Raw genomic sequence first — 144,179 nt, forward strand, 5'->3', positions numbered from 1 at the left:
GGGAGCTAGCCCCCATGTTAGGGAAGTGTCAGCTATCTGTGACTGTGGGGGGGAGAACTGTGGGGTGTCTGGCGTGGGTAGCAGCGGTGCAGGACCCCTGTATCCTGGGAATGGACTTTTTGAAAAACTGTGGGGCTCAGTTGGACTTAGCGTCGGGCACTTTGAGGCTGTCGGGGGGGCCCACAGTGGGAATGTCGCCTTCGGGAGAGCCAGCAGGGGGCAGGGCTGTCCCTCCGTCCTCCTCCAAGATTGCAGAAACTCCACCGGTCATCCCGGCTGCTCCCTTGGTCGTTGTGCCATTCCAGCAGCTGTCTCCGGCGGCGACGGCCTTCACTCCCCATCATGGTGCAAGCACAGGCAGCTCAGTAGCCCAAAACACACTGGCTCCTTCACCCCATCAGCCCGACGGGGGGAAGGAGGAAGCTATCGACGCCGTCGAGGCTGTGTGGCTGAAGAACTGTCAGGGTCTGGATGAGAGACAACAGAGACAGTTAAAGCAGCTGCTTTTGGACTTTAAAGATAGCTTCGCTTGGGGGGAAGATGAGGTAGGACAAACGCGCCTAGTTCAGCAAGAAATAGACACTGGGGACGCCCAACCCATTAAAATTCGGCCCCGTCGTATTCCCCTTGCCAGGAGGGAAGCAGCAGACACAGCTATTGTTGACATGTTGCGGGCTGATTTCATTGAGCCATCAGATAGCCCATGGTCCGCGCCGGTCGTCATGGTGCCTAAGAAAGGGGGTAAACTTAGGTTTTGTGTTGACTACAGGGGCCTAAATTCTGTCACCACTAAAGACTCTTATCCCCTACCGAGGGTTGATGAGTCGATAGACCACGTGAGAGGGTCCACATGGTTCTCCTCCCTTGATCTGCGCAGTGGCTACTGACAGGTGCCCCTCTCGCCAGGGGCACGTGAAAAAACGGCCTTCTCCACAGATAGGGGCCATTGGCAGTTCAAGGTGCTGTGCTTCGGGCTCTGTAATGCTCCTGCCACCTTTGACAGAGTGCTGGCGGGGGTTCCGAGAGACGAGTGTGTTGTGTACCTAGACGACATATTGGTGCACGGCACATCGTTCGAGGGGGCACTGGGGGCACTTAGGCGAGTGTTGGAGAGGATCTCGGGGGCGGGGCTAAAATTACATCCGGGAAAGTGCCATTTCATGCAAAGGGAGGTGGCGTTCCTGGGGCATCAACTGGGTGGTGAGGGCATCAGCACGATGCCAGACAAAGTAGAGGCTGTGAGGGGGTGGCCAGTTCCAGGGGGAAAAAAAGAGGTTAAGAGCTTCCTGGGGCTGGCATCCTACTATCGTATGTTTGTGAAGGGGTTTGCGGGGGTAGCGGCTCCTTTGAACGACCTTCTCAAGGAGGACACTGTTTTTCAGTGGACCGAAGAGCACCAGCGGGCGTTTGAGGCTCTCAAACGTGCCCTGATGGAGGCCCCTGTCCTGGCCTCACCAGACCCGAACCGTCCGTTCATCCTGGACACCGACGCTAGCAATGAGGGTTTGGGGGCTGTGCTGGCTCAGCGTGGTCCTGATGGGGAACACGTAGTAGCTTATTACAGCAGGACTTTTGATAAGGCTGAAAAACGCTACTGTGTGACAAGGAGAGAGCTTTTGGCTGTCGTGGCAGCAGTACGCCATTTCAAGTACTACCTGGGGGGCCTGCCGTTTGTGGTCCGGACGGATCACTCCGCCCTGCAGTGGCTTCTCTCCTTCAAGGAGCCAGAGGGTCAGATTGCCCGCTGGCTGGAGGAGCTGCAACCCTACGACTTCCAGGTGGAGCACAGAGCCGGCCTTCGCCACAGCAATGCAGACGCCTTGTCCCGCCGCCCGTGTGCTGAGGATGGCTGTGGGTACTGCGCCAAACGGGTGGAGCGAGAGAGAGAACTGTGCAGGGAAGAGGGAGTCACCGCCACGGTGAGTCAGCTGAGTGTGACAGAGTGCCGGGAGCTTGAGGCTGTGGACGTTGGGGAGTGGAGGCGTCGCCAGGAGGAGGATGCAGAGCTACGTCCTGTGCTGCGGTGGGTGGAAGAGAGAAGACGACCGCCGTGGGGGGAAGTAGCCCCTCTATCACCAGTCACCAAGGGACTGTGGGCTAAATTCACAGTCCTTAGAGTGGCTGAGGGAGTGCTCCAGAGGGGGTGGAAAAAGCCAGCGACTGGAGAAATTACGTGGCAGGTAGTGGTGCCCAAAAGGCTGCAGGGGAGCGTGTTACAGCACCTTCATGGGGGAGTTGGCGCAGGGCATTTTGGGGTCTCCAAAACGTTAAAGCGCATGCGTAATGGCTTCTATTGGGCCAGGCACAGGAGGGATGTTGAGGACTTTTGTAGGCAGTGCGACGAGTGTGCTGCTAAAAAAGGACCTCCAGGTCAGTCACACGCCCTCCTACAACAATTCCCAGTAGGGGAGCCCATGGAGAGACTGGGGGTAGACATAGTGGGGCCGTTTCCAACCACAGACAGAGGTAACAGGTGGATTCTAACCGCTATGGACTACTTCACCAAGTGGCCGGAGGCTTACGCTCTCCCAGACCAGGAGGCAGAGACAGTAGCTGATGCGTTGGTGGGGGGAATAATCAGTCGGTTTGGGGTGCCACAGTCTATTCACAGCGACCAGGGGAGAAACTTCGAGTCACGGGTGTTCTCAGAGTTGTGTAGACGGTTAGGCGCAGAGAAGACGCGCACTACTCCGCTTCACCCCCAGAGTGATGGGCTGGTGGAAAGATTTAACAGAACGTTAGCACAGCAGCTGGCCATCGTTACCTCAAAACACCCACTTACCGTTTATTCTTATGGCATGTAGGTCGGCTGTTCAAGAATCGACTGCGTGCTCCCCAGCGCTACTAATGTTAGGTCGTGAGTTGCGCACCCCAGCCGAACTGACGTTTGGCCACCCTCCTGATAATGACGACGGGGTTTTGCCTGGCCCGAACTATGTGTGTCGTCTGCAGAACCGGTTAGAAGCGGCTCACACCTTCGCAAGAGAGCAACTCGAGAACGCAGGGGTGCGCCAAGAGCGCCACTACGACTCGCGCGCTAGGGGGAGGCACTTTGGAGCGGGAGAATGTGTGTGGCTTCACAACCCCACGCGCAAGAAGGGGCGGTGCCCAAAGCTGGACAGTGCATGGGTGGGGCCGTGAGAGAGAGTGGGGGAGGTGACGTACCGGGTGGAGGTCCCCCCACGGAGCAGGAAGGTGGTGGTCCACCGGGACCGATTGGCACCCTACAGAAGGAGAAAAACGGTAGGAAATGGGAGTGAGGTCTCTGATGTGAGCCCACGGGAACAGTCTAACGAGGAGACTCTAGCGCAACCTGAGCCTGGGATGGGGGCTGCTTCTTCGGAGGGCGCTGGAAATGACATTGGGGCAGATGAGTGTTCTGGGGGTTCACCGGTGAGAGCCACGGGGAGGCCCAAGAGACTGATGCGACCTCCGGGTCGTTTTAAGGATTTTGTTGTGTAACCCTAGGGGCTAGGGTTTAGAAAGGGGGGGCTATGTAACGACCCGGTATTGTGTTCTGTGTTTGTGGGTGTGTTATGGTTCTCATGGCTACTAGCAGGGGTTAAATATGTCAGGACAGAGGGAAAGGTTGGGGGGGTATGATGGGTAAACCCCCGGGATTTGGAAATGCATAAATAGGGATTACTGTCTCATCTTCTCTCTCTTTCTGTTCGGGGCCTTGATCTGTTCCCATGGGAGTAACCCTTAATTAGACTTGGTATAATTGTTTACGTTCGGCATTTAGCGGCGTGGGCTGTGGCCTGAACAATAGCCCAGTTTAGGAATAAACCTGTGTTCTGACCTGCACACCTAGAGTCCGTCTCTTTTTCCTTTATGACCCAGCCGGGTCATTACAATATTAATTACATGTCTGAGAACAGTAATATTTTACACACACATGAAGGCACCCATAAACAATCATTTCTGATTTAAAAAATATTAATATAAATGTTAAAAATTGGTGGATATAGGGTTTTGGAAATAAACTCTTCCATTTCTACATTGGTGGCATCATCTTATACAACAGGTTGATTAAATCTTACACAATCACACATTTCAATATTCACTGCTCCTTATTACTGTGCATTTCATCAAACAGAATATTACCATGATTAAACACGCAGATGAATGAAGCTCACAATAAAACACATTGTGAAAACAAATTTTCACTCAAGCCTTCTATAATATGGAAGTGGGAATCAGTATAAACAAGTAAGACAGGAATATGCCTCATCAAGGCTCTGAGTCATTTTTACTTTATGTTCAAAACAGTTTAGACACCAGAGAAAATTTAAAACGGTGCCTTTATATCAGGAAGGAAGTGTCACAGAGAGACGTCAGTCAAACAGTCATAAAGAAGTCTTAAAAGTACAGTTAGTATATTTCACAAAAATCACGAGACTGAACAAAACGGATGTTTTCCCCAGAGACGATATAAAGCAGCTAGCTAGCAGCACCATCTGCTGGACATAGTGGTCAATACAGCCAACTGTTGACATCCCATCTCTTCCGTATTACTGTAGTAAATATTGTCAGCCACTAGAGAACGCTACAGTTTAGCAGAGCCCATCCACAGTTCCAGACAGCCCACACAGACATAAATAATGTCCATGTCTAAGTACTCATGATGCAGTCTCTTCCCTGTATCTCTCTGAGTACTGCAGTATCTTCCCTGTATCTCTCTGAGTACTGCAGTATCTTCCCTGTATCTCTCTGAGTACTGCAGTCTCTTCCCTGTATCTCTCTGAGTACTATAGTATCTTCCCTGTATCTCTCTGAGTACTGTAGTATCTTCCCTGTATCTCTCTGAGCACTGCAGTCTCTTCCCTGTATCTCTCTGAGTACTGCAGTATGTTCCCTGTATCTCTCTGAGTACTGCAGTCTCTTCCCTGTATCTTTTTGAGTACTGCAATATCTTCCCTGTATTTCTCTGAGTACTGCAGTCTCTTCCCTGTATCTCTCTGAGTACTGCGGTCTCTACCCTGTTTCTTCCAACACTCTGTCGATGGAGCGCTATGAGGCTTGTCAACAAGGTATTGTCTGTGTCCCAAATGGCACCCAATTCCCTATGGACCCCTTGTCAAAAGTTAGGCCTACCCACTAGGGAGCCAGGCCCAGACAATCAGAATTAGTTTTTCCCCACAAAAGGGCTTTATTACAGACAGAAAAACTCCTCAGCACCCCGCCCTCCCTCGATCCCGCAGGTGAAGAAGCTGGATGTGGAGGTCCTGGGCTGGCATGGTTACACGTGGTCTGTGGTTGTGAGGCCGGTTGGAAGTACTGCCAAATTCTCTAAAACAACGTTAGAGGCGACTTATGGTAGAGATCTAAACACAAGTTCTCTGGCAAAAGCTCTGGTGGACATTCCTGCAGTCAGCATGCCAATTGCATGTTCCCTCAAAACTTGAGACATCTGTGGCATTGTGTTGCGTGACAAAACTGCACATTTTAGAGTGGCCTTTTATTGTCCCCCAGCACAAGGTGCACCTGTGTAATGATCATGCTGTTTAATCAGCTTCTTGATATGTCAGACCTGTCAGGTGGTTGGATTATCTTGGCAAAGGAGAAATGCTCAGTAAGAGGAAACATTTGTACATAACATTTCAGAGAAATAAGCTTTTTGTGTGTATGGAACATTTCTGGGATCTTTTATTTCAGCTCATGGAACATGGGACCAACTCTTTACATGTTGTGTGTTTATATTTCTGTTGAGTGTACATAGGGAATAGGGTGTCATTTGGAACGTACACTTTGTATACTCATAATGTAGTCCCTCTCCTTGTATCTCCAAGACTCTGGGGGTGAAAAACCATTAGTCAGTCTCTTGTATCTCCAAGACTCTGGGGGTGAAGAACCATTAGTCAGTCTCTTGTATCTCCAAGACTCTGGGGGTGAAGAACCATTAGTCAGTCTCTTGTATCTCCAAGACTCTGGGGGTGAAGAACCATTAGTCAGCCTCTTGTATCTCCAAGACTCTGGGGGTGAAGAACCATTAGTCAGCCTCTTGTATTTCCAAGACTCTGGGGGTGAAGAACCATTAGTCACCCTCTTGTATCTCCAAGACTCTGGGGGTGAAAAACCATTAGTCAGCCTCTTGTATCTCCAAGACTCTGGGGGTGAAGAACCATTAGTCAGCCTCTTGTATCTCCAAGACTCTGGGGGTGAAGAACCATTAGCCAGCCTCTTGTATCTCCAAGACTCTGGGGGTGAAGAACCATTAGTCAACTTTTTGTATCTGTAGGTGTGTTTTTAGTTGATATGACATTCAGGAAGCCTGTCACACCCTGATCTGTTTCACCTGTCTTTGTGCTTGTCTCCACCTCCCTCCAGGTGTCGCCCATCTTCTCCATTATCCCTTGTGTATTTATACCTGTATTCTCTGTCTGTCTGTTGCCAGTTCGTTTTGTTTCGTCAAGCCTACCAGTGGTTTCCCCTCCGTTCCTGTCTCGCTATTGTTCCTGGTTTCCTGTTTTTTTACCTTTTCTGCCTGCCCTGAGCCTGCCTGCCGTCCTGTACCTCTACCTGACCTGAGCCTGCCGTCCTGTACCTCTACCTGACCTGAGCTTGAGCCTGAGCCTGCCGTCCTGTACCTCTACCTGACCTGAGCCTGAGCCTGAGCCTGCCGTCCTGTACCTCTACCTGACCTGAGCCAGAGCCTGCCGTCCTGTACCTCTACCTGACCTGAGCCTGAGCCTGAGCCTGCCGTCCTGTACCTCTACCTGACCTGAGCCTGAGCCTGAGCCTGCCGTCCTGTACCTCTACCTGACCTGAGCCTGAGCCTGAGCCTGCCGTCCTGTACCTCTACCTGACCTGAGCCTGAGCCTGAGCCTGCCGTCCTGTACCTCTACCTGACCTGAGCCTGAGCCTGAGCCTGCCGTCCTGTACCTCTACCTGACCTGAGCCTGAGCCTGCCGTCCTGTACCTCTACCTGACCTGAGCCTGAGCCTGAGCCTGCCGTCCTGTACCTCTACCTGACCTGAGCCTGAGCCTGAGCCTGCCGTCCTGTACCTCTACCTGACCTGAGCCTGAGCCTGCCGTCCTGTACCTCTGCCTGACCTGAGCCTGAGCCTGCCGTCCTGTACCTCTGCCTGACCCTGAGCCTGCCTGCCGTCCTGTACCTTTGGCCCTGTTGTTGTAATAAACATTGTTCCTTCAACAAAGTCTTCATCTGGGTCTTACCTTAAACCTGATAAAGCATGTCTGTAGGTGTGTTTTTAATTGATTAAAAGTTTTAATTAAAAGTTGTGTCAAGAAGTCCCAAAATAATGTACTGTAGCCCCTTTTAGCGGCTTGCTTCAGCAAGCTTTACAATGTGGCTACTTTACCTGGTGCTGTAAGCTTTACAATGTGGCTACTTTACCTGGTGCTGCTAGCTTTACAATGTGGCTACTTTACCTGGTGCTGCAAGCTTTACAATGTGGCTACTTTACCTGGTGCTGCTAGCTTTACAATATGGCTACTTTACCTGGTGCTGCTAGCTTTACAATGTGGCTACTTTACCTGGTGCTGCTAGCTTTACAATATGGCTACTTTACCTGGTGCTGCTAGCTTTACAATATGGCTACCTCACCTGTTGTGGAAAACACATTGAAGCAACACCCTGTACACTGAGATGCAGCTCCTAGCTTGGTCCCAGATATCTTTGTACTGTTTTGCCAACTCCTATGGTTGTTGTCACGTAGAACATGGTAAAACAACACAAAGAGATCTGGGACTAAGCTAACTAGCTTTACAAATGAAAGCAACACATTACACACTGAGATACATGTACCTATGGGATTTAGTTGTCTCAAGTTGTGTTCACTCCAGCTGGCATCTGCAAATACAGTGGGGGAACATTACCATACAGTATCAATCATTCTGACATTCATTAGTGTGATTTTAACCTGTAGGAAAACAGATATTAGGATGTTTAATATGTGGTTGTGTTGTGTAGTGGCCATGGGCTCTTTCCTCCGCAGTCGTTTCACAATTGGTATCTGGCATTGTGCCCATATTTTTGTTTGGGAGGAAACAGTAGAAAGAGGGGTGTGTGTGTGTGTGTGTGTGTGTGTGTGTGTGTGTGTGTGTGTGTGTGTGTGTGAGGGAGGGAGACAGGAGACAAACACTAGACCTATAAAGGAGGGGCCGGTTCCGGCTGCTCCCAGTTCCTCTCAGTCTGTCTGATTAGGGGACATGTTGGGGCATGTATGGATGAGAAGGGAGGCTCTGATCTAGCTACCCACCATGCCAGGAGAGAAAGGAAGGGAGAGAGAGAGGTTTTTTAATAAAGCCCTTAAATTGCAAATTGAAATTGAGAGAGACAGGGAGACAGAGAGAGAGAGAGCGAGACAGAGAGAAAGTAATTGAAAGAGAGAGAGAGAGAGGGAGAGAGAGACAGAGAGAGAAAGTGATTGAAAGAGGGAGAGAGAGAGATGGAGAGAAAGAGAGAGAGAGCAAGAGAGAGAGAAAGTGATTGAAAGAGAGAGAGAGAGAGAGAGAAAGAGAGAGAGAGAAAGGAATTTCCTCCTCTGATCTACTCCAACACCCTGGAGAGAGGCTAGGACAGAGATGACAGGAACCCTTAACTGAGGGCCTCAGGTTCACTGAATACACAGATAGAGAGATAGACACAGTGAACAAAAAGACATGGAGACAATTTTTTGGAGAGTAGAGTTGTGGGCCTCTAAACTGTCAGTGAACTATGCAGCAACTGTAAATCACTCCAGTTCAGAACACATTTAAATGACTGTATAGTAAAGTGAGTATGTTTACATTTTAGTCATTTAGCAGCCACTCTTATCCAGAGCGACTTACAGTAGTGAATGCATACATTTCATACATTTATTTTTGTTTTTCGTACTGGTCCCCCATGGGAATCGAACCCACAACTCTGGCATTCCAAACACCATGCTCTACCAACTGAGCCACACGGAGTATGTGTTGCCCTGGAGTAGCTACAGTGTGAAGAAGGTTACATCGCAAGTGGGACTCTATTCCCTATGTAGTAGTGCACTATTTTAGACCAGGGCTGTAGTGCACAACGTAGAAAATAGGGTTCCATTTGGACGTAACCTAAAAGTTGAGACCATAAGTTTCCTCTGGGAGTGAGTTGTGTATGGGTGAGTGTTTTTCTCACTGACATTCCATTTAGCACAATACGTCACAACCACATGTTTCTGTGTATAATACGTCACAATCACATGTTTCTGTGTATGATCTTTTTACCATCTGGTAAGATGGAATTCAGTTTGATTGAACGCTCTATAACATGTTATTGGTCGTGCACAAGATTTCATACTTGAGTAAAAATAAAGATACTTTAATAGAAAATGACTCAAGAAAAAGTGAAAGTCACCCAGTAAAATATTATTTGAGTAAAAGTCTAAAAGTATTTGCTTTTAAATATACTTAAATATCAAAAGTAAATGTAATTGCTAAGTTATACTTCAATTTCAAAAGTAAAAGTAAAAGTACAAATAATTTAAATTGTGTCATATTAAGCAAACCAGACAGCCTAATTTTCTTGTTCTTTAATTACAGATAGCCGGGGCACACTCCAACACTAAAAACGAAGCATGTGTTTAGTGAATCTTCCAGATCAGAGGCAGTAGGGATGTTCTCTTGATAAGAGTGTGAATTCGACCATTTTACTGTCCTGCTAAGCATTCAAAATATAACAAGTACTTTTGGGTGTCAGGGAAAATGTATGGAGTAAAATGTACATCATTTTCTTTAGGAATGTAGTGAAGTGAAAGTAAAAGTTGTCAAAAATATAAATATTAAAGTACAAATACCCCCAAAAAGTACTTAAGAAGTACTTTCAAGTATTTTTACTTAACTACTTTACACCACTGATGTAAACATTATTAAAGTGCCCAGTGTGTAGTGACTATGTACATAGCGCAGCAGGGCAGGGTACTGGGTGGAGGCCAGCTAGTGACTCTGACTAAGGTTCAGGACAGGGTACTGGGTGGAGGCTAGTGACACTGACTAAGGTTCAGGACAGGGTACTGGGTGGAGGCCAGCTAGTAACACTGACTAAGGTTCAGGACAGGGTACTGGGTGGAGGCCAGCTAGTAACACTGACTAAGGTTCAGGACAGGGTACTGGGTGGAGGCTAGTGACACTGACTAAGGTTCAGGACAGGGTACTGGGTGGAGGCCAGCTAGTAACACTGACTAAGGTTCAGGACAGGGTATTGGGTGGAGGCCAGCTAGTGACACTGACTAAGGTTCAGCTCAGGGTACAGACAGACAGACAGACAGACAGGCAGGGGTGTGAAGGGAAACAGCACTTCAACCAACTGGAGGCTACTTTCATGTGCTTCAATGTTATAACTGTATCTGTATAATGTACATAGATGAGCCAGTAACCACATGTGTGAAGGATTTGCCTATCAATCACATTTTGTCTTCCATGTGGAAGTTATTGCCTGAAGCTAAGCCCGTTAGCCAGTTAGCCTGTTAACCATTTGGCCTGTTAACCAGTTGGCCTGTCAGCCTGTTAACCAGTTGGCCTATTAGCCAGTTAAACTGTCAGCCTGTTAACTATTTGGCCTGTTAGCCTGTTAACCAATTTGCCTGTCAGCCTGTTAACCAGTAGGCCTGTTAGCCAGTTAAACTGTCAGCCAGTTAGCCTGCTAGCCAGTTGGCCTGTTAGCCCATTAGACTGTTAACCAGTTAGCCTGTCAGCCTGTTAACCAGTTGTCCTGTTAACCAGTTGGCCTGTTAGCCCATTAGACTGTCAGCCAGTTAGGCTGTTAGCCTGTCAGCTAGTTAGCCTGTTAGCCAGTTGGCTATAATCCCTAATGCATAGAGACACTGATAGAGACCATGCATCTGCCATATGTCCCCCAGACACACACACACAGACTGTCCCACAGATTAGCTCATTAGTCTACTGCTCCGAGGTAAAGCTGATCAGTGCAGAGTAGCGCATCAGCAGTATTAGATATTACAGTAACAGGAGATGAGCATCAGCAGTATTAGATATTACAGTAACAGGAGATGAGCATCAGCAGTATTAGATATTACAGTAACAGGAGATGAGCATCAGCAGTATTAGATATTACAGTAACAGGAGATGAGCATCAGCAGTATTTGATTTTACAGTAACAGGAGATGAGCATCAGCAGTATTAGATATTACAGTAACAGGAGATGAGCGTCAGCAGCATTAGATATTACAGTAAGAGGAGATGACCGTTAGCAGTATTAGATATTACAGTAACAGGAGATGAGCATTAGCAGTATTAGATATTACAGTAACAGGAGATGAGCGTTAGCAGTATTAGATAGTACAGCAACAGGAGATGAGCGTTAGCAGTATTAGATATTACAGCAACAGGAGATGAGCGTTAGCAGTATTAGATATTACAGCAACAGGAGATGAGCATCAGCAGTATTAGATATTACAGTAACAGGAGATGAGCATCAGCAGTATTAGATATTACAGTAACAGGAGATGAGCATTAGCAGTATTAGATATTACAGTAACAGGAGATGAGCATCAGCAGTATTAGATATTACAGTAACAGGAGATGAGCATCAGCAGTATTAGATATTACAGTAACAGGAGATGAGCATCAGCAGTATTAGATATTACAGTAACAGGAGATGAGCATCAGCAGTATTAGATATTACAGCAACAGGAGATGAGCATCAGCAGTATTAGATATTACAGTAACAGGAGATGAGCGTTAGCAGTATTAGCTATTACAGTAACAGGAGATGAGCATTAGCAGTATTAGATATTACAGTAACAGGAGATGAGCATCAGCAGTATTAGATATTACAGTAACAGGAGATGAGCATCAGCAGTATTAGATATTACAGTAACAGGAGATGAACTGCTGCTGCTTCTGATGATGTGTTGCCTCAGCATCTCTGCCTGTCAGCCAATCCTGGGGATAGAGGGATGGAGGGGTCATGACTTGGACCTCACCCATCTGGTGTACTGTAAAGCCTGAGTCCCAAAGCAACCTCTAGTCCCCTAGCCTCTAGCCTCTCCCTTAGGCCTAGTCCCCTAGCCTCTAGCCTCATCTTTGGCCTAGCCCCCTAGCTTCTAGCCTCCACCTAATCCCTAGTCCCCTAGCCTCTAGACTCTCCCTTTGTCACGTCCTGACCATAGTAAGATGTGATTTTCTATGGTAGAGTAGGTCAGGGCGTGTTTTGTGTTTCTATTTCTATGTTTAAGCACCATGTTATGCTGAGACACGCACTGTGTCGCCAGTGCGCAGCTACAGCCCGGTGCGCTCGGTGCAAGCTCCTCACAGGTGCCGTGCTAGAGTTGGCATTCAGCCAGGAAGGAGTATGCCTGCTCAGCGTTCCTGGTCTCTGGTGCGTCTTCTCGGTCCAGGTTATCCTGCGCCAGCTCTACGCACGGTAACCCCAGTCCGCCAACACAAACCTGTGCGACCTGTCACAACGCCTCACGCTTGTCGGGGTACGGAGGTTATCCAGCCAGGACGGGTTGTGCCAGCCATAAGCTCCAGACCTCCAGTGCGCCTCCACGGCCCAGTATACCCTGTGCCTGCTCCGCGCACCCGGCCTCCAGTGATGTTCCCTAGTCCGGTGAGACCTATTCCAGCTCCACGAAAGAAGCCTCCAGTGATGATCCATGGCACGAAGCCTCCAGTGACAATCCATGGCCCAAAGCCTCCAGTGATGATCCATTGCACAAAGCCTCCAGTGATGATCCATGGCGCGGAACCTGTAGTGATGATCCATGGCACGGAGCCTGAAGCGACGGTCCCCAGTCCAGAACCTCCTGAGACGCTCATCAGTCCGGAGCCTCCAGCGACGCTCCACAGTCCGGAGCCTCCAGCGACGCTCCCCAGTCCGGAGCCTCCAGCGACGCTCCCCAGCCCGGAGTCTCCAGCGACGGCCTGCAGCCCAGAGTCTCCAGAGGCGGCCTGCAGCCCGGAGTCTCCAGCGGTGGCCTGCAGCCCGGAGCCTCCAGTGGCGGCCTGCAGCCCAGAACCTCCAGCAATGATCTACAGTCCGGTTCTTTCGACGACGATCCACGGTCACGTGATAATAAAGCAGAAGGATCAGCGGGTGGAGCGGGGAGTACGCCCCGAACCCGAGCCGCCTCTGCTGCTGGAGGTTATGTGGACTGCATTTGAGACGCCATAAACAATTGTCACCCTCCCTACCCTCCCTTTGTTTTGTGGTTTCTTTTGTTTTAGGTGCATTCGGAGTCTGCACCTTTGGGGGGGGGGGTACTGTCACGTCCTGACAGTATGTGATTTTCTATGGTAGAGTAGGTCAGGGTGTGACAGGGGGTGTTTTGTGTTTTTCTATGTTTTCTATTTCTATGTTTAAGTTCTAGTTTTTCTATTTCTATGTTGTTGTTTTTTGGGTTGATCTCCAATTGGAGGCAGCTGGTCCTCGTTACCTCTGATTGGAGATCATATTTAACTAGGGGTTTTTCTTCCTGGGTTTTGTGGGTGATTATCTTTTGAGTAGTGTTTGTTTCACTCTACGTCACGGTTTTGTAAATCCAGTTATTTATGTTTTGCAAAATTTCACAGATTTAATCAAATGTGGAACTACAACCACGCTGCACTTTGGTCTGATCCTTTCGACAGCCGTGACACCCTTAGGCCTAGTCCCATAGCTTCTAGCTATTCCCTAACCGCTAGCCCCCTAGACTCTAGCCTCTTCCTTAGGCCTAGTCCCCTCGCTTCTAGCCTCTCCTTAACCCCTAACTCCTAGTCCCCTAGCCTTTAGCCTCTCCCTTAGACCTAGTCCCCTAGCTACTCCCTAAACACTAACCCCCTAGCCTCAAGCTTCTCCCTAACCCCTAGCCTCTACCCTCTCCCTAACTCCTAGCCATCTAGCCTCTAGCTACTCCCTAACCCCTAGCCTCTAGCTACTCCCTAACCCCTAACCTCTAGCTACACTCTAATCCCCTAACCCCCTAGCCTCTAGCTACTCCCTAACTCTTAACCTCCTAGCCTCTAGCTACTCCCTAACCCCTAGCCCCCTAGCCTCTAGCTACTCCCTAACTCTTAACCTCCTAGCCCCTAGCTACTCCCTAACCCCTAACCACCTAACCTCTAGCTACTCCCTAACCCTAAGCCCTCTTGCCTCTAGCTACTCCCTAACCCCTAGCCCCCTAGCCTCTAGCTACTCTCTAACTCCTAACCCCCTAGCTACTCCCTAACCCCTAACCCCCTAGCCCCTAGCTATTCCCTAACCCCCTAGCCTCTAGCTACTCCTCAACTCCTAACCCCCTAGTCTCTAGATACTCCCTAACTCCTAGCCTCTAGCTACTCCCTAATCCCTAGACCCCTAGCCTCTCCTGTAAGCCTAGTCCCCTAGCCTCTAGCTACTCCCTAACCCCTAACCTCTAGCCTCTAGCTACTCCCTAACCCCTATCCCCCTAGCCTCTAGTCTCTAGCTACTCCCTAACCCCTAGCCTCTAGCTACTCCCTAACCCCTGGCCTCTAACCTCTAGCTTCCCCCTAGGCCCTCTGGCCTCTAGCTACTCCCTAACCCTTAGCCCCTCAGCCTCTAGCTACTCCCTAACCCCTAGCCTCTAGCTACTCCCTAATCTCAAACCTCTAGCTGCCCCCTAGGCCCTCGGGCCTCTAGCTACTCCCTAACCCCTAGCCCCCTAGCCTCTAGCTACTCCCTAACCCCTAGCCCCCTCAGCCTCTAGCTACTCCCTAACCCCTAACCCCCTAGCCTCTAGCTACTCCCTAGCCATCTAGCCTATAGCTACTCCCTAACCCCTAACCCCTAGCTGTTCCCTAATCCCTAGCCTCTAACCTCTAGCTGCCCCCTAGGCCCTTAGCCTCTAGCTACTCCCTAACCCCTAGCTCCCTAACCCCTAGCCTATAACCTCTAGCTGCCCCCTAGGCCCTTAGCCTCTAGCTACTCCCTAACACCTAGCTCCCTTGCCTCTAGCTACTCCCTAACCCCTAGACCCTAGCTGCTCCATAACCCCTAGCCTCTAGCTACTCCCTAACCCCCTAGCCTCTAGCTGCTCCCTAACCCCTAGCCTCTAACCTCTAGCTACTCCCTAACCCCCTAGCCTCTAGCTACTCCCTAACCCCTAGCCCCTAGCCTCTAGCTGCTCCCTAACCCCCTAGCCTCTAGCTACTCCCTAACCCCTAGCCTCCTAGCCTCTAGCTGCTCCCTAACCCCCTAGCCTCTAGCTACTCCCTAACCCCTAACCCCTAGCCTCTAGCTACTCCCTAACCCCTAGCCTCTAGCTGCTCCCTACCCCCTAGCCTCTAACCTCTAGCTGCCCCCTAGGCCCTTAGCCTCTAGCTACTCCCTAACCCCTGGTCCCCTAGCCTCTAGCTACTCCCTAAGCCCTATCCTGTAATTTGCATGGTGCCTGCTGTCTGGAGCTGATGTGTGAGAGAGACTGTGCCTGGCTTGGCTTGAATAGACCGACTGAACCAGCGAAAGTCGTTTACATGAGGCTGATGATTGAAGGGTTGATACTCCATGGAAGGATACTGATGTAATCTATTGTATGTCACACTAGAGCTAGAGAGATCATAGAGCACAGTAGGGTATAGAGTACAGTAGGGTATAGAGGTTCATAGAGTACAGTAGGGTATAGAGGTTCATAGAGTACAGTAGGGTATAGAGGTTCATAGAGTACAGTCGGGTATAGAGGTTCATAGAGTACAGTAGGGTATAGAGGGTATAAAGTACAGTAGGGTATAGGGGGTATAGAGTACAGTAGGGTATAGGGGGTATAGACTACAGTAGGGTACAGAGGGTATAGAGTACAGTAGGGTATAGGGGGTATAGAGTACAGTAGGGTATAGGGGGTATAGAGTACAGTAGGGTACAGAGGGTATAGAGTACAGTAGGGTATAGGGGTTCATAGAGTACAGTAGGGTATAGGGGGTATAGAGTACAGTAGGGTATAGAGGGTATAGAGTACAGTAGGGTATAGGGGGTATAGAGTACAGTAGGGTATAGGGGGTATAGAGTACAGTAGGGTATAGGGGGTATAGAGTACAGTAGGGTATCGGGGGTATAGAGTACAGTAGGGTATAGGGGGTATAGAGTACAGTAGGGTATAGGGGGTATAGAGTACATTAGGGTATAGGTGGTATAGAGTACAGTAGGGTATAGGGGGTATAGAGTACAGTAGGGTATAGGGGGTATAGAGTACATTAGGGTATAGGGGGTATAGAGTACAGTAGGGTATAGGGGGTATAGAGTACAGTAGGGTATAGGGGGTATAGAGTACAGTAGGGTATAGGGGGTATAGAGTACAGTAGGGTGTATAGGGATCCACAGTGCATATAGTGTTTAGTATAGAAGTGTTCCACGGTTACTAAATGGAGTCAACAGGTACATCGATAAAAAAGTATTTACCATTTAAATGTGTTAAAACATTTCATATTCCAATGTTGTGGTGTGCATGGTGTGGTTCTCACCAGACCGGTGAGACTATAGGCTAAACTACATTATGGAGAAGTTGTGTTCTTTGTTTTGGTTGTAATTCTTCTAGAGGACACCATGTAATGTACAAAACAACAAAACAAACGAGGTCAGGGCAACTTTGGAGAGAGACATGTCACCCAGCCCTGCTATCCTGTTTCATCATATTCCTGGAAACATGCAGCCACTCCTTTATGAGGGACAACCCATCCCCCTGCCTCCCCTCACGCAACCCCGACCACACATCACTGCAGTGGGGATACAACCAATCCCAGATAGACTCAATTCCCCTGGAGCTAAGCCAAACGCTCACTGCACAGTGAACCCAGACCCGACCCTGTACCATGCATACCCACCCCCCTATCCTGCAACCCCAGCCCTATATCCACCATACACCCTGCCCTTATCCGCTCAGCGGCTACGTGGGACCTACAGTAAGTGAGCCCCATGCAGGGAGAGGGAACTGGGTCAATATGAGCAGTGGTGTAAAATACTTAAGTAAAAAATATTTAAAGTACTACTAAAGTAGTTTTTTTTTTAGGTATCTGTACTTTACTATTTATATTTTTGACTACTTTTACTTCATTACATTCCTAAAGAAAAAAACAGTACTTTTTTACTTCATACATGTTCCCTGACACCCAAAAGAATGTTTAACAGGACAGGAAAATGGTCCAATTCACGCAATTATCAAGAGAACATCCCTGGTCATCCCTACTACCTCTGATCTGGAGGACTCACTAAACAGAGAACATCCCTGGTCATCCCTACTAGCCTCTTATCTGGAGGACTCACTAAACAGAGAACATCCCTGGTCATACCTACTAGCCTCTTATCTGGAGGACTCACTAAACAGAGAACATCCCTGGTCATCCCTACTTGCCTCTGATCTGGAGGACTCACTAAACAGAGAACATCCCTGGTCATCCCTACTAGCCTCTGATCTGGAGGACTCACTAAACACACATGCTTTGTTTGTAAATGATGTCTCAATGTTGGAGTGTGCCCCTGTCTATCCATAAATAAATAATAATAATCATTTTTTTCCTTCTGGTTTTCTTAATATAAGGAATTTGAATTGATTTATGCTTTTACTTTTGATACTAAAGTATATTTTAGCAAAAAAAACATTTACTTTTGATACTTAAACATATTTAAAACCAAAATACTTTTAGACTTTTACTAAAGTGGTATTTTACTGGCTGACTTTCACTTTTACTTGAGTCATTTTCTATTCATGTATATTTACTTGACTTTTTCCACCTCTGAATATGAGAATAATTATTGTGCGTGATGTTACTGGGATGTTGGTCTCGTGTGGCTCAGTTGGTAGAGCATGGTGTTTGCAATGCCAGGGTCGTGGGTTTGATTCCCACGGGGGACCAGTACAGGAAAACAAAAATGTATGCATTCACTACTGTAAGTCGCTCTGGATAAGAGCATGTGTAAATGTAATGTTGAAACACGAGCAAAAGGAAACAAAGACTGGAAAGTGTGTGAACACCTACAATATAGTCACTGATATGTGGGGGGGGGTAGATCAGCTTAATATAGCAGAAAGATTGTTGCTTCCATCAGTGTAATTGTCTGCATCATTTCCAATCCCCCATATCTTTTTGCGGGATAAATATCCATATACATACACGCATGCATACATATACACTTATATCCATACACATACCTATATAGACATACATACTTTTTTAAGAATATACCTTTATTATTCCCCACACCCTACCACCCTTCCCTCAATTGGAGTAAACTAATAAACACTTAGGCTTCTAAGTTCAGTTTATACATCTTATACACATTTTACAGACACAATCTTTTTTACAATAGTTATATTTTGTTTGTTTTTAGTCCTTCCTCTATTTCTGATGTCCATCCAGTTTGATTTCTATTTGTAACTGTGCTATTTCACAACATTTCTGAACCTATATACATTTTACAGACCCCGTATGTTTTACATTGGTTATCTTGTTGTTATTAGTCCCACCCTTCAGCTCCATTCGACCCCTCCCACCAACTACATTTTCTTTCACATGAAATCTATTATAGGCTACCATATTATTTAAATCAGATCAGATTTGATTAAATCAGAATAGTATAGAACAGAATATAGCAGAACATAACATAATAGAATAGATCTGTATTGGCGTGGCAGGAAGCCTAGTGGTTAGAGTGTTGGGCAAGTAACTGAAAGGTTGCTGGATCAAATCCCAGAGCTGACAAGGTACAAATCTGTCATTCTACCCCTTAACAAGGCAGTTAACACACTGTTCCCTGGTAGGCTGGTCATTGAAAATAAGAATTTCTTCTTAACTGACTTGCCTAGTTAAATAAAGGTTACATTGCTGCATAGGCTGACATAATTCTGCAGAGTGATTCATTAAAAAAGAAACTCCCCCTCTCTTTCAGTTAGCTAATATGAATAGATTACTAATATAAAAATCACATCAACAGGAGAGGTAGTGGTTCTATCAGAGAGTGAAGTCACTTCAACAGGAAAGGTATCTCCGGTTGTAAATAGCAGAATGTGACGTTGGTTGCCTACGCTTCTCTCTCGCTACATGCCAGTCGGGTGGGTGAGCCGTTCTTGTTCGCAAGAGAAAGAATACACGCAACTATTATTATATATTTTTTTTTGCCTCATCGTACGTTAAAGTTTATAAAATCACTGGGCTTTAAAATCCTGAAATAGAATATACATAAATAACATACATAATACGACATGAAAATACGGTGTAAACTGTAAAGTCATGTGTTATCCTCCGTCTCGTATAAACTCTGTGCCGCTCGTGTGCGTGCTAGTCAGCAGACGCTTCTGGAACCGCGCCCACCCTTGAACTCGTCGACACCGGCGTGCATGTTGCACGGTGGCGCACAAACTCAGGAACAAAACAACCCCCAGCCCCAGAAAACTTTTCCCGCCTTGTCTATGACTCATATGTAGGTTAACCACATCACATTGAAGAAGGGGGCCTCTCTATTCAGATTCTACATTCTACTTAAAAAAAAAAAAAAATAGACCTCAAAGAAAATAAGAGAATATAAATTGTTGCCTCAATGTTTTTTTCTCAGCCTTGTAGCTATATTTTCATGTGCAGCTATGCAGCGTCCAAAATATTATTCAAAACAACTGTATAATGGTACAGACAGCGAGAAATGTGACTGCCGATAGGTAGGCTACTTAACACTGTAGGAGGCCTTTCTCTGATTCAGAAGGGTTGGGTTGAATACAGAAGGCACATTTCAGTTGAACTCATTCAGTTATTCAACTGACTAGGTATCCCCTTTCCTTTTCCTTCTCTTTGTACTTAGCACCATAGGAGGCCATTCCTTCTTTTGGTACTTAGCACTGTAAGAGGCCATTCCTTCTCTTGGTATTTAGGACTGGCCCCGCCTCTGGATTACCGACCTCTGCTTGACCTGACCCTGAGCCTGCCTGTCCATCCTGTACCTTTGCCCCGCCTATGGATTACCGACCTCTGCCTGACCTGACCCTGAGCCTGCCTGCCCGTCCTGTACCTTTGCCCCTGTTGCTGTAATAAACGTTGTTACTTGGACACGGTCTGCATCTGGGTCTTACCTTTATCCTGATAGTACAAACTGGGCCTGACTGACCCCAGCAGACCCGGGCCAGCTGCGCCACGCCATCTCCTCCCAAGGAGCCACCATCGGGAGGCACGAGGGACTGCTTCGTGGCCTTATGGAGGGGGTCCAAACGTTGGCTGAACGCCATGACCACCAGGCATTAAACAGTTTGCCGGAGAAATTCCGCGGGTTGTCTGGGAGGCAGACCTACCACGTTGGTAACCCCACAGCCCCTCAGTAACCCAGCTGCTAGCAGCGCCATCTCATCGGCCACTGCACCCATCCACTTCCATGGATGTTAGAGCGCTGGTTTAACTACACTGCAGTTGACTTTTTGTTGTTCACATAGAACAGTTTTACCTCCGATTTGCCTAGTTTAAATACTCCAAGCTAATGTAAGCTAAATAGCAAGCTGCGCTAATGTTGTTTCTAGCTAGCTAGAATTGCACTGAGATGCAGTGTCTTAGACCACTGTACCACACGGGAGGCTCAAAAGAGAGAAGAGAATATTGTCAATGACTTACCTGGTGAAATGATTTCTAATTGAGTTTTTTTTAACAATACATTAGGTCTGTCATGCTGTTCTTGAACAGCAGCTCATAAGACCTGTACCTCCATAGAGGAGTGTTACGCGCTATGTGAGTTTCAGATAGCGCTAATGTCATCGTGTTGTCAGATACAGAATAGATAGGAACCTTTATTTTCGTCCTGTTGTCTGATAAGAGGGTAGATAACAGCAGACAACATTAGTAAAGAACTATGTACGACCTCGCCTAATAAATTCTCAATATCCATACACTATGTTAACTGGTATGTGTAGGAATTCATTTGACCTTTTTACCTAGTCCACCTTCCAGTTAGTTTTGATGATGTGTTATATTGATAAGGGTGAGTGGTAGGGATACAGCTATCTACCTCTAGTCCAGGGGCGGGTAACTGCAGTCCTCAGGGGAGGGGGGGGGGGGGGGGGGGTCCTGATTGGTGCCACACTGTTTCTCTCCATCCCTAGCGAACACACTGTTTCTCTCCATCCCTAGCGAACTAGAAACCTAGAGAGGAACCAGGCTATGAGGGGTGGCCAGTCCTCTTCTGGCTGTGTTCCCTTGCAAACACACTGTTTCTCTCCATCCTTAGCGAACTAGAAACCTAGAGAGGAACCAGGCTATGAGGGGTGGCCAGTCCTCTTCTGGCTGTGTTCCCTAGCAAACTAGAAACCTAGAGAGGAACCAGGCTATGAGGGGTGGCCAGTCCTCTTCTGGCTGTGTTCCCTAGCGAACTAGAAACCTAGAGAGGAACCAGGCTATGAGGGGTGGCCAGTCCTCTTCTGGCTGTGTTCCCTAGCGAACTAGAAACCTAGAGAGGAACCATGCTATGATGGGTGGCCAGTCCTCTTCTGGCTGTGTTCCCTAGCGAACTAGAAACCTAGAGAGGAACCAGGCTATGATGGGTGGCCAGTCCTCTTCTGGCTGTGTTCCCTAGCGAACTAGAAACCTAGAGAGGAACCAGGCTATGAGGGGTGGCCCGTCCTCTTCTGGCTGTGTTCCCTAGCGAACTAGAAACCTAGAGAGGAACCAGGCTATGAGGGGTGGCCAGTCCTCTTCTGGCTGTGTTCCCTAGCAAACTCAGCTGATTAATCAACTTGCATTCTAAACCCGAGCGATTGTGTTTCGTAATGGCCTGATGGCATCACTATGTATTGACCAATGGAAACACCCGTAGGGCGTTCACAAGATAATAATGTCATAATGATAATGACAATCTCTCCCAATCCGTTGATGCGTTTACAGTTAGACATGCAGCTGTGAGACACTGAACATTTGATCTGTGAGGATGGTTCTCTGCAGTATATACTGAAATACACACCGTAACCCTGTTATCCTGTTGCACTATGGTCATTTGGTGACATATTGAAATCGGAAAGAGAGAAACTGCATTTCTACTTAGTGTGAAACATTTTGTTCCACACCCATTTCTTCACATCCTGTGGTATAGAACTCTCAGCATCAGACAGCAGAAAACATTTTAACACTAGCACAACCCTGATGAGAACTGAAACATCTTTCTCTCTCTCTCTCTCTCTCTCTCTCTCCTCTTTCTCATCCTCTCTCTCTCTTCCTCTCTCTCCCTCCCTCTCTCTCCTCTCTCTCTTCCTCTCTCTCTCCCTCCCTCCCTCTCGCTCATTCTCTCTCTTTCTCTCTCTCTCCTCTCTCTCATTCTCTCTCTTTCTCTCTCATTCTCTCTCTCTCTCTGTCTCTGTGTATCTCCCTGTGTCGCTTTCTCTCTCTCTCTCTCTCTCTCTCTCTCTCTCTCTCTCTCTCTCTCTTCTCTTTCTTTCTCTCTCTCTCCTCTCTCAATTCAATATAATGTAAGGGCTTTATTGGCATGGGAAACATATGTTAACATTGCCAAAGCAAGTGAAGTAGATCATAAACAAAAGTGAAATAAACAATAAAAATGAACAGTAAACATTACACTTCCAAATGTCCCAAAATAATTAAGACGTTTCAAATGTCAATAGTTAAAGTCCAAAAGGGAAAATAACTGTGTTCTCTCTGTTTAGTACCAAACAGCATTCTAGTTTGCTCTGTTTTTTTGTTTTGTTAATTCTTTTGAATAAGTAAAGTAATAATCTTCTTGTTTTCTCATGATTTGGTTGGGTCTAATTGTGTTGCTGTCCTGGGGCTCTGTAGGGTCTGTTTGTGTGTTTGTGTGCTTGTGAACAGAGCCCCAGGACCAGCTTGCTTAGGGGACTCTTCTCCAGGTTCATCTCTCTCTAGGTGATGGCTTTGTTATGGAAGGTTTGGGAATCACTTTCTTTTAGGTGGTTGTAGAATTTAACATCTCTTTTCTGGATGTTGATAATTAGCGGGTATCAGCCTAATTCTACTCTGCATGCATTATATGGTGTTCTACGTTGTACACGGAGGATATTTTTGCAGAATTCTCCCTCTCTCTCTCTCTCTCTCTCTCTCTCTCTCTCTCCCTTTCTCTCCTTTCTCTATCTAATACATGTACACTAATACATGTAGTCACATACACCTCTCTGTCATATATGTCGTTAGAGAATGACAAGAAAACCAGACTCCAACTAATAGAACTCAACAGGTGTTTCAGTGGGTTTCCCTCCGTCCGTTATGCAAAGCACAGATCAGTCTGTCAATCTGTTCTGAATCCACCCAAGAGTCCCAAGGCACCCTAGTCCTTTACCCAAGAGTCCCAAGGCACCCTAGTCCTTTACCCAAGAGTCCCAAGGCACCCTAGTCCTTTACCCAAGAGTCCCAAGGCACCCTAGTGCTTTACCCAAGAGTCCCAAGGCACCCTAGTGCTTTACCCAAGAGTCCCAAGGCACCCTAGTCCCTTTATAGTAAACTACTGTTGACGGTCAACCGGACTCCGGTCTAAAGTAGTGCACTATAAAGGGGATAGGGTTCCATTTGTCTGGTCTAAAGTAGTGCACTATAAAGGGAATAGGGTTCCATTTGGTTGATCTAAAGTAGTGCGCTATAAAAAGGGGATAGGGTGATATTTGTCTGGTCTAAAGTAGTGCTCTATCAAAAGGGGATAGGGTGACATTTGTCTGGTCTAAAGTAGTGCACTATAAAGGGGATAGGGTGACATTTGTCTGGTCTAAAGTAGTGCACTATAAAAAGGGGATAGGGTGACATTTGTCTGGTCTAAAGTAGTGCCCTATGAAGGGGATAGGGTGACATTTGGTTGATCCCCCTGGTTTCTGGTTTCACAGTGTAGAGATTCCACTGTAAGGAAGCCCTCTCATTGTTCTGATGAGATGATCGTAGGTAAACAATACGTCACACGTCTACATCACTCATAAACATGTCCTGTTCTCAACGCTAACGTTGCTTCTGTAATAAACCTTCTCTTATAGCCTTACAAGATCCTACACCTGCATATCTGAGACTGTTCCTGATTGTCTACTTCCTATAAAACAAGTATCAACCACAACCCCAAAGCTAGCTGATATCTCTGTCTACCCTGACCTAAACTGTACCACTGCACATTGACTTGGTATCAACCACAACCCCAAAGCTAGCTGATATCTCTGTCTACCCTGACCTAACCTGTACCCCTGCACATTGACTTGGTATCAACCACAACCCCAAAGCTAGCTGATATCTCTGTCTACCCTGACCTAACCTGTACCCCTGCACATTGACTTGGTATCAACCACAACCCCAAAGCTAGCTGATATCTCTGTCTACCCTGACCTAACCTGTACCCCTGCACATTGACTTGGTATCAACCACAACTCCAAAGCTAGCTGATATCTCTGTCTACCCTGACCTAACCTGTACCCCTGCACATTGACTTGGTATCAACCACAACCCCAAAGCTAGCTGATATCTCTGTCTACCCTGACCTAACCTGTACCCCTGCACATTGACTTGGTATCAACCACAACCCCAAAGCTAGCTGATATCTCTGTCTACCCTGACCTAACCTGTACCCCTGCACATTGACTTGGCACCGGTACCCCCCCCCCCCCCCCCCTAGTATATAGCCTGAAATAAATAAAATAAATAAATAAAAATATAGCCTCGTTATTTTATTGTTTTACTTTTTATTATGTTTTATTTACTTTAGTTTATTTGGTAAATATTTTCTTAACTCTTTCTTGAACTGCACTGTTGGAAGGGCTTTTAAGTAAGCATTTCACAGTAAGGTCTACACATGTTGTATTCAGCATTTCACAGTAAGGTCTACACATGTTGTATTCGGGCACATATGTGTAAGGGCTGTCGTGAGAGAGAGTAGACCAAGGTGCAGTGGAGTTAGTGTTCATCATTGAATATTTAATAAAGAAAGAACACTATACAAACAAAATGAGAAAACCGACAGCCAAACAGTCCTGTCAGGTGCAAAACACTAACAGAAACAAATACCCACAAAACCCAAAGGAAAAACATGCTCCTTATGTGTGACTCCAAATCAGCAACAACGAGCTTCAGCTGTGCCTGATTGGGAGCCACACACGGCCCAAAACAAAGAAATACAAAAACATAGAAAAAGGAACATAGAACACCCACCCAATGTAACACCCTGGCCTAAGCAAAATAAAGAACAAAAAAACCCTCTCTATGGCCAGGGCGTTACAGTACCACCCCCAAAGGTGCGGACTCCGGCCGCAAAACCTGACTCTGAAGGGGAGGGTCCGGGTGGGCCTTCTTACGGCGGCGGCTCAGGTGCGGGACGTGGCCTCTGCTCCACCCTTGGCGTCGCCCTCTTAGGTGGTGCACCTGGCCGCGCCAAAGGTCTGGTGGGCGACCCTGACTGCGCCCAGCTGGCGGGCGACCCTGGTTGCGCCCGGTTGGCGGGCGGTGATGGTTGCGCCTGGCTGGCGGGCGACCCTGGTTGCGCCCGGCTGGCGGGCGGCGATGGCTGCGCCCGTCTGGCGGGCGACCCTGGTTGTGCCCGGCTGGCGGGCGTCCCTGGCTGCGCCCGGCTGGCGGGCGTCCATGGCGGCTCCGGCGGCACTAACCCAGGATTCACCAGGCTGGGGAGATATGAAGGAGGCCTGGCCCTGGGCGCAGGCACAGGACTCACCAGTCTGGCGGGTGGCTCTGGCGGCTCTGGCGGCTCTGGCCCAGGATTCACCAGGCTGGGGAGACATGAAGGAGGCCTGGCCCTGGGCACAGGCACAGGACTCACCAGGCTGGGGAGACATGAAAGAGGCCTGGCCCTAGGCGTAGGCACAGGACTCACTGGGCTGGCGGGCGGCTCTGACTGCTCTGGACAGGCGGGCGGCTCTGGTGGCTCCGGACAGGCGGGCGGCTCTGGCGGCTCCGGACAGGCGGGCGGCTCTGGCGGCTCCGGACAGGCGGGCGGCTCTGGCGGCTCCGGACAGGCGGAAGCTCTGGCGGCTCCGGACAGGCGGGCGGCTCTGGCGGCTCCGGACAGGCGGGCGGCTCTGGCGGCTCCGGACTGGCGGGCGGCTCTGGCGGCTCCGGACTGGCGGGCGGCTCTGGCGGCTCCGGACTGGCGGGCGGCTCTGGCGGCTCCGGACTGGCGAGACCCACTGGAGGCCTAATCCTGGGAGGTGGCACAGGACGAACCAGGATGGGGAGACCCACTGGAGGCCTAGTCCTGGGAGGTGGCACAGGACGGACCAGGATGGGGAGACCCACTGGAGACCTGGTCCGTGGAGCAGGCACAGGACTGACCAGGATGGGGAGACCCACTGGAGGCCTGGTCCTGGGAGGCGGCACAGGACGGACCAGGATGGGGAGACCCACTGGAGGCCTAGTCCTGGGAGGCGGCACAGGACGGACCAGGATGGGGAGACCCACTGGAGACCTGGTCCGTGGAGCAGGCACAGGACTGACCAGGATGGGGAGACCCAATGGTCTCCCCATCCTGGTCCGAGGAGGAGGCACAGGATAAACCGGGCTGTGGGGGAGCACTGGAGTTCTGGTACGGACGCTCTTTACCCACACTCCAGGCTGAATGCCCACTTTGGCCCGGCACGGGCAGAGAGCAGGCATTGGGCGAACTGGACCCTCCCAGCGCCCTGGAGACACAGTGCGCAGAGCCGGTGCAGGATACCCTGGCCCGAAAAGGCGCACTGGAGACCAGACGCACTGAGCTGGCACAACCCGTCCTGGCTCGATGCCTGCCCTCGCATGGCACTTGCGGGGGGCTGATATGTAGCGCACCGGGCATTGAACGGGCACTGGGACACCGTGCGCTCCACAGCATAACACGGTGTCTTACCAGTACCATGCTGCTTCTGGTAAGCATGGGGAGTTGGCTCAGGTCTACCGCCTGACTCCGCCAATCTCCCCGTTTGCCCCCCCCAAAAAAAATGTTTGGGGCTGCCTCTCGTGTCTGCTGGAAGGCCTTTCCTCATACCAGCACCTCTCAGCTCTCGCCGCCTCGATCTCCCACTGCGGGCGGCGATAATCCCCAGCTTGAGCCCATGGTCCTTTACCGTCCAGGATTTCCTCCCAAGTCCACGATTCCAGATAGCTCCTCTCCTGGTGCCTCTCCTTGTGCTGTTCCTTTCTCCGCTGCTTGGTCCGTTGTTGGTGGGTAATTCTGTAAGGGCTGTCGTGAGAGAGAGTAGACCAAGGTGCAGCGGAGTTAGTGTTCATCATTGAATATTTAATAAAGAAAGAACACTATACAAACAAAATGAGAAAACCGACAGCCAAACAGTCCTGTCAGGTGCAAAACACTAACAGAAACAATTACCCACAAAACCCAAAGGAAAAACATGCTCCTTATGTGTGACTCCCAATCAGCAACAACGAACTTCAGCTGTGCCTGATTGGGAGCCACACACGGCCCAAAACAAAGAAATACAAAAACATAGAAAAAGAAACATAGAACGCCCACCCAATGTAACACCCTGGCCTAACCAAAATAAAGAACAAAAAAACCCTCTCTATGGCCAGGGTGTTACAATATGACAAATAAAGTTTGATTTGATTTGAAACTGAGCTGCACTTCCTAACCTCCTGCCTAATGTATGACCATATTAGAGACACGTATTTCCTTTAGATTACACAGATCCACAAAAAATTTGAAAACAAACCCAATTTTGATAAACTCCCATGTCTATTGGGTGAAATACCACAACGTGCCATCACAGCAGCAAGATTTGTGACCTGTTGCCCCAAGAAAAGGGCAACCAGTGAAGAACAAACAGCATTGTAAATACAAACCATATTTATGTTTATTTATTTTCCCTTTTGTACTTTACCAGAGAGAGAGAGACTAGAGAGAGGGAGAGAGAGAAGGAGAGAGAGAAAGAGAGAGAGAATGAGAGAGAGGACAGAGAGAGAGAAAGAGAGGAGAGAGAGCGAGAAAGAGACTAGACAGAGCGAGAGAGAGCGGGAGAGAGAGAGAGAGAGAGAGAGAGAGAGAGAGAGCGGGAGAGAGAGAGCGAGAGAGCGGGAGAAAGAGAGAGAAACAGAGAGAGAGCGAGAGAGAGAGAGAGAGAGAGAGAGCGAGAGAGAGAGAAAGAAAATAGGAATATCCAGATATTAAGGTGTATACTTATCTTAGCAAACTATTTGACATTTAAAAGTAATATACAGTATAGATAAGGGAAGATGCAGCACTAGCTTCTTACATTTCCTTTAAAACAGTTGCAGGGCACGCAAGTAATACATTACACATTATGGACTACAATAAGACACAGTAATATATTACACATTATGGACTACAATAAAACACAGTAATATATTACAGATTATGGACTACAATAAGACACAGTAATATATTACACATTATGGACTACAATAAGACACAGTAATATACACTGCTCAAAAAAATAAAGGGAAAACTTAAACAACACAATGTAACTCCAAGTCAATCACACTTCTGTGAAATCAAACTGTCCACTTAGGAAGCAACACTGATTGACAATAAATTTCACATGCTGTTGTGCAAATGGAATAGACAACAGGTGGAAATTATAGGCAATTATAGCAAGACACCCCCAATAAAGGAGTGGTTCTGCAGGTGGGGACCACAGACCACTTCTCAGTTCCTATGCTTCCTGGCTGATGTTTTGGTCACTTTTGAATGCTGGCGGTGCTTTCACTCTAGTGGTAGCATGAGACGGAGTCTACAACCCACACAAGTGGCTCAGGTAGTGCAGCTCATCCAGGATGGCACATCAATGCGGGCTGTGGCAAGAAGGTTTGCTGTGTCTGTCAGCGTAGTGTCCAGAGCATGGAAGCGCTACCAGGAGACAGGCCAGTACATCAGGAGACGTGGAGGAGGCCGTAGGAGGGCAACAACCCAGCAGCAGGACCGCTACCTCCGCCTTTGTGCAAGGAGGAGCAGGAGAAGCACTGCCAGAGCCCTGCAAAATGACCTCCAGCAGGCCACAAATGTGCATGTGTCTGCTCAAACGGTCAAAAACAGACTCCATGAGGGTGGTATGAGGGCCCGACGTCCACAGGTGGGGGTTGTGCTTACAGCCCAACACCGTGCAGGACGTTTGGCATTTGCCAGAGAACACCAAGATTGGCAAATTCACCACTGGCGCCCTGTGCTCTTCACAGATGAAAGCAGGTTCACACTGAGCACGTGACAGACGTGACAGGGTCTGGAGACGCCGTGGAGAACGTTCTGCTGCCTGCAACATCCTCCAGCATGACCGGTTTGGCGGTAGGTCAGTCATGGTGTGGGGTGGCATTTCTTTGGGGGGCCGCACAGCCCTCCATGTGCTCGCCAGAGGTAGCCTGACTGCCATTAGGTACCGAGATGAGATCCTCAGACACCTTGTGAGACCTTATGCTGGTGCGGTTGGCCCTGGGTTCCTCCTAATGCAAGACAATGCTAGACCTCATGTGGCTGGAGTGTGTCAGCAGTTCCTGCAAGAGGAAGGCATTGATGCTATGGACTGGCCTGCCCGTTCCCCAGACCTGAATCCAATTGAGCACATCTGGGACATCATGTCTTGCTCCATCCACCAACGCCACGTTTCACCACAGACTGTCCAGGAGTTGGCGGATGCTTTAGTCCAGGTCTGGGAGGAGATCCCTCAGGAGACCATCCGCCACCTCAACAGGAGCATGCCCAGGCGTTGTAGGGAGGTCATACAGGCATGTGGAGGCCACACACACTACTGAGCCTCATTTTGACTTGTTTTAAGGACATTACATCAAAGTTGGATCAGCCTGTAGTGTGGTTTTCCACTTTAATTTTGAGTGTGACTCCAAATCCAGACCTCCATGGGTTGATAAATTGGATTTCCATTGATTATTTTTGTGTGATTTTGTTGTCAGCACATTCAACTATGTAAAGAAAAAAGTATTTAATAAAGTTATTTCTTTCATTCAGATCTAGGATGTGTTGTTTAAGTGTTCCCTTTATTTTTTTAGCAGTATATTACACATTATGGACTACAATAAGACACAGTAATATATTACACATTATGGACTACAATAAGACACAGTAATATATTACATATTATGGACTACAATAAGACACAGTAATATATTACACATTATGGACTACAATAAGACACAGTAATATATTACACATTATGGACTACAATAAGACAGTAATATATCTTATTCTTGTGCTGAGTCGTTTTATTTTCTCTAGAAGATAAGAGAGAGAGAGAGGAGGGCTCTTTATTGCAGATACAACAGTCCACAGCACTGTCTCTCTGTACAGTACATCATGTCCCGATCTAACTTTGTTTAACGAGGTCACGATTCTGGCGCTCCGGAGCGCATCGGTATCCAATGGATAAGCAGCTGCAAGACGACACACCCCTTTATGCATCGGGATGGCACGCCCCCAGCATGGAAACAGCTTCTAGTCGACTCGGCACATTGACCTGTCACAATGCAGGGGACAACTAGGGAAATATCACTGGGATGGACTATGTTAATTTGGCTAAAGAAAGAAAGAAAAGTTATTATCGTTTCATAACTGTTTAATTTCCAAAGACCGGAAAAGGGATTCATACTCGACGTTGTTTACGTTTAGATTTTTTTGTTGTTGCTCTAGGATGGCAATTCCATGGAGAAGCCGGTAACATGTATTATGTGAGTTGTTTCCTATTGATAGTATACTGAGACCAAAGCTACCTCCATAATCACATAAAGGGATCAACCCGAATGAAATCATTTTAAACCAGAACATAGTTGATATATTTGAATGTCACCAATTACGCATCGGTGTTCAGTTTGAAGGGATATGGATCATTTCGCCGCTGAGTGCCTTGTGTCTATGTCCAGTCGGGCTATCGTTCATCCTAAAGAGAACCGAGAGATCAAAACAGAACCAGCCTGCTATCCAAGGAACGACGGAGAAGACCTGGTCAAAGACAACTCTTCTCTTTTCGTGGTGGCGAGGATTCTAGCGGATTTTAACCAGCAGCCATCCACGACTACTAGCGATATTGCCGAGCGGGCAAAAATACAAGAAGGGTGCGTATCGCCAGCTCAAGTCACAGAGGATGGGAGTAGTGCCACACCTATCCTCGACAGCCCCGCCGCCGACCTCACACAAAGAGGCAACAAACGAGTCAGAGGTCGATCCGAGACGGAATCGTCTCAGAAAAAGCACAAATGTCATTATTCAGGTTGTGAAAAAGTTTACGGGAAGTCGTCCCACCTCAAAGCGCACCTAAGGACACACACAGGTCAGTTCTCTTTAAAACAATTTACATTCAAATACATGATTTATTGTGATATTTAAACCCCATTATTATGTTCTTCTTCAGTTTCACTAGGAGCCTAGTATTATAAAGGGCTGTGTGTGAATAGTGACCCTAAATTGGATGTGAGCCAACGCATTGATGCAATGCACAACGTGTCACATACGGTCGTTCACAGTTATCTATTATTTTGACCCGTTGCACATTAAAAATAAAAGCTTTTTTTATTTTAAAAACAACACATTATCTAACTATTCTGTTAATATACACTTAACCCTGTAAACGACCCTCTCTAAAACAATGTTAGAGTTGCAGTGAATGAGAGAGCTGCGTTACATCGTAGCATTGTCTGCGTTCACTGGCCGGTGAATAAGTTGAGCGACTGTAGAAAGAAACTCAACTCAATGACCTGTAGTATGGGAGGTGTAGAACACCAGGTGCAGCGTCATGGATTCACAACTACTGAAGTACACCACGATGGGCTTGTTTCAGTTCATAGAAAAACACTAGAAACACAGTGAACATAACAACAACAACAAAAACTATTTGACTTTATCAGAAAACGTTTCTGAGAAAGTCAAATCAATGTATTTACTGTAAGCAATATATCCTATAGGAAAGGATGGATGGATGGAGGAAGAGAGAAAGAGAGAAAGAGATAGACAGAGAGGGTAAAGAGAGAGAGAGAGAGAGAGAGAGAGAGAAAGAGAGAAAGAGATAGACAGAGAGGGTAGAGAGAGAGAGAAAGAGAGAGAGAGAGAGAGAGAGAGAGAGATGGTAAGTGTGACTCTAAGCTCTTTGTTTTGCTGTGGGAGGATGTACCACACCCCCTTCACTGGCTCCTCACTAGTTACCACAGCCACAAAGTCATAATTATGGAAAAACCACACCTATTTCTACAATGTATCTTCTTAAAATCGGATTTAAACCTGACCTTAAATTAAGACTAAAAAAGCTATTTTTGTTTTCATGAATTTTTTAAAATATAGCCAATTTTCACTATGTGCTTGTGGTAACTAGTGACAACCCCTTCCCTGCCAACACCAGAGATCTCTCTCTGTCTCTCTCTCTGTCTCTCTCTCTCTCTGTCTCTCTCTCTGTCTCTCTCTCTCTCTCTCTCTGTCTCTCTCTCTCTCTCTCTCTCTCTCTCTCTCTGTCTCTTTCTCTCTCTCTCTCTCTCTATCTATCTCTCTCTGCCTCTCTCTGTCTCTCTCTCTCTCTCTCTCTATCTATCTCTCTCTGTCTCTCTCTCTCTCTCTCTCTCTCTCTCTCTCAGTCTCTCTCTCTCTCGGCTCCAGGCCCAGCCCCAGACACACACTCTGCCTGCCTTACAGCTGATCTGTCCAGCAACAGACTCAGCTAGCAGAGCTCAGACACAGGGAGGTTTCCTATAGGATAAGATGCTTCATATCATGTCATTAGATGGAGACATAAACTCCACAACCGTAATCCATGTTATTACCACGTGATAAAGCAGTGTGCCAGAGCTCAGACACAGAGAGGGTTTCCCATAGGATAAGATGCTTCATATCATATCATTAGATGGAGAACATAATGTCCTTAATCTGCCATCCTATAGCTTTCTGAGACCCAGCAGTTCATTGTTGTCCTGTCTAATGGACATTTGTTTTTCCACGTGTCCCTAAGGCCATTACATGCCACTGTGTTGGGACTTGTTGTACCTTTGAGAGGAGCATTCTGGGCTTTTCAATGATATCACGTGTGTGTGAGGCTTCATCATCTTTTCTTCTTTGTTCTTCAAAATAGCTACCATCACAATTACCATCACAATTACTATCACGGTTATTATCACGATAACCATCACAATTAGCATCATGAATACCATCACAATTACCATCACAATTACTATCACAATTAGCATCACAATTAGCATCATGAATACCATCACAATTACCATCACAATTACTATCACAATTACCATTACGATAACCATCACAATTAGCATCATGATTACCATCACAATTACCATCACAATTAGCATCACGATTACCATCACGATAACATCACAATTATCATCACAATTACCATCATGATTACCATCACAATTTGCACATTTTATGGTAAGTGTGTGTAATTGTGTAAATATAATTTTTTGTGAGTTTGATATTCAAATGTTTCTAACAGGTAAATACCTCAGGAATAGTTTGGTGAGTTTTCAGAGCAATGTAATCATTTTGTCCCATTAAATCAGACCTGTCCTCTGTATCTATGTTTTCTATCTACTCACCCCATTTACAGTGATGTTAAATGTTTCATAGTTATTATCAACTGAGTCCTAATGGTCACTACAGCGCACGTACAACAAAACCACGTAATAACTTCTCCCCCCCCCCCCACACACAAACACCCCCCCATGTTATTTTCATCCCAACCCTTATATTGATAAGGATAGAGCATGTTATGAGGAGGTATTTGTCAAATGGATAGCCTGCTGCTACTCTCTGTTTATTATCTATGAGTCACTTTAATAACTCTACCTACATGTACATATTACCAAAAATTACCTCCACTAACCGGTGCTCCACTCACATTGACTCTGTACCGTAACACCCTGTATATAGCCTCCACATTGACTCTGTACCGGTACCCCCTGTATATAGCCTCCACATTGACTCTGTACCAGTACCCCCTGTATATAGCCTCCACATTGACTCTGTACCGTAACACCCTGTATATAGCCTCCACATTGACTCTGTACCAGTACCCCCCTGTATATAGCCTCCACATTGACTCTGTACCGGTACCCCTCTGTATATAGCCTCCACATTGACTCAGTACTGGTACCCCCTGTATATAGCCTCCACATTGACTCTGTACTGGTACCCCCCTGTATATAGCCTCCACATTGACTCTGTACCGGTACCCCTCTGTATATAGCCTCCACATTGACTCAGTACTGGTACCCCCTGTATATAGCCTCCACATTGACTCTGTACTGGTACCCCCCTGTATATAGCCTCCACACATTGACTCTGTACCGGTACCCCCTGTATATAGCCTCCACATTGACTCTGTACTGGTACCCCCCTGTATATAGCCTCCACATTGACTCTGTACCGGTACCCCCCTGTATATAGCCTCCACATTGACTCAGTACTGGTACCCCCTGTATATAGCCTCCACATTGACTCTGTACCGGTACCCCTCTGTATATAGCCTCCACATTGACTCAGTACTGGTACCCCCTGTATATAGCCTCCACATTGACTCTGTACTGGTACCCCCCTGTATATAGCCTCCACACATTGACTCTGTACCGGTACCCCCTGTATATAGCCTCCACATTGACTCTGTACTGGTACCCCCCTGTATATAGCCTCCACATTGACTCTGTACCGGTACCCCCCTGTATATAGCCTCCACATTGACTCTGTACCGGTACCCCCTGTATATAGCCTCCACATTGACTCTGTACCAGTACCCCCTGTATATAGCCTCCACATTGACTCTGTACCGTAACACCCTGTATATAGCCTCCACATTGACTCTGTACCAGTACCCCCCTGTATATTGCCTCCACATTGACTCTGTACCGGTACCCCCTGTATATAGCCTCCACATTGACTCTGTACTGGTACCCCCCTGTATATAGCCTCCACATTGACTCTGTACCGGTACCCCCTGTATATAGCCTCCACATTGACTCTGTACTGGTACCCCCCTGTATATAGCCTCCACATTGACTCTGTACCGTAACACCCTGTATATAGCCTCCACATTGACTCTGTACCGGTACCCCCTTGTATATAGCCTCCACATTGACTCTGTACCGGTACCCCCCTGTATATAGCCTCCACATTGACTCTGTACCGGTACCCCCTGTATATAGCCTCCACATTGACTCTGTACCGGTACCCCCTGTATATAGCCTCCACATTGACTCTGTACCGGTACCCTCCTGTATATAGCCTCCACATTGACTCTGTACCGGTACCCCCTGTATATAGCCTCCACATTGACTCTGTACCGGTACCCCCCTGTATATAGCCTCCACATTGACTCTGTACCAGTACCCCCCTGTATATAGCCTCCACACTGACTCTGTGCCGGTACCCCCTGTATATAGCCTCCACATTGACTCTGTACCGGTACCCCCTGTATATAGCCTCCACATTGACTCTGTACCGTAACACCCTGTATATAGCCTCCACATTGACTCTGTACCAGTACCCCCTGTATATAGCCTCCACATTGACTCTGTTCCGGTACCCCCTGTATATAGCCTCCACATTGACTCTGTACCGGTACCCCCCTGTATATATCCTCCACATTGACTCTGTACCGTAACACCCTGTATATATCCTCCACATTGACTCTGTACCGTAACACCCTGTATATAGCCTCCACATTGACTCTGTACCAGTACCCCCCTGTATATATCCTCCACATTGACTCTGTACCGTTACCCCCTGTATATAGCCTCCACATTGACTCTGTACCGGTACCCCCCTGTATATAGCCTCCACATTGACTCTGTACCGGTACCCCCTGTATATAGCCTCCACATTGACTCTGTACCGGTAGCACCTGTATATAGCCTCCACATTGACTCTGTACCGGTACCCCCTGTATATAGCCTCCACATTGACTCTGTACTGGTACCCCCCTGTATATAGCCTTGCTATTGTTATTTTTACTGCTGCTCTTTAATTATTTGTTACTTTTATCAATTTTTTTACTTAACACTTCATTTTATGAGGAGGTATTAAGGGAGAGTATCAGAGATGCGTAGATGGGGTTAGGGTTAGAGGGGAGTATCAGAGATGTGTAGATGGGGTTAGGGTTATGGTTAGAGGGCAGTATCAGAGATGTGTAGATGGGGTTAGGGTTACGGTTAGAGGGAGTATCAGAGATGTGTAGATGGGGTTAGGGTTAGAGGGGAGTATCAGAGATGTGTAGATGGGGTTAGGGTTAGAGGGGAGAATCAGAGATGTGTAGATGGGGTTAGGGTTAGAGGGGAGTATCAGAGATGTGTAGATGGGGTTAGGGTTAGAGGGGAGTATCAGAGATGTGTAGATGGGTTAGGGTTAGAGGGGAGTATCAGAGATGTGTAGATGGGGTTAGGGTTAGAGGGGAGTATCAGAGATGTGTAGATGGGGTTAGGGTTAGAGGGGAGTATCAGAGATGTGTAGATGGGGTTAGGGTTAGAGGGGAGTATCAGAGATGTGTAGATGGATAGTGTTAGAGGGGAGTATCACAGATGTGTAGATGGATAGGGTTAGGGTTAGAGGGGAGTATCAGAGATGTGTAGATGGATAGGGTTAGGGTTAGAGGGGAGTATCAGAGATGTGTAGATGGGGTTAGGGTTAGAGGGGAGTATCAGAGATGTGTAGATGGATAGTGTTAGAGGGGAGTATCACAGATGTGTAGATGGATAGGGTTAGGGTTAGAGGGGAGTATCAGAGATGTGTAGATGGATAGGGTTAGGGTTAGAGGGGAGTATCAGAGATGTGTAGATGGGGTTAGGGTTAGAGGGGAGTATCAGAGATGTGTAGATCGATAGGGTTAGAGGGGAGTATCAGAGATGTGAATATGGGGTTAGGGTTAGAGGGGAGTATCAGAGATGTGTAGATGGATAGGGTTAAGGTTAGAGGGGAGTATCAGAGATGTGTAGATGGATAGGGTTAAAGGGGAGTATCAGAGATATGTAGATGGGGTTAGGGTTAGAGGGGAGTATCAGAGATGTGTAGATGGATAGGGTTAGGGTTAGAGGGGAGTATCAGAGATGTGTATATGGATAGGGTTAGAAGGGAGTATCAGAGATGTGTAGATGGGGTTAGGGTTAGAGGGGAGTATCAGAGATGTGTAGATGGGGTTAGGGTTAGAGGGGAGTATCAGAGATGTCTAGATGGATAGGGTAAGGGTTAGAGGGGAGTATCAAAGATGTGTAGATGGATAGGGTTAGAGGGGAGTATCAGAGATATGTAGATGGGGTTAGGGTTAGAGGGAAGTATCAGAGATGTGTAGATGGATAGGGTTAGGGTTAGAGGGGAGTATCAGAGATGTGTATATGGATAGGGTTAGAGGGGAGTATCAGAGATGTGTAGATGGGGTTAGGGTTAGAGGGGAGTATCAGAGATGTGTAGATGGGGTTAGGGTTAGAGGGGAGTATCAGAGATGTGTAGATGGATAGGGTTAGAGGGGAGTATCAGAGATGTGTAGATGGATAGGGATAGGGTTAGAGGGGAGTATCAGAGATGTGTAGATGGGGTTAGGGTTAGTGGGGAGTATCAGAGATGTGTAGATGGGGTTAGGGTTAGAGGGGAGTATCAGAGATGTGTAGATGGGGTTAGGGTTAGAGGGAAGTATCAGAGATGTGTAGATGGGGTTAGGGTTAGAGGGGAGTATCAGAGATGTGTAGATGGATAGGGTTAGAGGGGAGTATCAGAGATGTGTAGATGGATAGGGTTAGACGGGAGTATCAGAGATGTGTAGATGGGGTTAGGGTTAGAGGGGAGTATCAGAGATGTGTAGATGGGGTTAGGGTTAGTCATCTTCTCAGTGGCCCATCCCCTGACCCCATAAGTAGTCTAGGAGCCCTGAATATTCAATATGTGTCCCAAGTGGCTTACTATTCCCTATTTAGTCCACTACTTTTGACCAGGGCCCATAGGGATATGCACTATAAATAGAATAGGATGCTATTTGAAACTCAATCATAGACAGCATAACACTGACAGCCCACAGAAACAATACAATATACAGCCATTATATAGCCTCATTACTATATTGGTGAATGAAATGAGCTGTTATGCAATGATTCATCTGTTTCACAGCTGGAAGGGGTTGGCGTGTTGGCTCTTTTCGTTTGACATGTAACACGTCTCTACAAGGACGTTATCTTTGATGATCAAAGCCTTCCTCGACTTCAGAAGCCTTTGTAGATTACAACTACAGAAGACAAATGAAGCCGGTGCACCGTGGATGTTACGCTGGGATCTGCAATAGATACGTTCCTGGATAGATCGATACAAGTGATTCATTTGTAGTCGGTTGGTGTCTCTGGATGGTGACCAAATGATGCAGAAGTTCTGTACTAGACTACTAAACCCTAACCCTATCCATCTACACATCTCTGATACTCCCCTCTAACCCTATCCATCTACACATCTCTGATACTCCCCTCTAACCCTATCCATCTACACATCTCTGATACTCCCCTCTAACCCTATCCATCTACACATCTCTGATACTCCCCTCTAACCCTATCCATCTACACATCTCTGATACTCCCCTCTAACCCTAACCCATCTACACATCTCTGATACTCCCCTCAAACCCTATCCATCTACACATCTCTGATACTCCCCTCTAACCCTAACCCTATCCATCTACACATCTCTGATACTCCCCTCTAACCCTATCCATCTACACATCTCTGATACTCCCCTCTAACCCTATCCATCTACACATCTCTGATACTCCCCTCTAACCCTATCCATCTACACATCTCTGATACTCCCCTCTAACCCTAACCCCATCTACACATCTCTGATACTCTCCTCTAACCCTAACCCCATCTACACATCTCTGATACTCCCCTCTAACCCTAACCCCATCTACACATCTCTGATACTCCCATCTAACCCTATCCATCTACACATCTCTGATACTCCCCTCTAACCCTATCCATCTACACATCTCTGATACTCCCCTCTAACCATATCCATCTACACATCTCTGATACTCCCCTCTAACCCTAACCCCATCTACACATCTCTGATACTCCCCTCTAACCCTAACCCCATCTACACATCTCTGATACTCCCCTCTAACCCTAACCCCATCTACACATCTCTGATACTCCCCTCTAACCTAACCCCATCTACACATCTCTGATACTGCCCTCTAACCCTAACCCCATCTACACATCTCTGATACTACCCTCTAACCCTAACCCTATCCATCTACACATCTCTGATACTCCCCTCTAACACTAACCCTATCCATCTACACATCTCTGATACTGCCCTCTAACCCTATCCCATGTTGTGTTGCTACCATGTTATTGTCATGTTGTGTTACTACCATGCTGTGTTGTCATGTGTTGCTGCCATGCTATGTTGTTGTCTTAGGTCTCTCTTTATGTAGTGTTGCGTTGTCTCTCTTGTTGTGATGTGTGTTTTGTCCTATATTTATATTGTATTTATTTATTTATTTTAATCCCAGGCCCCCGTCCCCGCTGGAGGCCTTTTTCCTTTTGGTAGGTTGTCATTGTAAAATAAGAATCTGTTCTTATGTCAGACGATTGCTAGGAGTGGTGGTAGGAGTCAGGCGCAGAGAGCAGAGGTACGGAACTTTGTGTTTATTTAAATCAAAACACACAACACGAACAACGCCAACACAAACGGTGTGGAAAAAATGCCAAGTGCCCAAAACAGGTGCACAGCCAGCATACAATATCACAGTCGTAAATCGCCAGCACATCCAATGACAAAAACACAACCTGACGCTAAGATAATCCCGCACAACACTGGGCGGGCTAACCAGGCTTAAATAACCATAATCAAAAGACAAATGAGGAACAGGTGCAAACAATAAGACAAACCAAACGAAAAGGAAAAAAGGTAGGTCGGTGACGACGACCGCCGAGCGCCGCCCGAGCAGGCAGGGGAGCCACCTTCGGTGGGATTCGTGTCAGTACCCCCCTCCTGACGCGCGGCTCCCGCAGCGCGCCGCCACCGACCTCGAGGGCAACCCGGAGGACGAGGCGCAGGGCGATCCCCATGAAGGCGGTGGAACTCCCTCAGTAGTGGGGGGTCCAAAATGTCCCTCCTGGGTACCCAGCACCTCTCCTCCGCGCCGTACCCCTCCCAGTCGACGAGGTACTGTAGGCCCCCCCCCCTGAAGTCTGGAGTCCAGAATGGCGCGTATTTTATACGCCGGGGACCCCCCAATGTCCAGCGGGGGGGGAGGAACCTCCGGCACCTCACCTTCCTGCATGGGACCAGCCACCACCGGCCTGAGGAGAGACACATGAAACGAGGGGTTAATACGGTAGTAAGATGGAAGTTGTAACCGGTAACACACCTCGTTTATCCTCCTCAGGACTTTAAACGGCCCTACACACTGCGGGCCCAGCTTCCGGCAGGGCAAGCGGAGGGGCAGGTTTCTAGCCGAGAGCCAGACTCGATCCCCTGGTGCAAACACAGGGGTCTCACTGCGGTGCTGGTCAGTGCTCTTCTTCTGCCGTCCACTCGCCTTTGTAAGTGCGTCTTGGACGGCTCTCCAGGTGTCCTTCGAGCGCTGCACCCAATCCTCCACCGCAGGAGCCTCGGTCTGGCTCTGGTGCCATGGAGCCAGGACCGGCTGGTAGCCCAAAACGCACTGGAACGGTGACATGTTGGTTGATGAGTGCCGTAGAGAATTTTGGGCTATTTCTGCCCATGGCACGTATCTCGCCCATTCTCTGGGCCGGTCCTGGCAATACGTCCTTAGAAACCTACCCACCTCTTGGTTCACCCTCTCCACCTGCCCATTACTCTCGGGGTGGAAACCCGAGGTCAGGCTGACCGAGACCCCCAAACGTTCCATGAACGCCCTCCAAACTCTGGACGTGAACTGGGGACCCCGATCAGAAACGATGTCCTCGGGCACCCCATAGTGCCGGAAGACATGGGTAAACAGGGCCTCCGCAGTCTGCAGAGCCGTAGGGAGACCGGGCAACGGGATGAGACGACAGGACTTCGAGAACCGATCCACAACGACCAGGATAGTGGTGTTCCCCTGCGATACGGGAAGGTCAGTGAGGAAGTCCACTGACAAGTGTGACCACGGCCGCTGTGGAACGGGGAGGGGGTGTAATTTCCCTCTAGGCAGGTGTCGAGGAGCCTTGCTCTGAGCGCACACCGAGCAGGAGGAAACATAAAACCGCACGTCCTTACCCAAGGTGGGCCACCAGTACTTCCCCCTCAGGTTCCGCACTGTCCTCTCGATCCCAGGGTGACCTGAAGAGGGGAGATTATGGGCCCATCGAATCAATCGATCACGGAGACCAAGCGGTACGTACTGAACACCTGCCGGACACTGCGATGGTGCAGGTTCCGACCGTAACGCCCGCTCGATCTCCGCGTCCAACTCCCATACCACCGGAGCTACCAAACACGACGCCGGAAGAATGGGAGCCGGATCGATGGCCCTCTCCTCGGTGTCATATAGGCGGGACAGTGCGTCGGCCTTCGTGTTCAGTGAACCTGGCCGATAAGAGATCGTGAACCGGAAACGGGTAAAGAACATGGCCCACCTGGCCTGACGCAGATTCAGTCTCCTAGCTGCCCGGATGTACTCGAGATTACGGTGGTCAGTCCAGATGAGGAAAGGGTGCTTTGCCCCCTCAAGCCAATGTCTCCACACCTTCAGAGCCTTGACCACAGCTAACAACTCCCTGTCCCCCACGTCATAGTTCTGCTCCGCCGGCCCTAGCTTCCTAGAAAAGAAAGCGCACGGGCGGAGTTTGGGTGGCGTGCCCGAGCGCTGTGATAGCATGGCCCCCACCCCAGTCTCGGACGCGTCCACCTCCACTATGAATGCCAAAGAGGGATCCGGATGAGCCAGCACTGGAGCGACGGTAAACAGCTCCTTCAGGCGACTGAACGCTCTGTTCGCCTCTGCTGACCAGCGCAAGCGCGCCGGACCCCCCTTCAGCAGTGAGGTAATGGGAGCAGCAACTTGACCAAAGCCCCGGATAAACCTCCGGTAGTAATTGGCAAACCCTAAAAACAGCTGCACCTCCTTTACCTTGGTCGGAGTCGGCCAATTACGCACGGCTTTAACGCGGTCATCCTCCATCACCACCCCCGAGGTGGAAATGCGATACCCCAGGAAGGAAACGGCTCGTTTGAAAAACTCACATTTCTCAGCCTTGACGTACAGGTCATTCTCCAGCAGTCGCCCAAGCACCTTGCGCACCAGGGAGACATGCGCGGCGCGGGTGGCGGAATAAATCAGGATGTCGTCAATATACACCACCACCCCCTGTCCGTGCAGGTCCCTGAGAATCTCGTCAACAAAGGATTGAAAGACGGCTGGAGCATTCTTTAACCCGTACGGCATGACGAGGTACTCATAGTGGCCCGATGTGGTACTGAATGCGGTTTTCCACTCGTCTCCTCCCCGGATACGCACCAGATTGTACGCGCTCCTGAGGTCCAGTTTTGTGAAAAAACGCGCGCCGTGAAATGATTCCACCGCCGTAGCGATGAGAGGTAGTGGGTAACTGAACCCTACTGTGATGGAATTTAGACCTCGATAATCAATGCACGGACGCAACCCTCCATCCTTTTTCTTCACGAAAAAGAAACTCGAGGTGACGGGTGACATGGAGGGCCGAATATACCCCTGTCTCAGAGATTCCGTGACATATGTCTCCATAGCCAACGTCTCCTCCTGTGACAATGGGTACACGTGACTCCTGGGAAGTGCAGCGTTTACCTGGAGATTTATCACGCAATCCCCTCGTCGATGAGGTGGTAATCGGGTCGCCCTCTTTTTACAGAAGGCGATAGCCAAATCGGCATATTCTGAGGGAATGCGCACAGTGGAAACCTGGTCTGGACTCTCCACCGTCGTCGCACCGATGGAAACTCCCTTACACCTGCCTGAGCACTCCTCTGACCACCCTCTGAGAGCCCCCTGTCTCCACGAAATATTGGGATTGTGATTGGCCAGCCAGGGAATCCCCAGCACCACCGGAAACGCAGGAGAATCAATGAGGAAGAGACTAATCCGTTCCCCATGATCCCCCTGCGTTACCATGTCCAGTGGCACCGTGGCCTCCCTGACCAGTCCTGACCCTAATGGTCGGCTATCTAAGGAGTGCACGGGGAAAGGTTGGTCCAACGACACCAGGGGAATCCCTAGCCTTAATGCGAGCCCACGATCCATAAAGTTTCCAGCTGCGCCTGAATCGACTAGCGCCTTATGCTGGAAAGAGGGAGAAAACAAGAGGAAAGTTACTAAAACGAAAATGTGACCAACAGGGAGCTCTGGGTGAGGTTGGTGCTTACTCACCTGAGATGGACGAGGAGTGCTCCGCCTGCCATCCCGATTCCCAGAGGAGCTCCCCCAGCACCGGTCGGTAGTGTGTCCTCTCCGACCACACTGGATACAAGGGGAGCCTCCTCCTCCGGTTCCCCTGGACGCGGCCCCCCCTAGCTCCATAGGTATGGGAGCTGGAGGACCTGGAGGTGGAACCAACAGGGCCCCGTCTGGATGCCCGCGCGCAGCCAGCAGATTGTCAAGACGAATGGACATGTCGATTAGTTCGTCTAGTGACAGGGTAGTGTCCCGACAGGCTAGCTCACGGCGGACGTCCTCCCGGAGGCTACACCGATAGTGGTCCATCAGGGCCCTGTCGTTCCACCCCGCTCCAGCAGCCAAGGTCCGGAACTCCAGAGCAAAGTCCTGTGCGCTCCTCGTCTCCTGACGCAGGTGGAACAGCCGTTCACCCGCCGCCCGGCCTTCTGCTGGGTGGTCGAACACGGCCCGGAACCGGCGGATGAACTCGGGGTAGTGATCCCTTGCCGAGTCTGGGCCATACCACACTGCGTTGGCCCACTCCAGGGCACGTCCCATTAAGCAGGAGACGAGGACGCTTACGCTCTCCTCTCCCGAGGGAGCTGGATGAACGGTAGCCAGGTACAAATCCAACTGTAGCAGGAACCCCTGGCACCCAGCCGCCGCTCCATCGTACTCCCTGGGGAGAGCCAGGCGTAGGGCTCCGGGTCCGGACGTCGGTGGAGGGGTAGATGGTGGAGGGGGATTTGGTGCTGGGGATGCGGTAGGGAGGCCACTCCTCTCCCATCGGTCCATCCTCTCCATCATCTGCTCCATCGCTGAGCCGATTCGGTGGAGGATGGTGGTATGGTGAAGGACCCGTTCCTCCATCGATGGGAGAGGAGGGGAGGCTGCTCCTGCTGACTTCATAGTTGGTGCGGGATTCTGTCAGACGATTGCTAGGAGTGGTGGTAGGAGTCAGGCGCAGAGAGCAGAGGTACGGAACTTTGTGTTTATTTAAATCAAAACACACAACACGAACAACGCCAACACAAACGGCGTGGAAAAAATGCCAAGTGCCCAAAACAGGTGCACAGCCAGCATACAATATCACAGTCGTAAATCGCCAGCACATCCAATGACAAAAACACAACCTGACGCTAAGATAATCCCGCACAACACTAGGCGGGCTAACCAGGCTTAAATAACCAAAATCAAAAGACAAATGAGGAACAGGTGCAAACAATAAGACAAACCAAACGAAAAGGAAAAAAGGATCAGCGGCGGCTAGTAGGTCGGTGACGACGACCGCCGAGCGCCGCCCGAGCAGGCAGGGGAGCCACCTTCGGTGGGATTCGTGACATCTTCACTGACTTGCCGAGTTAAATAAAGGTTAAATGAAATATGAAAAGTTATCAGAACATCTGAATAATACTGTAAGGTAAGGATCTACTGACCAGAAATTCTCCTGACCTTGGTACTGGATATCAAGTGAGTCTAGACCTGCAGTCATATGATGCAGAAAAATGGCTTCAAAATCATGAACATAGCACTTTTAATGATTAATATTCATATTCTGTGAGTTGGGTGTGAACTCCTCAACTATAATCCTCCTCCCACTCACTTTGTTATTGTAGTGAGACTGCACTGCACCACAAAACGGGGACAATCAGCCATTTTGTCTAGACTGCTGTGCTGAGCTAGTGTTCTACGTGTGGAGAAGAGAGACTGGCCCTTAAGGTGCTGATAGACAGCAGGGGGTGGGTGGCGGGGGCCCATTCATTTTCAATGAAGACTAGACAGGGGTGGGGGGGGGGGGGGTGAAATTCTATCCAGGCAGAGCGGTCGGGCGGTGCTCGTGCAGGTGACTGCCACTCAAGTGAGGCTGAGAAAATAGAAATCTGTGCTATTTCTGAAGCAGTGGTGTCATTGTTGACCAATCACGGTAGACAGCGTAGCCTGTTGGGGTGAAACACCAGCGCGTACGTCCTTTGTCCTCTTTAGCTAGCTGGCTAACAACTAGCAATTTACACAGACACGTTTAAAAATAAGTTTCAAGTTTTTTTTTATTTTTTTATGTCACATGCACAAGTACAGTGAAATGCCTTGCTTGCAAACTCAAAACCCAACAATGCAATAATTTATAACAATGTATTACTAGAAAAAAAACACGAGAAATAAGAAGAAATATGAAGAACACAGTAAGTAAGAATACTATATACAGGGTCAGTTAATACCATACTATATACAGGGTCAGTTAATACCATACTATATACAGGATCAGTTAATACCATACTATATACAGGGTCAGTTAATACCATACTATACACAGGATCAGATAATACCATACTATATGCAGGGTTAGTTAATACCATACTATATACAGGATCAGTTAATACCATAATATATATACAGGGTCAGTTAATACCATACTATATACAGGGTCAGTTAATACTATATACAGGGTTAGTTAATACCATACTATATACAGGGTCAGTTAATACCAGACTATATACAGGATCAGATAATACCATACTATATACAGGGTTAGTTAATACCATACTATATACAGGGTCAGATAATACCATACTATATACAGGGTCAGTTAATACCATACTATATACAGGATCAGTTAATACCATACTATATACAGGATCAGTTAATACCATACTATATACAGGGTTAGTTAATACCATACTATATACAGGGTCAGTTAATACCAGACTATATACAGGATCTGATAATACCATACTATATACAGGGTTAGTTAATACCATACTATATACAGGGTCAGTTAATACCAGACTATATACAGGATCTGATAATACCATACTATATACAGGGTCAGTTAATACCATACTATATACAGGGTCAGTTAATACCAGACTATATACAGGATCAGATAATACCATACTATATACAGGATCAGATAATACCATACTATATACAGGGTCAGTTAATACCATACTATATACAGGATCAGATAATACCATACTATATACAGGATCAGATAATACCATACTATATACAGGGTCAGTTAATACCATACTATATACAGGATCAGATAATACCATACTATATACAGGGTCAGATAATACCATACTATATACAGGGTCAGTTAATACCATACTATATACAGGGTCAGATAATACCATACTATATACAGGGTCAGTTAATACCATACTATATACAGGGTCAGTTCCAGTACCATATTAACAATGTGCAGAGATACTGGAGTGATGGAGGTAGATATGTATAGGGGTGTGGTGACTAGGCAACAGGATATATGATAAACACAGTAGCAGCAGCTTGTATGTGAGTGGGTGTGTGTGTGTGTGTGTATCAATCAAGTATCAATGTATGCATAATATGTGAGTGAGCAGGTTACATAAATCATTATTTTCAAATCTATTTTTGGATTCCTAATTTCTGTTGCACGTACAGGTAAATATGTTTTCATGCATGGATACGGTGTTATAGCGATTCACTTTTCGCACTTAGTGTTTGTTTATTTTGTTGCTATGGTCACAAGCAGCTGTGGCCCTTTTGTGTAAAGACACTAGCTGTCTGACTAGGTGGACTAGACGTTGTACTCAGTGGGGAACTCTGCCATATTCCGGTGGGTGTCTGCACACAGGGCTTTAGTTACCATTTGGTTAGACTTTTGCCTCTTCGTTCTAAAACTGAACTCATTGTCTCTAAAGGGGTTCTTCAGCTGTAGAGTTGAAATTATATGTTGGCAACAGGGTTGGATCTCGTTTCGCTTCAAGTAAACAAGAGAAGTTGAGTGATTTGTGGCAACGTATTGTAGCCTGCCTGCGTGTGTGTGTATGTGTGTGTGTGTGTGTGTGTGTGTGTGTGTGTGTGTGTGTGTGTGTGTGTGTGTGTGTGTGTGTGTGTGTGTGTGTGTGTGTGTGTGTATGTGTGTGTGTGCCACGGGTTACACCAGGATATGTGTGCTGCGTTGGTCTGAGGTTAGTGGATGTTGTGTTGGGTTTCTGTGACAGCGGCCCAGATGGGAACAGCAGAGCGCGGAACAGAGCACTGTCTGTGTTGGTGTGTGTGTGTGTGTGTGTGTGTGTGTGTGTGTGTGTGTGTGTGTGTGTGTGTGTGTGTGTGTGTGTGTGTGTGTGTGGTATTTCCCGCTGTTGTTGAAACACACGCCATCATCTGCATCCCAAATGGTTCCCTATTTCCATTATAGTGCACTACTTTTGACCAGTACCCTGTGGGGAGAAGCCCAAAAGTATTGCACTATATAGGGAATAGGGTGCAATTTGGGACGTCTACTCTTCTTTGGAAAGAGCTTCTATTTTTCCTCATTACATCACTCTCTCAGTTAGTCAATACAACTACCTCCACTTTACCTCAGGTAGTCTTAGTAAATACAACTACCTCCACTTTACCTCAGGTAGTCTTAGTAAATACAACTACCTCCACTTTACCTCAGGTAGTCTTAGTAAATACAACTACCTCCTTCACTTTACCTCAGGTAGTCTTAGTAAATACAACTACCTCCTTCACTTTACCTCAGGTAGTCTTAGTAAATACAACTACCTCCACTTTACCTCAGGTAGTCTTAGTAAATACAACTACCTCCTCCACTTTACCTCAGGTAGTCTTAGTAAATACAACTACCTCCACTTTATCTCAGGTAGTCTTAGTAAATACAACTACCTCCACTTTACCTCAGGTAGTCTTAGTAAATACAACTACCACCTCCACTTTACCTCAGGAAAAAAGGGACAGTGTTTTATACAATGAGGTGAGGCTTTATTGGTCCTGTTCATGAAGTAGCTCATGGATTATATTTATCCCGGTGAAGTTTGAACCTGATCTTTCAGGTGAAGAAAGAAACTGGCAGTTGGTCTTTGTCAATGTTATAGCTGCTAAGCTGAAGCCGACACGTATATATCTCTTTCTCAATTCTCTCTCTGTCATTCTGTACAGTGTGCAGTTAGTGTGCAGTTGAGAACGTTCAACACATGTTGTGTTTGGCTCAGTGTTCACACAGCTGTTTAAGTACACAGAGAAATTATGGCACGTGGAAGTGAAAGCAACAGTTTCCAGTTGTCGGTTACCTCTCTCGCTCTCTCTCTCTCACTCCTGGCTCTTGACTGCGGAGCGCTGCAACTGGCTCGGTCAGATAATATGTTTTCCGTCTCGCTCTCCTCTCGTTGGGTAATCAGAGAATGTGGGTCATTTGAGTTCAGCTCTGGCTCAGCCAACACAGTTTGTCCCTGAAGTCAGTCAGTCTGTCTGTGTCTGTGTCTGTGTCTGTGTGTCTCTCTCTCTCTCTCTCTCTCTCTCTCTCTCTCTCTCTCTCTCTCTCTCTCTCTCTCTCTCTCTCTCTCTCTCTCTCTCTCTCCACTCCAGTGTAGAGCAGAGAGAACAGGGAGTTCCCTCTTAGCTTGAAGCCATTTAAGTACTAGGAACTCCCTATCTTTTTAAATGCTTTTTGTGTAAAATGTCAGTGAAAGCTGGTTTGTGTCTAATAACCTTTATTGACCATTGACATTTGACTTTAAAATGTATTTTGACTCGTAAGAACTTGACTGAACTTGAAATGTAAACATTGCAGTGAATTGGTTAACATTGCGATGCTGATTAGTGTCCAAATGTATTTTTTATTGTAATCAATAGATCATCATACACATTTTTTTGTTTCTTCTGCACTTAAATAATTGTAATGAACTTGAAAAGGGTGCAGGGAGTTGACAGCTTTTGCACTATGTACTCTGCAGTCACGGAACACAGCTGGGAGCCAATGGAATAACAGCAGACTGTCTGCTGATAAGTGCTGAACGTAATAATGAGTGTCTGAGTAGCTTCACAGTGTGTCTGCTGTAAGAGATAGTCACAACAACCTGGAGCGCAGGGCTTCAGTACTAGACACTCAAGGTGTCAGTTAAGAATTAACCACAGCACAGCAACCCTCCCCTCCCTTCAGGATCTAAAGACAGGGGCTACATCCCAAATGGCACCCTATTCCCTACATAGTGCACTACTTTGGTGCCCTGGTCAATAGGGCTCTGGTCAAAAGTAGTGCACTATAATAGGGAATAGGGTGCCATTTGGTAAACAGGGAACAGTTTAAATGGCTGATACTGGAACATACCGTTTCCCTTGTGGACTTTAAAGGGATACTTCACCAATTTTAAACATCATATATCTCCATTATCTCCAGCACCATACCAGTGATACTGAACAGGATGTTCAAATAGGGATTGGTTTGAGTGCCTCTTTAAGTTGAAAGTAAGCATTGCTTTGAAACAAACTGCTCTCCTTTGGAACCAGAGAGAGAGCTAACAGGATATGGAGCTAACAGGAGCCTCTCTCAGGGGGGATTCTGGGAACAATTGTAATATTCACCGTTTGTCTCTTGTTTAACTCCTAAAGCTCATGTTGCTACCCGGATTAATGAGTCAGAGGTTTCCCTTTGTAAGGTAGTTGGTCAAAGTCTTCAGTCTGTACTATAGTACAGTGGTCAAAGTCTTCAGTCTGTCCTATAGTACAGTGGTCAAAGTCTTCAGTCTGTCCTATAGTACAGTGGTGAAAGTCTTCAGTCTGTCCTATAGTACAGTGGTGAAAGTCTACAGTCTGTCCTATAGTACAGTGGTGAAAGTCTTCAGTCTGTACTATAGTAGAGTGGTGAAAGTCTTCAGTCTGTACTATAGTAGAGTGGTGAAAGTCTTCAGTCTGTCCTATAGTACAGTGGTGAAAGTCTTCAGTCTGTACTATAGTACAGTGGTCAAAGTCTTCAGTCTGTACTATAGTAGAGTGGTGAAAGTCTTCAGTCTGTACTATAGTACAGTGGTCAAAGTCTTCAGTCTGTACTATAGTACAGTGGTCAAAGTCTTCAGTCTGTACTATAGTACAGTGGTGAAAGTCTTCAGTCTGTACTATAGTAGAGTGGTGAAAGTCTTCAGTCTGTCCTATAGTACAGTGGTCAAAGTCTTCAGTCTGTACTATAGTACAGTGGTGAAAGTCTTCAGTCTGTACTATAGTACAGTGGTCAAAGTCTTCAGTCTGTACTATAGTACAGTGGTGAAAGTCTTCAGTCTGTCCTATAGTACAGTGGTCAAAGTCTTCAGTCTGTACTATAGTACAGTGGTGAAAGTCTTCAGTCTGTCCTATAGTACAGTGGTCAAAGTCTTCAGTCTGTACTATAGTACAGTGGTCAAAGTCTTCAGTCTGTACTATAGTACAGTGGTCAAAGTCTTCAGTCTGTCCTATAGTACAGTGGTCAAAGTCTTCAGTCTGTCCTATAGTACAGTGGTCAAAGTCTTCAGTCTGTACTATAGTACAGTGCACGGTGGTGGCCAACATCAGCAGGGGGAGTTCAGGTTACAGTGGAGCGCCACCAGACAGGTGTTGTGTGATTTCCAGGAAAAGGAGGAGGTTCTTTCCTGTGGAGCTGCAGTGATCATTCTGTTAAAGCCTTAGATGGAGAGAGAATAATACACACACACACACACACACACACACACACACACACACACACACACACACACACACACACATGGAATAATGCAGCTAGAGCAATCTTTTATCTCACCTTCATTTGACCAGGAAGTCTCTTGAGGTTTGAACTATTCGTCTCACCAGGAAGTATCTTGAGGTTTGAATTGTTATTCTCCAACAACAACCAGGATATGTGTCCAGAACAGGATGGCCTTTCGTTGACTTTAGTAAATATACATTAAGATTGAAAGTGTGCCAAGTTATTTTCTCCTCCTTTGTTTAACTGAATGTATTCTCTAGACTATAAGGGTCTGTACTATGGGTTACTATATATCATATATATATAATATTATCTAAACAGTTTAGATTCTATAAGCATCCTAAGGATAGGTTCTACTTCTGTAAATTACAATCAGCTCTCCAATTAACTGGCCGACTCTGGTATTTTCCTGTACAAACCCATCAAGTCATAGGCTACATATATTTCACACAGAACTATTTTTAAAACCCTTTCCTGCCCACAGTGTCCAGTTTCCCAGTCTGCCACTACTAGGTAACACAGTGTCCAGTCTCCCAGTCTGCCACTACTAGGTAACACAGTGTCCAGTCTCCCAGTCTACCACTACTAGGTAACACAGTGTCCAGTCTCCCAGTCTGCCACTACTAGGTAACACAGTGTCCAGTCTCCCAGTCTACCACTACTAGGTAACACAGTGTCCAGTCTCCCAGTCTACCACTACTAGGTAACACAGTGTCCAGTCTCCCAGTCTACCACTACTAGGTAACACAGTGTCCAGTCTTCCAGTCTGCCACTACTAGGTAACACAGTGTCCAGTCTCCCAGTCTACCACTACTAGGTAACACAGTGTCCAGTCTTCCAGTCTACTAGGTAACACAGTGTCTAGTCTCCCAGTCTGCCACTACTAGGTAACACAGTGTCCAGTCTTCCAGTCTGCCACTACTAGGTAACACAGTGTCCAGTCTTCCAGTCTACTAGGTAACACAGTGTCCAGTGTCCCAGTCTGCCACTACTAGGTAACACAGTGTCCGGTCTCCCAGTCTACTAGGTAACACAGTCCAGTATCCCAGTCTACTAGGTAACACAGTGTCCAGTCTCCCAGTCTACTAGGTAACACAGTGTCCAGTCTTCCAGTCTACTAGGTAACACAGTGTCCAGTCTCCCAGTCTGCCACTACTAGGTAACACAGTGTCCGGTCTCCCAGTCTACTAGGTAACACAGTGTCCAGTCTCCCAGTCTACTAGGTAACGCAGTGTCCAGTCTCCCAGTCTACTAGGTAACACAGTGTCCAGTCTCTCAGTCTACTAGGTAACACAGTGTCCGGTCTCCCAGTCTACCAATACTAGGTAACACAGTGTCCAGTCTCCCAGTCTACTAGGTAACACAGTGTCCAGTCTCCCAGTCTGGCACTACTAAGTAACACAGTGTCCAGTCTCCCAGTCTACTAGGTAACACAGTGTCCAGTCTCCCAGTCTACTAGGTAACACAGTGTCCAGTCTCCCAGTCTACTAGGTAACGCAGTGTCCAGTCTCCCAGTCTACTAGGTAACACAGTGTCCAGTCTCCCAGTCTACTAGGGAACACAGTGTCCAGTCTCCCAGTCTACTAGGTAACACAGTGTCCAGTCTCCCAGTCTACTAGGTAACACAGTGTCCAGTCTCCCAGTCTACTAGGTAACACAGAGGGACAATCTTTCCTTTCTTACACTTTAAACTCCCCTTCCCTCCACCCCCTAATCACACACAGAACCTGCTACATACAGAAGTCCTGCTACGTAGACAAAGGAGGTAATACCATAGGGCTGATTCTCACTCTATAGAGTTAACGGGACAACATTTACATTTACATAATATTTACATACAGTTTTCAATTCACAGTAGCGATGGGAATGTCACGATCCAAGAGACGGTTCATTTGACATTCTTGCTTATTAGCTGATAAGTATTCCTAATTTATTTAAATGTATTCCTAGTTATCTACCCTCAATTACCTTGTACCCCTCCCTGCACATTGACTCGGTAATGGTACCCCGTGTATATAGCCAAATTATTGTTACTCATTATGAATTTATCAAGTAATGTTAGCCTATCAGTACGAATATAAAATACAGTAGGTCTACCTTACAACATTACAACAAACCAGGCTTCCTTTCTATCAATATCATGCAAATCATTAGGCTACATGTGGTAAAAGTGGCGACAGCTCAAGGACTGAACGATACAAAAAGGACCTTGTGACAGTTACCCACACATGAGTACAGGTACATATGCGTCAGAGTTAATTAGGTCTGATAGAGGAGAGCTGTTGTGATGCGTTTTATTCATTTTGTAAAGCTCATTTAGCTCTTTGCTTGAGTAATCTGAGATGGAATGGAGTTCCATGCGTTCATGGCTCTATATAATACTGTGTGTTTCCTTGAATATGTTCTGGATTTGGGGACTGTGAAGGGTGGCCTGTCTGTTGGGGTACGTCTGTCAGAACTACGGTTTATGTAAATTGATTATACAGTCAATTTGGAATTTTCAACACAATAATATTTTTCACAAAAACAAGAATTGATGCAGTCAATCTGTCCTCTACTTTGACCCAGGAGAGGCTGACGTGCATACTGCTGACAGTAGTTCTCTGTGTTCATCAAAGAGCAAGACCTGGTTCTCTGTTCTGGACCAGCTGCAGCTATTCTAGGTCCTTCTTTGCAGCACTTGACCAATATCACCCGACAATAGTCAAGATTAGATAGAACTAGAGCCTACAAGGACTTGTTTGGTTGACTGTGGTGTTAAAAATACTGAGCATCTCTTTACACCGACAGATCTCTCCCCCATCTTTACAACAATTGAATCAATATGCCTTTTTGATCAAGCAGTTTAATCTCCTCTACTTGCTCAACAGCCACATCATTCATTGCCAGATTCAGCTGAGGTCTACAATTTAGGGAATGATTTGTACCAAATATAATGCTGTTAGTTTTAGATATGTTCAGGACTACTTTATTAATAGCCACCCATTTAAAAAAATGATTGCAACTCTTTAAGTGTTGATTTCTCTAGCTGTGGTAGCTAACGTGTATAATGTGTAATCATCAGCCTACATACTGTAGACACAGAGGCTTTGTTTAATGCTAGTGACAGATCATTTGTAAAAATAGAGTACAGTACAGGGCCACGAGAGCTGCCTTGGAAAATACACTTGACGTGTTTTACATTAGAGAAGCTTCCATTAAAGAAAACCCTCTGTATTCTATTAGATAGATTTCTTCAACCCATGATATGGCAGAGAACATAAAGCCATAACACATCAATTGTGTGACTTCAATGCTAGCCTGTAACCAAACCTTCCCTAAATGTACAGCTTGTTGATGAATTAACATTATTGAAGTACATTTTTCCAATAAAAAATTCCCTATAACTTGACAGTTATTTTTTAATTGGCTAAGCTAATTGGCTAAGATGTTCAACTCCATGGTTCAGCAGTGTGGCATTTAAGACCATCTATTTGTCTCCACAAATCTGTTTGACCTCTCTATGAACTAAAAGTGTTATAATCTGTGTGTTTAACCTCTCTATGAACTAACTGTGTTATAATCTGTATGTTTGACCTCTCTATGAACTAACAGTGTTATAATCTGTGTGTTTAACCTCTATGAACTAACAGTGTTATAATCTGTATGTTTAACCTCTCTATGAACTAACAGTGTTATAATCTGTGTGTTTGACCTCTCTATAAACTAACAGTGTTATAATCTGTATGTTTAACCTCTCTATGAACTAACAGTGTTATAATCTGTGTGTTTGACCTCTCTATGAACTAACAGTGTTATAATCTGTGTGTTTGACCTCTCTATGAACTAACAGTGTTATAATCTGTGTGTTTAACCTCTCTATGAACTAACTGTGTTATAATCTGTATGTTTGACCTCTCTATGAACTAACAGTGTTATAATCTGTGTGTTTAACCTCTATGAACTAACAGTGTTATAATCTGTATGTTTAACCTCTCTATGAACTAACAGTGTTATAATCTGTGTGTTTGACCTCTCTATAAACTAACAGTGTTATAATCTGTATGTTTAACCTCTCTATGAACTAACAGTGTTATAATCTGTGTGTTTGACCTCTCTATGAACTAACAGTGTTATAATCTGTGTGTTTGACCTCTCTATGAACTAACAGTGTTATAATCTGTATGTTTAACCTCTCTATAAACTAACAGTGTTATAATCTGTGTGTTTGACCTCTCTATGAACTAATAGTGTTATAATCTGTGTGTTTGACCTCTCTATGAACTAACAGTGTTATAATCTGTGTGTTTGACCTCTCTATGAACTAACAGTGTTATAATCTGTATGTTTATTCTCTCTATAAACTAACAGTGTTATAATCTGTATGTTTGACCTCTCTATGAACTAACAGTGTTATAATCTGTGTGTTTAACCTCTATGAACTAACAGTGTTATAATCTGTATGTTTAACCTCTCTATGAACTAACAGTGTTATAATCTGTGTGTTTGACCTCTCTATAAACTAACAGTGTTATAATCTGTATGTTTAACCTCTCTATGAACTAACAGTGTTATAATCTGTGTGTTTGACCTCTATATGAACTAACAGTGTTATAATCTGTGTGTTTGACCTCTCTATGAACTAACAGTGTTATAATCTGTGTGTTTGACCTCTCTATGAACTAACAGTGTTATAATCTGTATGTTTATTCTCTCTATAAACTAACAGTGTTATAATCTGTATGTTTGACCTCTCTATGAACTAACAGTGTTATAATCTGTGTGTTTAACCTCTATGAACTAACAGTGTTATAATCTGTATGTTTAACCTCTCTATGAACTAACAGTGTTATAATCTGTGTGTTTGACCTCTCTATAAACTAACAGTGTTATAATCTGTATGTTTAACCTCTCTATGAACTAACAGTGTTATAATCTGTGTGTTTGACCTCTATATGAACTAACAGTGTTATAATCTGTGTGTTTGACCTCTCTATGAACTAACAGTGTTATAATCTGTGTGTTTGACCTCTCTATAAACTAACAGTGTTATAATCTGTGTGTTTGACCTCTCTATGAACTAACAGTGTTATAATCTGTGTGTTTGACCTCTCTATAAACTAACAGTGTTATAATCTGTATGTTTGATCTCTCTATGAACTAACAGTGTTATAATCTGTGTGTTTGATCTCTCTCCTGTCTCTCCTGTCACTCCTGTCTCTCCTGTCTCTCCTGTCACTCCTGTCTCTCCTGTCTCTCCTGTCACTCCTGTCTCTCCTGTCTCTCCTGTCATTCCTGTCTCTCCTGTCTCTCCTGTCATTCCTGTCTCTCCTGTCTCTCCTGTCACTCCTGTCTCTCCTCTCTCCTGTCCCTCCTGTCCCTCCTGTCTCTCCTGTCTCTCCTGTCACTCCTGTCTCTCCTGTCATTCCTGTCTCTCCTGTCATTCCTGTCTCTCCTGTCTCTCCTGTCTCTCCTGTCTCCTGTCACTCCTGTCTCTCCTGTCATTCCTGTCTCTCCTGTCTCTCCTGTCACTCCTGTCTCTCCTGTCACTCCTGTCACTCCTGTCTCTCCTCTCTCCTGTCTCTCCTGTCACTCCTGTCTCTCATCTCTCCTGTCACTCCTGTCTCTCCTGTCTCTTCTGTCACTCCTGTCACTCCTGTCTCTCCTGTCTCTCCTGTCTCTCCTGTCACTCCTGTCACTCCTGTCTCTACTCTCTCCTGTCACTCCTGTCTCTCCTGTCTCTCCTGTCACTCCTGTCTCTCCTCTCTCCTGTCACTCCTGTCACTCCTGTCTCTCCTGTCACTCCTGTCTCTCCTGTCTCTCCTGTCTCTCCTGTCTCTCCTGTCTCTCCTGTCACTCCTGTCTCTCCTGTCTCTCCTGTCACTCCTGTCTCTCCTCTCTCCTGTCTCTCCTCTCTCCTGTCACTCCTGTCACTCCTGTCTCTCCTCTCTCCTGTCTCTCCTCTCTCCTGTCACTCCTGTCACTCCTGTCTCTCCTGTCTCTCCTGTCTCTCCTGTCACTCCTGTCTCTCCTGTCACTCCTGTCTCTCCTGTCACTCCTGTCTCTCCTGTCATTCCTGTCTCTCCTGTCTACTGACTGTGAATGAGGGTGTTTACATAAGAGCAGCTACTGTGACATAATGAGAGTTAGGGCCTGAGGGGAGATTCTGTGTTTGGCCACCGATGTACTGGAGCTACTGTACACACACACACACACACACACACACACACACACACACACACACACACACACACACACACACACACACACACACACACACAGGATTGATGTAACAGCCTCACAGTGGAAGTGGGTCAATGTGTTCATTCTAACGAATGAAATCTTCCCTGATTACCGCTGGCACTCCCATTCCCAGAAAGCGTGTGTGTCTGAACTCCAGAGAAGGGCCACTTATCAGGAAGTTAAGAAGGCATCAAGGAGCACTGTGCCCTAACGACTAGGAACACGCACACAGAGGTCACACAGAGGTCACACAGAGGTCACACAGAGGTCACACAAGGCAAAAGACGTGGGTCTGGAAGAAATATTTGTTTTCATATTCTGGCATGAATCATTTGCAGAATATGGCTGTTAGCAGCATCATGAATCATTTGTAGACTATGGGTGTAAGCAGCATAGCATGCCTCATGCTAGTTTTGTTTGTCCTGGAACAATAATCCCACTTGACTGTATGTTCATCCCAAATGGTACCCTATTCCCTTTATAGTGCACTACTTTTGACCAGGGCCCATTGCCTACATAGTGCACTATACAGGGAATAGTGTGCCATTTGGGACAGAGCCTGTGGCTTCCCTCATTGTTCCCTCTTTAAGGACAAAGAGCTGTTCTCAAAGCGTCTCTCTCCACAGCGCCGTTCTGTTTCTACCATCCTGACCAGGAAAACAACCCCTACGTGTGAGTGTGTGTGTCTGATCTGCTTGTGCACGTGTGTGTGTGTGTGTGTGTGTGTGTGTGTGTGTGTGTGTGTGTGTGTGTGTGTGTGTGTGTGTGTGTGTGTGTGTGTGTGTGTGTGTGCCTGTTCTTGTTTTGTTACCAAAACAGCCAGTACAACCCAGGCCAAGCCTGACCTTATGTAAGGGTGACTAGGTCTCTGTTATTACAGCAGGCCTGACCTTATGTAAGGGTGACTAGGTCTCTGTAATTACAGCAGGCCTGACCTTATGTAAGGGTGACTAGGTCTCTGTAATTACAGCAGGCCTGACCTTATGTAAGGGTGACTAGGTCTCTGTAATTTCAGCAGGCCTGACCTTATGTAAGGGTGACTAGGTCTGTAATTACAGCAGGCCTGACCTTATGTAAGGGTAACTAGGTCTGTAATTACAGCAGGCCTGACCTTATGTAAGGGTGACTAGGTCTGTAATTACAGCAGGCCTGACCTGTGTGTGTGTGTGTGTGTGTGTGTGTGTGTGTGTGTGTGTGTGTGTGTGTGTGTGTGTGTGTGTGTGTGCCTGTTCTTGTTTTGTTACCAAAACTGCCAGTACAACCCAGGCCAAGCCTGACCTTATGTAAGGGTGACTAGGTCTCTGTAATTACAGCAGGCCTGACCTTATGTAAGGGTGACTAGGTCTCTGTAATTACAGCAGGCCTGACCTTATGTAAGGGTGACTAGGTCTCTGTAATTACAGCAGGCCTGACCTTATGTAAGGGTGACTAGGTCTGTAATTACAGCAGGCCTGACCTTATGTAAGGGTGACTAGGTCTGTAATTACAGCAGGCCTGACCTTATGTAAGGGTGACTAGGTCTCTGTTATTACAGCAGGCCTGACCTTATGTAAGGGTAACTAGGTCTGTAATTACAGCAGGCCTGACCTTATGTAAGGGTGACTAGGTCTGTAATTACAGCAGGCCTGACCTTATGTAAGGGTGACTAGGTCTCTGTAATTACAGCAGGCCTGACCTTATGTAAGAGTGACTAGGTCTGTTATTACAGCAGGCCTGACCTTATGTCAGGGTGACTAGGTCTGTAATTACAGCAGGCCTGACCTTATGTAAGGGTGACTAGGTCTGTAATTACAGCAGGCCTGACCTTATGTAAGGGTGACTAGGTCTCTGTAATTACAGCAGGCCTGACCTTATGTAAGGGTGACTAGATCTCTGTAATTACAGCAGGCCTGACCTTATGTTAGGGTGACTAGGTCTCTGTAATTACAGCAGGCCTGACCTTATGTAAGGGTGACTAGGTCTCTGTAATTACAGCAGGCCTGACCTTATGTAAGGGTGACTAGGTCTGTAATTACAGCAGGCCTGACCTTATGTCAGGGTGACTAGGTCTGTAATTACAGCAGGCCTGACCTTATGTTAGGGTGACTAGGTCTCTGTAATTACAGCAGGCCTGACCTTATGTAAGGGTGACTAGGTCTCTGTAATTACAGCAGGCCTGACCTTATGTAAGGGTGACTAGGTCTCTGTAATTACAGCAGGCCTGAACTTATGTAAGGGTGACTAGGTCTCTGTTATTACAGCAGGCCTGACCTTATGTAAGGGTGACTAGGTCTCTGTAATTACAGCAGGCCTGACCTTATGTAAGGGTAACTAGGTCTCTGTAATTACAGCAGGCCTGACCTTATGTAAGGGTGACTAGGTCTCTGTAATTACAGAAGGCCTGACCTTATGTCAGGGTGACTAGGTCTCTGTAATTACAGCAGGCCTGACCTTATGTTAGGGTGACTAGGTCTCTGTAATTACAGCAGGCCTGACCTTATGTTAAGGTGACTAGGTCTCTGTAATTACAGCAGGCCTGACCTTATGTAAGGGTGACTAGGTCTCTGTTATTACAGCAGGCCTGACCTTATGTAAGGGTGACTAGGTCTGTAATTACAGCAGGCCTGACCTTATGTAAGGGTGATTAGGTCTCTGTTATTACAGCAGGCCTGACCTTATGTCACGGTGACTAGGTCTCTGTAATTACAGCAGGCCTGACCTTATGTAAGGGTGACTAGGTCTCTGTAATTACAGCAGGCCTGACCTTATGTAAGGGTGACTAGGTCTGTAATTACAGCAGGCCTGACCTTATGTCAGGGTGACTAGGTCTGTAATTACAGCAGGCCTGACCTTATGTTAGGGTGACTAGGTCTCTGTAATTACAGCAGGCCTGACCTTATGTAAGGGTGACTAGGTCTCTGTAATTACAGCAGGCCTGACCTTATGTAAGGGTGACTAGGTCTCTGTAATTACAGCAGGCCTGAACTTATGTAAGGGTGACTAGGTCTCTGTTATTACAGCAGGCCTGACCTTATGTAAGGGTGACTAGGTCTCTGTAATTACAGCAGGCCTGACCTTATGTAAGGGTAACTAGGTCTCTGTAATTACAGCAGGCCTGACCTTATGTAAGGGTGACTAGGTCTCTGTAATTACAGAAGGCCTGACCTTATGTCAGGGTGACTAGGTCTCTGTAATTACAGCAGGCCTGACCTTATGTTAGGGTGACTAGGTCTCTGTAATTACAGCAGGCCTGACCTTATGTTAAGGTGACTAGGTCTCTGTAATTACAGCAGGCCTGACCTTATGTAAGGGTGACTAGGTCTCTGTTATTACAGCAGGCCTGACCTTATGTAAGGGTGACTAGGTCTGTAATTACAGCAGGCCTGACCTTATGTAAGGGTGATTAGGTCTCTGTTATTACAGCAGGCCTGACCTTATGTCACGGTGACTAGGTCTCTGTAATTACAGCAGGCCTGACCTTATGTAAGGGTGACTAGGTCTCTGTTATTACAGCAGGCCTGACCTTATGTAAGGGTGACTAGGTCTGTAATTACAGCAGGCCTGACCTTATGTAAGGGTGACTAGGTCTGTAATTACAGCAGGCCTGACCTTATGTAAGGGTGACTAGGTCTGTAATTACAGCAGGCCTGACCTTATGTAAGGGTGACTAGGTCTGTAATTACAGCAGGCCTGACCTTATGTAAGGGTGACTAGGTCTGTAATTACAGCAGGCCTGACCTTATGTAAGGGTGACTAGGTCTGTAATTACAGCAGGCCTGACCTTATGTCAGGGTGACTAGGTCTCTGTAATTACAGCAGGCCTGACCTTATGTTAGGGTGACTAGGTCTCTGTAATTACAGCAGGCCTGACCTTATGTTAAGGTGACTAGGTCTCTGTAATTACAGCAGGCCTGACCTTATGTAAGGGTGACTAGGTCTCTGTTATTACAGCAGGCCTGACCTTATGTAAGGGTGACTAGGTCTGTAATTACAGCAGGCCTGACCTTATGTAAGGGTGATTAGGTCTCTGTTATTACAGCAGGCCTGACCTTATGTCACGGTGACTAGGTCTCTGTAATTACAGCAGGCCTGACCTTATGTAAGGGTGACTAGGTCTCTGTTATTACAGCAGGCCTGACCTTATGTAAGGGTGACTAGGTCTGTAATTACAGCAGGCCTGACCTTATGTAAGGGTGACTAGGTCTGTAATTACAGCAGGCCTGACCTTATGTAAGGGTGACTAGGTCTGTAATTACAGCAGGCCTGACCTTATGTAAGGGTGACTAGGTCTGTAATTACAGCAGGCCTGACCTTATGTAAGGGTGACTAGGTCTGTAATTACAGCAGGCCTGACCTTATGTAAGGGTGACTAGGTCTGTAATTACAGCAGGCCTGACCTTATGTAAGGGTGACTAGGTCTGTAATTACAGCAGGCCTGACCTTATGTAAGAGTGACTAGGTCTGTAATTACAGCAGGCCTGACCTTATGTCAGGGTGACTAGGTCTGTAATTACAGCAGGCCTGACCTTATGTAAGGGTGACTAGGTCTCTGTTATTACAGCTGGAACACAAACATCATTCAGACATTTCCAGCTTGTTGGCTTTTACTGTTATTGTTCAGAAGCAATAACACTTATGATGTGGGCGGGATGGAGCCACCGGCTGTATGGAGGACAGAGATAGGCTGAGTCCCAAATGGAACTCTATTTCTCTATATAATGCACTACTTCTGTCTACAGTAGTGGACTATAGGGAATAGTTTTCCATTTGGGACACAACCATAGCGTGTCACAGCAGCATGGAGAACAGAAGTCCATAGTACAGCATGTTTCTATAGCCACCACTCTCCTCTCTCCTCCATTCTAGTACCAGAGAGCTGTAGTTACAGGCTTTGTTTGGGTTTCACTAACTGTTCTCCAGAACCAGAGAGCTGTAGTTACAGGCTTTGTTTGGGTTTCACTAACTGTTCTCCAGAACCAGAGAGACGTAGTTACAGGCTTTGTTTGGGTTTCACTAACTGTTCTCCAGAACCAGAGAGACGTAGTTACAGGCTTTGTTTGGGTTTCACTAACTGTTCTCCAGAACCAGAGAGCTGTAGTTACAGGCTTTGTTTGGGTTTCACTAACTGTTCTCCAGAACCAGAGAGCTGTAGTTACAGGCTTTGTTTGGGTTTCACTAACTGTTCTCCAGAACCAGAGAGCTGTAGTTACAGGCTTTGTTTGGGTTTCACTAACTGTTCTCCAGAACCAGAGAGCTGTAGTTACAGGCTTTGTTTGGGTTTCACTAACTGTTCTCCAGAACCAGAGAGCTGTAGTTACAGGCTTTGTTTGGGTTTCACTAACTGTTCTCCAGAACCAGAGAGCTGTAGTTACAGGCTTTGTGTGGTTTTGTCTGGCTTTGTGGGTGTGTCTGGCCATGTGGGTGTGTCTGACCATGTGGGTGTGTCTGACCATGTGGGTGTGTCTGACCATGTGGGTGTGTCTAGCCATGTGGGTGTGTCTGGCCATGTGGGTGTGTCTGACCATGTGGATGTGTCTGGCCACGTGGGTGTGTCTGGCCATGTACGTGTGTGTCTGGCCATGTGGGTGTGTCTGACCATGTGGATGTGTCTGGCCATGTGGGTGTGTCTGGTCATGTGGGTGTGTCTGGCCATGTGGGTGTGTCTGGCCATGTGGGTGTGTCTGGCCATGTGGGTGTGTCTGACCATGTGGGTGTGTCTGGCCATGTGGGTGTGTCTGAAGGTACTGAGTCCCCTTGTATCTGTTTATAGCCAGTCTATAGCCACAGCTCAGGAGAAACTAGTCAGAACTCAGAACTAATTACTGGGTATCCCGTGTCACCAACCACCATTTTGTGAAAACACATTGGGTTAAGGACTGAGTTGGACACAGTCATTCATGATAGAATATAGATTATGGATTCCAGGACTGACATTTTTTGCTGCGTGAACTATCTAACTAAATACAGATAGCCCAAGTGTCCTTAACAGATAGCTAGAGTACTGTTACTGTATTCTAGTACTGTTGTTATCATTATACTGTATGTTCAGAGAAATCATTCTGATTACAGTACTGTTGTTATCATTATACTGTATGTTCAGAGTAATCATTCTGATTACAGTACTGTTGTCATCGTTATACTGTATGTTCAGATAAATCATTCTGATTACAGTACTGCTGTTATCATTATACTGTATGTTCAGAGAAATCATTCTGATTACAGTACTGTTGTTATCATTATACTGTATGTTCAGAGAAATCATTCTGATTACAGTACTTGTAATGAACACGAGGGGAAACAGAGAGCTGGTTTCAAGCGCAGGGTGCAGCAGGTGTTTATTGCAAAGGACCACAGGAGGAGGCAGGTAGCTGGGTCCAGGGGCAGGCAGAAGGTCATACACAGGAGGAGGCAGGTAGCTGGGTCCAGGGGCAGGCAGAAGGTCATACACAGGAGGAGTCAGGTGGCTGGGTCCAGGGGCAGGCAGAAGGTCATACACAGGAGGAGGCAGGTAGCTGGGTCCAGGGGCAGGCAGAAGGTCATACACAGGAGGAGTCAGGTGGCTGGGTCCAGGGGCAGGCAGAAGGTCATACACAGGAGGAGGCAGGTAGCTGGGTCCAGGGGCAGGCAGAAGGTCATACACAGGAGGAGGCAGGTAGCTGGGTCCAGGGGCAGGCAGAAGGTCATACACAGGAGGAGGCAGGTAGCTGGGTCCAGGGGCAGGCAGAAGGTCATACACAGGAGGAGTCAGGTAGCTGGGTCCAGGGGCAGGCAGAAGGTCATACACAGGAGTAGGCAGGTAGCTGGGTCCAGGGGCAGGCAGAAGGTCATACACAGGGACTCCAAAAAGGCAACAGTACAGGCAGGGAAAAGGCTAGTAACGTCGTCCGGGAGATCAGGCAAGAGGTTAACGACAGGAAATCTGATCAATAGTACAGGCAGGGAATAGGCAAAAAGGTGTCGTTAGTGAGGGTGGACAAAAACTACGATACACAGGAGGACTAATACGGAAATGAACAGCGCTCCGAATAGAATGTGTATCAAAACAAACAATACCTCACAATGACGGGGTGCAGAGAACTGAACTAAATAGTGTGTGATAATGACATACAGGTGTGTGAACAGGTGATCAGAATTCAGGTGATATCCCAGTAGTCTCTCATCCACTGTGTTGATACCTGATGTCTGTTGAGTCATGATATCCCAGTAGTCTCTCCTCCACTGTGTTGATACCTGATGTCTGTTGAGTCATGATATCCCAGTAGTCTCTCCTCCACTGTGTTGATACCTGATGTCTGTTGAGTCATGATATCCCAGTAGTCTCTCCTCCACTGTGTTGGTACCTGTTGTCTGTTGAGTCATGATATCCCAGTAGTCTCTCCTCCACTGTGTTGATACCTGATGTCTGTTGAGTCATGATATCCCAGTAGTCTCTCATCCACTGTGTTGATAGCGGATGTCTGTTGAGTCATGATATCCCAGCAGTCTCTCTTCCACCATTGACACCTCCCAGATCCAGTCACCTCTGAAAAGCTGTTAAATATTGAAGGACTGGGATACATTACCCTCTGCTGCTTTGTAACTGGGGCTGCTTCCCAAATGGCACTCTATTCCCTATATAGTGCACTACTGTTGACCAGGGCCAAATAGGGCGCGTTGTGCACTATGTAGGGAATAGGATGTTGTTTGGGAGCAGCCCTTGACGTTACATAAACAGATGTAGTTTGTAATTCAGCTCATCTCAACAGTAAATCCCCAGCAGGCTCTTTGTGTTGCTAGGATCAGTCAGGTAGGAGGTGAAAGACAGTGGCTGTTGGTAGTATGTGTTGGTAGAGTTAGTCAGGTAGGATGATAAAGACAGTGTCAGTAGGTAGTATGTGTTGGTAGAGTTAGTCAGGTAGGATGATAAAGACAGTGTCAGTACGTAGTATGTGTTGGTAGAGTTAGTCAGGTAGGATGATAAAGACAGTGTCAGTAGGTAGTATGTGTTGGTAGAGTTAGTCAGGTAGGATGATAAAGACAGTGTCAGTAGGTAGTATGTGTTGGTAGAGTTAGTCAGGTAAGATGATAAAGACAGTGGCTGTTGGTTTGAGTTGGTAGAGTTAGTCAGGTAGGATGATAAAGACAGTGGCTGTTGGTTTGAGTTGGTAGAGTTAGTCAGGTAGGATGATAAAGACAGTGGCTGTTGGTTTGAGTTGGTAGAGTTAGTCAGGTAGGAGGTGAAAGACAGTGTCCGTTGGTTTGAGTTGGTAGAGTTAGTCAGGTAGGAGGTGAAAGACAGTGTCCGTTGGTTTGAGTTGGTAGAGTTAGTTAGCGTGGCTGTGTATTACTAATACTACTGTGTATTACTAACCTTCTGTTTGGTTCGACCTCAAATGAACGTCTAATACATGTCTGTAGGAGTAATAGATGACATTGTCTTGGGAGCGCTACTGGGCGGTAGTCATTTAGACAGGTTACCTTGGCTTTCTTGGGCACAGGGACTATGGTGGTCTGCTTGAAACATGTAGATATTAAAGACTGGGTCGGGGCAGAGGTTGAAAATGTCAGTGAAGACACTTGCCAGCTGATCAACGCATGCTCTGAGTACGCGTCCTGGTAATCCATCTGTCCCTGCGGCGTTGTGAATGTTGACCTGTTTAAAGATCTTACTGATCGTGATCACACAGTCTTCTGGAACAGATGGTGCTGTCATGCATGGTTCAGTGTTGCTTGCCTCGAAAGCTAGCATAGAAGGCATTTAGCTCGTCTGGTAGGCTCAGGACATATTCCAGTCTGTGCTAGCGAAACGGTCTGGGGAACATCCTGTAGCCCCCCCCCCCCCCGTCGTCATCGTCCCACAACCCCCCCACACGTGCCACGTCTGTTTCTATGGTCACCAGTACTGTTCATGACACAAACTGTTCACACCCCTCTTGTTGGTGGAGAGAATATTTTGTAGGTTTAAAGCTTATTTCTACAATTGTACACATTATTATCATGGGGTGCAAAGAACATTTTGCAGTTTTAAAACAAATTTTCTTGCAATTCTATACAATTTGTTATGTCTAATGCGTGTTCATGTGATATTGGAGTGACTCAAAAACTACAACAATATCTATGGGCTAAAAAAAGTGAATAAAAAGAGTGACATGGGCTGATTCATCTGGCCATTCCTGACTAGTTATAAATATCTCTCTAATGTGTACAATGACTAAGATGACAAGAGGAACTGATGATGTAATACCCAGTTTAGAAATGTCACCTTGTACATTCTACTATTAGAACTTTCAGGACTAAATTTAAGCTGGACTGAGTTCTTACAAAAAAAAGTTGAGTTTTTTTTTTTTTAACCTCTCTAGGGTCGGCGGGAAATCGTCCCACCTACGTAACAGCCAGTGGAATACTGTGGCGCGTTATTCAAATACCTTAGAAATGCTATTACTTCAATTTCTCAAACATATGACTATTTTACACCATTTTAAAGACAAGACTCTCGTTAATCTAACCACACTGTCCGATTTCAAAAAGGCTTTACAACGAAAGCAAAACATTAGATTATGTCAGCAGAGTACCCAGCCATAAATAATCAGACACCCATTTTTCAAGCTAGCATATAATGTCACATAAATCCAAACCACAGCTAAATGCAGCACTAACCTTTGATGATCTTCATCAGATGACACACCTAGGACATTATGTTATACAATACATGCATGTTTTGTTCAATCAAGTTCATATTTATATCAAAAAACAGCTTTTTACATTAGCATGTGACGTTCAGAACTAGCACTTTTTTCCGGGGAATTTGCTAACAATTTACTAAATTACTCACAATAAACGTTCACAAAAAGCATAACAATTATTTTAAGAATTATAGATACAGAACTCCTCTATGCACTCGATATGTCCGATTTTAAAATAGCTTTTTGGTGAAAGCACATTTTGCAATATTCTAAGTACATAGCCCAGCCATCACGGGCTAGTTATTTAGACACCCGGCAAGTTTAGCCTTCACCAAAATCAGATTTACTATTATAAAAGTTTGATTACCTTTTGTTGTCTTCGTCAGAATGCACTCCCAGGACTTCTACTTCAATAACAAATGTTGGTTTGGTTCAAAATAATCCATAGTTATATCCAAATAGCGGCGTTTTGTTCGTGCGTTCAAGACACTATCTGAATGGTAAAGAAGGGTGACGAGCACGATGCATTTCGTGACAAAAAAATTCTAAATATTCCATTACCGTACTTCGAAGCATGTCAACCGCTGTTTAAAATCAATTTTTATGCCATTTTTCTCGTAAAAAAGCGATAATATTCCGACCGGGAATCTGCGTTTAGGTAAAAAGACGAAAGAAAATAAAGCATGGGGTCGACTCGTCCACGCGCCTAAGCCCATTGTCCTCTGATCGGCCACTATCCAAACGCGCTAATGTGTTTCAGCCTGGGGCTGCCTCGATATCATTCAGCTTTTTCCTGGGTTCTGAGAGCCTATGGGAGCCGTAGGAAGTGTCACGTTACAGCAAAGATCCTCAGTCTTCAAGAAAAAGAGCCAAGATTAACAAGAACTTGTCAGACTGGTCACTTCCTGTATGGAATCTTCTCAGGTTTTTGCCTGCCATATGAGTTCTGTTATACTCACAGACACCATTCAAACACTTTTAGAAACTTTAGGGTGTTTTCTATCCAAAGCCAATAATTATATGCATATTCTAGTTACTGGGCAGGAGTAGTAACCAGATTAAATCGGGTACGTTTTTTATCCGGCCGTGTAAATACTGCCCCCTATCCCCAACAGGTTAAGAGCCTGGACGACCCCGTGCCCCCTGTGCCGACCCCACAGTTTGGGAACCACTGCTGTAGTTTTGCATCCGCTTCATCGGACCACTTGTACTACCTGTTTGAGTTTTTTGCTTGTTAGCAAGAGGGTTGTAATGTCAGGTATGAGTGTAGTGACCTCAGGTAAGAGTGTTGCACTGTTGTACTCTTATAATCTCCACCCGGCACAGCCAGAAGAGGACTGGCCACCCCTCAGAGCCTGGTACCTCTCTAGGTTTCTTCCTAGGTTACTGCCTTTCTAGGGAGTTTTTCCTAGCCACCGTGCTTCTACACCTGCATTGCTTGTTGTTTGAGGGTTTTAGGCTGGGTTTCTGTACAGCACTTTGGGACATCAGCTGATGTAAAAAGGGCTTTATAAATTTGATTGATTGTTATGACGTCAGGTAAAAGTCTATTCGTTGTACCAAATAATTTTTTCCACTTCAGTCCTCGGGGACAGAATATTATATATGAACTAGGAACCAAAATAATGAAGGTCTTTGTGCCTAGTCTGTTATGCTTAGGGGTAGCACTCTAAGGACAATACACCAGTAGTGTTTTCTTTTAGATAATTTAAAGGCTGTATTATCACCTGGTGGAAAGGAGATGATTTACTTTATGTCTGCATCCTAAATGGCACCCTATCCACTTATGGAGTGGAATACTTTGCGCCCTGGTCTACATAGAGCAGTAAACTTATGGAGTGGAATACTTTGGGCCCTGGTCTACATAGAGCAGTAAACTTATGGAGTGGAATACTTTAGGCCCTGGTCTACATAGAGCAGTAAACTTATGGAGTGGAATACTTTAGGCCCTGGTCTACATAGAGCAGTAAACTTATGGAGTGGAATACTTTAGGCCCTGGTCTACATAGAGCAGTACACTTATGGAGAGGAATACTTTGGGCCCTGGTCTACATAGAGCAGTAAACTTATGGAGGGGAATACTTTGGGCCCTGGTCTACATAGAGCAGTAAACTTATGGAGTGGAATACTTTAGGCCCTGGTCTACATAGAGCAGTACACTTATGGAGTGGAATACTTTGGGCCCTGGTCTACATAGAGCAGTAAACTTATGGAGTGGAATACTTTGGGTCCTGGTCTACATAGAGCAGTAAACTTATGGAGTGGAATACTTTGGGCCCTGGTCTACATAGAGCAGTAAACTTATGGAGTGGGATACTTTAGGCCCTGGTCTACATAGGAGTGTATAGTGGAGGGGGAGGGTGGAGGGGGAGGGTGGAGTGTATAGTGAAGGGGGAGGGTGGAGGGGGAGGGTGGAGTGTATAGTGGAGGGGGAGGGTGGAGTGTATAGTGAAGAGGGAGGGTGGAGTGTATAGTGGAGGGGGAGGGTGGAGGGGGAGGGTGGAGTGTATAGTGAAGAGGGAGGGTGGAGGGTGGAGTGTATAGGGGAGGGGGGAGTGTATAGTGGAGGTGGAGGGGGAGGGTGGAGTGTATAGTGAAGAGGGAGGGTGGAGGGTGGAGTGTATAGTGGAGGGGGAGGGGGAGGGTGGAGTGTATAGTGAAGAGGGAGGGTGAAGGGGGAGGGTGGAGTGTATAGTGAAGAGGGAGGGTGAAGGGGGAGGGTGGAGTGTATAGTGAAGAGGGAGGGTGAAGGGGGAGGGTGGAGTGTATAGTGGAGGGTGGAGTGTATAGTGGAGGGGGAGGGTGAAGGGGGAGGGTGGAGTGTATAGTGGAGGGTGGAGTGTATAGTGGAGGGGGAGGGTGGAGTGTATAGGGGAGGGGGAGGGTGGAGTGTATAGGGGAGGGTGGAGTGTATAGTGGAGGGGGAGGGTGGAGTGTATAGGGGAGGGTGGAGTGTATAGTGGAGGGGGAGGGTGGAGTGTATAGTGGAGGGGGAGGGTGGAGTGTATAGGGGAGGGTGGAGTGTATAGGGGAGGGTGGAGTGTATAAGGGAGGGTGGAGTGTATAGTGGAGGGGGAGGGTGGAGTGTATAGTGGAGGGGGGAGGGGGGAGTGTATAGTGGAGGGGGAGGGTGGAGTGTATAGGGGAGGGTGGAGTGTATAGTGGAGGGGGAGGGTGGAGTGTATAGGGGAGGGTGGAGTGTATAGTGGAGGGGGAGGGTGGAGTGTATAGTGGAGGGGGGAGGGGGGAGTGTATAGTGAAGAGGGAGGGTGGAGGGGGAGGGTGGAGTGTATAGTGAAGGGCGAGGGTGGAGGGGTGAGTGTATAGGGGAGGGGGGAGGGTGGAGTGTATAGTGGAGGGGGGAGGGGGGAGTGTATAGTGAAGAGGGAGGGTGGAGGGGGAGGGTGGGGTGTATAGTGAAGGGCGAGGGTGGAGGGGGGATTGTATAGTGAAGAGGGAGGGTGGAGGGGGAGGGTGGAGTGTATAGTGGAGGGCGAGGGTGGAGGGGGGAGTGTATAGTGGAGGGGGGAGGGGGGAGTGTATAGTGAAGAGGGAGGGTGGAGGGGGAGGGTGGAGTGTATAGTGAAGGGCGAGGGTGGAGGGGGGAGTGTATAGGGGAGGCAGTAGTTTCTACTGTACCGTGTCAGTTGATAATAGCATGGTAGAACAGGAACTAGGAATGCTGCTTCAGAGATCATTATCATGTGTGTTTCCAGGAGCCATTTCTATTGAACTGCACATAAGGCTGCCATTGAAAACCTCTACTAGAGACGGCTTTGAAACTGCTATGGGAAGGTTTATTATGGGAAAGTTTATTATGGGAAGATGCTAGCTACATCATTCACTAGAGGCCTCATTCCAGCTTTGTAATATTACACTTTATCTACACATTTAAATCATTTGCTATAAAACATTTACATGCTAGTTTTACCGCTGTCTGAGTAAATTTATGAAATATACTTTTTCATCTATCTTTGAGGTATAGTAAAGGCTTGCAGAGTGTCTATTCTCTGGAAGTAACACATGGCTTTATGACTGAAAACACTGTTTGCTCCGATACCATGGCTTTTCAGATAGGGCCTGTGAGAGGACTGTAACAAAGATAGATGAAAACGCTAAGTATCGCCTGGGGCCACAGATGACTTTGATGGGACGGCATTCTCACCACTGTCACAAGCTTACATCCTATATAGTGCACTACTTTAGACCAGACCCCTACCTAGTGCACCACTTCCTGTTACCAGGGTTCTACATAGTGCACTACTTTAGACCAGAACCCTACATAGTGCACTACTTTAGACCAGAACCCTACATAGTGCACTACTTTAGACCAAAACCACCCTATATAGTGCACTACTTTAGACCAGAACCCTACACAGTGCACTAGTTTAGACCAGAACCCTACATAGTGCACTACTTTAGACCAAAACCACCCTATATAGTGCACTACTTTAGACCAGAACCCTACACAGTGCACTACTTTAGACCAGAACCCTACATAGTGCACTACTTTAGACCAAAACCACCCTATACAGTGCATTACTTTAGACCAGAACCCTACACAGTGCACTACTTTAGACCAGAACCCTACACAGTGCACTACTTTAGACCAGAACCCTACATAGTGCACTACTTTAGACCAAAACCACCCTATATAGTGCACTACTTTAGACCAGAACCCTACACAGTGCACTACTTTAGACCAGAACCCTACACAGTGCACTACTTTAGCCCAGAACCCTACATAGTACACTACTTTAGACCAAAACCCCCCTATATAGTGCACTACATTAGACCAGAACCCTACATAGTGCACTACTTTAGACCAGAACCACCCTATATAGTGCACTACTTTTTGATCAGAGCCCTAGATCAGGTGCCATCTGGGATGCAGGCACAGTACTCCAGGAAATAGAGATGTTGTGATTACAGTCTGCTGTTGCTGTCATTATGTCAACCAGAGTGCAAAGGTTAGGGAGAGGTCAGATCTATAGACAACGGGAGGGACTCAGAGGCCCTCAGTGAGGATTGGATAGGTGGAAGCAATATGGTAATATTTCCACCTGGCCAATCAGAAGACAAGATGAAGCTATTATTACAATGATACCTGTCCAATCCTCTCAAATGTCTATGTGCCCACTGTCTTTAGGGCTGGGGTCCCCAACTACATTAATATAGGGCAGGCTTCCCAACTACATTAATATAGGGCAGGCTTCCCAACTACATTAATATAGGGCAGGGTCCCCAACTACATTAATATAGGGCAGGCTTCCCAACTACATTAATATAGGGCAGGGGTCCCCAACTACATTAATATGGGGCAGGGGTCCCCACTATTAATATAGGGCAGGGGTCCCCACTACATTAATATAGGGGAGGGGTTCCCAACTACATTAATATAGGGCAGGGTCCCCAACTACATTAATATAGGGCAGGGGTTCCCAACTACATTAATATAGGGCAGGGTTCCCAACTACATTAATATAGGGCAGGGGTCCCCACTACATTAATATAGAGCAGGGTTCCCCAACTACATTAATATAGGGCAAGGGTCCCAACTACATTAATATAGGGCAGGGTCTCCAACTACATTCATGTAGGGCAGGGGGTCCCCAACTACATTAATATAGGGCAGGGGTCCCCACTACATTAATATAGGGCAGGGGTTCCCAACTACATTAATATAGGACAGGGTCCCCCAACTACATGAATATAGGGCAGGGTTCCCAACTACATTAATATAGGGCAGGGGTTCCCAACTACATTAATATAGGGCAGGGTCCCCACTACATTAATATAGGGCAGGCTTCCCAACTACATTAATATAGGGCAGGGGTTCCCAACTACATTAATATAGGGCAGGGGTCCCCACTACATTAATATAGGGCAGGGTCCCCACTATTAATATAGGGCAGGGGTCCCAACTACATTAATATAGGGCAGGGGTCCCCACTACATTAATATAGGGCAGGGGTTCCCAACTACATTAATATAGGGCAGGGTCCCCAACTACATTAAAATAGGGCAGGGTTCCCAACTACATTAATATAGGGCAGGGTCTCCAACTACATTAAAATAGGGCAGGGTCCCCAACTACATTCATGTAGGGCAGGGTTCCCAACTACATTAATATAGGGCAGGGTCTCCAACTACATTCATGTAGGGCAGGGTCCCTCGCTTGTCCAGAGGGACGTACCATAGGAACGTAATACTTCTCCCTCCACACAGTATGGTTGACCCATCTCTCTCTCTCTCTCTCTCTCTCTCTCTCTCTCTCTCTCTCTCTCTCTCTCTGTCTCTCTCTCAATTCAATTCAATTTAGGCTCAATTTAGGGCTTTATTGGCATTGGAAACATATGTTAACATTGCCAAAGCAAGTGAAGTAGATAATAAACAAAAGTGAAATAAACAATAAAAATGAACAGTAAACTAATGACTCTCTCTCTCTCTCTCTCTCTCTCTCTCTCTGTATCTTCCAGGAGAGCGTCCCTTCCCCTGCACCTGGCCTGACTGCAACAAGAAGTTTGCCCGTTCGGATGAGCTGGCCCGTCACTACCGCACCCACACCGGAGAGAAGAAGTTCAGCTGCCCACTCTGCGACAAGCGCTTCATGCGTAGCGACCACCTGATGAAGCACGCTCGCCGCCACTCCGAGTTCCAGCCCGCCATGTTGAAGCGGCCGTACGGGTGTGGCGGAGGAATGGGAGGAGGAATGGGAGGAGTTGGCGGAGGAATGGGCGTGGTCGGGAGTAGTACACGCCCCGGATCGCTCAGCGACTACAACAGCCGCTCCGACTCGTCCAGCCCCACCCTCAGCCCCAGCCCCACCCTCAGCCCAGCTAACTCGCCTTAAAGCCCCGCCTACAGCACTTTCAGGCTCTGCCTCCAACGCCCTGATTGACCCATCCACCCACCCACAAGACAAGACAAGACACACACCACAGACAGGACAGGACTCTTTCAGTCTGTTTTAGGCCTTTTCCACCGCAGGGTTTGGGTTTTACACCGGTGCCCTGTGGAATGTCTCAGCCCACAACAGCATTGCAATGGAAATAGGCTATTTAAATCTTTTTTTTTATCATGATGGTGGTCCTAGACTGGATCCCCTTGAGCACCTGCTCCAGTCTCACTGGAGTCTTTTTACCATGACACGTGGTGGTAGAAGGAATCCTTTCAAAGAACTTGATGCCCTGTCCCTTGTTCTAACGTCTCACCCTAACCTTGACTTCAATGGGACTACGCCAAAACCCCAGCAGCTACTCTGATTCGTTATTTTGGTCAGTAGGGTCCTCTGATTGGCTCTGGTCCTAATTGGGACCCCCCCCCCCCCCCCCCCCCCCCACCATTCCACTTATTGCACAGTTACTTACCTAGCGGGCCTCCTTTCCAATGCTCTGTCTGCTTGCTGCATTGTACTGTCTTCTACATCATGTACTATACTGCCTATTGGAGAGCAATCCTTTCAACAGCAAAGACAAAAATAATGCCTTTCTGATGGCAATATTTCCATAGTAAACAAATGTACTGCGTAGGCATTGTCTCTTTGAGAAGCCTCAGGCCATTGTTTAATATTGTTTCATTTAGGTTGTGGTACTTAAAGTTAGCAGAATCAGCCAAGAAAGAACACAGAACGGGATATTCAATATTCTAAATACTACAGGATGTTACATTTATTTGAAATGGCTAGGGAGGTTTCATCTTTATCCTCAGGATTATAAACACATTTTATTTCTTTTAACTTGACTGCACAAATACGAACATCACTTTACTCTGAAATTCAATGCAGGTTGAATCTTCTGCCCTGCTCAGGGAAGGCCTTTGATAGCTTGAAAGAATGGACACAATGAAGACACGCAGAAACACACACACGCACGCACGCACGCACACACACACACACACACACACACACACAACATAGCCTTACACTCAAAGAGAATTGCACTCCTCTCCTTGAATAAATTCTGTTTTGTTTTTCACACTGAAAGAAACCATGGAAATAGTCCTTCAAACTAGGTCTTATCTTTGAATGGTGATGACACAAAATTACCAGTGGAGACTAGAGAGAGAGAGACGAAACATACTGTTCACCTCTTCCACTGTCATTTGAATCCAAGCCCATATCTCTGACTTGAATCTCTTACATCAGTGAACCACAGCCACAGTGTGGCAGTGAGCTGTGTTGGTCAACACGTAAGACTTCTTCAAAAGGGGATGTGAAGATAAGAGTAGAGACGTGTCTGCTGTGTTGCTTCATAACCTCATCCAGGGGAGAGATGTTTAGTTCCCATGTCAGCTCAGACACCTAGAACTCAACTCTTGTGTAATTGCGTCAAGATGCACGATTATCCATGAGAGATCAGTTCCCGTGTAAACACACCAGTCCATGGAAGGTTAGTTTCAAAGAAGCTGTCTGAGGACAAGTCGATGTAATGCTGTACGGTCAACACAGTTCTCAAACCCTCGTCCTCAACAACACTTTAGGCCATGTTTCTGCAGGGCTGGAACAAAACCCTGCACATGGTTTGGGGTTTGGCCACCCACCCCTGATCTTATTAGTATCATCCTCATGATTCACCCAGCTACACACACACACACACACACACACACACACACACACACACATACAGTACACACACACATCGCTGTGTCGTGTTGACAGACAGGGTGTGTGTGAGGTGTTATTACAGCGTCTGTCTCGGGAGACATGGTGGTGAAGGACAGGAAGACACTAATGACAGGGAGGAGGACTCGATCATAAACACATGGTGACATGAGGAGGACAGTTAACTACAGTTATTATAGCCCCATACAGGCTGGGAGACATGAGGAGGACAGTTAACTAGAGTTATAGTCCCATACAGGCTGGGAGACATGAGGAGGACAGTTAACTAGAGTTATTATAGTTCCATACAGGCTGGGAGACATGAGGAGGACAGTTAACTAGAGTTATTATAGCCCCATACAGGCTGGGAGACATGAGGAGGACAGTTAACTAGAGTTATTATAGTCCCATACAGGCTGGGAGACATGAGGAGGACAGTTAACTAGAGTTATTATAGCCCCATACAGGCTGGGAGACATGAGGAGGACAGTTAACTAGAGTTATAGTCCCATACAGGCTGGGAGACATGAGGAGGACAGTTAAATAGAGTTATTATAGTTCCATACAGGCTGGGAGACATGAGGAGGACAGTTAACTAGAGTTATAGTCCCATACAGGCTGGGAGACATGAGGAGGACAGTTAACTAGAGTTATTATAGTTCCATACAGGCTGGGAGACATGAGGAGGACAGTTAACTAGAGTTATTATAGTCCCATACAGGCTGGGAGACATGAGGAGGACAGTTAACTAGAGTTATAGTCCCATACAGGCTGGGAGACATGATGAGGACAGTTAACTAGAGTTATAGTCCCATACAGGCTGGGAGACATGAGGAGGACAGTTAACTAGAGTTATTATAGTTCCATACAGGCTGGGAGACATGAGGAGGACAGTTAACTAGAGTTATTATAGTCCCATACAGGCTGGGAGACATGAGGAGGACAGTTAACTAGAGTTATAGTCCCATACAGGCTGGGAGACATGAGGAGGACAGTTAACTAGAGTTATTATAGTCCCATACAGGCTGGGAGACATGAGGAGGACAGTTAACTAGAGTTATAGCCACATACAGGCTGGGAGACATGAGGAGGACAGTTAACTAGAGTTATAGTCCCATACAGGCTGGGAGACATGAGGAGGACAGTTAACGAGAGTTATAGCCCCATACAGGCTGGGAGACATGAGGAGGACAGTTAACTAGAGTTATTATAGTCCCATACAGGCTGGGAGATATGAGGAGAACAGTTAACTAGAGTTATTATAGTCCCATACAGGCTGGGAGACATGAGGAGGACAGTTAACTAGAGTTATTATAGTCCCATACAGGCTGGGAGACATGAGGAGGACAGCTAACTAGAGTTATTATAGCCCCATACAGGCTGGGAGACATGAGGAGGACAGTTAACTAGAGTTATTATAGCCCCATACAGGCTGGGAGACATGAGGAGGACAGTTAACTAGAGTTATTATAGTCCCATACAGGCTGGGAGACATGAGGACGACAGTTAACTAGAGTTATAGCCCCATACAGGCTCGGAGACATGAGGAGGACAGTTAACTAGAGTTATAGTCCCATACAGGCTGGGAGACATGAGGAGGACAGTTAACTAGAGTTATTATAGTCCCATACAGGCTGGGAGACATGAGGAGGACAGTTAACTAGAGTTATAGTCCCATACAGGCTGGGAGACATGAGGATGACAGTTAACTAGAGTTATAGTCCCATACAGGCTGGGAGACATGAGGAGGACAGTTAACTAGAGTTTTAGTCCCATACAGGCTGGGAGACATGAGGATGACAGTTAACTAGAGTTATTATAGTCCCATACAGGCTGGGAGACATGAGGAGGACAGTTAACTAGAGTTATTATAGTCCCATACAGGCTGGGAGACATGAGGAGGACAGTTAACTACAGTTATTATAGCCCCATACAGGCTGGGAGACATGAGGAGGACAGTTAACTAGAGTTATTATAGTCCCATACAGGCTGGGAGACATGAGGAGGACAGTTAACTAGATTTATTATAGTCCCATACAGGCTGGGAGACATGAGGAGGACAGTTAACTAGAGTTATAGTCCCATACAGGCTGGGAGACATGAGGAGGACAGTTAACTAGAGTTATTATAGTTCCATACAGGCTGGGAGACATGAGGAGGACAGTTAACTAGAGTTATTATAGTCCCATACAGGCTGGGAGACATGAGGAGGACAGTTAACTAGAGTTATAGTCCCATACAGGCTGGGAGACATGATGAGGACAGTTAACTAGAGTTATAGTCCCATACAGGCTGGGAGACATGAGGAGGACAGTTAACTAGAGTTATTATAGTTCCATACAGGCTGGGAGACATGAGGAGGACAGTTAACTAGAGTTATTATAGTCCCATACAGGCTGGGAGACATGAGGAGGACAGTTAACTAGAGTTATAGTCCCATACAGGCTGGGAGACATGATGAGGACAGTTAACTAGAGTTATAGCCCCATACAGGCTGGGAGACATGAGGAGGACAGTTAACTAGAGTTATTATAGTCCCATACAGGCTGGGAGACATGAGGAGGACAGTTAACTAGAGTTATAGCCACATACAGGCTGGGAGACATGAGGAGGACAGTTAACTAGAGTTATAGTCCCATACAGGCTGGGAGACATGAGGAGGACAGTTAACGAGAGTTATAGCCCCATACAGGCTGGGAGACATGAGGAGGACAGTTAACTAGAGTTATTATAGTCCCATACAGGCTGGGAGATATGAGGAGAACAGTTAACTAGAGTTATTATAGTCCCATACAGGCTGGGAGACATGAGGAGGACAGTTAACTAGAGTTATTATAGTCCCATACAGGCTGGGAGACATGAGGAGGACAGCTAACTAGAGTTATTATAGCCCCATACAGGCTGGGAGACATGAGGAGGACAGTTAACTAGAGTTATAGCCCCATACAGGCTGGGAGACATGAGGAGGACAGTTAACTAGAGTTATAGCCCCATACAGGCTGGGAGACATGAGGAGGACAGTTAACTAGAGTTATTATAGTTCCATACAGGCTGGGAGACATGAGGAGGACAGTTAACTAGAGTTATTATAGCCCCATACAGGCTGGGAGACATGAGGAGGACAGTTAACTAGAGTTATTATAGTCCCATACAGGCTGGGAGACATGAGGAGGACAGTTAACTAGAGTTATTATAGCCCCATACAGGCTGGGAGACATGAGGAGGACAGTTAACTAGAGTTATAGCCCCATACAGGCTGGGAGACATGAGGAAGACAGTTAACTAGAGTTATTATAGTTCCATACAGGCTGGGAGACATGAGGAGGACAGTTAACTAGAGTTATAGTCCCATACAGGCTGGGAGACATGAGGAGGACACTTAACTAGAGTTATTATAGCCCCATACAGGCTGGGAGACATGAGGAGGACAGTTAACTAGAGATATTATAGTCCCATACAGGCTGGGAGACATGAAGAGGACAGTTAACTAGAGTTATTATAGTTCCATACAGGCTGGGAGACATGAGGAGGACAGTTAACTAGAGTTATTATAGTCCCATACAGGCTGGGAGACATGAGGAGGACAGTTAACTAGAGTTATAGTCCCATACAGGCTGGGAGACATGAGGAGGACAGTTAACTAGAGTTATAGTCCCATACAGGCTGGGAGACATGATGAGGACAGTTAACTAGAGTTATAGCCCCATACAGGCTGGGAGACATGAGGAGGACAGTTAACTAGAGTTATTATAGTCCCATACAGGCTGGGAGACATGAGGAGGACAGTTAACTAGAGTTATAGCCACATACAGGCTGGGAGACATGAGGAGGACAGTTAACTAGAGTTATTATAGTCCCATACAGGCTGGGAGACATGAGGAGAACAGTTAACTAGAGTTATTATAGTCCCATACAGGCTGGGAGACATGAGGAGGACAGCTAACTAGAGTTATTATAGCCCCATACAGGCTGGGAGACATGAGGAGGACAGTTAACTAGAGTTATTATAGCCCCATACAGGCTGGGAGACATGAGGAGGACAGTTAACTAGAGTTATTATAGTCCCATACAGGCTGGGAGACATGAGGACGACAGTTAACTAGAGTTATAGCCCCATACAGGCTCGGAGACATGAGGAGGACAGTTAACTAGAGTTATAGTCCCATACAGGCTGGGAGACATGAGGAGGACAGTTAACTAGAGTTATTATAGTCCCATACAGGCTGGGAGACATGAGGAGGACAGTTAACTAGAGTTATAGTCCCATACAGGCTGGGAGACATGAGGATGACAGTTAACTAGAGTTATAGTCCCATACAGGCTGGGAGACATGAGGAGGACAGTTAACTAGAGTTTTAGTCCCATACAGGCTGGGAGACATGAGGATGACAGTTAACTAGAGTTATTATAGTCCCATACAGGCTGGGAGACATGAGGAGGACAGTTAACTAGAGTTATTATAGTCCCATACAGGCTGGGAGACATGAGGAGGACAGTTAACTACAGTTATTATAGCCCCATACAGGCTGGTAGACATGAGGAGGACAGTTAACTAGAGTTATTATAGTCCCATACAGGCTGGGAGACATGAGGAGGACAGTTAACTAGATTTATTATAGTCCCATACAGGCTGGGAGACATGAGGAGGACAGTTAACTAGAGTTATAGTCCCATACAGGCTGGGAGACATGAGGAGGACAGTTAACTAGAGTTATTATAGTTCCATACAGGCTGGGAGACATGAGGAGGACAGTTAACTAGAGTTATTATAGTCCCATACAGGCTGGGAGACATGAGGAGGACAGTTAACTAGAGTTATAGTCCCATACAGGCTGGGAGACATGATGAGGACAGTTAACTAGAGTTATAGTCCCATACAGGCTGGGAGACATGAGGAGGACAGTTAACTAGAGTTATTATAGTTCCATACAGGCTGGGAGACATGAGGAGGACAGTTAACTAGAGTTATTATAGTCCCATACAGGCTGGGAGACATGAGGAGGACAGTTAACTAGAGTTATAGTCCCATACAGGCTGGGAGACATGATGAGGACAGTTAACTAGAGTTATAGCCCCATACAGGCTGGGAGACATGAGGAGGACAGTTAACTAGAGTTATTATAGTCCCATACAGGCTGGGAGACATGAGGAGGACAGTTAACTAGAGTTATAGCCACATACAGGCTGGGAGACATGAGGAGGACAGTTAACTAGAGTTATAGTCCCATACAGGCTGGGAGACATGAGGAGGACAGTTAACGAGAGTTATAGCCCCATACAGGCTGGGAGACATGAGGAGGACAGTTAACTAGAGTTATTATAGTCCCATACAGGCTGGGAGATATGAGGAGAACAGTTAACTAGAGTTATTATAGTCCCATACAGGCTGGGAGACATGAGGAGGACAGTTAACTAGAGTTATTATAGTCCCATACAGGCTGGGAGACATGAGGAGGACAGCTAACTAGAGTTATTATAGCCCCATACAGGCTGGGAGACATGAGTAGGACAGTTAACTAGAGTTATAGCCCCATACAGGCTGGGAGACATGAGGAGGACAGTTAACTAGAGTTATAGCCCCATACAGGCTGGGAGACATGAGGAGGACAGTTAACTAGAGTTATTATAGTTCCATACAGGCTGGGAGACATGAGGAGGACAGTTAACTAGAGTTATTATAGCCCCATACAGGCTGGGAGACATGAGGAGGACAGTTAACTAGAGTTATTATAGTCCCATACAGGCTGGGAGACATGAGGAGGACAGTTAACTAGAGTTATTATAGCCCCATACAGGCTGGGAGACATGAGGAGGACAGTTAACTAGAGTTATAGCCCCATACAGGCTGGGAGACATGAGGAAGACAGTTAACTAGAGTTATTATAGTTCCATACAGGCTGGGAGACATGAGGAGGACAGTTAACTAGAGTTATAGTCCCATACAGGCTGGGAGACATGAGGAGGACACTTAACTAGAGTTATTATAGCCCCATACAGGCTGGGAGACATGAGGAGGACAGTTAACTAGAGTTATTATAGTCCCATACAGGCTGGGAGACATGAAGAGGACAGTTAACTAGAGTTATTATAGTTCCATACAGGCTGGGAGACATGAGGAGGACAGTTAACTAGAGTTATTATAGTCCCATACAGGCTGGGAGACATGAGGAGGACAGTTAACTAGAGTTATAGTCCCATACAGGCTGGGAGACATGAGGAGGACAGTTAACTAGAGTTATAGTCCCATACAGGCTGGGAGACATGATGAGGACAGTTAACTAGAGTTATAGCCCCATACAGGCTGGGAGACATGAGGAGGACAGTTAACTAGAGTTATTATAGTCCCATACAGGCTGGGAGACATGAGGAGGACAGTTAACTAGAGTTATAGCCACATACAGGCTGGGAGACATGAGGAGGACAGTTAACTAGAGTTATTATAGTCCCATACAGGCTGGGAGACATGAGGAGAACAGTTAACTAGAGTTATTATAGTCCCATACAGGCTGGGAGACATGAGGAGGACAGTTAACTAGAGTTATTATAGTCCCATACAGGCTGGGAGACATGAGGAGGACACTTAACTAGAGTTATTATAGCCCCATACAGGCTGGGAGACATGAGGAGGACAGTTAACTAGAGTTATAGCCCCATACAGGCTGGGAGTCATGAGGAGGACAGTTAACTAGAGTTATAGCCCCATACAGGCTGGGAGACATGAGGAGGACAGTTAACTAGAGTTATTATAGTTCCATACAGGCTGGGAGACATGAGGAGGACAGTTAACTAGAGTTATTATAGCCCCATACAGGCTGGGAGACATGAGGAGGACAGTTAACTAGAGTTATTATAGTCCCATACAGGCTGGGAGACATGAGGAGGACAGTTAACTAGAGTTATTATAGCCCCATACAGGCTGGGAGACATGAGGAGGACAGTTAACTAGAGTTATAGCCCCATACAGGCTGGGAGACATGAGGAGGACAGTTAACTAGAGTTATTATAGTTCCATACAGGCTGGGAGACATGAGGAGGACAGTTAACTAGAGTTATAGCCCCATACAGGCTGGGAGACATGAGGAGGACAGTTAACTAAAGTTATAGCCCCATACAGGCTGGGAGACATGAGGAGGACAGTTAACTAGAGTTATAGTCCCATACAGGCTGGGAGACATTAGGAGGACAGTTAACTAGAGTTATTATAGTCCCATACAGGCTGGGAGACATGAGGAGGACAGTTAACTAGAGTTATTATAGTTCCATACAGGCTGGGAGACATGAGGAGGACAGTTAACTAGAGTTATTATAGCCCCATACAGGCTGGGAGACATGAGGAGGACAGTTAACTAGAGTTATAGCCCCATACAGGCTGGGAGACATGAGGAGGACAGTTAACTAGAGTTATTATAGTCCCATACAGGCTGGGAGACATGAGGAGGACAGTTAACTAGAGTTATAGCCCCATACAGGCTGGGAGACATGAGGAGGACAGTTAACTAGAGTTATTATAGTCCCATACAGGCTGGGAGACATGAGGAGGACAGTTAACTAGAGTTATTATAGTCCCATACAGGCTGGGAGACATGAGGAGGACAGTTAACTATAGTTATTATAGTCCCATACAGGCTGGGAGACATGAGGAGGACAGTTAACTAGAGTTATTATAGCCCCATACAGGCTGGGAGACATGAGGAGGACAGTTAACTAGAGTTATTATAGTTCCATACAGGCTGGGAGACATGAGGAGGACAGTTAACTAGAGTTATTATAGTCCCATACAGGCTGGGAGACATGAGGAGGACAGTTAACTAGAGTTATAGCCCCATACAGGCTGGGAGACATGAGGAGGACAGTTAACTAGAGTTATTATAGTCCCATACAGGCTGGGAGACATGAGGAGGACAGTTAACTAGAGTTATTATAGTCCCATACAGGCTGGGAGACATGAGGAGGACAGTTAACTAGAGTTATTATAGTTCCATACAGGCTGGGAGACATGAGGAGGACAGTTAACTAGAGTTATTATAGTTCCATACAGGCTGGGAGACATGAGGAGGACAGTTAACTAGAGTTATTATAGTCCCATACAGGCTGGGAGACATGAGGAGGACAGTTAACTAGAGTTATAGCCCCATACAGGCTGGGAGACATGAGGAGGACAGTTAACTAGAGTTATAGTCCCATACAGGCTGGGAGACATGAGGAGGACAGTTAACTAGAGTTATTATAGTCCCATACAGGCTGGGAGACATGAGGAGGACAGTTAACTAGAGTTATAGCCCCATACAGGCTGGGAGACGTGAGGAGGACAGTTAACTAGAGTTATTATAGTTCCATACAGGCTGGGAGACATGAGGAGGACAGTTAACTAGAGTTATAGCCCCATACAGGCTGGGAGACATGAGGAGGACAGTTAACTAGAGTTATAGCCCCATACAGGCTGGGAGACATGAGGAGGACAGTTAACTAGAGTTATAGCCCCATACAGGCTGGGAGACATATTGAGGACAGTTAACTAGAGTTATAGTCCCATACAGGCTGGGAGACATTAGGAGGACAGTTAACTAGAGTTATTATAGTCCCATACAGGCTGGGAGACATGAGGAGGACAGTTAACTAGAGTTATTATAGTTCCATACAGGCTGGGAGACATGAGGAGGACAGTTAACTAGAGTTATTATAGCCCCATACAGGCTGGGAGACATGAGGAGGACAGTTAACTAGAGTTATAGCCCCATACAGGCTGGGAGACATGAGGAGGACAGTTAACTAGAGTTATTATAGTCCCATACAGGCTGGGAGACATGAGGAGGACAGTTAACTAGAGTTATAGCCCCATACAGGCTGGGAGACATGAGGAGGACAGTTAACTAGAGTTATTATAGTCCCATACAGGCTGGGAGACATGAGGAGGACAGTTAACTAGAGTTATAGCCCCATACAGGCTGGGAGACATGAGGTGGACAGTTAACTAGAGTTATTATAGTCCCATACAGGCTGGGAGACATGAGGACGGTTAACTAGAGTTATTATAGTCCCATACAGGCTGGGAGACATGAGGAGGACAGTTAACTAGAGTTATTATAGTTCCATACAGGCTGGGAGACATGAGGAGGACAGTTAACTAGAGTTATTATAGTTCCATACAGGCTGGGAGACATGAGGAGGACAGTTAACTAGAGTTATTATAGTCCCATACAGGCTGGGAGACATGAGGAGGACAGTTAACTAGAGTTATAGCCCCATACAGGCTGGGAGACATGAGGAGGACAGTTAACTAGAGTTATAGTCCCATACAGGCTGGGAGACATGAGGAGGACAGTTAACTAGAGTTATTATTGTCCCATACAGGCTGGGAGACATGAGGAGGACAGTTAACTAGAGTTATAGCCCCATACAGGCTGGGAGACATGAGGAGGACAGTTAACTAGAGTTATTATAGTCCCATACAGGCTGGGAGACATGAGGAGGACAGTTAACTAGAGTTATTATAGTCCCATACAGGCTGGGAGACATGAGGAGGACAGTTAACTAGAGTTATTATAGTTCCATACAGGCTGGGAGACATGAGGAGGACAGTTAACTAGAGTTATTATAGTTCCATACAGGCTGGGAGACATGAGGAGGACAGTTAACTAGAGTTATTATAGTCCCATACAGGCTGGGAGACATGAGGAGGACAGTTAACTAGAGTTATAGCCCCATACAGGCTGGGAGACATGAGGAGGACAGTTAACTAGAGTTATAGTCCCATACAGGCTGGGAGACATGAGGAGGACAGTTAACTAGAGTTATTATAGTCCCATACAGGCTGGGAGACATGAGGAGGACAGTTAACTAGAGTTATAGCCCCATACAGGCTGGGAGACGTGAGGAGGACAGTTAACTAGAGTTATTATAGTTCCATACAGGCTGGGAGACATGAGGAGGACAGTTAACTAGAGTTATAGCCCCATACAGGCTGGGAGACATGAGGAGGACAGTTAACTAGAGTTATAGCCCCATACAGGCTGGGAGACATGAGGAGGACAGTTAACTAGAGTTATAGCCCCATACAGGCTGGGAGACATAAGGAGGACAGTTAACTAGAGTTATAGTCCCATACAGGCTGGGAGACATTAGGAGGACAGTTAACTAGAGTTATTATAGTCCCATACAGGCTGGGAGACATGAGGAGGACAGTTAACTAGAGTTATTATAGTCCCATACAGGCTGGGAGACATGAGGAGGACAGTTAACTAGAGTTATTATAGCCCCATACAGGCTGGGAGACATGAGGAGGACAGTTAACTAGAGTTATAGCCCCATACAGGCTGGGAGACATGAGGAGGACAGTTAACTAGAGTTATTATAGTCCCATACAGGCTGGGAGACATGAGGAGGACAGTTAACTAGAGTTATAGCCCCATACAGGCTGGGAGACATGAGGAGGACAGTTAACTAGAGTTATTATAGTCCCATACAGGCTGGGAGACATGAGGAGGACAGTTAACTAGAGTTATAGCCCCATACAGGCTGGGAGACATGAGGTGGACAGTTAACTAGAGTTATTATAGTCCCATACAGGCTGGGAGACATGAGGAGGACGGTTAACTAGAGTTATTATAGTCCCATACAGGCTGGGAGACATGAGGAGGACAGTTAACTAGAGTTATTATAGTTCCATACAGGCTGGGAGACATGAGGAGGACAGTTAACTAGAGTTATTATAGTTCCATACAGGCTGGGAGACATGAGGAGGACAGTTAACTAGAGTTATTATAGTCCCATACAGGCTGGGAGACATGAGGAGGACAGTTAACTAGAGTTATAGCCCCATACAGGCTGGGAGACATGAGGAGGACAGTTAACTAGAGTTATAGTCCCATACAGGCTGGGAGACATGAGGAGGACAGTTAACTAGAGTTATTATTGTCCCATACAGGCTGGGAGACATGAGGAGGACAGTTAACTAGAGTTATAGCCCCATACAGGCTGGGAGACATGAGGAGGACAGTTAACTAGAGTTATTATAGTTCCATACAGGCTGGGAGACATGAGGAGGACAGTTAACTAGAGTTATTATAGTTCCATACAGGCTGGGAGACATGAGGAGGACAGTTAACTAGAGTTATAGTCCCATACAGGCTGGGAGACATGAGGAGGACAGTTAACTAGAGTTATTATAGCCTCATACAGGCTGGGAGACATGAGGAGGACAGTTAACTAGAGTTATAGTCCCATACAGGCTGGGAGACATGAGGAGGACAGTTAACTAGAGTTATTATAGTCCCATAAAGGCTGGGAGACATGAGGAGGACAGTTAACTAGAGTTATTATAGCCCCATACAGGCTGGGAGACATGAGGAGGACAGTTAACTAGAGTTATAGCCCCATACAGGCTGGGAGACATGAGGAGGACAGTTAACTAGAGTTATTATAGTCCCATACAGGCTGGGAGACATGAGGAGGACAGTTAACTAGAGTTATTATAGCCCCATACAGGCTGGGAGACATGAGGAGGACAGTTAACTAGAGTTATTATAGCCCCATACAGGCTGGGAGACATGAGGAGGACAGTTAACTAGAGTTATTATAGCCCCATACAGGCTGGGAGACATGAGGAGGACAGTTAACTAGAGTTATAGCCCCATACAGGCTGGGAGACATGAGGAGGACAGTTAACTAGAGTTATAGCCCCATACAGGCTGGGAGACATGAGGAGGACAGTTAACTAGAGTTATTATAGTCCCATACAGGCTGGGAGACATGAGGAGGACAGTTAACTAGAGTTATTATAGCCCCATATAGGCTGGGAGACATGAGGAGGACAGTTAACTAGAGTTATTATAGTCCCATAGAGGCTGGGAGACATGAGGACGACAGTTAACTAGAGTTATAGCCCCATACAGGCTCGGAGACATGAGGAGGACAGTTAACTAGAGTTATAGTCCCATACAGGCTGGGAGACATGAGGAGGACAGTTAACTAGAGTTATTATAGTCCCATACAGGCTGGGAGACATGAGGAGGACAGTTAACTAGAGTTATAGTCCCATACAGGCTGGGAGACATGAGGAGGACAGTTAACTAGAGTTATTATAGTCCCATAAAGGCTGGGAGACATGAGGAGGACAGTTAACTAGAGTTATTATAGCCCCATACAGGCTGGGAGACATGAGGAGGACAGTTAACTAGAGTTATAGCCCCATACAGGCTGGGAGACATGAGGAGGACAGTTAACTAGAGTTATTATAGTCCCATACAGGCTGGGAGACATGAGGAGGACAGTTAACTAGAGTTATTATAGCCCCATACAGGCTGGGAGACATGAGGAGGACAGTTAACTAGAGTTATTATAGCCCCATACAGGCTGGGAGACATGAGGAGGACAGTTAACTAGAGTTATAGCCCCATACAGGCTGGGAGACATGAGGAGGACAGTTAACTAGAGTTATAGCCCCATACAGGCTGGGAGACATGAGGAGGACAGTTAACTAGAGTTATTATAGTCCCATACAGGCTGGGAGACATGAGGAGGACAGTTAACTAGAGTTATTATAGTCCCATACAGGCTGGGAGACATGAGGAGGACAGTTAACTAGAGTTATTATAGCCCCATACAGGCTGGGAGACATGAGGAGGACAGTTAACTAGAGTTATTATAGCCCCATACAGGCTGGGAGACATGAGGAGGACAGTTAACTAGAGTTATTATAGTCCCATACAGGCTGGGAGACATGAGGAGGACAGTTAACTAGAGTTATTATAGCCCCATACAGGCTGGGAGACATGAGGAGGACAGTTAACTAGAGTTATTATAGTCCCATACAGGCTGGGAGACATGAGGAGGACAGTTAACTAGATTTATTATAGTCCCATACAGGCTGGGAGACATGAGGAGGACAGTTAACTAGAGTTATAGTCCCATACATGCTGGGAGACATGAGGAGGACAGTTAACTAGAGTTATAGTCCCATACAGGCTGGGAGACATGAGGAGGACAGTTAACTAGAGTTATTATAGTCCCATACAGGCTGGGAGACATGAAGAGGACAGTTAACTAGAGTTATAGCCCCATACAGGCTGGGAGACATGAGGAGGACAGTTAACTAGAGTTATTATAGTTCCATACAGGCTGGGAGACATGAGGAGGACAGTTAACTAGAGTTATTATAGTTCCATACAGGCTGGGAGACATGAGGAGGACAGTTAACTAGAGTTATAGTCCCATACAGGCTGGGAGACATGAGCAGGACAGTTAACTAGAGTTATTATAGCCTCATACAGGCTGGGAGACATGAGGAGGACAGTTAACTAGAGTTATAGTCCCATACAGGCTGGGAGACATGAGGAGGACAGTTAACTAGAGTTATTATAGTCCCATAAAGGCTGGGAGACATGAGGAGGACAGTTAACTAGAGTTATTATAGCCCCATACAGGCTGGGAGACATGAGGAGGACAGTTACCTAGAGTTATAGCCCCATACAGGCTGGGAGACATGAGGAGGACAGTTAACTAGAGTTATTATAGTCCCATACAGGCTGGGAGACATGAGGAGGACAGTTAACTACAGTTATTATAGCCCCATACAGGCTGGGAGACATGAGGAGGACAGTTAACTAGAGTTATTATAGCCCCATACAGGCTGGGAGACATGAGGAGGACAGTTAACTAGAGTTATAGCCCCATACAGGCTGGGAGACATGAGGAGGACAGTTAACTAGAGTTATTATAGTCCCATAGAGGCTGGGAGACATGAGGACGACAGTTAACTAGAGTTATAGCCCCATACAGGCTCGGAGACATGAGGAGGACAGTTAACTAGAGTTATAGTCCCATACAGGCTGGGAGACATGAGGAGGACAGTTAACTAGAGTTATTATAGTCCCATACAGGCTGGGAGACATGAGGAGGACAGTTAACTAGAGTTATAGTCCCATACAGGCTGGGAGACATGAGGAGGACAGTTAACTAGAGTTATTATAGTCCCATAAAGGCTGGGAGACATGAGGAGGACAGTTAACTAGAGTTATTATAGCCCCATACAGGCTGGGAGACATGAGGAGGACAGTTAACTAGAGTTATAGCCCCATACAGGCTGGGAGACATGAGGAGGACAGTTAACTAGAGTTATTATAGTCCCATACAGGCTGGGAGACATGAGGAGGACAGTTAACTAGAGTTATTATAGCCCCATACAGGCTGGGAGACATGAGGAGGACAGTTAACTAGAGTTATTATAGCCCCATACAGGCTGGGAGACATGAGGAGGACAGTTAACTAGAGTTATAGCCCCATACAGGCTGGGAGACATGAGGAGGACAGTTAACTAGAGTTATAGCCCCATACAGGCTGGGAGACATGAGGAGGACAGTTAACTAGAGTTATTATAGTCCCATACAGGCTGGGAGACATGAGGAGGACAGTTAACTAGAGTTATTATAGTCCCATACAGGCTGGGAGACATGAGGAGGACAGTTAACTAGAGTTATTATAGCCCCATACAGGCTGGGAGACATGAGGAGGACAGTTAACTAGAGTTATTATAGCCCCATACAGGCTGGGAGACATGAGGAGGACAGTTAACTAGAGTTATTATAGTCCCATACAGGCTGGGAGACATGAGGAGGACAGTTAACTAGAGTTATTATAGCCCCATACAGGCTGGGAGACATGAGGAGGACAGTTAACTAGAGTTATTATAGTCCCATACAGGCTGGGAGACATGAGGAGGACAGTTAACTAGATTTATTATAGTCCCATACAGGCTGGGAGACATGAGGAGGACAGTTAACTAGAGTTATAGTCCCATACATGCTGGGAGACATGAGGAGGACAGTTAACTAGAGTTATAGTCCCATACAGGCTGGGAGACATGAGGAGGACAGTTAACTAGAGTTATTATAGTCCCATACAGGCTGGGAGACATGAGGAGGACAGTTAACTAGAGTTATAGCCCCATACAGGCTGGGAGACATGAGGAGGACAGTTAACTAGAGTTATTATAGTTCCATACAGGCTGGGAGACATGAGGAGGACAGTTAACTAGAGTTATTATAGTTCCATACAGGCTGGGAGACATGAGGAGGACAGTTAACTAGAGTTATAGTCCCATACAGGCTGGGAGACATGAGCAGGACAGTTAACTAGAGTTATTATAGCCTCATACAGGCTGGGAGACATGAGGAGGACAGTTAACTAGAGTTATAGTCCCATACAGGCTGGGAGACATGAGGAGGACAGTTAACTAGAGTTATTATAGTCCCATAAAGGCTGGGAGACATGAGGAGGACAGTTAACTAGAGTTATTATAGCCCCATACAGGCTGGGAGACATGAGGAGGACAGTTACCTAGAGTTATAGCCCCATACAGGCTGGGAGACATGAGGAGGACAGTTAACTAGAGTTATTATAGTCCCATACAGGCTGGGAGACATGAGGAGGACAGTTAACTACAGTTATTATAGCCCCATACAGGCTGGGAGACATGAGGAGGACAGTTAACTAGAGTTATTATAGCCCCATACAGGCTGGGAGACATGAGGAGGACAGTTAACTAGAGTTATAGCCCCATACAGGCTGGGAGACATGAGGAGGACAGTTAACTAGAGTTATAGCCCCATACAGGCTGGGAGACATGAGGAGGACAGTTAACTAGAGTTATTATAGTCCCATACAGGCTGGGAGACATGAGGAGGACAGTTAACTAGAGTTATTATAGCCCCATACAGGCTGGGAGACATGAGGAGGACAGTTAACTAGAGTTATTATAGTCCCATACAGGCTGGGAGACATGAGGACGACAGTTAACTAGAGTTATAGCCCCATACAGGCTCGGAGACATGAGGAGGACAGTTAACTAGAGTTATAGTCCCATACAGGCTGGGAGACATGAGGAGGACAGTTAACTAGAGTTATTATAGTCCCATACAGGCTGGGAGACATGAGGAGGACAGTTAACTAGAGTTATAGTCCCATACAGGCTGGGAGACATGAGGAGGACAGTTAACTAGAGTTATAGTCCCATACAGGCTGGGAGACATGAGGAGGACAGTTAACTAGAGTTATAGTCCCATACAGGCTGGGAGACATGAGGATGACAGTTAACTAGAGTTATTATAGTCCCATACAGGCTGGGAGACATGAGGAGGACAGTTAACTAGAGTTATTATAGCCCCATACAGGCTGGGAGACATGAGGAGGACAGTTAACTAGAGTTATTATAGTCCCATACAGGCTGGGAGACATGAGGAGGACAGTTAACTAGATTTATTATAGTCCCATACAGGCTGGGAGACATGAGGAGGACAGTTAACTAGAGTTATAGCCCCATACAGGCTGGGTGACATGAGGAGGACAGTTAACTAGAGTTATTATAGCCCCATACAGGCTGGGAGACATGAGGAGGACAGTTAACTAGAGTTATAGCCCCATACAGGCTGGGAGACATGAGGAGGACAGTTAACTAGAGTTATAGTCCCATACAGGCTGGGAGACATGAGGAGGACAGTTAACTAGAGTTATTATAGTTCCATACAGGCTGGGAGACATGAGGAGGACAGTTAACTAGAGTTATTATAGTCCCATACAGGCTGGGAGACATGAGGAGGACAGTTAACTAGAGTTATTATAGCCCCATACAGGCTGGGAGACATGAGGAGGACAGTTAACTAGAGTTATTATAGTCCCATACAGGCTGGGAGACATGAGGAGGACAGTTAACTAGATGTATTATAGTCACATACAGGCTGGGAGACATGAGGAGGACAGTTAACTAGAGTTATAGCCCCATACAGGCTGGGAGACATGAGGAGGACAGTTAACTAGAGTTATTATAGCCCCATACAGGCTGGGAGACATGAGGAGGACAGTTAACTAGAGTTATAGCCCCATACAGGCTGGGAGACATGAGGAGGACAGTTAACTAGAGTTATAGTCCCATACAGGCTGGGAGACATGAGGAGGACAGTTAACTAGAGTTATTATAGTTCCATACAGGCTGGGAGACATGAGGAGGACAGTTAACTAGAGTTATTATAGCCCCATACAGGCTGGGAGACATGAGGAGGACAGTTAACTAGAGTTATTATAGTCCCATACAGGCTGGGAGACATGAGGAGGACAGTTAACTAGAGTTATTATAGCCCCATACAGGCTGGGAGACATGAGGAGGACAGTTAACTAGAGTTATAGCCCCATACAGGCTGGGAGACATGAGGAGGACAGTTAACTAGAGTTATTATAGTCCCATACAGGCTGGGAGACATGAGGAGGACAGTTAACTAGAGTTATTATAGCCCCATACAGGCTGGGAGACATGAGGAGGACAGTTAACTGGAGTTATAGCCCCATACAGGCTGGGAGACATGAGGAGGACAGTTAACTAGAGTTATTATAGTTCCATACAGGCTGGGAGACATGAGGAGGACAGTTAACTAGAGTTATTATAGTTCCATACAGGCTGGGAGACATGAGGAGGACAGTTAACTAGAGTTATAGTCCCATACAGGCTGGGAGACATGAGGAGGACAGTTAACTAGAGTTATTATAGTCCCATACAGGCTGGGAGACATGAGGAGGACAGTTAACTAGAGTTATTATAGCCCCATACAGGCTGGGAGACATGAGGAGGACAGTTAACTAGAGTTATAGCCCCATACAGGCTGGGAGACATGAGGAGGACAGTTAACTAGAGTTATTATAGTTCCATACAGGCTGGGAGACATGAGGAGGACAGTTAACTAGAGTTATTATAGTTCCATACAGGCTGGGAGACATGAGGAGGACAGTTAACTAGAGTTATAGTCCCATACAGGCTGGGAGACATGAAGAGGACAGTTAACTAGAGTTATTATAGTCCCATACAGGCTGGGAGACATGAGGAGGACAGTTAACTAGAGTTATAGTCCCATACAGGCTGGGAGACATGAGGAGGACAGTTAACTAGAGTTATTATAGTCCCATACAGGCTGGGAGACATGAGGAGGACAGTTAACTAGAGTTATAGCCCCATACAGGCTGGGAGACATGAGGAGGACAGTTAACTAGAGTTATTATATCCCCATACAGGCTGGGAGACATGAGGAGGACAGTTAACTAGAGTTATAGCCCCATACAGGCTGGGAGACATGAGGAGGACAGTTAACTAGAGTTATAGTCCCATACAGGCTGGGAGACATGAGGAGGACAGTTAACTAGAGTTATTATAGTTCCATACAGGCTGGGAGACATGAGGAGGACAGTTAACTAGAGTTATTATAGTCCCATACAGGCTGGGAGACATGAGGAGGACAGTTAACTAGAGTTATTATAGCCCCATACAGGCTGGGAGACATGAGGAGGACAGTTAACTAGAGTTATTATAGTCCCATACAGGCTGGGAGACATGAGGAGGACAGTTAACTAGAGTTATTATAGTCCCATACAGGCTGGGAGACATGAGGAGGACAGTTAACTAGAGTTATTATAGTTCCATACAGGCTGGGAGACATGAGGAGGACAGTTAACTAGAGTTATAGTCCCATACAGGCTGGGAGACATGAAGAGGACAGTTAACTAGAGTTATTATAGTCCCATACAGGCTGGGAGACATGAGGAGGACAGTTAACTAGAGTTATTATAGCCCCATACAGGCTGGGAGACATGAGGAGGACAGTTATCTAGAGTTATAGCCCCATACAGGCTGGGAGACATGAGGAGGACAGTTAACTAGAGTTATTATAGTTCCATACAGGCTGGGAGACATGAGGAGGACAGTTAACTAGAGTTATTATAGTTCCATACAGGCTGGGAGACATGAGGAGGACAGTTAACTAGAGTTATAGTCCCATACAGGCTGGGAGACATGAAGAGGACAGTTAACTAGAGTTATTATAGTCCCATACAGGCTGGGAGACATGAGGAGGACAGTTAACTAGAGTTATAGTCCCATACAGGCTGGGAGACATGAGGAGGACAGTTAACTAGATTTATTATAGTCCCATACAGGCTGGGAGACATGAGGAGGACAGTTAACTAGAGTTATAGCCCCATACAGGCTGGGAGACATGAGGAGGACAGTTAACTAGAGTTATTATATCCCCATACAGGCTGGGAGACATGAGGAGGACAGTTAACTAGAGTTATAGCCCCATACAGGCTGGGAGACATGAGGAGGACAGTTAACTAGAGTTATAGTCCCATACAGGCTGGGAGACATGAGGAGGACAGTTAACTAGAGTTATTATAGTTCCATACAGGCTGGGAGACATGAGGAGGACAGTTAACTAGAGTTATTATAGTCCCATACAGGCTGGGAGACATGAGGAGGACAGTTAACTAGAGTTATTATAGCCCCATACAGGCTGGGAGACATGAGGAGGACAGTTAACTAGAGTTATTATAGTCCCATACAGGCTGGGAGACATGAGGAGGACAGTTAACTAGATTTATTATAGTCCCATACAGGCTGGGAGACATGAGGAGGACAGTTAACTAGAGTTATAGCCCCATACAGGCTGGGAGACATGAGGAGGACAGTTAACTAGAGTTATTATAGCCCCATACAGGCTGGGAGACATGAGGAGGACAGTTAACTAGAGTTATAGCCCCATACAGGCTGGGAGACATGAGGAGGACAGTTAACTAGAGTTATTGTCCCATACAGGCTGGGAGACATGAGGAGGACAGTTAACTAGAGTTATTATAGTTCCATACAGGCTGGGAGACATGAGGAGGACAGTTAACTAGAGTTATAGCCCCATACAGGCTGGGAGACATGAGGAGGACAGTTAACTAGAGTTATAGTCCCATACAGGCTGGGAGACATGAGGATGACAGTTAACTAGAGTTATTATAGTCCCATACAGGCTGGGAGACATGAGGAGGACAGTTAACTAGAGTTATTATAGTCCCATACAGGCTGGGAGACATGAGGAGGACAGTTAACTAGAGTTATTTTAGCCCCATACAGGCTGGGAGACATGAGGAGGACAGTTAACTAGAGTTATTATAGTCCCATACAGGCTGGGAGACATGAGGAGGACAGTTAACTAGATTTATTATAGTCCCATACAGGCTGGGAGACATGAGGAGGACAGTTAACTAGAGTTATAGCCCCATACAGGCTGGGAGACATGAGGAGGACAGTTAACTAGAGTTATTATAGCCCCATACAGGCTGGGAGACATGAGGAGGACAGTTAACTAGAGTTATAGCCCCATACAGGCTGGGAGACATGAGGAGGACAGTTAACTAGAGTTATAGTCCCATACAGGCTGGGAGACATGAGGAGGACAGTTAACTAGAGTTATTATAGTTCCATACAGGCTGGGAGACATGAGGAGGACAGTTAACTAGAGTTATTATAGTCCCATACAGGCTGGGAGACATGAGGAGGACAGTTAACTAGAGTTATTATAGCCCCATACAGGCTGGGATACATGAGGAGGACAGTTAACTAGAGTTATTATAGTCCCATACAGGCTGGGAGACATGAGGAGGACAGTTAACTAGATTTATTATAGTCCCATACAGGCTGGGAGACATGAGGAGGACAGTTAACTAGAGTTATAGCCCCATACAGGCTGGGAGACATGAGGAGGACAGTTAACTAGAGTTATTATAGCCCCATACAGGCTGGGAGACATGAGGAGGACAGTTAACTAGAGTTATAGCCCCATACAGGCTGGGAGACATGAGGAGGACAGTTAACTAGAGTTATAGTCCCATACAGGCTGGGAGACATGAGGAGGACAGTTAACTAGAGTTATTATAGTTCCATACAGGCTGGGAGACATGAGGAGGACAGTTAACTAGAGTTATTATAGCCCCATACAGGCTGGGAGACATGAGGAGGACAGTTAACTAGAGTTATTATAGTCCCATACAGGCTGGGAGACATGAGGAGGACAGTTAACTAGAGTTATTATAGCCCCATACAGGCTGGGAGACATGAGGAGGACAGTTAACTAGAGTTATAGCCCCATACAGGCTGGGAGACGTGAGGAGGACAGTTAACTAGAGTTATTATAGTCCCATACAGGCTGGGAGACATGAGGAGGACAGTTAACTAGAGTTATAGCCCCATACAGGCTGGGAGACATGAGGAGGACAGTTAACTAGAGTTATAGCCCCTACAGGCTGGGAGACATGAGGAGGACAGTTAACTAGAGTTATAGCCCCATACAGGGTGGGAGACATGAGGAGGACAGTTAACTAGAGTTATAGCCCCATACAGGCAGGGAGACATGAGGAGGACAGTTAACTAGAGTTATAGCCCCATACAGGCAGGGAGACATGAGGAGGACAGTTAACTAGAGTTATTATAGTCCCATACAGGCTGGGAGACATGAGGAGGACAGTTAACTAGAGTTATAGTCCCATACAGGCTGGGAGACATGAGGAGGACAGTTAACTAGAGTTATAGTCCCATACAGGCTGGGAGACATGAGGAGGACAGTTAACTAGAGTTATAGTCCCATACAGGCTGGGAGACATGAGGATGACAGTTAACTAGAGTTATTATAGTCCCATACAGGCTGGGAGACATGAGGAGGACAGTTAACTAGAGTTATTATAGTCCCATACAGGCTGGGAGACATGAGGAGGACAGTTAACTAGAGTTATTATAGCCCCATACAGGCTGGGAGACATGAGGAGGACAGTTAACTAGAGTTATTATAGTCCCATACAGGCTGGGAGACATGAGGAGGACAGTTAACTAGATTTATTATAGTCCCATACAGGCTGGGAGACATGAGGAGGACAGTTAACTAGAGTTATAGCCCCATACAGGCTGGGTGACATGAGGAGGACAGTTAACTAGAGTTATTATAGCCCCATACAGGCTGGGAGACATGAGGAGGACAGTTAACTAGAGTTATAGCCCCATACAGGCTGGGAGACATGAGGAGGACAGTTAACTAGAGTTATAGTCCCATACAGGCTGGGAGACATGAGGAGGACAGTTAACTAGAGTTATTATAGTTCCATACAGGCTGGGAGACATGAGGAGGACAGTTAACTAGAGTTATTATAGTCCCATACAGGCTGGGAGACATGAGGAGGACAGTTAACTAGAGTTATTATAGCCCCATACAGGCTGGGAGACATGAGGAGGACAGTTAACTAGAGTTATTATAGTCCCATACAGGCTGGGAGACATGAGGAGGACAGTTAACTAGATGTATTATAGTCCCATACAGGCTGGGAGACATGAGGAGGACAGTTAACTAGAGTTATAGCCCCATACAGGCTGGGAGACATGAGGAGGACAGTTAACTAGAGTTATTATAGCCCCATACAGGCTGGGAGACATGAGGAGGACATTTAACTAGAGTTATAGCCCCATACAGGCTGGGAGACATGAGGAGGACAGTTAACTAGAGTTATAGTCCCATACAGGCTGGGAGACATGAGGAGGACAGTTAACTAGAGTTATTATAGTTCCATACAGGCTGGGAGACATGAGGAGGACAGTTAACTAGAGTTATTATAGCCCCATACAGGCTGGGAGACATGAGGAGGACAGTTAACTAGAGTTATTATAGTCCCATACAGGCTGGGAGACATGAGGAGGACAGTTAACTAGAGTTATTATAGCCCCATACAGGCTGGGAGACATGAGGAGGACAGTTAACTAGAGTTATAGCCCCATACAGGCTGGGAGACATGAGGAGGACAGTTAACTAGAGTTATTATAGTCCCATACAGGCTGGGAGACATGAGGAGGACAGTTAACTACAGTTATTATAGCCCCATACAGGCTGGGAGACATGAGGAGGACAGTTAACTAGAGTTATAGCCCCATACAGGCTCGGAGACATGAGGAGGACAGTTAACTAGAGTTATTATAGTTCCATACAGGCTGGGAGACATGAGGAGGACAGTTAACTAGAGTTATTATAGTTCCATACAGGCTGGGAGACATGAGGAGGACAGTTAACTAGAGTTATAGTCCCATACAGGCTGGGAGACATGAAGAGGACAGTTAACTAGAGTTATTATAGTCCCATACAGGCTGGGAGACATGAGGAGGACAGTTAACTAGAGTTATTATAGCCCCATACAGGCTGGGAGACATGAGGAGGACAGTTATCTAGAGTTATAGCCCCATACAGGCTGGGAGACATGAGGAGGACAGTTAACTAGAGTTATTATAGTTCCATACAGGCTGGGAGACATGAGGAGGACAGTTAACTAGAGTTATTATAGTTCCATACAGGCTGGGAGACATGAGGAGGACAGTTAACTAGAGTTATAGTCCCATACAGGCTGGGAAACATGAAGAGGACAGTTAACTAGAGTTATTATAGTCCCATACAGGCTGGGAGACATGAGGAGGACAGTTAACTAGAGTTATAGTCCCATACAGGCTGGGAGACATGAGGAGGACAGTTAACTAGATGTATTATAGTCCCATACAGGCTGGGAGACATGAGGAGGGCAGTTAACTAGAGTTATAGCCCCATACAGGCTGGGAGACATGAGGAGGACAGTTAACTAGAGTTATTATAGCCCCATACAGGCTGGGAGACATGAGGAGGACAGTTAACTAGAGTTATAGCCCCATACAGGCTGTGAGGCATGAGGAGGACAGTTAACTAGAGTTATAGTCCCATACAGGCTGGGAGACATGAGGAGGACAGTTAACTAGAGTTATTATAGTTCCATACAGGCTGGGAGACATGAGGAGGACAGTTAACTAGAGTTATTATAGTCCCATACAGGCTGGGAGACATGAGGAGGACAGTTAACTAGAGTTATTATAGCCCCATACAGGCTGGGAGACATGAGGAGGACAGTTAACTAGAGTTATTATAGTCCCATACAGGCTGGGAGACATGAGGAGGACAGTTAACTAGATTTATTATAGTCCCATACAGGCTGCGAGACATGAGGAGGACAGTTAACTAGAGTTATAGCCCCATACAGGCTGGGAGACATGAGGAGGACAGTTAACTAGAGTTATTATAGCCCCATACAGGCTGGGAGACATGAGGAGGACAGTTAACTAGAGTTATAGCCCCATACAGGCTGGGAGACATGAGGAGGACAGTTAACTAGAGTTATAGTCCCATACAGGCTGGGAGACATGAGGAGGACAGTTAACTAGAGTTATTATAGTTCCATACAGGCTGGGAGACATGAGGAGGACAGTTAACTAGAGTTATAGCCCCATACAGGCTGGGAGACATGAGGAGGACAGTTAACTAGAGTTATAGTCCCATACAGGCTGGGAGACATGAGGATGACAGTTAACTAGAGTTATTATAGTCCCATACAGGCTGGGAGACATGAGGAGGACAGTTAACTAGAGTTATTATAGTCCCATACAGGCTGGGAGACATGAGGAGGACAGTTAACTAGAGTTATTTTAGCCCCATACAGGCTGGGAGACATGAGGAGGACAGTTAACTAGAGTTATTATAGTCCCATACAGGCTGGGAGACATGAGGAGGACAGTTAACTAGATTTATTATAGTCCCATACAGGCTGGGAGACATGAGGAGGACAGTTAACTAGAGTTATAGCCCCATACAGGCTGGGAGACATGAGGAGGACAGTTAACTAGAGTTATTATAGCCCCATACAGGCTGGGAGACATGAGGAGGACAGTTAACTAGAGTTATAGCCCCATACAGGCTGGGAGACATGAGGAGGACAGTTAACTAGAGTTATAGTCCCATACAGGCTGGGAGACATGAGGAGGACAGTTAACTAGAGTTATTATAGTTCCATACAGGCTGGGAGACATGAGGAGGACAGTTAACTAGAGTTATTATAGTCCCATACAGGCTGGGAGACATGAGGAGGACAGTTAACTAGAGTTATTATAGCCCCATACAGGCTGGGATACATGAGGAGGACAGTTAACTAGAGTTATTATAGTCCCATACAGGCTGGGAGACATGAGGAGGACAGTTAACTAGATTTATTATAGTCCCATACAGGCTGGGAGACATGAGGAGGACAGTTAACTAGAGTTATAGCCCCATACAGGCTGGGAGACATGAGGAGGACAGTTAACTAGAGTTATTATAGCCCCATACAGGCTGGGAGACATGAGGAGGACAGTTAACTAGAGTTATAGCCCCATACAGGCTGGGAGACATGAGGAGGACAGTTAACTAGAGTTATAGTCCCATACAGGCTGGGAGACATGAGGAGGACAGTTAACTAGAGTTATTATAGTTCCATACAGGCTGGGAGACATGAGGAGGACAGTTAACTAGAGTTATTATAGCCCCATACAGGCTGGGAGACATGAGGAGGACAGTTAACTAGAGTTATTATAGTCCCATACAGGCTGGGAGACATGAGGAGGACAGTTAACTAGAGTTATTATAGCCCCATACAGGCTGGGAGACATGAGGAGGACAGTTAACTAGAGTTATAGCCCCATACAGGCTGGGAGACGTGAGGAGGACAGTTAACTAGAGTTATTATAGTCCCATACAGGCTGGGAGACATGAGGAGGACAGTTAACTAGAGTTATAGCCCCATACAGGCTGGGAGACATGAGGAGGACAGTTAACTAGAGTTATAGCCCCTACAGGCTGGGAGACATGAGGAGGACAGTTAACTAGAGTTATAGCCCCATACAGGCTGGGAGACATGAGGAGGACAGTTAACTAGAGTTATAGCCCCATACAGGCAGGGAGACATGAGGAGGACAGTTAACTAGAGTTATAGCCCCATACAGGCTGGGAGACATGAGGAGGACAGTTAACTAGAGTTATTATAGTCCCATACAGGCTGGGAGACATGAGGAGGACAGTTAACTAGAGTTATAGCCCCATACAGGCTGGGAGACATGAGGAGGACAGTTAACTAGAGTTATAGTCCCATACAGGCTGGGAGACATGAGGAGGACAGTTAACTAGAGTTATAGTCCCATACAGGCTGGGAGACATGAGGATGACAGTTAACTAGAGTTATTATAGTCCCATACAGGCTGGGAGACATGAGGAGGACAGTTAACTAGAGTTATTATAGTCCCATACAGGCTGGGAGACATGAGGAGGACAGTTAACTAGAGTTATAGCCCCATACAGGCTGGGAGACATGATGAGGACAGTTAACTAGAGTTATTATAGTCCCATACAGGCTGGGAGACATGAGGAGGACAGTTAACTAGATTTATTATAGTCCCATACAGGCTGGGAGACATGAGGAGGACAGTTAACTAGAGTTATAGTCCCATACAGGCTGGGAGACATGAGGAGGACAGTTAACTAGAGTTATTATAGTTCCATACAGGCTGGGAGACATGAGGAGGACAGTTAACTAGAGTTATTATAGTCCCATACAGGCTGGGAGACATGAGGAGGACAGTTAACTAGAGTTATTATAGCCCCATACAGGCTGGGAGACATGAGGAGGACAGTTAACTAGAGTTATTATAGTCCCATACAGGCTGGGAGACATGAGGAGGACAGTTAACTAGATTTATTATAGTCCCATACAGGCTGGGAGACATGAGGAGGACAGTTAACTAGAGTTATAGCCCCATACAGGCTGGGAGACATGAGGAGGACAGTTAACTAGAGTTATTATAGCCCCATACAGGCTGGGAGACATGAGGAGGACAGTTAACTAGAGTTATAGCCCCATACAGGCTGGGAGACATGACGAGGACAGTTAACTAGAGTTATAGTCCCATACAGGCTGGGAGACATGAGGAGGACAGTTAACTAGAGTTATTATAGTTCCATACAGGCTGGGAGACATGAGGAGGACAGTTAACTAGAGTTATTATAGCCCCATACAGGCTGGGAGACATGAGGAGGACAGTTAACTAGAGTTATTATAGTCCCATACAGGCTGGGAGACATGAGGAGGACAGTTAACTAGAGTTATTATAGCCCCATACAGGCTGGGAGACATGAGGAGGACAGTTAACTAGAGTTATAGCCCCATACAGGCTGGGAGACATGAGGAAGACAGTTAACTAGAGTTATTATAGTCCCATACAGGCTGGGAGACATGAGGAGGACAGTTAACTAGAGTTATAGCCCCATACAGGCTGGGAGACATGAGGAGGACAGTTAACTAGAGTTATAGCCCCTACAGGCTGGGAGACATGAGGAGGACAGTTAACTAGAGTTATAGCCCCATACAGGCTGGGAGACATGAGGAGGACAGTTAACTAGAGTTATAGCCCCATACAGGCAGGGAGACATGAGGAGGACAGTTAACTAGAGTTATAGCCCCATACAGGCTGGGAGACATGAGGAGGACAGTTAACTAGAGTTATAGTCCCATACAGGCTGGGAGACATGAGGAGGACAGTTAACTAGAGTTATTATAGTCCCATACAGGCTGGGAGACATGAGGAGGACAGTTAACTAGAGTTATTATAGCCCCATACAGGCTGGGAGACATGAGGAGGACAGTTAACTAGAGTTATAGCCCCATACAGGCTGGGAGACATGAGGAGGACAGTTAACTAGAGTTATTATAGTCCCATACAGGCTGGGAGACATGAGGAGGACAGTTAACTAGAGTTATAGCCCCATACAGGCTGGGAGACATGAGGAGGACAGTTAACTAGAGTTATTATAGTCCCATACAGGCTCGGAGACATGAGGAGGACAGTTAACTAGAGTTATTATAGTCCCATACAGGCTGGGAGACATGAGGAGGACAGTTAACTAGAGTTATTATAGTTCCATACAGGCTGGGAGACACGAGGAGGACAGTTAACTAGAGTTATTATAGTTCCATACAGGCTGGGAGACATGAGGAGGACAGTTAACTAGAGTTATTATAGTCCCATACAGGCTGGGAGACATGAGGAGGACAGTTAACTAGAGTTATAGCCCCATACAGGCTGGGAGACATGAGGAGGACAGTTAACTAGAGTTATAGTCCCATACAGGCTGGGAGACATGATGAGGACAGTTAACTAGAGTTATAGCCCCATACAGGCTGGGAGACATGAGGAGGACAGTTAACTAGAGTTATTATAGTCCCATACAGGCTGGGAGACATGAGGAGGACAGTTAACTAGAGTTATAGCCCCATACAGGCTGGGAGACATGAGGAGGACAGTTAACTAGAGTTATTATAGTTCCATACAGGCTGGGAGACATGAGGAGGACAGTTAACTAGAGTTATTATAGTTCCATACAGGTTGGGAGACATGAGGAGGACAGTTAACTAGAGTTATTATAGCCCCATACAGGCTGGGAGACATGAGGAGGACAGTTAACTAGAGTTATTATAGTCCCATACAGGCTGGGAGACATGAGGAGGACAGTTAACTAGAGTTATTATAGCCCCATACAGGCTGGGAGACATGAGGAGGACAGTTAACTAGAGTTATAGCCCCATACAGGCTGGGAGACATGAGGAGGACAGTTAACTAGAGTTATTATAGTCCCGTACATTCTGGGAGACATGAGGAGGACAGTTAACTAGAGTTATAGTCCCATACAGGCTGGGAGACATGAGGAGGACAGTTAACTAGAGTTATTATAGCCCCATACAGGCTGGGAGACATGAGGAGGACAGTTAACTAGAGTTACAGCCCCATACAGGCTGGGAGACATGAGGAGGACAGTTAACTAGAGTTATTATAGTCCCATACAGGCTGGGAGACATGAGGAGGACAGTTAACTAGAGTTATAGCCCCATACAGGCTGGGAGACATGAGGAGGACAGTTAACTAGAGTTATTATAGTCCCATACAGGCTGGGAGACATGAGGAGGACAGTTAACTAGAGTTATAGCCCCATACAGGCTGGGAGACATGAGGAGGACAGTTAACTAGAGTTATAGTCCCATACAGGCTGGGAGACATGATGAGGACAGTTAACTAGAGTTATAGCCCCATACAGGCTGGGAGACATGAGGAGGACAGTTAACTAGAGTTATAGCCCCATACAGGCTGGGAGACATGAGGAGGACAGTTAACTAGAGTTATTATAGTTCCATACAGGCTGGGAGACATGAGGAGGACAGTTAACTAGAGTTATTATAGTTCCATACAGGCTGGGAGACATGAGGAGGACAGTTAACTAGAGTTATTATAGCCCCATACAAGCTGGGAGACATGAGGAGGACAGTTAACTACAGTTATTATAGTCCCATACAGGCTGGGAGACATGAGGAGGACAGTTAACTAGAGTTATTATAGCCCCATACAGGCTGGGAGACATGAGGAGGACAGTTAACTAGAGTTATAGCCCCATACAGGCTGGGAGACATGAGGAGGACAGTTAACTAGAGTTATTATAGTCCCATACAGGCTGGGAGACATGAGGAGGACAGTTAACTAGAGTTATAGCCCCATACAGGCTGGGAGACATGAGGAGGACAGTTAACTAGAGTTATAGCCCCATACAGGCTGGGAGACATGAGGAGGACAGTTAACTAGAGTTATAGCCCCATACAGGCAGGGAGACATGAGGAGGACAGTTAACTAGAGTTATAGCCCCATACAGGCTGGGAGACATGAGGAGGACAGTTAACTAGAGTTATAGTCCCATACAGGCTGGGAGACATGAGGAGGACAGTTAACTAGAGTTATTATAGTCCCATACAGGCTGGGAGACATGAGGAGGACAGTTAACTAGAGTTATAGCCCCATACAGGCTGGGAGACATGAGGAGGACAGTTAACTAGAGTTATAGCCCCTACAGGCTGGGAGACATGAGGAGGACAGTTAACTAGAGTTATAGCCCCATACAGGCTGGGAGACATGAGGAGGACAGTTAACTAGAGTTATTATAGTCCCATACAGGCTGGGAGACATGAGGAGGACAGTTAACTAGAGTTATAGCCCCATACAGGCTGGGAGACATGAGGAGGACAGTTAACTAGAGTTATTATAGTCCCATACAGGCTGGGAGACATGAGGAGGACAGTTAACTAGAGTTATTATAGTCCCATACAGGCCTGGGAGACATGAGGAGGACAGTTAACTAGAGTTATTATAGTTCCATACAGGCTGGGAGACACGAGGAGGACAGTTAACTAGAGTTATTATAGTTCCATACAGGCTGGGAGACATGAGGAGGACAGTTAACTAGAGTTATTATAGTCCCATACAGGCTGGGAGACATGAGGAGGACAGTTAACTAGAGTTATAGCCCCATACAGGCTGGGAGACATGAGGAGGACAGTTAACTAGAGTTATAGTCCCATACAGGCTGGGAGACATGATGAGGACAGTTAACTAGAGTTATAGCCCCATACAGGCTGGGAGACATGAGGAGGACAGTTAAATAGAGTTATAGTCCCATACAGGCTGGGAGACATGAGGAGGACAGTTAACTAGAGTTATAGCCCCATACAGGCTGGGAGACATGAGGAGGACAGTTAACTAGAGTTATTATAGTCCCATACAGGCTGGGAGACATGAGGAGGACAGTTAACTAGAGTTATAGCCCCATACAGGCTGGGAGACATGAGGAGGACAGTTAACTAGAGTTATTATAGTTCCATACAGGCTGGGAGACATGAGGAGGACAGTTAACTAGAGTTATTATAGTCCCATACAGGCTGGGAGACATGAGGAGGACAGTTAACTAGAGTTATAGCCCCTACAGGCTGGGAGACATGAGGAGGACAGTTAACTAGAGTTATAGCCCCATACAGGCTGGGAGACATGAGGAGGACAGTTAACTAGAGTTATTATAGTCCCATACAGGCTGGGAGACATGAGGAGGACAGTTAACTAGAGTTATAGCCCCATACAGGCTGGGAGACATGAGGAGGACAGTTAACTAGAGTTATTATAGTCCCATACAGGCTGGGAGACATGAGGAGGACAGTTAACTAGAGTTATTATAGTCCCATACAGGCATGGGAGACATGAGGAGGACAGTTAACTAGAGTTATTATAGTTCCATACAGGCTGGGAGACACGAGGAGGACAGTTAACTAGAGTTATTATAGTTCCATACAGGCTGGGAGACATGAGGAGGACAGTTAACTAGAGTTATTATAGTCCCATACAGGCTGGGAGACATGAGGAGGACAGTTAACTAGAGTTATAGCCCCATACAGGCTGGGAGACATGAGGAGGACAGTTAACTAGAGTTATAGTCCCATACAGGCTGGGAGACATGATGAGGACAGTTAACTAGAGTTATAGCCCCATACAGGCTGGGAGACATGAGGAGGACAGTTAAATAGAGTTATAGTCCCATACAGGCTGGGAGACATGAGGAGGACAGTTAACTAGAGTTATAGCCCCATACAGGCTGGGAGACATGAGGAGGACAGTTAACTAGAGTTATTATAGTCCCATACAGGCTGGGAGACATGAGGAGGACAGTTAACTAGAGTTATAGCCCCATACAGGCTGGGAGACATGAGGAGGACAGTTAACTAGAGTTATTATAGTTCCATACAGGCTGGGAGACATGAGGAGGACAGTTAACTAGAGTTATTATAGTTCCATACAGGCTGGGAGACATGAGGAGGACAGTTAACTAGAGTTATAGTCCCATACAGGCTGGGAGACATGAGGAGGACAGTTAACTAGAGTTATTATAGTCCCACAAAGGCTGGGAGACATGAGGAGGACAGTTAACTAGAGTTATTATAGCCCCATACAGGCTGGGAGACATGAGGAGGACAGTTAACTAGAGTTATAGCCCCATACATGCTGGGAGACATGAGGAGGACAGTTAACTAGAGTTATAGCCCCATACAGGCTGGGAGACATGAGGAGGACAGTTAACTAGAGTTATTATAGTCCCATACAGGCTGGGAGACATGAGGAGGACAGTTAACTAGAGTTATTATAGCCCCATACAGGCTGGGAGACATGAGGAGGACAGTTAACTAGAGTTATAGCCCCATACAGGCTGGGAGACATGAGGAGGACAGTTATCTAGAGTTATAGCCCCATACAGGCTGGGAGACATGAGGAGGACAGTTAACTAGAGTTATTATAGTCCCATACAGGCTGGGAGACATGAGGAGGACAGTTAACTAGAGTTATTATAGCCCCATACATGCTGGGAGACATGAGGAGGACAGTTAACTAGAGTTATTATAGTCCCATACAGGCTGGGAGACATGAGGAGGACAGTTAACTAGAGTTATAGCCCCATACAGGCTCGGAGACATGAGGAGGACAGTTAACTAGAGTTATAGTCCCATACAGGCTGGGAGACATGAGGAGGACAGTTAACTAGAGTTATAGCCCCATACAGGCTGGGAGACATGAGGAGGACAGTTAACTAGAGTTATTATAGTCCCATACAGGCTATGAGACATGAGGAGGACAGTTAACTAGAGTTATAGCCCCATACAGGCTGGGAGACATGAGGAGGACAGTTAACTAGAGTTATTATAGTTCCATACAGGCTGGGAGACATGAGGAGGACAGTTAACTAGAGTTATTATAGTTCCATACAGGCTGGGAGACATGAGGAGGACAGTTAACTAGAGTTATAGTCCCATACAGGCTGGGAGACATGAGGAGGACAGTTAACTAGAGTTATTATAGTCCCATAAAGGCTGGGAGACATGAGGAGGACAGTTAACTAGAGTTATTATAGCCCCATACAGGCTGGGAGACATGAGGAGGACAGTTAACTAGAGTTATAGCCCCATACATGCTGGGAGACATGAGGAGGACAGTTAACTAGAGTTATAGCCCCATACAGGCTGGGAGACATGAGGAGGACAGTTAACTAGAGTTATTATAGTCCCATACAGGCTGGGAGACATGAGGAGGACAGTTAACTAGAGTTATTATAGCCCCATACAGGCTGGGAGACATGAGGAGGACAGTTAACTAGAGTTATAGCCCCATACAGGCTGGGAGACATGAGGAGGACAGTTATCTAGAGTTATAGCCCCATACAGGCTGGGAGACATGAGGAGGACAGTTAACTAGAGTTATTATAGTCCCATACAGGCTGGGAGACATGAGGAGGACAGTTAACTAGAGTTATTATAGCCCCATACAGGCTGGGAGACATGAGGAGGACAGTTAACTAGAGTTATTATAGTCCCATACAGGCTGGGAGACATGAGGAGGACAGTTAACTAGAGTTATAGCCCCATACAGGCTCGGAGACATGAGGAGGACAGTTAACTAGAGTTATAGTCCCATACAGGCTGGGAGACATGAGTACAGTTAACTAGAGTTATTATAGTCCCATACAGGCTGGGAGACATGAGGAGGACAGTTAACTAGAGTTATAGTCCCATACAGGCTGGGAGACATGAGGAGGACAGTTAACTAGAGTTATAGTCCCATACAGGCTGGGAGACATGAGGAGGACAGTTAACTAGAGTTATAGTCCCATACAGGCTGGGAGACATGAGGAGGACAGTTAACTAGAGTTATAGTCCCATACAGGCTGGGAGACATGAGGAGGACAGTTAACTAGAGTTATTATAGTCCCATACAGGCTGGGAGACATGAGGAGGACAGTTAACTAGAGTTATTATAGTCCCATACAGGCTGGGAGACATGAGGACAGTTAACTAGAGTTATTATAGCCCCATACAGGCTGGGAGACATGAGGAGAACAGTTAACTAGAGTTATTATAGTCCCATACAGGCTGGGAGACATGAGGAGGACAGTTAACTAGAGTTATTATAGTCCCATACAGGCTGGGAGACATGAGGAGGACAGTTAACTAGAGTTATAGCCCCATACAGGCTGGGAGACATGAGGAGGACAGTTAACTAGAGTTATTATAGCCCCATACAGGCTGGTAGACATGAGGAGGACAGTTATCTAGAGTTATAGCCCCATACAGGCTGGGAGACATGAGGAGGACAGTTAACTAGAGTTATAGTCCCATACAGGCTGTGAGACATGAGGAGGACAGTTAACTAGAGTTATTATAGTCCCATACAGGCTGGGAGACATGAGGAGGACAGTTAACTTGTCTGTAGGTAACTCTACATCCTGCTGGGAGAAATGAGGGCAGTTAACTAGCTCCTACAAGGCCCTACAGCTCTATCCTACAGCTAGCTAACTCTATAACAGCCTGGGAGAAATGAGGGCAGTTAACTAGCTCCTACAAGGCCCTACAGCTCTATCCTACAGCTAGCTAACTCTATAACAGCCTGGGAGAAATGAGGGCAGTTAACTAGCTCCTACAAGGCCCTACAGCTCTATCCTACAGCTAGCTAACTCTATAACAGCCTGGGAGAAATGAGGGCAGTTAACTAGCTCTTACAAGGCCCTACAGCTCTATCCTACAGCTAGCTAACTCTATAACAGCCTGGGAGAAATGAGGGCAGTTAACTAGCTCCTACAAGGCCCTACAGCTCTATCCTACAGCTAGCTAACTCTATAACAGCCTGGACGAAATGAGGGCAGTTAAATAGCCTGTAGCTTGTACAGGGACAACAGTTAGTTCCTGAGGGCAGAACATCCACTTGTAGCTATTTTTAAAAGGAGGTTAACTCCTCTACAAAATATTCTATCTACCTTAGACAGAGATTAGAGGCCAGATGGAGTCATTATAAGAATCCCTATAAGAACTGTGTGGTATAATAAAAATACTATCTATCTATCACTGGTAATCTGTTATAAGAAACACCCAGTGAGATCACTCTGAGAACCTCGCCTGGGTGTTACTGTAAACTGCCTTCATCCCCTTCTACCAGCTTCTAAACTTCACTGAGAACCTCACCGGGCGGTTACTGTAAACCGCCTTCATCCCCTTCTACCAGCTTCTAAATGTCACTAAAGGTCACTAAAGTTCAATTTAATCCTGACACTGTACCCTTGAGTTGGCCCAGAGTGACTGTACAGAGAATTGACTTAATCACAGGACAGACAGACTGCACAGGACAGGAGTGAGGAAAAACTCCAGGTGAATGGGATCAGTAAAGAGATGCATGGCGGGAAACATTAGTTATTAATTGGTCTTTAATCTTGACTTTATCTTGAGTTATGTGACGTACAGAAACTTGACTTAGTCACACAGAACAAACAGTGTAGAGGAGAGAAAATCTCCTGATGAATACAGTGTTAACCATGTCGTTGGCTGCCCTTTAGATTCACTGAGAATTCTCCCCTCAACAGTTGTTGTTCTCATCACCTTGACGATCTGATCTGTCTCTACATGAAGTCACAGGTTTCATACCTGGGCGGTGGCACGCTATTCTGGCACCCTATTCTCTATACAGTGCACTACTTTTGACCAGGGCCTATAGGTAGTGCACTTTATAGGGAATAGGGTACCATTTAAGATGTATCTTTGCAATGTGGCAATGTTTTTATTAGTACCCTGCCATATTTATTAGTACCCTACCATCCAACTGTTTCTAGCATGCCTCAGATTCCCAAACACACCCAAGGCCTGGTTTATAGCTCTGGGAAGGCCCTTCGATTTCAGTTTACAGTAGATTAACTCAACATGTTCTTTACAGCCTGTTTTAAAACAATCTCATCATTGTAAGCAGCCTGTAGACCCACTCTCATAAAGACCTGGTTATCTGTACCGTTCCTCTGTGATCGTACTAGTGAAGCTACAGGATGGCTCCCAAATGGCACCCTATTCCCTATTTGGGCCCTAGTCAAAAGTAGTGCACTATATAGAGAATAGGGTGCCATTTGTGATATAACCAAATTGACTCCAGCTGAAAGGCAAAGCTCTGCAGTGTGCGTCTCCCTTTCTTTCTGCTTTCTTGGAACTACCAGCAGTGTTCCAAGCTCTGTTGGCAGCGTTTCTAGTCCAACCCAGTGAAAAGTTCAGGAAAAGTAGGAAATATAAGACAGAGCTAGCTTTCAGCACAGCGGTGCTCATGTCAGTCTACACTCTGTATTAAAGACACTGTAAATTATGACCAGTCTAAAATAATGCCTCCAGGTCTAAAATAGTCTGAGGATTTCTCTGCTTCCTCTGACTAATCTACTGTGCTTTAGCTTTTCAATGAGCTAAGCTGAGGCCCTTGGTTTTGGCTGGGCTGCCGTTGCACCGCCTCAGTGTTGGCTTTCATTAAAAGGCTACACGAACATGCTCGCACACACACACACACACACACACACACACACACACACACACACACACACACACACACACACACACACACACACACAAAGAGAAGAGAGAGTCCAGCTGGAGAGAGTTCTAGGAATCCTTCACAGGGTGAAGGAAGCAGGTGTCAGGCCTGTGAATGGCCAGCCTTGTCCCCCTGACTCCCCCTCAGTATCCCCCATCCCCTCCTGCCTTCCCTCAGCCTCCCCATGGGCCTCTCTCTTCCTAGTCACCTAAAAGAAACCAGAATCAGCTTTTCTCCCTCCCTTCCAAATAGAAACTCCCCTTGTAAAAACACACAGCATCACCACTATGCCAGTTAGCCCAGACATTCAGCACAGTGGAACTACTCTAAGATATCTCTCCTCTAACGCTGTGTAAAGAGAGGCTTGGTTCAGCCCACTGTGTCTTGAGTAATCACGGAATTCCACTGTAAACTCAAACTAAGGAGGAGTGAAGGGACAGCCCTGTCGTGTTCCACAAAAAAAACTCATTTTTAAAAGCCATTCAGAATAGGTGACAGGTGGCCATTTTGAAATGTCTCTGTAGCTGTCAGATACCTCCATAATCACATGCTCATCAGTTAACTGGACTCTGTTGAATGTTCTATATGTTATTTTCTTTCTTTCGTGCAACATATACCATGTACATTTAAACATTTACACAGTCTCTTGTTGGATACATTCATACCATCCTATCCGTCATGGTCAGTGCTTGTCTGACCATGTAGGGAATATCTGAAAACAGAAAATCCAGTGCGTTGTAACTGGTGTCCATTCGTTCATTCAGAACATGCAATATACCTCACTATCTCTATAACACTTTGCACAGTCAGTCAGACAATCAGTCAGTCAGGTAGTCGGTCAGTCAGCCAATTCAGTTATGATTGTAGATATTTCTTCTCTAGTCTAGTTCAGTGTCAGCAGCCAGTCAGGAAGCTGATCCTCTAATGCCCTTTCACACTATTCCAATACCCACAATTCCTTTTACTGACCACTTAAACATAAGATGGTCCAACCTGAACAATGTCTAGGTAATGGTCATATGTACCTCTACAATTTGAATTTGGTTCAAAGAGACAAAGTGAAGAGTGTAAGATAACAGTTGTTTAAAAATTTCCCCTTTTGAAACTGAAACCTCACTGAGGGTGTCCAGGATTGACTGAGAGATGCCAGGTGTGTTTTTGACCAGCGCTCTAGACTTTGATTATTATAGTGAGTATATTACTAGACATTTATTTGTTAGATTTCAATATTATTTTCTGGCTTTCTGTTATTTCCATGTTTTATTTGAACTACTACGGTGTTATTTTGTGTTTTGTACATTTTGTTATTATCACCTGTGTGTGTGTTCATATCATGTTTTTTAATTGATTTGCTACATTATTTAATTTTTCTCATGCTTGATTGATGCTAAGCATTACGAATAGAACGTCAGGACATTATTCATTTATCTCGTAATCTCAGAAAACTCTACATCTTTGTCTGTAACGCAAAGACATCGCAGGGAAATGATTCAGGAAGTTGTAATTTCAGAGCAAATTAAACCCAACTGTTGTGAATATATTTGTCATCGCGTTCTCTTTCAGAGTGACGCTTAACCATATAAACAACAACAGCTGTTTAAATGTTCATATATTATCTCATTCCAGCCTATTTTACTCTCATCACGTCCTATCCAAAACACAATGCATCATTCCGGAACTACTTATCAAAACATCACAACTGGCGTGACTTTCAGGATCTGCATTTTGGAGCTAGATAAGGTTAAGCTCATGTCATTACAATAAATGACGGTGACTACCAAGGAATGGGGAAAATATAAAATCCTTGAACAAAATGACTTCAGGTTTTTATCATGTTGTTGTTACAAGTTATGCTGTGTTTTTGACCCTGAACCCTGCTCTGGGTTATAAAACGATGCCATTAGGCTACACAAGAGCTGTGACTAATTATCATGGTTGAGATTTGATGGAATTGTGGTTAAATAAAACAGTGATCATTCCATAACAAACCTATAGCTATATTCAGCAGACAATTGATGGCGCAGCACGAACACAATTTGTATAACACTTTGTGTATGAGTAAATTTAAACGAGAGGCGGAACTCAAATATGAACTCGAGTTTTTAATCTTCTCTGAAAATGATTTACTTAGATTGACTTTAATCTCACTGCAAAAGGGACAGATGCAGTAGAATGTATTCTCTTATGTTCAGAATGTTGTATCTATAGTTTAATGTTGGATTTTTGACATGGTCTGTGTTGCATCTAGGACATGCCAAACAGCCATCAACTGTAGCAGAACGGTGACAGGTGAACGCCTATTCCAAAGGATAATGATATTTCATTTTATGCCATGTATGTACACTGCTTACTTCACCTAAAACCAATGTATCTGGCCTAACCTCATTTAATGGATTGTATTTATTTTGAACTTTGTACTATATTCTTGACTGTGATTCATTTGACAATTCAAGTAATAGATTCATTATCAATTCATGTTCTTTTTCTTAGTTTGCTTATTACTTTGTATTTCTTTATACTATTTAGTTTATGCTCTAGTCTAGTAGAGTTGCTCTCAGAAAACAAGGCAAAAAAATGGTCATATTCAAGACTCCCCTTGAGGAGATTTTCAGTCAGTCACCGGTATACATTGTCAGGGATACAAAACGTTCTCATCGACCGTCTTTAATAATATCAGTCACTGATAGTGGATAATCACTTTATTAAATGATGTCAGACAAAGTGCCATCGTGGTGCAGTACCATATGCATGTATTGCTCGTGCTCCCGGGGCGGCAGGTAGCCTAGTGGTTAGAGAGCGTTGGACTATTAACCGAAAGGTTGCAAGATAGAATCCCCCGAGCTGACGACGTAAAAATCTGTCGTGCTGCCCCCTGAACAAGGCAGTTAACCCACCGTTCCTAGGCTGTCATTGAAAATAAGAATTTCTACCTTAACTGACTTTTGCCTAGTTAAATAAAAATAAATTGGGAAGAGCGATGTACCATTTATACTTATACTGTTCCCCTTTATCAGCTGACATCGTCATAGTAACTGAGAACACATCCTGCCTAAAGCCAGATCTGATAGTCACCAAAGTGGTCAGGTACAGATGAATGTTCATAACTACATGATTCCTCTTTAGACACGTCCCTAGTAAAGACAGCATTTCATTGCTGTTACTACTAGTTCTAGCCTGCTTCTCAGCAGAGGGAGAGCTGTTTGAGGCCACACTCTCTCTCTCTCCCTGTGTGTGTGTGGTAGCTAGATGGAAAGACATGGGATATTTTCTCTACAAGACTCCAGTAGTCTGACAAGGTATATATCATAAGTGGGTACAGAACATTCTGCTCTTGCAGAAGAAACACATCCTTCATCAGTCTCAGGCTACCAATATTGTACCTTTTTTGCTTTTAGCACCATTAAGCTTTGAAATTACCCACAAGAGAACAAGCAGTCTGGGAAGAGGTCTCTACCTCCATATCTCTTAATGAGGACCTGCTCACAAGAGAACAAGCGGTCTGGGAAGAGGTCTCTACCTCCATATCTCTTAATGAGGACCTGCTCACAAGAGAACAAGAGGCCTGGGAAGAGGTCTCTACCTCCATATCTCTTAATGAGGACCTGCTCACAAGAGAACAAGAGGCCTGGGAAGAGGTCTCTACCGCCATATCTCTTAATGAGGACCTGCTCACAAGAGAACAAGAGGTCTGGGAAGAGGTCTCTACCGCCATATCTCTTAATGAGGACCTGCGTTGCTTTTATAACCACAGCGGGAGGGTTGTCCTGCGTCTTTGTGAGGATTTGGTTTCCTGTGGTTACCATGGCAGCAAGACGCTCTGTTACCTCATGCTCCGTTATGATGTCAGCAGGTGACTGTGGTGCAAAATGACACCCTAGTTTCTCTAGTCCACTGCTCTGTTCCAAAGTAGTGCACTTTAAAATGAAGTAGGGTGCCATTTCAGATATATACAATACACTGAACTGTGTTCATAATGTCCAACACAGTAGACTGTGTTCATAATGTCCAATACAGTAGACTGTGTTCATAATGTCCAGTACAGTAGACTGTATTCATAATGTCCAGTACAGTAGACTGTGTTCATAATGTCCAATACAGTAGACTGTGTTCATAATGTCCAATACAGTAGACTGTGTTCATAATGTCCAGTACAGTAGACTGTGTTCATAATGTCCAATACAGTAGACTGTGTTCATAATGTCCAGTACAGTAAACTGTGTTCATATCTGTCAACGAGGGCCTCTGAAGTCCATACGAACGGTCACATGATAATTCCTCTAAGCTCTATTGGAGGAAACCTGTAGGAATGTTGCAGTCCTCCACCTTGTTACTTTGGTTGTCTTGATCCTTGTTTGATCACACAAAATATAGAATCACTGCTGCCAGCAGAAATATGTGGCTGGAAGTTTCCATTCGGGCAGAAATATGTGGCTGGAAGTTTCCATTCGGGCAGAAATATGTCTCCTACTGTACTGTTAAGTGTGGTCTCTGAGACCAAGTAGTCTACGGGCTAAGCTAACATTCTGTAGCTCTAGTATCAATATGGGGAATACACAGTATATCTGAGGTGACCCCCCCCCCCCCCCCCTCTTTAGAGTGGTAGAATGATTTCCAATCAGGGTTGAATCACTGAAGAAATGATTAATTGATCACCTTGTGTGTCTCTGTGCTGCCCTGTAAACATACCAACAGAACCTGCCTTCTAAATGGGGGCACGTGGTGTTTAAGCTCATCGTTAGTTTGCTGTAAGAGTAGTGTTATGATAACGCTGTCTGTGTTTGCCTGAAGTCAATCACACCGATGGCTTTACCTGTACCAGCTTTGGAAAAAAATGAACCCTCTTTAGAGTCTAAATGATGTCTTCTATAATATTGACGAATATTTGTCCCAGTATGTATATATATATTTTTTTCACGATCGACCACAGCTATGCTGCCATGGGAACCATAATGTGTATACATCTCAATGAAACTCAGTCACTATGTTGAGGTATCCCAGCTGTACAGTTCCCTGCAAACATGAATGTACAGAATGCCAGAAATGTACAGTCATTCCTGTGCTGGTCTGATGTGTCTCTCTGCTCCGTCTACCTTTTTTTATGAGGTTATTTTTTACTTCCTAGATGATATTTTGTGATGACTATGTCCTATGCAAATATGAAAAAATTAACAGGATTATACAATATAATGTTATGTTGTCTTAACTTGTATGCATGGATTTGTGAAGTTTACATTTGGTAAATTAAATTCATAAATTAGCATTTTTATGTTTTACGTGTCTTTTTTGGACAGTAGCTTAAATTGATAAATAAGCATTTTAATGTTGGCAGTGTCTTTTTCTGGATGACAGTTTAATTTGTACAGTAATTCATAGCCACATACAGCTCCCACTATATGCCGTTCACGCCGGTTTCGTCACCCTGACAACAGACAACTATGGATGCGTCCCAATTGGCGCCCCAATCCTTACTACGGGCCCTGTAGTAGTGCTGAATGTTGGGAATAGGGTGCCATTTGGGACGAATTAATAGTTATCTGTGCGGTATCCTGGCTGACAGTCATGATAGGACATACCTGGGCTCTTCTTACAGTATATCACTAGGTCACATGATAGGACATACCTGGGCTCTTCTTACAGTATATCACTAGGTCACATGATAGGACATACCTGGGCTCTTCTTACAGTATATCACTAGGTCACATGATAGGACATACCTGGGCCCTTCTTACAGTATATCACTAGGTCACATGATAGGACCCAGCATACCTGGGCCCTTCTTGCAGTACATCACTAGGTCACATGATAGGACATACCTGGGCCCTTCTTACAGTATATCACTAGGTCACATGATAGGACATACCTGGGCTCTTCTTACAGTATATCACTAGGTCACATGATAGGACATACCTGGGCCCTTCTTACAGTATATCACTAGGTCACATGATAGGACATACCTGGGCCCTTCTTACAGTATATCACTAGGTCACATGATAGGACATACCTGGGCTCTTCTTACAGTATATCACTAGGTCACATGATAGGACATACCTGGGCCCTTCTTACAGTATATCACATGATAGTCTCCTGCCTGTATGACACCACCAGGAACAACTGGGCCCTGGTTACTGGCTACAACTAGAGCCTGGAGTTTCTCCCGGGGAAGAAAAGTCTAGCGGTAGTTCTGACTATGAAGTTGATCCTCCATGCCACATTGGCAGTTCATCTTCATGTCTAGTTACTGGCATAGAGTGGGAATATATTATATCTGAATGGTACTGGGGCAAGGCAACCTGCCAATGTCACTCTGAAAGAAGTCTGTGTCCTCCTCCGTCAAAACCGGGAAATCTTTCTGCTATCACAGCAAAGTGGTCAGATTTAATTAACGGAGCATTGGGTTGCAGGGAGAGGTGGCGGTGACGGAAGAGAGCTGGCAGGGACGGAAGAGAGCTGGCAGGGACGGAAGAAAGCTGGCAGGGACGGAAGAGAGCTGGCAGGGACGGAAGAGAGCTGGCAGGGACGGAAGAGAGGTGGCAGGGACGGAAGAGAGCTGGCAGGGACGGAAGAGAGGTGGCGGTGACAGAAGAGAGCTGGCAGGGACGGAAGAGAGGTGGCAGGGACGGAAGAGAGGTGGCGGTGACGGAAGAGAGGTGGCAGGGACAGAAGAGAGGTGGCAGGGACGGAAGAGAGCTGGCAGGGACGGAAGAGAGGTGGCATGGACGGAAGAGAGCTGGCACGGACAGAAGAGAGGTGGCAGGGACGGAAGAGAGCTGGCAGGGACGGAAGAGAGGTGGCAGGGACGGAAGAGAGCTGGCAGGGACAGAAAAGAGGTGGAGGTGACGGAAGAGAGCTGGCGGTGACGGAAGAGAGGTGGTGGTGACGGAAGAGAGCTGGCAGGGACGGAAGAGAGCTGGCAGGGACGGAAGAGAGGTGGCAGGGACGGAAGGAGGGTGTTGAAATCATTACGTTAATACACTCTATAATACTCAGGTAATAATGCTCACCTCTACGCTCGTGGCGTTAGACTGCATGGTTGGTCATGGATGCATTGACTGTACTGTTAGACTGGATGGTTGGTCATGGATGTATTGACAGTACTGTTAGACTGGATGGTTGGTCATGGATGTATTGACTGTAGTGTTAGACTGGATGGTTGGTCATGGATGTATTGACTGTAGTGTTAGACTGGATGGTTGGTCATGGATGTATTGACAGTACTGTTAGACTGGATGGTTGGTCATGGATGTATTGACTGTAGTGTTAGACTGGATGGTGGGTCATGGATGTATTGACTGTAGTGTTAGACTGGATGGTTGGTCATGGATGTATTGACAGTACTGTTAGACTGGATGGTTGGTCATGGATGTATTGACAGTAGTTTTAGACTGGATGGTTGGTCATGGATGTATTGACTGTAGTGTTAGACTGGATGGTTGGTCATGGATGTATTGACAGTACTGTTAGACTGGATGGTTGGTCATGGATGTATTGACTGTAGTGTTAGACTGGATGGTTGGTCATGGATGTATTGACTGTAGTGTTAGACTGGATGGTTGGTCATGGATGTATTGACAGTACTGTTAGACTGGATGGTTGGTCATGGATGTATTGACAGTAGTTTTAGACTGGATGGTTGGTCATGGATGTATTGACTGTAGTGTTAGACTGGATGGTTGGTCATGGATGTATTGACAGTACTGTTAGACTGGATGGTTGGTCATGGATGTATTGACAGTAGTGTTAGATTGGATGGTTGGTCATGGATGTATTGACTGTAGTGTTAGACTGCATGGTTGGTCATGGATGTATTGACAGTACTGTTAGACTGCATGGTTGGTCATGGATGTATTGACTGTAGTGTTAGACTGGATGGTTGGTCACGGATGTATTGACAGTACTGTTAGACTGGATGGTTGGTCATGGATGTATTGACTGTAGTGTTAGACTGCATGGTTGGTCATGGATGTATTGACAGTACTGTTAGACTGCATGGTTGGTCATGGATGTATTGACTGTAGTGTTAGACTGGATGGTTGGTAATGGATGTATTGACAGTACTGTTAGACTGGATGGTTGGTAATGGATGTATTGACAGTAGTGTTAGACTGGATGGTTGGCAATGGATGTATTGACAGTATTGTTAGATTGGATGGTTGGTCATGGATGTACTGACTGTAGTGTTATAACTGAAAGTATTGACACACTCCCACAGTGTGCTGACTGGCTAGAGAACTGAGAGTATTGACACACTCCCACAGTGTGCTGACTGGCTGGAGAACTGAGAGTATTGACACACTCCCACAGTGTGCTGACTGGCAGAGAGCTGAGTGTACTGGGAACAGAAGCTGGTACACAGGAGATCAATCTCACTGTGTCTGCATCCCAAATGGCACCCAATTCCCTTTATAGTGCACTACTTCTGACCATGGGACCTGGTAAAAAGTAGTGCACTATAAAGGGAGTAGGGTGCCATTTGGGAAACAAACCCCTGAAGTACAAATGTCTCTTATTTCAACAGAGACACGGCGATATAAAAATACTAATCTTCTAATTCCATTTTCTATATGTACTTTCCAATTCCCTGTCACGGCAAGGTTACCCTAATCACCCCTCTATCTCTTTCTAGGAACCGATAAGGGATTGTTGGTAAAAAGCCTGTGTTGCAATCAGGGTTTCGTTAGATTAATATTTACTATAGCGTACAAGTGAGGGCAATGCATTTCTATTCAGGTCACACTGATAGTGGTATCCATGCCAAGGTCTCTGTGAGAGAGGGGCCAGAGAGGATTGGAGGACTGGGCACATTCTCACCAGTGTTCACATGAGGGCACATAACTCATGAGGGCACATAACTCATGAGGGCACATAACAACTCATGAGGGCACATAACAACTCATAAGGGCACATAACAACTCATGAGGGCACATAACAACTCATGAGGGCACATAACAACTCATAAGGGCACATAACAACTCATAAGGGCACATAACAACTCATAAAGGACACATAACAACTCATAAAGGGCACATAACAACTTATAAAGGACACATAACAACGCATAGGGCACATAACAACTCATTGTCACGTCCTGGCCAGTATAAGGGTTAATTGTTATTGTAGTTTGGTCAGTACGTGGCAGAGGGTATTTGTTTTATGTGGTTCAGGGTGGTGTTTTCTAGAAGGGCATTTGATTTAAGTATTCCGGGGTTTGTTGGGCACTGTTTGAGATTCATGTATTCTATGTTTAGTCTAGGTAGTCTGTTTCTATGTAGAGTTAATTGGGGTGGACTTCCAATTGAAGGCAGCTGTGTGGTGTTGCCTTTGATTGGAAGTCCTATATTAGTTGGGTGTGTTTGTCTGTGTGTTTGTGGGAGATTGTTCCGTGTATAGCGTCAAGCCTTACAGGACTGTTTATTGTCGGTGTGTTTCTTTTTGTATTCGTGTTTATTTGGGGTTTGCCTTCTTTCCTCATAATAAAGAAGATGAGTATACACATACCTGCTGCGTTTTGGTCCTCCATTACCCACGACAACCGTGACACTCATAGGGAAAATGGTTCCATTTGGGACACAGCCAAGACGTCAAAAGAATACATGAGGACGCATAAGAAGTCATAAGGATAACTAATAACAACCAGACATTGACACATTGGACTCGTTACGTTTCTCCCTGCGTCATTTCACCTGAAAATGGACGTTTCACTTCCCTTTATTTCATCCCTCACTTTTTAACCACTTCTGCTTTTATTCTCTCACTATTTAGGGTAATTCCTGCCGTCTGGTTTGCTTAATATAATACATTTGAAATGATTTATACTTTTATTATTACTGTCAATACTTAATATTTAAAACCAAATACTTTAAAACTTTTACTCAAATAGTATTTTACCAGGTTACTTCCACTTTTACTTTAATCATTTTCTATAAAGGTATCTTTACTTTTACTCAAGTATGACAACGAGGTACTTTTTCCACCACTGAGTAGTCCACTATGGAGGGATGGTTCAGTGCATAAGACTCCTAATCATGGCCAGTTGTGATACAGCCTGGAATCAAACCAGGGTCTGTAGTGACGCCTCTAGCACTGAGATGCAGTGCCTTAGACCACTGCGCCACTCTGGCGCCACTCAGTAGTAGTGCTAACTACTTAGCTAGCTAGTGTTAGTGTGCAGTGGAGAATGAAGAGTTTCTCTTTAAAAACACCTCCAGGCAGTGGTAGTGATAACTACTTAGTTAGCTAGTGTTAGTGTGCAGTGGAGCATGAAGCCCATTGTTGAGGAAGGTTCCTGTTACAGTCCTGTGTTATTGTACTGATCAGAGGTTAGAGAACGAGTTCACATGGGTTTAAACCACAGTCAGGGCCACGTGAGGCAACAGGTCAGAGAGCTGGGTCAGCGTCTGAAATGACACCTTATTCCCACAGGGCTTTGGTCAAAAGTAGTGCACTAAATAGGGAATAGGGTGCCATAGGGCTCTGGTCAAAAGTAGTGCACTAAATAGGGAATAGGGTGCCATTGGGGACACAGATGGATCTATGAGCTTGGTGGAATAAAGCGTCATGGTAAAGACTGGGACTTCCTGTCTGGGTAACCCTTTAGGACAAATGGTCACGAGAATGGAGGAATGGAGCAGTATGGGCACTTCCTGTCTGGGTAACCCTTTAGGAGAAATGGACATGAGAATTCAGCAATGGGGCAGTATGGGGACTTCCTGTCTGGGTAACCCCCTGCTCCATTCCTCCATATTAATGCCCATGATTTTTGAATGAGATGCTCGACGAACACGTGTCCACATACTTTTGTCCATGTAGTGGGAGATCGACTAATCCTTGCTTAGTAAATATTGTTTTACATGGAGTTTTACAGCCTCTGGGCCATCCTAGGTTCCCCTGCTACTTTGAAAAGAGAAGCAGAACTCCTGGAACTGATGTCGGCTCAGTGGGAGAGCTTGGCTAGAGTTAGCTGGACCTGAGGGACAGAGAGGTACTAGGGTGGTACTAAGGTGGTACTAGGGTGGTACTAGGGCGGTACTAAGGTGGTACTAGGGTGGTACTAGGGTGGTACAGGTGTGAGGTGGTACTAGGGTGGTACTAAGGTGGTACTAGGGCGGTACTGTGGTGAGGTGGTACTAGGGCGGTACTGTGGTGAGGTGATACTAGGGTGGTACTAGGGTGGTACTAAGGTGGTACTAGGGTGGTACTGGGGTGAGGTGGTACTAGGGTGGTACTAAGGTGGTACTAGGGTGGTACAAGTGTGAGGTGGTACTAGGGTGGTACTAAGGTGGTACTAGGGTGGTACAGGTGTGAGGTGGTACTAGGGTGGTACTAGGGTGGTACTGGGGTGAGGTGGTACTAGGGTGGTACTAAGGTGGTACTGGGGTGAGGTGATACTAGGGTGGTACTAAGGTGGTACTAGGGTGGTACTGGGGTGAGGTGGTACTAGGGTGGTACTAGGGTGGTACAGGTGTGAGGTGGTACTAAGAGTTAGCTGGACCTGAGGGACAAAGAGGTACTAGGGTGGTACTAAGGTGGTACTAGGGTGGTACTAGGGTGGTACTAAGGTGGTACTAGGGTGGTACTAAGGTGGTACTAGGGTGGTACTAAGGTGGTACTAGGGTGGTACAGGTGTGAGGTGGTACTAGGGTGGTACTAAGGTGGTACTAGGGTGGTACAGGTGTGAGGTGGTACTAAGGTGGTACTAGTGTGGGGTGGTACTAAGGTGAGGTGGTACTAGGGTGGTACAGGTGTGAGGTGGTACTAGGGTGGTACTGTGGTGAGGTGGTACTAGGGTGGTACTAAGGTGGTACTAGGGTGGTACTGGGGTGAGGTGGTACTAGGGTGGTACTAGGGTGGTAGTGTTGGGTGAGGTGGTACTAGGGTGGTACTAAGGTGGTACTAGGGGGGTACTGTGGTGAGGTGGTACTAGGGCGGTACTGTGGTGAGGTGATACTAGGGTGGTACTAAGGTGGTACTAGGGTGGTACTGGGGTGAGGTGGTACTAGGGTGGTACTAGGGTGGTACTAGGGTGGTACTGGGGTGAGGTGGTACTAGGGTGGTAGTAAGGTGGTACTAGGCTGGTACAGGTGTGAGGTGGTACTAGGGTGGTACTAAGGTGGTACTAGGGTGGTACTAGGGTGAGGTGGTACTAGGGTGGTACTAAGGTGGTACTAGGGTGGTACTAAGGTGGTACTAGGGTGGTACTAAGGTGGTACTGGGGTGAGGTGGTACTAGGGTGGTACTAGGGTGGTACTAGGGTGAGGTGGTACTAGGGTGGTACTAGGGTGGTACTGGGGTGGTACTACGGTGGTACTGGGGTGGTACTACGGTGGGGTGGGCCCAAGGGAGAGAGAGGTACTGGGGTTGTACTACAGTAAAGTTGATAAATTCCAGTAACATTCCCAAAATTCCCAGAAGTCCTGGTAGGAATATTCCTGGAATCAGGAGGGAATATGCAGGAAAACCAGTAATCCCCCAACCAGAATTTCAGTAAAACCTGGTAATGGTGGGAAAGACATTTGCTGGAATTGTGCTGCCCTAGTTGGTACTGGTGATATTCTCCCACACAGAAACATTTTACAGTATTCAAACATTTCTCAAAAGTGAAAAACAACAAACAAGAGACAGAAACGTGAGACAGGTATAAATGATTGTTATAATAATTGTTTAAGATATGAACACATCCCACTGCACGGGCTATATGAACCACACACTACCTCTCACAAGGTAAGACAAAAACTAACTCTGCACGTCACCTCATCCACTCAGTGGTAGGTATTGGTGCTGCACGTCACCTCATCCACTCAGTGGTAGGTATTGGTGCTGCGCGTCACCTCATCCACTCAGTGGTAGGTATTGGTGCTGCACGGCACCTCATCCACTCAGTGGTAGGTATTGGTGCTGCACGTCACCTCATCCACTCAGTGGTAGGTATTGGTGCTGCGCGTCACCTCATCCACTCAGTGGTAGGTATTGGTGCTGCACGTCACCTCATCCACTCAGTGGTAGGTATTGGTGCTGCGCGTCACCTCATCCACTCAGTGGTAGGTATTGGTGCTGCACGTCACCTCATCCACTCAGTGGTAGGTATTGGTAATGCACATCACCTCATCCACTCACTGGTAGGTATTGGTAATGCACGTCACCTCATCCACTCACTGGTAGGTATTGGTAATGCACATGACCTCATCCACTCACTGGTAGGTATTGGTAATGCACGTCACCTCATCCACTCAGTGGTAGGTATTGGTGCTGCACGTCACCTCATCCACTCACTGGTAGGTATTGGTAACGCACATCACTTCATCCACTCACTGGTACAGTAGGTTAAGCTTTGTTTCTTGTCATTTTAAATATCACAACAGTGCTTTCTTTGAATAAAGGTTTGGATAGTCCAATTTTCAAAGGTCTCTATCGTTGTTATTGCAATTTAAGGGTAAACTAAGACACTAAAAAAGTAACATTTGGCTTCATTGACATGTACCCCATATAGACATTGTACTGAAACACAGCTGATTGATTGAAACAATAGGTGGTCGTCTATACCAGTGGTTCCCAAACTGTCGTCCCGTCCCGTCGTCCCCCCCCCCCCCCCCCCCCCCGCGGTCGGCAGCGAGGGTTCGGCCCCCTCAATTTAAAAAAAATATATATATATATTTTTAAAGGAATTCAGTCCAGCTTTAAACTTAGTCGTGAAAGTTCTAATAGTAGAATGTACAAGGTGACATTTCTAAACTGGGTATTACATCATCAGTTCCTCTTGTCATGTTAGTCATTGTACACATTAGAGAGATATTTATAACTAGTCAGGAATGGCCAGATGAATCAGCCCATGTCACTCTTTTTATTCCCTTTTTTTAGCCCATAGATATTGTTGTAGTTTTTGAGCCACTCAAATATCACATGAATACACATTAGACATGATAAAATGTATAGAATTGCAAGAAAATGGGCATTAAACGGCAACATTTTCCTTGCACCCCCATGACAAAATGTGTAGAATTGCAGGAAATAAGCTTTAAACCTGCTAAATTCTCTCCACCAACAAGCGGGGTTTCAACAGTTTGTGTCATGAACAGTGCTGGTGACCATAGAAATAAACATGGCGCTGGGGGGGACGGTGGCGTGGGACGGGACGGGATGGGGGGGTACGGGATGTTACCCAACGCTGGAAGGGGGGCTCCGAGTAAAAACGTTTGGGAACCCCTGATCTATACCAACAACAGAACACAAGGACAATTTATTATTATTGCAAATCAAAGACGTGAAAGTCGATGCCAAACCATTGTTGACAACCCCTAAACCCCCGAATAGGTCAGCTGAGGTATTTCAGATTAGACACACACACACACACCCACACACACACACCTTGCCATCTTGCTATAGACAGATCTATAAGTTCAGGCCCCGGCTCTGCATATACATACAATATGACCATTATGTACAGTGAGGGAAAAAAGTATTTGATCCCCTGCTGATTTTGTACGTTTGCCCACTGACAAAGAAATGATCAGTCTATCATTTTAATGGTAGGTTTCCCCCACTGTAGAGATGAAGAAACTGTACCAGTTATGTGAGTTAGTTGATATGCTATCACTTACTGTTCACACTGTTTATTCCATAGGACTCTGAATGGATGGCTTCTAACCGTTACTGTTCACACTGTTTATTCCATAGGACTCTGAATGGATGGGTTCTAACCGTTACTGTTCACACTGTTTATTCCATAGGACTCTGAATGGATGGGTTCTAACCGTTACTGTTCACACTGTTTATTCCATAGGACTCTGAATGGATGGGTTGTGTTTGGGTGACAAGACACCAGGCCCCATGTTCATTAAGCCTCCCAGAGTAGGAGTGCTGTTCTAGGATCAACTTTGTTAAGACTATAATGAATGGACTGGGGGGGGACCTGATCCTAGATGAGTACTCTTCCTCTGGGACGCTTTATGAATACAGGGCCCTGAATCTCAACAGTATGTCTTTAAACCCAAAACTATAGGACAACATAACGCCATGGCAGGGACAGACAAATAACCACTGTGGAAGTACAACATAGTATTAATGAATATATGGTGTGCTTTTACATATGAATTTTAAAAAAACTACATATTTGTTATCACTGTCATCACGTGCTGTGACTTCTGATGACTCGTGATTAACCAGAAACTAGAAATATCCCCTTCACATTTAAAACGTTTGTTTAACTACGTGTTACAGTTTGTCAGTAATATGCAGCCCAGTGGACCAACCATGAAGGGTGTGACATGCCCGTAGTCTCATAAATGTGGTAATCTTGAAGGATGTTGCTATATCTAAGATCTATCAACCCGTTTAAAACCAACAGCCCTTCAATGTCATGATTGATTGAAACAATCGTGACAATACTATAGGTCATTTTCCCCTTGATATGATGTAGAACCAGGAACACCTCGACCAACCGACCCTTCACTTTCAGTCCCTCCCCCACCCCCAATGTCCGTGCACTTAAAGTAACTTACCAAAGTGACAAACGGTGTCCATAAGAAAAAAAGCGCAAAATATTGCTTCATGGCATTTTGTGAAAATTATATCAAAAATATTTTCTATATAACACTTTTATAGCCTTGGCTTGTAAATTCCCCATCATCACATTCTCTATACACAAAAACACACAAACTGACTTTTTTCCTTTTTTTTTTTTTTTTACACAATATACTAATCTTATTTTTGTTCCTCATTTTTGCTATCTACTGTACATTGGTATCTAATGTGCAAATTAATAATTTAAGTTGTGTAAAACTCTCAAATGAATACAAAATCATATTTGTACATTTAAATGGTGAGAGTCCATGAACCAGACACATAAAAAAGGATCCCAAACGTCATTATATTCAGGAGTGTTTGAAGAGCGTTCTCTCTATATATATTTAACATCTTTGGCCAGGAGATTTCATGTTATTTTGTCGTTGTAATGAACGTTAAGACATTCAAATGTGGACAACCTAATGGTAGCAACACCACAGAGCACCTGTAAAATAACAATCAAGATAATCAACTGCTGATGAAAACACATTCAGTTTATCTAAGACCTGTAGAATGTAGAGGAAAACATCAACCAATTCGATTTTGTTGTTGTTTCGTTTAAACCCTGTAATCAATGTGAGTGCATAGTGAAAACTTAACTTACAAAGTACATTTTCACCACACAAAACGGATATTTTCCTTAGTGTGGGTTTGTTTGCATTTGACTGAATATCCTGCCTATTGTTGTCTATTGTCTTTCAGCTGCACCAGAGGATTTGAACTCTCTACTGAAGCCAACATGAGTGCATAGACAACAGAAAGGGTTCACAGTGAGTTGCCATTAGGACAATTATTGATTTTTAAAAAAACGTTGAAGTAACTAACGTATTGCTTTGAGAAGTTTGTTTTGAAAGTTGGTTGAAGGTTTTAAGATCAAGTCCAGTTTTAGTTTGATGTTAGATTTAAGTTTACGTTTTGAACCACTGCACAACAAAATGTAAATGCTATTTTATGTGTACTGTATGTGCCTGAAATTATATCTTAGTTTGCCATTCAAGTTGAGGGCAAAAAACACAGACATTTCCCCATAAACTAACTAAAAGTTGAAGTTGAACCAAATTATTTAAAAAACGAACAAAGTTATAAATTCCTGCTGGCCAAAGATGTTAAGTGGACAGAGATCTACCCTGCTTGTCATCAAGTAGTTGTGTCCTTTACAGTAGCCTACTGTACTGTACACTGAGACAGAAGAAGTGACAGGAATCAAAGGTTTTAAACAGAGCAGGCGATCACCTGGCTCTGAGCATGTCTGTCTGTCTGTCTGTCTTGATGTCCCAACGTCCACAGACAGTCTATTGAGTAGACCTGTTCTATCTCCTTCTCTATGGACACAGTTCTGTTGTCTTCTGTTGTGTTGCGTTGTCAGCAGCAGGGTTTGCAGTACCTGTAGTGTGATAGATAGTACACCAGGCTAAAGTAGCAGCACCTCTGGCTGGCGCGGTGCCAGGGGCTATCCAGGCCTACTGAGGGCCTTGGCCTCTCTCTCCCTGTGTTTCAGGTCCTCCTTGAAACAGTAGGAACAGTAGTTATCTGTCTCTGGTCGCCCGTAGAAGGAGCACTTCTCCCTCTTGCACCTCCTCTGCTGCAGGCAGTACACCAGGCAACCCCCCCCAGCGCTACCGATCTGACCTTTGACCTTGTCGGACCCTGACCCCGTCCTGGTGATGCTACTGCTCCCCCAGGTCTGAGGCGAGTCGGCGTCGGCGAACTCCAGACAGTCCTGTATGTGGCTTGCGTTGAAGCCGTTGGTATAGGTGTGGGACTTGTGCTCCCCAGGCATGTTGTAGGGCTCCGTGGTGCCTGGGACCCCCGGGTGGGCGTGGTTGACCCCGGTGCCCAAACAGACCCCAGACAGGCGGGCTGGAGAGTAGCTCTGGGAGGACAGAGAGCGGTTCTGCTGGGGGTAAGTGGCACAGGTCTTCAGGGTGCCCACCAGAGGAGGCTTGTAGCTGGGCTGGGAGTCGTCCGGCTGGAAGCTGGGGGCCTGGAGGGCCTGGAGGTTGACGTCTCTCAGGTGGATGATACTGGATCTCTGGATGGGAGGGGTATGGCTGTAGTGGGCTGACAATGGGACTGTAGTTGGGACGGGGCCGGGGACAGGGGGGACGGACCCCGGTCTCCTGGTTGCACCGTTGCTGGGGGAGGAGTGGGGCGAGGGGCTGTGGCGGCCCTGCATCTTCAGGGCGATCTGTGGGGGGATGTGAGGGGTATGGCTTTGGTGGTGTCTGGCTGGGGAAGAGATGAAGTCCTGGGGAAGGGGAGTAGGAGGAGGCGGGCAGGAGGGAGGCGGAGGAGGGGTGCGGGTGTCTCGCTCCCTCTCCCTCTCTCTCTCCCTTTCTCTCTCTCTCTCCCTCTCCTTTTCTCTCTCTCTTTCCTTCTCCCTCTCTCTCTCCCGGTGAGGGGCGCTCTCCTGCTCTGGTTTCTTCAGGGCGTTGGAGGACCCGTTGGTCGTAGTAGTCGTGGTTGTAGAGTTTGCTGCAGGTTTCTTCTCTCCTTCCTTCCTCCTAGTCTCCTGCTCGGCAGAGAAGCGCTCCTGAGCGGAGGTCAGGTAGAAGGAGATCATCTCCTCGTGGAACTGGTGGCGGTGGGAGGTGAGGAGAAGGCCAGCGAAGATGAACTTCCTCTCGCCCTGCATGGCGGCTCTCAGTATGTTGAGGCTCAGCTTGACGTCTGTGCTGTACTTCCAGTGCTCCGACAGGGCCTTATCCCCCACCAGCCTGGCCAGGAGACCCCCCCTGTCCCTGTCCCGTTCCCCGGGAGGAGAGGGCATGCCTGGGGGACGCTCGGTGGGAGACGGGCTGGTGGTCTTGTCCGAGCAGAATGACGTACTCGCAGACTGGCCTTCCTTCTCTCCTCCTCCTCCATCCTTCCGTGCTTTCCCCTCCTTTTTCTCCTTCTTCTTTTCGACATTATTCTCTGTCCCTCCTCCGTTGCCGCCCCCCCCTCCTCCGTTGCCCCCCACTCCTCCGTTGTTCCGGCCGTTGCCTCCAGAGTTGGAGCGGTTGATCTTTCCGTGGACCAGCCCTCCCAGACCTCCCATGTTCTTCTTCAGCTTGATACCCAGAGTTTTGCTGAAGCTGCCTAGCTTGTTGGCCACAGAGTCCGTCCTGGTCTTGTCCTTGTCTTTACGCTGTTGCTGCCTCTCTGTCTTCTCCTTGGGATCCTTGTCCTTGTCCTTCGTGGAGACCTTGCCGTTGTTGACGTTGGAGTTGCTGCAGACGGAGTCACGGTCGGAGTCCATGGAGTCGGCTAGAGACTGGACGTCATCGCCGCCATGGGACGCCGTGGGAGACTCTGGCTGGGCCAGGGGAGCCTGGAGAGAGAGAGGGAGGGAGGGGTGAGAAGGGATGGAGAGGAAGCGCAATCAGTAAATTATGTTGATCTGTCTAATCTACTCAATTTCAAGACTTTGATAGTAAATTGTAGTTTGCTTTATTCTTTGTATATAGACAGTAAGGTGCTGGGGAGCTGGCAGTACAACACGGATGCAGAACAACCTATCAAATCCATGTACAACAATTATTTGCTGGCATTAGCCAATCAATGTGGAAGAGAAAGAGGAGAGGTACCCTGGTTTCAGATGGTATCCTGATCCATGTTACGTTCATGTAGTTGTGCAGCAGGTTCAGTTTGGCTTCCAGAGACAGAATTAAACTGAAGGAGAGAAAGGTTACGAACATTAGATATCAACAGTAAATCTGGATTATAAATGCTACACTTTTGAAGAAATATAAACTCAGCAAAAAAAAAAGGAACGTCCTTTTTTCAGGACCCTGTCTTTCAAAGATAATTCGTAAAAATCCAAATAACTTCAAAGATCTTCATTGTAAAGGGTTTAAACACTGTTTCCCATGCTTGTTCAATGAACCATAAACAATTAATGAACATGCACCTGTGGAATGGTCGTTAAGACACTAACAGCTTACAGAAGGTAGGCAATTAAGGTCACAGTTATGAAAACTTAGGACACTAAAGAGGCCTTTCTACTGACTCTGAAAAACACCAAAAGTAAGATGCCCAGGGTCCCTGCTCATCAGCGTGAACGTGCCTTAGGCATGCTGCAAAGAGGCATGAGGACTGCAGATGTGGCCAGGGAAATAAATTGCAATGTCCGTACTGTGAGACGCCTAAGACAGCACTACAGGGAGACAGGATGGACAGCTGATCGTCCTCGCAGTGGCAGACCACATGTAACAACACCTGCACAGGATCGGTACATCCGAACATCACACCTGCGGGACAGGTACAGGATGGCAACAACAACTGCCCAAGTTACACCAGGGACGCACAATCCCTCCATCAGTGCTAAGACTGTCCGCAATAGGCTGAGAGAGGCTGGACTGAGGGCTTGTAGGCCTGTTGTAAGGCAGGTCTTCACCAGACATCACCGGCAACAACGTCGCCTATGGGCACAAACCCACCGTCGCTGGACCAGACAGGACTGGCAAAAAGTGCTCTTCACTGACGAGTCGCGGTTTTGTCTCACCAGGGGTGATGGTCGGATTTGCATTTATCGTCGAAGGAATGAGCGTTATACCGAGGCCTGTACTCTGGAATGGGATCGATTTGGAGGTGGAGGGTCCGTCATGGTCTGGGGCGGTGTGTCACAGCATCATCGGACTGAGCTTGATGTCATTGCAGGCGATCTCAACGCTGTGTGTTACAGGAAAGACATCCTCCTCCCTCATGTGGTACCCTTCCTGCAGGCTCATCCTGACATGACCCTCCAGCATGACAATGCCACCAGCCATACTGCTCGTTCTGTGCGTGATTTCCTGCAAGACAGGAATGTCAGTGTTCTGCCATGGCCAGCGAAGACCCCAGATCTCAATCCCATTGAGCACGTCTGGGACCTGTTGGATCGGTGGGTGAGGGCTAGGGCCATTCCCCCCAGAAATGTCCGGGAACTTGCAGGTGCCTTGGTGGCAGAGTGGGGTAACATCTCACAGAAAGAACTGGCAAATCTGGTGCAGTCCATGCTGGAGATGAGAGGAGATGCAGTACTTAATGCAGCATTTCTGTTAGTCACATGTCTGTGGAACTTGTTCAGTTTATGTCTCAGTTGTTGAACCTTGTTATGTTCATACAAATATTTACACATGTTAAGTTTGCTGAAAATAAACTCAGTTGACAGTGAGAGGACTTTTTTTTTTTGCTGAGTTTATTTAGCCATGAATTAAGATTGAACACTACTAACCTCACACTACAGTGATACATGTTAAAGTTTTATAGATAATAAACTATGGATAGTTCATCTCTAATAAAATAAGGCCCTTTATGTTTAGTGCTGGGAAAAATGTTTAGTTGAGAACACGAATCCCAACATTCATTCTTGTATTCAAGAAGAATTATATTTTTCAATGTTCCCTGCAGCACAGTTAGCTGACTTGATTGACCAGGGCCCTATAACCCACAGCACAGTTAGCTGACTTGATTGACCAGGGCCCTATAACCCTGCAGCACAGTTAGCTGACTTGATTGACCAGGGCCCTATAATCCTACAGCACAGTTAGCTGACTTGATTGACCAGGGCCCTATAACCTTCTGATTGGCCAGGGCCCTAAAACATCCTGTTTTGTCTGATTGACCAGGGCCCTAAAATGCCCTGTTTTGTCTGATCGACCAGGGCCCTATAACTTCCTGTTATGTCTGATTGACCAGGGCCCTAAAATGTTCTATTTTGTCTTGCAGTGGAATACACTGGAAGCTTACATGACAAAGTAAATGGACAGAGTTATTTATATATTGTCAAATGAGCAGCTGCCAGAGAACCCAGCTGCTCCAAGGGAGAAGGACCTTAAAAGACCTCAGTTACAAAACGGGGCAAGGCTCCATTGCATCATTGTAGTGCCTTTAAAACCTGTTAGGGCTAGGGGGCAGTATTGACACGGCTGGATAAAAAACATACCCGATTTAATCTGGTTACCACTCCTACCCAGTAACTAGAATATGCATATACTTATTACATATGGATAGAAAACACCCTAAATTTTCTAAAACTGTTTGAATGGTGTCTGTGAGTATAACAGAACTCAAATGGCAGGTCAAAACCTGAGAGATTCCTTTACAGGAAGTGGCCTGTCTGACCATTTCTTGAACTTCTTTTCCATCTCTATCATTTACTAAGGATCTCTGCTCTAACGTGACACTTCCCACGTCGTCCATAGGCGCTCAGAGCCCGGGAAAAAACAGAATGTCATCATTCCAGCCCCAGGCTGAAACACATTATCGCCTTTCTCAAGTGGCCGATCAAGGGACACTGGCCTTATGCGCGTGACCCCGGACCGCCCCCGCCTTTGGGATTTTTTCCTCTGTTTGCCGAAAAGGAGATTCCCTGTCGGAATATTATCGCTTTTCTACGAGAAAAGTGTCGTAAAAATTGATTTTAAACACCGGTTGACATGCTTCGAAGTACGGTAATGGAATATTTAGAATTTTATTGTCACGAATTGCGCCATGCGCGCGACACTTCTTTACTATTTCGGATAGTGTCTGGAACGCACGAACAAAACGTCGCTATTCGGATATAACGATGGATTATTTTGGACCAAACCAACATTTGTTATTGAAGTAGCAGTCCTGGGTGTGCATTCTGACGAAGACAACAAAAGGTAATCAAACTTTTATAATAGTAAATATGATTATGGTGAGTGCTAAACTTGCCGGGTGTCTAAATAGCGAGCCCGTGATGCCTGGGCTATGTACTTAGAATATTGCAAAATGTGCTTTCACCAAAAAGCTATTTTAAAATCGGACATATCGAGTGCATAGAGGAGGTCTGTATCTATAATTCTTAAAATAATTGTTATGCTTTTTGTGAACGTTTATCGTGAGTAATTTAGTAAAATGTTAGCGAATTCCCCGGAAGTTTGCGGGGGGTATGCTAGTTCTGAACGTCACATGCTAATGTAAAAAGCTGGTTTTTGATATAAATATGAACTTGATTGAACAAAACATGCATGTATTGTATAACATAATGTCCTAGGGTTGTCATCTGATGAAGATCATCAAAGGTGAGTGCTGCATTTAGCTGTCTTCTGGGTTTTGGTGACATTATATGCTGGCTTGAAAAATGGGTGTCTGATTATTTCTGGCTTGGTACTCTGCTGACATAATCTAATGTTTTGCTTTCGTTGTAAAGCCTTTTTGAAATCGGACAGTGTGGTTAGATTAACGAGAGTCTTGTCTTTAAATGGCTGTAAAATAGTCATATGTTTGAGAAATTGAAGTAATAGGATTTTTAAGGTTTTGAAAATCGCGCCACAGGCTGGCAGTGGCTGTTACGTAGGTGGGACGCAAGCGTCCCACCTAGCCCATAGAGGTTAACTCCACTAGAAACTTATTTTCAAAATCTTAAGACTGTCTTTTAGATAGAAAAGTAAATACCAAAAAAGACAGAGGCTCAAACTTCACAAACACCTTCAGAGGGTCTAACTTCACAATCATCTTCAGAGGGTCTAACTTCACAAACACCTTCAGAGGGTCTAACTTCACAATCATCTTCAGAGGGTCTAACTTCACAAACACCTTCAGAGTCTGTAACTTCACAAACACCTTCAGAGGGTCTAACCTCACAAACACCTTCAGAGTCTGTAACTTCACAAACACCTTCAGAGGGTCTAACTTCACAATCACCTTCAGAGTCTGTAACTTCACAATCACCTTCAGAGGGTCTAACTTCACAAACACCTTCAGAGGGTCTAACTTCACAATCACCTTCAGAGTCTGTAACTTCACAATCACCTTCAGAGGGTCTAACTTCACAATCACCTTCAGAGGGTCTAACTTCACAAACACCTTCAGAGTCTCTAACTTCACAAACACCTTCAGAGGGTCTAACTTCACAATCACCTTCAGAGTCTGTAACTTCACAATCACCTTCAGAGGGTCTAACTTCACAAACACCTTCAGAGGGTCTAACTTCACAATCACCTTCAGAGGGTCTAACTTCACAAACACCTTCAGAGTCTCTAACTTCAAAAACACCTTCAGAGGGTCTAACTTCACAATCACCTTCAGAGTCTGTAACTTCACAATCACCTTCAGAGGGTCTAACTTCACAATCACATTCAGAGGGTCTAACCTCATGAACACCTTCAGAGGGTCTAACCTCACAAACACCTTCAGAGGGTCTAACTTCACAAACACCTTCAAAGTCTGTAACTTCACAAACACTTTCAGAGTCTCTAACTTGACAATCACCTTCAGAGGGTCTAATTTCACAATCACCTTCAGAGGGTCTAACTTCACAATCACCTTCAGAGTCTCTAACTTCACAATCACTTCAGAGGGTCTAACTTCACAAACACCTTCAGAGGGTCTAACCTCACAAACACCTTCGGAGTCTCTAACTTCACAAACACCTTCAGAGGGTCTAACTTCACAATCACCTTCAGAGTCTATAACTTTACAATCACATTCAGAGGGTCTGACTTCACAAACACCTTCAGAGGGTTTAACTTCACAAACACCTTCAGAGTCTGTAAATTCACAATCACCTTCAGAGGGTCTAACCTCACAAACACCTTCAGAGACTGTAACTTCACAAACACCTTCAGAGGGTCTAACCTCACAAACACCTTCAGAGTCTGTAACTTCACAATCACCTTCAGAGGGTCTAACTTCACAATCACCTTCGGAAGGTCTAACTTCACAATCACCGTCGGAGGGTCTAACCTCACAAACACCTTCGGAGTCTCTAACTTCACAAACACCTTCAGAGTCTGTAACTTCACAAACACCTTCAGAGGGTCTAACCTCACAATCACCTTCAGAGGGTCTAACTTCACAAACACCTTCAGAGGGTCTAACTTCACAAACACCTTCAGAGGGTCTAACTTCACAAACACCTTCAGAGTCTATAACTTCACAAACACCTTCAGAGTCTGTAACTTCAAAATCACCTTCAGAGGGTCTAACCTCACAAACACCTTCAGAGGGTCTAACCTCACAAACACCTTCAGAGGGTCTAACCTCACAAACACCTTCAGAGGGTCTAACCTCACAAACACCTTCAGAGGGTCTAACCTCACAAACACCTTCAGAGGGTCTAACCTCACAAACACCTTCAGAGGGTCTAACCTCACAAACACCTTCAGAGGGTCTAACCTCACAAACACCTTCAGAGGGTCTAACCTCACAATCACCTTCAGAGGGTCTAACTTCACAAACACCTTCAGAGGGTCTAACTTCACAATCACCTTCAGAGTCTATAACTTCACAAACACCTTCAGAGTCTGTAACTTCACAATCACCTTCAGAGGGTCTATCCTCACAAACACCTTCAGAGGGTCTAACTTCACAATCACCTTCAGAGCGTCTAACCTCACAAACACCTTCAGAGGGTCTAACCTCACAAACCCCTTCAGAGGGTCTAACCTCACAAACCCCTTCAGAGGGTCTAACATCACAAACACCTTCAGAGGGTCTAACCTCACAAACACCTTCAGAGTCTATAACTTCACAAACACCTTCAGAGTCTGTAACTTCACAATCACCTTCAGAGGGTCTAACCTCACAAACACCTTCAGAGGGTCAAACTTCACAAACACCTTCAATCTTGGACTTTGTGTGACTTCACATATGTACACAATTAATGGGGAGTTTTCTTCTCTAAGGAACCCAAATTCCCAGTGGGAAATCATTCAATGTAAGTCTCACAAATTAGTGGTTTTTAACATCACCAAATCACACAAGTCTCAGAAATGATCTCATCAACCAAGCATCCTGTCTCTTTCTCTCATTCTAACAGACAGACAGTGTTCCATGACAGACAGACAGACAGTGTTCCATGACAGGCAGACAGTGTTCCATGACAGACAGACAGACAGACAGACAGACAGACAGACAGACAGACAGACAGACAGACAGACAGACAGACAGACAGACAGACAGACAGACAGACACTGCTCCATGCCAGACAGACAGACAGACAGACAGACAGACAGACAGACAGACAGACAGACAGACAGACAGACAGACAGACAGACAGACAGACAGACAGACAGACAGACAGACAGACAGACAGTGCTCAGTGAGGTTATGCCATTCAGATCAGAGTTGAGATCCTCTGTGTAAAGCAGCGTTATAGAAGATAATGATGTATGAAGCCTAGAGATAATGACTCTATGATTAGAAGGGGGATCTCCTCTCCTACTTTCTGTCTACGTTTTTCCTCTTCTCATTTCTTCTCTGTATTTACTGTCCTCCCACAGAGAGGAAGCAAGGCTTTAACTGTCCCCTCCACCCCTACTGTCCTCCCACAGAGAGGAAGCAAGGCTTTAACTGTCCCCTCCACCCCTACTGTCCTCCCACAGAGAGGAAGCAAGGCTTTAACTGTCCCCTCCACCCTTACTATCTCCGCCCCCTTACTATCCCCTCCCCCTCACTATCCCCTCCCCCTCTCCCCCCTTACTATCCCCTCCCCCTCACTATCCCCTCCCCCCCCTTACTATCCCCTCCCCCTTTCCCCCCTCCCTATCCCCCCCTCTCCCCCTCACTATCCCCTCCCCCTCTCCCCCCTTACTATCCCCTCCCCCTCACTATCCCCTCCCGCTTTACTATCCCCTCCCCCTCACTATCCCCTCCCCCTCTCCCCCTTACTATCCCCTCCCCCTCACTATCCCCTCCCGCTTTACTATCCCCTTCCCCTCACTATCCCCTCCCCCCCTCCACCCCTACTACCTCTCCACCCCTACTACCCCTCCACCCCTATTACCCCCTCCATCCATTCTATCCCCTCCACCCATTCTATCTCCTCCACCCCCTCCACCCCTATTACCCCTCCAACCCTACTACCCCCCACCCCTATTACCCCCCACCCCTATCACCCCCCCACTACCCCTCCACCCCTACTACCCCCTCCACCCCTACAACCCCTCCACCCATTCTATCCCCTCCAACCCTACAACCCTTCCACCCATTCTACCCCCTCCACCTCTACTACCCCCTCCACCCCTACTATCTCATTCACCCCCTCCACCCCTATTACCCCTCCACCCCTACTACCCCTCCACCCCTATTACCGCCTCCGCCCCTATTACCCCCACCACCACCACCACCACCTGTTTGTCGTTGGTTGTAACTAACTTACTTGGCTAGCTTGATGTTGTCGTTGTCGTCCCGGCCCCACTCCCAGTCCTTCCCAGGGTCCGTAGCGAAGTGGAGAGATAGCAGCTTGTGTTCTGAGTCAGTCAGCGGGATCACAGCTGGAAAACACAGATCACACATCATTATGGTCAGATCAGATCACACATCATTATGGTCAGATCAGATCACACATCATTATGGTCAGATCAGATCACACATCATTATGGTCAGATCAGATCACACATCATTATGGTCAGATCAGATCACACATCAATATGGTCAGATCAGATCACACATCAATATGGTTAGATCAGATCACACATCATTATGGTCAGATCAGATCACACATCACTATGGTCAGATCAGATCGCACATCACTATGGTCAGATCAGATCACACATCATTATGGTCAGATCAGATAAGCAGGGGTACAAACACACAGCCAGGTAACCACACAGCCAGGTAACCACACACCACAGAGCCAGGTAACCACAACAGCCAGGTAACCACACAGAACATACAGGTAACCACACAGCACAGACAGGTAACCACACACCACACAGCTAGGTAACCACAACAGCCAGGTAACCACACACCACACAGCCAGATAACCACAACAGCCAGATAACCACAACAGCCAGGTAACCACACAGCCAGGTAACCACACAGCCAGGTAAACATACAGCCAGGAAACCACACAGCCAGGTAACCACACAGCCAGGTAACCACACAGCCAGGTAACCACACAGCCAGGTAACCACACAGCCAGGTAACCACAACAGCCAGGTAACCGTACAGCCAGGTAACCACACAGCCAGATAACCACAACAGTCAGGTAACCACACAGCCAGGTAACCACACAGCCAGGTAACCACACAGCCAGGTGTTTTAATGAGCTCTGTTGCCCACTGCCTAAAACACTTAGCCTTCTATTGGTATCAACTTCCTCTTGACACTTTTGATGCCAAGATGGCCTTTTTTTTCTCTTTTCTTCTTCAGCCAACATGTAAAACAACGGATGTTGCTGAGAAGCACCTATGCTGACATTACAGGGGGTGTGTTGTGTGGGTGGATATTCACACACCATAATAACACTGTCTGGAGAGATATAGATGAGTCTCTGTCACGAGGGTCTGGTTCCTTTCTTTCTTTGTTAGTGAGGGGGATCAGCTTTAATAGTGCAGATAGATTGTGGCTTCCACCAATGTAATTGTCTGCATCACTTCTAATCCACCACATATTTTCTGCAAATATATATATATATATATATACACACACACACACACACACACACACACACACACACACACACACACACACACACACACACACACACATATAAATACATACAGATCAACATACATACATATAAATACACATACATACATACATATTTTTGTATGTGTATTTATACATCTAAACACAGCAAAAAAAGAAACGTCCTGTCATGGTTGTGTAGGTTGAAGAAGCGGACCAAAGCACAGCGTGTGTCTCGTTCCACATTTTGTATTGAACTGTGAAACTATGCAATACACACAAATAAACTAAAGAACAAAAACAACAACCCGTGACGCAGAGGTGAAACATACACTAACTCAAAGACAATCTCCCACCAACCCAGGTGGGAAAAACACCTACTTAAGTATGATCTACAATTAGAGACAACGATGACCAGCTGCCTCTAATTGGAGATCATCCCAAACAAAAAACCAACATAGAAATACAAAACTAGAACCTAACAACATAGAAAATCTAAACTAGAAAAAAACCCTGTCACGCCCTGGCCTACTCTACCATAGAAAATAACAGCTTTCTATGGTCAGGACGTGACAGTACCTCCCCCCAAAGGTGCGGACTACGAACGCACCTAAAAGAACAACAACAACAACAAAAAAGTAAAGAAAGGGAGGGTAGGGTGGGTTACTAATGTCTATGGTGGCTCTGGTGCAGTACGCAGAACCTTCTCATCCCGCGGATCCTTCAGCAGATCCCTCCGCTTTTGTGTCACCGGACCCTGGATCGTCACCGAAGGACCAGGACCCTTGATCATCACCGGAGTTTCTGGACTGCAGACTGCCGCTGGAGGTTCTGGGCTGCAGACTGCCGCTGGAGACTCTGGACTGCAGACCGCCGCTGGAGGTTCTGGACTGCAGACTGCCGCTGGAGACTCTGGACTGCAGACCGCCGCTGGAGACTCTGGACTGCAGACCGCCGCTGGAGACTCTGGACTGCAGACCGCCGCTGGAGACTCTGGACTGCAGACCACCGCTGGAGACTGGACTGCAGACCGCCGCTGGAGAATCTGGACTGCAGACCGCCGCTGGAGAATCTGGACTGCGGACCACCGCCGGAGACTCTGGACTGCGGACCGCCGCCGGAGACTCTGGACTGTGGGCCGTCTCAGTAGGTTCCGGGCTGTGGGCCGTCTCAGGAGGTTCCGGGCTGTGGGCCGTCTCAGGAGGTTCCGGGCTGTGGGCCGTCTCAGGAGGTTCCGGGCTGTGGGCCGTCTCAGGAGGTTCCGGGCTGTAGGCCGTCTCAGGAGGTTCCGGGCTGTAGGCCGTCTCAGGAGGTTCCGGGCTGTAGGCCGTCTCAGGAGGTTCCGGGCTGTAGGTCGGCTCAGGAGGTTCCGGACTGTAATATGTCCCTTTTTCAGGACCTGTCTTTCAAAGACAATTCGTAAAAATCCAAATAACTTGACAGATCTTCATTGTAAAGGGTTTAAACACTGTTTCCCATGCTTGTTCAATGAACCATAAACAATTAATGAACATGCACCTGTGGATCGGGCCGTTAAGACACTAACAGCTTACAGACGGTAGGCAATTAAAGCCACAGTTATGAAAACTTAGGACACTAAAGAGGCCTTTCTACTGACTCTGAAAAACACCAAAAGATAGATGCCCAGGGTCCCTGCTCATCAGCGTGAATGTGCCTTAGGCATGCTGCAAGGAGGCATGAGGACTGCAGATGTGGCTAGGGCAATAAATTGCAATGTCCGTACTGTGAGACGCCTAAGACAGTGCTACAGGGAGACAGGACGGACAGCTGATCGTCCTCGCAGTGGCAGACCACATGTAACAACACCTGCACAGGATCAGTACATCCGAACATCACACCTGCAAGACAGGTACAGGATGGCAACAACAACTGCCGAGTTACACCAGGAAAGCACAATCCCTCCATCAGTGCTCAGACTGTCTGCAATAGGCTGAGAGAGGCTGGAATGAAGGCTTGTAGGCCTGTTGTAAGGCAGACATTACCGGCAACAACGTCGCCTATGGGCACAAACCCACCGTCGCTGGACCAGACAGGACTGGCAAAAAGTGCTCTTCACTGAAGAGTCGCGGTTTTGTCTCACCAGAGGAGATGGTCGGATTCGCGTTTATCGTCAAAGGAATGAGCGTTACACCGAGGCCTGTATTCTGGAGTGGGATCGATTTGGAGGTGGAGGGTCCGTTATGGTTTGGGGCGATGTGTCACAGCATTATCGGACTGAGCTTGTTGTCATTGCAGGCAATCTCAATGCTGTGCATTACAGGGACGACATCCTCCTCCCTCATGTGTTACCCTTCCTGCAGGCTCATCCTGACATGACCCTCCAGCATGACAATGCCACCAGCAATACAGCTCGTTCTGTGCATGATTTCCTTCAAGACAGGAATGTCAGTGTTCTGCCATGACCTGTTGGATTGGAGGGTGAGGGCTAGGGCTATTCCCCCTCGAAATGTCTAGGAACTTGCAGGTGCCTTGGTGGAAGAGTGGGGTAACATCTCACAGCAAGAACTGGCATATCTGGTGCAGTCCATGAGGAGGAGATGCACTGCAGTACTTAATGCAGCTGGTGGCCACACCAGATACTGACTGTTACTTATGATTGTGACCCCCCCTTTGTTCAGGGACACATTATTCCATACACATTTTAAGTTTGCTGAAAATAAACGCAGTTGACAGTGAGAGGACGTTTCTTTTTTTGCTGAGTTTACATACACATATAAATACATACATATGCACATTCATACATACACACATATAAGTACACATACATACATATTTTTGTATATATATTTCCTTTATTCCCCTCCAACCCTACCACCCCTCCCCTAACTGGAATAAACTAATGAACAACAACTCCTAGGCCTGTATTTCCAGCTTATTCAAACAATATACATTTTATGGACAAGGTCTATTTTACAATAGTTCTGTGTTTGTTTTTACTCCTGTCCTTCCTCTACCCTCAACCTCTCCCATCTATTACTGATGTCCTTCTTCTACCCTCAACCTCTCCCATTGATTACTGATGTCCTTCCTCTAACCTCAACCTCTCCCATCTATTACTGATGTCCTTCCTCTACCCTCAACCATCGATTACTGATGTCCTTCCTCTACCCTCAACCATCTATTACTGATGTCCTTCCTCTACCCTCAACCATCTATTTGTCCATCCGGATTGATTTCTATTTGCCATATCTTTCAAACTGTGCTCTTTCACAAAAGTTCTGTACCCATATACGTTTTACGGACACAGTATGTTTTACATGAGTTATCTTGTTATTATCAGTAGTTATTATTCCTAACCTTCAGCTCCATTCAACCCCTCTCATCTATCTCTTAACACCAACCATATTGGATTTCTATTTGCCATATATTTTCCAACTGTGCAGTGACGTTTCACAAAAGTTCTGAACCTTTCTATTCTCAAAGTTTCTACAGATTGTAAATTGAAAATAAACATTTTTGCTAAAAGTATTATTATACGATTGATTGATTGACTATGACTTTTCAGATCACCCAGCAGTGCTATCTCCAGAGTTATCAGATCACCCAGCAGTGCTATCTCCAGAGTTATCAGATCACCCAGCAGTGCTATCTGCAGAGTTATCAGATCACCCAGCAGTGCTATCTGCAGAGTTATCAGATCACCCAGCAGTGTTATCTGCAGAGTTATCAGATCACCCAGCAGTGCTATCTGCAGAGTTATCAGATCACCCAGTAGTGCTATCTGCAGTTATCAGATCACCCAGTAGTGCTATCTGCAGAGTTATCAGATCACCCATTAGTGCTATCTGCAGAGTTATCAGATCACCCAGCAGTGCTATCTGCAGAGTTATCAGATCACCCAGTATTGCTATCTGCAGGGTTATCAGATCACCCAGCAGTGGTATCTGCAGAGTTATCAGATCACCCAGTATTGCTATCTGCAGGGTTATCAGATCACCCATTAGTGCTATCTGCAGAGTTATCAGATCACCCAGCAGTGCTATCTGCAGAGTTATCAGATCACCCAGTAGTGCTATCTGCAGAGTTATCAGATCACCCAGTAGTGCTATCTGCAGAGTTATCAGATCACCCAGTAGTGTTATCTGCAGAGTTATCAGATCACCCAGCAGTGTTATCTGCAGAGTTATCAGATCACCCAGCAGTGCTATCTGCAGAGTTATCAGATCACCCAGTATTGCTATCCGCAGGGTTATCAGATCACCCAGCAGTGCTATCTACAGAGTTATCAGATCACCCAGCAGTGCTATCTGCAGAGTTATTAGATGACCCAGTTGTGTTATCTGCAGAGTTAGCTCCAGGTAAATGTTGCAATTCTTCAGCCATTCCTGGACCTGCGACCAAAAACAAGCTACATATGGACAGTATAAAAAACAAAAATCTAATGATTCAGACTCTTCGCAACAAAATCTGCAGAGCTGGGAAGGTTGTATCCCTCATATAAATAACATTCAATTGGTTGCAAGAATATTGTATTATAAATAAATTCTAAGTTTTGAATCCGGCGGCGTTTTGCATATCAGTTCATATACCATGTGCCATGGCATCGGTACGTCAAACATCTCTTCCCAACTATTTTGCCATCTATACGGCACGGCTGTCAATTTATTGGTCCTTAAATGAAACTGGTATACTTTTAAAAAAATGTATCACAATTTTCTTTCCAAAGGTTGTTGAGTCAGAGTACAGGCTGTACTGTAAAAGTGTCTGTCAGACAGTCAGCTAGCTTCTGACGTTCAGGGCTTTTGCCAAAAAGGTTTAGCTGTAACGCTCAGAATGTAGAGAGGAATGCTGCATCCTGTGTGTGTGGGAGTGTTTACGTAAGCAGTGTGTTCGTGTCTCCGATAAAGTACAGCTGTGTTGTGCTGTGGTCTTGAGGGTTTCTCCCACAGGTCTTCAGTGAGACTGTTCTGTCTTTCTGTGTGTTTGCTTGTGTGTGTCTGTGTGACGCCGTTCTGTCTTTCCTTTCACAGAAAGTTCCTCGCACAGTTTGATCAGCCTCAAGCCTGAGACATGATGAATTACTTTAAACCACTGACTGATTGAGACAACACAGATAAATTACATCTCTCTGTATTGAGACAACATACTGTCAGATAAATGACCTCTCTCTGTATTGAGACAACATACTGTAAGATAAATTACATCTCTCTGTATTGAGACAACATACTGTAAGATAAAT

The 144,179-nt window shown here is 46.1% G+C and overlaps 2 protein-coding genes across 2 annotated transcripts in view; one reads left to right on the top strand and one right to left on the bottom strand.

Annotated features, from left to right (window-relative positions):
• Positions 1 to 30,237: 30,237 nt before the first annotated feature.
• LOC106591806 (Krueppel-like factor 9) lies at positions 30,238 to 116,339 on the top strand. Its single transcript, XM_045689747.2, has 2 exons — positions 30,238 to 31,121; positions 72,998 to 116,339. The coding sequence occupies exons 1-2, from the start codon at positions 30,674 to 30,676 to the stop codon at positions 73,369 to 73,371; spliced, it is 822 nt and encodes a 273-aa protein (XP_045545703.1). The 5' UTR covers positions 30,238 to 30,673; the 3' UTR covers positions 73,372 to 116,339.
• An 8,341-nt stretch (positions 116,340 to 124,680) lies between these two features.
• Positions 124,681 to 144,179, bottom strand: part of otud7a (OTU deubiquitinase 7A) — a 243,612-nt gene continuing 224,113 nt past the window's right edge. Inside the window, exons 11-13 of the mRNA XM_045689748.2 lie at positions 137,727 to 137,841; positions 130,204 to 130,288; positions 124,681 to 129,947 (exon numbers count right to left, since the gene is read on the bottom strand). Coding sequence (XP_045545704.2) covers positions 128,085 to 129,947; positions 130,204 to 130,288; positions 137,727 to 137,841 — 2,063 coding nt within the window. The 3' untranslated portion in view covers positions 124,681 to 128,084. The remainder of the gene's footprint in view (positions 129,948 to 130,203; positions 130,289 to 137,726; positions 137,842 to 144,179) is intronic.

Source organism: Salmo salar, chromosome 11 (genome assembly GCF_965601325.2).
Source record: "Salmo salar chromosome 11, fSalSal1, whole genome shotgun sequence".
NCBI classification, from domain to species: domain Eukaryota; kingdom Metazoa; phylum Chordata; class Actinopteri; order Salmoniformes; family Salmonidae; genus Salmo; species Salmo salar.

Excerpts from the sequence above, each read along its gene's own strand:
- LOC106591806 (XM_045689747.2), top strand. The coding sequence starts at position 30,674 with ATGGATCATTTCGCCGCTGAGTGCCTTGTGTCTATGTCCAGTCGGGCT. Across the intron at positions 31,122-72,997 it reads GCACCTAAGGACACACACAG|GAGAGCGTCCCTTCCCCTGC; the intron begins GTCAGTTCTCTT and ends TGTATCTTCCAG.